This window comes from Ambystoma mexicanum, chromosome 6p (genome assembly GCF_040938575.1).
Source record: "Ambystoma mexicanum isolate Mex_15411 chromosome 6p, UKY_AmexF1_1, whole genome shotgun sequence".
In the NCBI taxonomy this organism is placed as follows: Eukaryota; Metazoa; Chordata; class Amphibia; order Caudata; family Ambystomatidae; genus Ambystoma; species Ambystoma mexicanum.
Genome location: NC_090935.1, coordinates 1306644226 through 1306788404, shown reverse-complemented (window position 1 = coordinate 1306788404; position 144179 = coordinate 1306644226).

Here is a 144179-nt window from a genome sequence, read left to right as displayed (position 1 = left end):
TATATATGGGGCAAGGGGGGCGGGGCTGCGCCGTGTGTACCCCTTATGTTCAATGTAATAATGCCCCTGCAAAACACGACCATTTTTTGGCGACATTTTTGCCAGGCGACATTTTTGCAGGGAAATTATTACATGGAACCTGTTCTACACCTCATTATATTGGGTCACCCTGCCAAGTTTATCACAGAATGGGCATGCTACGTTCACAACATAAGGATGGTTTAAAAGTATATCTGGGGGAAAAGTGGGGGAACTTCCCTGGGTCTACCTGAGTACAGAACCCATCATTCCTTAAATACCAATTGTATCTAGACTGTCACAACAAAGTATGGTTGCTAACTCACCATAACACAAAAATAAGACTTCGATCCGAATCCTCCCAGCATGTGGCAAAAACACCCACTTTCCATATTGCTCCTTCCCCACCCCTCCACAGACTACGGCCACTAGAAGCTATGCTTCAGAAAAACCATGGCGCACCAACTAAATTGAGTTAAGTCCAGTGCTACACTACTTCTGCTGCACACTCGACATTAATTGTGCATACCTGGGCATCCCCACAGATCGCAACATACCAGACACTACTTCGACCAATATATGTTCTTATCAGTGCCACAGTGAGCACCTTTGCCTGGCATGACATCAAGTAATGTGTCCTGGTTAGGTGCAAAGGAATATCACAAGACTTGTCGGTCACCATACCCTTCATTGAAAAGGAAGTGCTTTACTCCAAAGTCGTTTTACTTCCAACGTCAAAAAAAGGAAAGCAACACACATACAATGATAGAGTGATTCCTGTGTGAATGTGTATGTGTGTTTGTTTTGGTCCGTTGAGCTGATTTTGGCAAGTGGGGATAGAGGGGGCAAGGAGGGTTGTACAATACCTTTGTTGCACAATCCCCCTACCCACCTGCCAATATCAGCTCTCCTCTGAGGCGCTGTGGAGCCATGGGGACAGGGATGGTATCTTTTTACTGGACATCTACCATAGATGCCCAGTAAAAAATATCATGCCTGCACCCTGGGCCCCCCAGTGCCAACTGCAAACTGTTTGGCTTTTTACACATTTTTTTTAAAGTATGCTCTAAAATGAACGCTGCATTTTAACCCATTATTTTAACAAAATTCACGGACTCCCTCGCTGCGCTCGGTTGCTATGGCATATCTGGTGGAAATATTTATGCCCCTCCACTTAAAATTTTTTCCAGGCACCGCTAGTCCTGGGACTGTGCTGGGAGCAAGGTGGGGGAGCCCTGGGACTGTGATGGGAGCAGGATGGGCGGGAGCCATGAAATAGTGGTGGGAGCAGCGTTGTGGTGGGGTGGGGAGAGCACATGACTGGACTAGGAGTGGAATGAGGGAGTTCAGACACTATGATGGGAGCAGGTGGAGGAGCCCAGAGACTATACTGAGAGTACAGTGCAGTGACAGCACAAATAGTTCACAGCCATTTGAATTTACTGTCCATTTGGCATCTTTGGGGGGCCCAGCCTGCCCATATTTTGATCGGGAGGCCCAGGCCTAAAATGTTTGAAGACCACTGCTCTAGACAAACCCTTGTTTTGTTACACTAGGCCACAGATTTGTGTGGCTGTATAACAGTTTGAGCGTGTAAAGGTTTATCAAGAAGCCACCATCAACACAGGGGGTCCCTTCCCTCCCCACTCAAGTGGTTATTCAACAAACTGTTTAACAGATTCTTTTTTAGCCCTATCTCTGACACATATCATGCTCCTTGGATCCCTCTCCCCTGAGCTAACAATGAGCCAAGAACCAGGCCGGTGTACAGGAAATATATACTGATATTTATTTAAATTAAAAGTAATAGAAATTATCACACAAATATCAAAAACACCACTTTATCCGTGGCACAACACAATCAATTTCTCTCAGCATAGATAAATCACAAAAGTGAGTTAAAAAGAACACAATAACAATTTTACACTTTCTGCCAGTTTCACTTTACAAAATAATTACACTGATCAATGACAAAGGCTCTTATGTACTTTTGTGCAATTTTGATTTTCCTGCAGGCTTAAAAGGCTAGTAGTAGGATTTCATGATTGGTTCAAATACATATGGCAATTATGATTTTGCCCACACTTTTGGTTTCAAATAAACACAGGGTGATTTATCGCTTTGTTTTTCAGACCCCCCTTGCTTTGGTCTATATTGGGGAGTCAGAAAAATGTGAATGCTTTGGGGAATTTTGGATTTCAGCCCCCCCCCCCCACCCTTACTGAAAGGCCTCTGTTGGGGAAGCTGGATAAAAAGGTTGAACTAATTTAAGAACAAAGACACCCAAGTTTTCAGCACACACTGGGAAGTGAGCTTTGTTAATTTCGAATTTTAACAAAATTCACCCGTAGTGTTCTGCCAAATGAGGAATTAATTAAATTCATATTTTCGGTTACATAGACTAAGGATCTACACAGTTTTGCACCCTCCACCCACTATAAAGGGAAAGGTTTCAAGGCAAGAAGACTCCCCCCACCTTTTGGTTTTCCAGGGCTTAGTTCTACTTACATAGCAAGCCTCTGTTTAAGGTTCAGGAACACCAGTGGCTTCTCAGGACACTCTGCAAAGATAGGGTAGGGGTCTGGTCACTCCATTCTCAAAGACAAACTCCCGCTCTCCACCACAGGACCTAGTAGGCTTTGAGGCCTTCCTAGAAATAGACAGCTCCACCCAGGTGCACTCGCAGCAATCTCCTCTAGTTTATCCTTACAGCTGTCAGAATGGTAAGTTTCAGCAGCCTTCCTGATGGTCTGTCTCTTCTCTCTGTCCTTCCTCCTGTCTTTCTCCTTTTTCTGTCTCCGTGGTGTTTGTGTGTCTGTCCCCTGTCCTAGTGCAGTCCCCCGTATATAGCAGAAATTACATCACCAATTTTACAATCTTGGTGAAGTACCCTGCAATAATCCCTGCCACTAGGAATGGACATTTACCCTCTCTCTCCTTCCAACCCCGCCTGCAAGTCTGGATTGGTTTAAGGGACTGGAGCAACATATGGCAATTGCTATTTGCCCCTTTATTCTCCTTTCAACATTTGGACAAAGACTAGTTATGTATCACAACTTCATAACTTTACTAGCAACTGCCAGACTAAACATATTTTCTGTTTTAGCTGATAATGTAGAATTAGATAAACTGACCACCAATTCTGTACGATGTAGCATGGCCATGTGGCACATTTCTGCCGTTTCCATAAAAAGTACAGCAGTTATGAATATGTAAGTTATTAAGCATATACCTAATTTCATTTTCCACCCATTCACCAACTCTCACATTTGGGACATGTACAGTTCAGCCAGAAACCTAGTCTAACTGGCCATTACAGTTCCCAGAGTACTTTGAAATTATTTGTGAATGTTCATGTGGGACAAATGCAGTTCTGCTTTCAGGCCATTTGTTTCCACTGGGTCAACCTGTACCCAGAGTTTTTTTTTATCAGTGTCCTTTGTGCTGGAAGCTTGCTTTTTGAAGTTGCAGCCCCCAGTCTTCACACCTTTTAGTCATGCTCCAGCCAAGGATGACTTCCCTTAAAGCCCCTGCTTTCAGAGCCAGCAAGTCTGGAGAATACTGGGCTTTCAACACCTTCAGCCGCACATTTTATTGTGGGGGGGGGCTTATTAGATGGGAGTTGTGACATCCAGGCTGGAAGTGGGAGTTTTCCTTTGTGAAGTCTTGACTACAGCCAGAAACAGGTTTTCCATGAAGACAAAGTGGCTCTTCAAATGTCACTGTAGTTTTGTAGGTGAAACCTAATATACATTGATTGTGTCAATCCACACATCATGTTTTGTTTCCCTAACATTGTTTTGTGAGCAGTGATGTTTCTTTCAGTTTTATTTTTTGCAAACCGTTGTTATTTGCACACACATGTGCAGGCCGTTTTTGTTTTCAATGTTTAAAAATCCTGTTTTCCATGTGACAGGGATCTTTGATTCCTCCTTCTTTTGTACATTTAATGCTGCTTGTCCATTGGTAATGACAGATAGGCCCCTTTCCACATGGCTCTTTAACTTTACTTGAAAAACAAAAAACAAAAGCCAGGCCGTTTTTGTTTCTGTGTTTAAAATGCCTGCCATTCACGTGAAAAGGACTTCTGTTTGGGGCCTTTAAATGCACCCCACAAGCGATAGTCAATGAAGCAAAAAAAAAAAAAGAAACACAACAGTTGTAGACAGATAATGAAAAAGTGTCTCAAACGCATAATGTGCTATACAAAAGAGCCCAAAATAACTTACAAAACGTCCACTGGGAAACTTTAAAGTCCATACTATAATGCAACAAAAGCAATGGTTGTGGTAAATGAATCATTTAGTCTTTCATTCTGACCAAAGGTATGTTGGCATGATATGCAAAGCTTCAATTAAACCATGAGCCAACGTACGTGGCTTGCAGTTTAATTTCAAAGTTTAGTGTTCAGTGCCACACTCTTGTACAGTTCAGCTTCTACATGATTCATCCTTGTTCAGTCTCAGCAGATGGAGACCCACCCATATGCAAGTAAAACGGTCCTACCAACCATTTCAGTGGCGTGTTGTTAACAACGTAGTCAACCATACTGTCGAGAGCACACTTCATTTTGTCCGATTGTCCTTTAGTGGTTGAAAGTACATTGTCAGACGTCCCTCTAATAGAGGAAGCCAAGTGGAAGGTCTGGTACACTTCTCCAGCCATTGCGCTTATGTGGTATGCCTGCGCCTGGATGTTGTGTGGTAGGCTGTGCATACTAGACACCAGTGTGCTACAGGTGGCATGAAGATGCTTGGTCAGGCTGTGAGCAATGGCTAAGGTGCAGGACTCCACATCCTATATCTTTATATATAAAGCTGAATGTATGTATGTGTGTGTATGTTTGTCCGGCTATACAAATCCACACCGTTGAACTCACATCTACCAAATTTTGCATGGATTCCTCTTTTGTCTGGGGCAAGATCGTAGTCTATGTTTGGATGCAAAAAATCTTATATGTAAAAACATTTTTGGATATGTGTGTGTGTATGTTTGTCCGGCTATACAAGTCCCCACTTTTGGACCCACTGCTACCAAATTTTGCATGGATTCCTCATTTGCCTTGGGCAAGATTGTAGTCTATGTTTGGATGCAAAAAATGTACTCCGTAGACACCTCATTTATTGATGCTCACCCCGATTCACTACAATAGGTACTAGAAGGTGGCCAAATTTGGAAAAGTTTCTGAAGCTAAATGTTTGATATCTTGGTTATTCCTTTACAATGTATTACTACTGCATACAGTTTGAAACTGTTTATCAAAGCATTTTGAAAGGGAATTAAAAAAAAGAATAACATTTCTTTTATCACGCCACTCCAAATATGGGAAATGGCAGAGTTACAGAAGAGAGCACAATCAATCAATCTTTCTTGGACATTTTCTTAAATGTGCTGAAGCCATTAAGCGACTGAAACATGCCGCACAAAAAACGAACATCAGTTGGAAAAGCTCCATCTGATACAAAGCGAACATCAGTATCAAGAGCTTTTGAAACACAACAAAAAGCAGCACAACTTGCCGACCAGAATGTCAAGAACAACTTTCTCCAGGGCAAATGAGATGCCAGTGCAAACTGAAACAAGACTTGCTGATATGAGGACAAGAGCAACATCCTCCAGGGCACATGAGACACCAATCGATCAGGACACGGGCAACGCTGGATACACCAGCTAGTATTACACAGCCATGCTAGTGGCTGTGTAGTTATGGTTAAGTTGCTAATCCCATAGGAAGAGCACTTTTTGCATAGCTTATAATTTTGCTCCCCCTGGACGAATCCTCACCAAGCTTTGCAAAAAAAGTATATGGCCCATTCTGAATTGGTTTGCAAAGTTTGGTGAGTTTTGGTCCAGTGGGGGAAAAGTAATAGGGGGGGTCCCAAAATCTTTTTTTTTCCCATAGACTGAAAGGGGGAAAAACTTTGCGCATGCCCACAGCCCAAACCGCTGGACGGATTTTCATCAAATTTGCGGCAGGAGCAGCGGCTTGGTCCCGAAAGCATGCTTTTGTAAATTTGGTGAAAATCCATCCAGTAGTTGTTTTTAAAACGATCAAAAAGTAGGTCTAAAAGAATAAGTGATATCTATTTCCGCTCCGCAGACACACTTCCCTGTTAGCTCCTCAGGCAGGACACCGATTGGCTTATCGGCTCGCGTCATGTCCGCGGACACGCGACGTGTCCACTGATTGGCTGGAGTGAGACGTGATGTGCGTCAGATTGTTCCGATGCGCCCGCCATCTTGGATCTGCCGACAGCGTGGCAGCGAACAGAGGCAAAATGCAGTTTTGGGGAGTGTTTTGGTGTGCAAGAGTGCTTGGGGAGGTTTGGGGAGTAAGAGATGGGTCAAATACTGTATTTGTTTATGTGGCAGGTGCTACTGATGTATTCGCCATGCCCATGCTGTCCGGGATTCTTCCTAATTAGTGAAAATGCGGGGTGTCCTAAGGATAGTATTCCCGTCCGTGCTGTGTGCAAGCAAGTTGAAACTGTTCTAAGGACACGCACGGTGTCAGCGGACATAAAAATTGACCATATGCCGCAGTTGAAATGTTTCATTCTATGGGTGTGATATGCTGCGGTGGTTGTGGCTCTGGCCACAACCACCGCAGCATATCACACCCATACATCACACCCATAGAATTGAATATCTATCAGGTGTTTGTGGGCAGGGCCTAGGGTCTTGGGTGCATGCCCAAAGGCCATGTACCCAAGACCGAAGTTACAAGCACTTAAGTTATAAGCCAGCATGGGTGAGACCAAAGTTATAAGCACTGAAGTTATAAGCCAGCATGGGTGAGACCGACGTTATAAGCATTGAAGTTATAAACCAGCATGGGTGTGATATGGTGCGATGGTTGTGGGTGTGATATGCTGCAGTGGTTGTGGCCAGAGCCTAGAGTCTTGGGTGCATGGGCAAAGGCCATGCACCCAAGACTGAAGTTATGTGCACTGAAGTTATAAGCAACCATGGGTGGGTTACAACTTCGCTCTCCCTGGATGAATTCTCACCAAACTTTGCAGAAAGTGTGATATGGGTGGGCCCATATACACAGTTAAAATGTTTGATTCTATGGGTGTGATCTATGGGTGTGATATGCTGCGGTGGTTGTGGCCAGGGCTTAGAGTCTTGGGTGTATGGCTCCAGGCCGTAGGCCATAGGCCATACACCCAAGACTCTAGGCCCTACCCACAACCACCGCACAATATCACAACCATAGATCACACCCATAGATTTGAATATCTATCAAATGTTTGAAATCTACAGTTTCTGTACTGTTTGATTTGTATAGTTTGTATGTGAAGTTTTGGCTACGTCATGTCATTAAGATTGTAGAGTTTGGTAACAAGCACTGTAGTATAACATATCCATGGAGGTGAACATTTTGTATTGTGGTGTATGGTTAGATGTTTGCTTCAATGGTTCTGTTATGCAGCAATATTTATGCTTTTTATTAGAATATAATTGATGTTTGATTTATTGAGATTGGATATATTTTTTCATGAGTTTGGTAACTGGAGTACATATTCTTTTTCAATTTCTGTGATAAAAGAAAAGAGCATGTTAGTGTATGCATTTTATAAAGACTTATTACATTGCATAATAGACATTTCAGCTTTTTTTGACCCTCATATTTAGTAGTTTACAAACCAGTGTACTGTGCAATTTGCTCGGTTTCTGTGTTTGTTTTTCAAATCATTGGGTCTGTGGGAAAAAAAATCCAAGTCGGATTTAAAAAACCCTTTTTTGTTATGCTACACTTTATTTGCTTGTTTGTTTTCAGTGTTCACTTATTCTTTCTGGCTAATGTTCTATCTGTTGGCTTGTTGCAGATTTTTGGAGCAGTTAGATACCTGTTGGCGTATTCTAACAGTTTATAGTTTTTTAATTGAAGTTTTGTTAATGTTTAAGTACAGATTAGTTATTAAATTTTGGTTTTAAGAAGATTAAATAGGCGTTTGTAAGATTTGCTGTTGATCTCTGCTTTAGAGTAATGGTACTATCATTACATTCGAACCATCCGCATTTCTTTTTTATATATGCAGTGTAGTGACATGCATTGGTTGTGGCTCCTGCGTGGTAGATTATACCTATTGTTGTGAAGGTTTTCTTACCAAGTGATACTTGACCATGTGTGAATCCAGTCAGCTTGCAGTTGTTTTTGGTACCATCTGCATTGTAACGTAGAAGCATTAGCATTAAGTATTTACTATGTGTTTGTATTAGTAAGGTGGAACGATTATCTGAATTGCAGGTAGTACATAATCTACCATGGTTTGCATTTTGTACAAGTTGCTGAAATGAAACGGATTCACAAATAGGTATGGATACATACACGAAGCACTCATTAGGGATTTGTTCCTGTGTCACATTGTTGCAGAGAGTGCATGTATGTTTCCACATGTATGAAATCTGGAAGATTTCATTTATAGGTATGTTTTTGTTTTCCAGTACTTGTAATAAGTACATTAGACATTCTTGTGGATCTTCTTGTGAGTTTATAGTGAATTTCACCATTCCAGCACAGTAGTCCAATTCTTGTCTTATTCCATGAACACTATACGTGTTTTCAAGATTGTTTGTTGCGTTTCTATGAAGTACTAACATTTGCAAACACAATTGGTTTGTACTGTGTAAGTAAATGTTGTCAACAATTGGTGGCAATTGAAATAGAATATTCATTGCTACATTTGCATAGCAACTTACACCAGTTATATTTGAAAATTTGAATGGAGCAGATAGTTCTGTGTCCAAGTCATTTTTTTGGAGTGTGTGTTGCTTCTTTGAAGAAGTACCTGAGTTACTTTGAGTAATAGGTTCTTCTTTGGTTGTGGTAATTGATGAAGTATTATCTTCTTTTACTCTGCAGGATTTGCAGTCAGATCCTGTTGCATTTCTGTTTGAATTAGTTTTCTTTTACAATGTTTTCCTTTCTGTGGAACAGGATATGTTTTTAGATGGGGGGTGTATAGTGAACGTAGTCTATTGTATTCTAAAATGCAAGGAATATCAGCGTTTACTTTACTTGCATCAAAGTTGATTAGAAATAGACCGTCAAGTGTACGTAAGCGTGATAGTGCTATGTAGCTCATGCCTTCTTTAAAGACTGTGTTACCAATATCTATCAATGCTTTGTCTAGGGTAAGACCTTGTGATTTATGAATGGTGACTGCGTATGCTAGAGTTAGAGAAAATTGTTCTCTGCGTACATGCATGTCTTTGAAGAGAAGGAATCGAGCTGTTGAGCGGCCTAGCCTTTTTACTTCTGAAAGTTTGTCAAAGAGAATATTGACAAACTGAATGTTGTTGTCACGTGGGTAAGTTTGAAAGCCAACAACTGTACTCAGTGCTCCATTCACTAGTCCTTGCTCCACGTCAAGGTTAGGTTTAAGCATTACTCTACAGTTTAAGGATAATTTTAATATTTTCTCCAAACCAGCTGTGTTGGAGATAGAATTGTCTATGGTATGTAGTCTTGTTGTGGCTTGTTGACACATGGGTAGTGTCATACCATGTACGTCCAGTTTGTCTGTGGAGCAAATTTCAATTATTGGTTGCATTTCTTTTTTCAACATTGTTTCATTGAATTTGGAACAGTTTGCAAGAGTTGGCACTAAGGACATAAAATTGACATTTTTGTGCGCTAATTGTTCCATAACATCAGTACCACATGAGTTATGGCCATGAAGTGCATGGATGTGCCAGGTTTTTAATATTGCTTGTGCTTCTTGAGATAGTACACCAACTCTAATACTTTTAAAAATGTTGGCGTAAGTGAGGTCTGTAGATTGGTGCATGTTTTCTGTTAATTCTCCGTATTGGAAATGTTGCCAAAGATTGACATTTCCTATGCTGCCAACAGTTTTACGGCAGAATTTGTGTCCTAAGGTTTTAAAAATAGGTTCACTTTTCACTGGTGTCAATTGAAGAAGATCTCCGAAAACAATAATATGTTTTCCTCCAAAGAGCTCTTTGTAGTTTGTTTTAAGTACTTCTTGCAATCTGAGGTGAATCAAAGCCAACATTAGGTTGGAGACCATGCTCACTTCATCTATTGGTAGCATTTTCATTTGTTTTAACACTCTGCGTAGTTCCATTGCAGCTTCTGTAGAAAGTTTGTAATAGTCTAATTTGTTTTGGTGTTCTACTGGAAGGAGTAGTAATCAGTGTAAAGTGACACCGCCTATGTTGTAGGCAGCTATACCTGTGGGGGCAGTTACAACAGCTGACAGTTTGTTGTTTGTCAATTGTTGAAGGAGCTTGCTGATGATTTTGATTAAGAATGTTTTGCCTGAACCAGCTTCACCACTGACATATAGTAGTATAGGTTTGTAATCTTGGCAGGTACATTCTTTATTTTCATGTTGTAGACCATGTGCAATTTTGTTTTGTTACTTCTTGAAAAATGGTGCGCTGCTCTTTGTTCAGTTTTGATTGTAGTACAGTTAAGTCTTCTGTATCGTTTTCATAGTGACACATGTTGTTTTCTACTTCTGTCATAGCTAATTCTGCTTCATTTGCTATTAGTGGCTGTCCCAGTGGTTCTTGGCTTCCTGTTACAGAAGGTTGACTACTGTCGGGAGTGTCCTTATCTAGTTGGGCCTGGAGTTCTTCTTCGTGTTGCTGTTCATTGTGCAATATTGTTTGTACTGCGTAAAGTTTACATCGGTGATAGTGCTTTCATTTGCTTTGAAAGCGTCTTCATAGGAGTCATAGTTATCTAGTATCTCTTCTTCTTTTCTCCATGGTTTAAAAAGTTGTAGCAGGGACATGTAATATAGTTCTTTCTGTTGAGGAGTTTTTAATGACAATTTGATATGATTAATTAAGCTTCATTTGGTAAGTTTCACTAAGCTACCATCAGAATCTGTCACTCTTAATCTACCTTTTTTTTCATCTGGTTTTATATTATTTTTGTATGCAAAGTTTTGGGCTATGTGGTTTAGACACATGGTTTCCAAAGTGGTACTCCTGTTTGGGTAGTATGTGTCTAGTAAATTGTTTTTCAAAATGTCCTGGCTGTTGGGATTATTTTTGGCTATTGTTTCTATGTCCTCATATGATTTGAGAACTCTTTTTCTAGATTTAGCAGGACCAAGACTTAGCCATACTATATTTTCAGATTTTCCATACAAAGCAGTACCGGTTATACGATCTGCAGCTTCATGGGAGCTACATTCTCTATGAGAGAGCATTTTCATGCCTAAGCTGTACAATTTCTGAGATAGTGTTTTGTCTAATGATAGGTCATTCCAGAGGTCTTGAAGCTCTGTTTTTTCTGCTTTTGTTAAGTAGGCTGTAACATATGGTGCAACTGCAGTGGAATTGTCTGCAATGTACTGCACATCTATGTTTGCATTCCATAAGAGGGCAATGATTGCATTGTAATCATTGATATATTTTGATTCTTCTGTTCTTTTTATGGAATACGTGTTCTTAGGTCATTTACCTTTAACACTATGTCTAACTGAAGACATGAAGTTGTTCACTTCACCTGTTTCTGTAACTGGTCTAGGGAAACCAAAGCAGCATTTGGTGTAGTATTTCCCTTTGTTTTTGTATTTGCAATGACAATATTTGCCAAATTTGTGTCTTTGAAATTGTACAATTTGGGCATGAAGATCACTATTTGTTGCTTTCGATGGAATTTCACAAGTGACATATTTTTCAAAAAACTGTATAACACTGGAATCACTGTCTTGACCAAATTTAGGAGCATCTTTAATCCATAAAAGCATGTGGATATGTGGTGCTCCTCTGGCCTGGTATTCTTTTCTCCAAAAGAAGTGTTGCACTTCTCCGATGGGAGGAACAGTTTTATTACAAATAAAGTGTAGCATAGCAATGAAACGATGATGGAAATATCTTGAAATATTAACAGGATCTAGAGAGCAAAGTTCTCCAGGTGTTAGTATATCTATGTTTGTTTTGCTTTTGTTTGATATGCGTAGGAAATCATGTAAATCTTCCCATGCATATTCTGCACAACTTAATGTAACAAATCAAGTGGGTGGGCCAAGGTTTCTTATCTTACAACGTACATCTCTGTGACCTCAGAACCAGTACAGTTTCGTACCACGCATGTTTGCTAACAGATTTGTAATGCTTGATTGTGAAACCTCATCTTTTTCTTGCACTTTTTGTATTAATTGTGTAGCTGACATATTTTGAAAGTGGGTTCCTGATTTCAATATGTGTGCAACTCCGTAACATAGAGTTGCTAGTTCACTTTCAAAGAGTAGGTGGAATATGTATTCCACATTTTGTCTAAATCTGGGATCTTCAGAATACATTCGTAACGAGCGGTATTCTGATGCTGTTATCTGAGTGGGTCTATCATCGTACCTTTCTCCTTTGCCAGTAGGAAAGAGTAGAGGAAAAGCACGTGCTTCTATACTTTATTTCCCATATGCTGATTGGTGATCCTTTGGTTTGTCGCATTTGGTACGTTTCTAGTGCATCATCTATGATGTCATTAGAGTGTAATGGAAGAATTGTATAATGGTCTAAAATATTGGATACTGTAGCAGGATCTAGAAGTTCAAATTGACCAGTTTCTGGTGACTCTTGAATTATTTCAGTTGTTTCCCTTAAGTTTTCTTCAATATTTATTTCTTTGTAGAATTCATTATTGTCTTTTAGATATTGCAAGACTTGTCTAACTTTATGTAAGTCTACAAGTTGTTGCCAAATGTTTTTGTCTTTTGTTGGTACACCATTTACTAAGACAATTAAAGATTGCTCTATTGGACTTTGCACCCCCAGAGTGTGCACATTTTCTTTCAGACACAATGGTAAATAAACTACTTTGCCACAAATGACTTTAACCAATTCAGAGGGAGGTAATTTTGCTTTTTTTGGTTGAAGGCGTATTATTGCTTGAAATGGGTGCACTGTTTGAATTATGATGCTCTCATATAAATTGAGTTGTTGCAGGGGTTTTGGTAGTGGGAATAATTCCAAGTTATTTGTGATAGCACGTGAAGGAGTTTGGTTGTTGTCAAGTTTTGTAGTGCAGTAACTGCAAAGTATTAAGGGGTCAGTTACTTCGTATTTGTTTTCTGCTATAACGTAGAGAGCTAATTCAAACCATTTGGAATCTTAATTGTCTTCTATTTTGTATGTTACATCTATAGTTTGTGTGATACTTTTATGAAAAGTTCTGCGGCAACACACACACACATGGTTTGATACTTCAGCAGATGTACTTTTAAATGTTAGTATTTCTTTTTTGTATGTGTGCAGTAGAAGGTTGCCATGTGCAGAATTGTTGCTAGTCTGGTGTAAAGCTATTGCATTTTGTAAGCAGGGTCGGACTGGGACAAGAAATAGGCCAGGACACCCAAAAAAAAGTGGCCCACCCCTCGCCTCAAAAAAGTGTCCCACCCCTCGCCGCAAAAAAAGTGGCCCTCAAACCATCATCCGTGAATCGCGTCAATTCATGACTTTTACAGAAAATGCTACATATTGAGGGTTCATGTGTCTGTTACATTACAACACAACTCATAAAATAACATTACTTTGCATGCAGTTCTGTGACAGGGTCCGTCCACAGCTGCGAGACGCAGGAGTGGCATGAACCAACCACCCCCACTGCGGTTTTGGGACCTGCTGCAAGTCAATGCTTATACAGGGCTCTGCAACCCCAGCAGGGAAGAAGGGTTAGGGTAGGGTGACAATGGTTGGATAGGAGTGGGGGTAGGGAAACCGGAATGAGGTTTAGGGAGAGGTTATGGATAGGTTGGGGATGTTAGAGTGAGGTTTTGATCACTGCGCATGCTTCCAGCTAGCTGTTACACTCATAGAAACACACGTCTCAGCTTCTGACTCCACACACAAATACAAAATCACTATAGCAGTATACAAAGGCACAGCAACATAATAAACACACATGAGGTAGGGCAGCACTTAGCTTAGGTTAGTTGTCACCAGAGTATCCCTTGTCTCCTGCGATTTCGTTGTGCCAGGATGTGTCATAGTAGCTGTTCAAATGCTGCAATAAAGTGCTACAATTAGTGCACATATCAAACACTCAGGCATTGCGATGATATGCCCAGGTACTCGCTCACACCATTTTGCACTTGCTACCATCAATGGGCAGTTAATACAGTATACCACTACGACTGTGCCTGGCAAGTGGACACGCAACCAGTATATGGCTCAATACTTGTCAACGCATACGCAAGTAACATAGACATTCCACAGTACATAAACATAATCTCAATTGTTAATTCAGTTGACAACGGCTATTCCCCAGGTTGACACCTAATCCCAATCATGGCCCAGACTTTGCTCACCTTGAAGTTGAGGCGGCTGCTGGCATGGAAGCCATTTGCTCTCGTTTCAAAAGCAAAGATTGTTTGCGCGATGGATAGACAAACCTGACTCCTGGAATGGTTGGATGGGGGTTCAAACTCGGGCCCCCATCACCCTCAGCTGAAGGGAGCACAAGAACACTAAATCCAAACAAACCGTTGTGGCTTTGCAAGTGGCTGGCATTAGGCAGCGTTAAGCTAAATTGTGTGCTTTTTATACTGTGTGAACAGATGATGCCATGCGAGCCGCCGCCACCCATGGGTATTCACACTTCTCATGTTTATCTGGAGCCCCGAATAGTGTGGGCGCCTCTGGGCTGCAGGGGTGTCAGTTATAGTGTGTTAGCAGGATCAGAAAGGACGCATACATACTTCCAATTATTCCAAGAAAAAGCATCATATTTTGCGTGCATGCAATAGGGCACTGAAAGTTCCGCTTTTGGAAGCCCGAGGTTTCAAGGCACTATACAACCTATCTATTTGCGTCAGGTCGTTCGATGCTGAATAAATATTCTTTAACATTTTAAATTGCACAAATTGCATCACACTTTATCAAAACACTTCCCATTGGTTACTATTCCAACAATGTCACAAAAGGAATGAATAGCCATTTGCAACCATGGGCCACTTTTTTATTGGTACCCAAGACAATTTTATGGCCCAGTCCGACCATGTGGGTAGAACTCCAGTAGTAGGCGTTACGTTGCTTTCATGGGACAGTGTCATATGTCTGCTAACACGGCTAAATCGAAAGTCATGACTTGGCAAAGGGGTTGTAAAAAGTTACTACATGTTATATAGAATCCATTCTTTAATTAGTGTTGTCAGCTTTATTTACTTAGGAGTAAGCGGCCCTGTGGACAATATGTGGGAAGAGTACGTCCAATGAGCTGCAGGACTAATGAAGAGGGTAGCCTTGATATTTTAATGGTCTCTGCTAGGTTTGGTGGCAATCCTTTTATTCCAGACTGGCCGGTTATAGCTTGCTATGTAGCAGGAGTATGGGTCCTCACCCAGCTGTACGTCTTGGAAAACTGAAATTACATCTTTAAGACCCTTATTAGGTATTTTGCCTCTTCAGGTTGTATACCATGAAACTCGCTTAGAGCCGACAATCCCAAAGCTCCATTTAGCCCCTCCATGTTATCTTTGGTGGATTGGTCAAATGATAAAGTAGTACCTCACCGACTTATCTTGCAAGATATGTTAACATGGAAGAGGTTCGTAGGTCATGGGGCTGCCTCCATCAAATCTGGTCCTGACTACCGAGGTGTGTGCATCTTTTACGAGAACATTGGATGTATTCATAACGAACCAGGGAACTTAATTTTTCACGCTTTTCTCCAGCGGCAGGAACAGCTATCTCTACCTTGTTGCCCAGAATAATGGATCGATAGCTCAGGGGCAACGCGCTAGTCATGGAAGCAAGCCATCATCAAGCAGCCTGGGTTTGATACCCGGTGACACGCTTAGAGGCTGGAATCCACCATCAAGCATGTTATATGTATATGTATGCTTTCTTAGGGGCATTCATCATTCAAGGAAGATAACTATGTCTTGTGTGTCTAACTGTTTGGCAAGAAAGCGGATTGCTCAACTCTGCTTTTGCTAACTTCCGCTTGCTTTAAAACGTGATGCTGGGAGGTTAGATAATGAGTGCTTTTGTAGATTTGATGATGTGTCAGTATAATCTAGTATGCACATTTTATTTCTCTGCTCCTCGTCTGTGGAACCACGGTGGAAATATATCGTTGCACTACTCCAAATGTTAGGAGTCCATCTATCCCGGGTGGCCATCCATTAGAGAATGTTATATCGGGATGCAAAAATAATTGTGGCAATTGGAGTATTTTTTTACCAAAAGCATTGAGATCCAGTGAAGGGGCTTTCAGTGTTATGAGCACCGTGGCCAGCTTCAAGCTTCCTGAAACTATGGCAGATGCTAACAAAACATGGCTCGTGGGTAGCATGTCAGGCTCAATGGTGCCATTGAAATCTTCGAGCGGTTTGGGGTGGTCCCATACATGCCAATCCTCCCGATTTAGGCGAGAGGCTTGCGCCCCCCCTCCCTTACACGGGTTATCATGCACATTATATGTCGTGTTCACCACAGTCATTTGATGTCGCTGAGATAAAAACTATTGCCCCGCCCCTCCCCCAACCTGCACTCATTTCTCTGGGAACCGTTCCCCTTTTTTGCAAATAAGTTATAACAGCACAAACACGGTTACAGAGTGCATATTACCATACTGCCTGTTAATAAGCAACAACACCACACAGCGGTCTTTCTAGCAAGATGAGGGTCAAAGGGCTGAGTCTGCTCCCAAACACGCTTAAGCCACGAGTTCACACAGGCACAAGCAGCAGCACTCACTCACATGCCCGTCGCCCATCACACACAGACCCTCTCATCTCTCAACCCAGAGCGGCTCATTGCACACTGACATGTGGACATACACCACCACATAAAGACGGGCACGGCCACGGTTTCATTCAAGAGATTGCGTCGACTGCGTTGATGCCCCCGTGTGACGTGTCCACCACCTTACCTGTTTGTGCAGTACTGCTGCTATGGCTTCAGGCTTGGCACTGGCGGGCCGGCTGTGGCGGCGGCCTCCACTCGGCTGGTCCTCCTGGCTGGTCCTGTGGGCACTGGGCACTGGCGGCCTCCTGACTTGGTGGGGTGCTGCTGCCAACCGACACAGACAGTCCTCCTGTGAGCAGAACACTGCTACTGGCTGCTGGTGCGTCTGCTCTCTCTGGCTCGGAGTCCTCTCCCGGACCTGGTGTGCAGTAGTGTGTGGCTCATCTTGGGCCTCCCTGGGCTGGCTCAGTGTGGCTCTCTCTCTGCAAGGGTTAGAGGCCCAATATCCGATTCCGTGGAGAGAGAGACTGCATTCATCACGTGGTGACGCACTTGTGAGTCTATTGGGGCAGGCTACAAGTGCCTGCAGCCAATTTTCATTGGCCCCCGCCCTCGCCCTGTTGTTCCATGGCAGCCCGGACCCCCCAGCCCCAAGCACAAGTTGCTTTTCAACTTTGCAAAGAAGTGCAACAATGTGTTGTTACTTCCTGCAAAGTTGAAAGCAACTGTCTGTGTAGTGTGAAATCCGCCCGGCTCCCAGCAGCAAGCTCTCATCCAAGCCCTGAGGCAGGCTGCTGCCCCACGGCCCCCATCCCCAGGTTCAGGATTTGTTACATGATTTTTGCATTGCTTAATTGCGCAACGTGCGGCACATTGCACAATTAAGCAATGCAAAAATCATGTAAAACAGGTCCTGAACCTGGGGGGCCGTGGGGCATTATGTGCGCAATCAGCACCTCAGCCGGGCCGCCCGTGGACCGATTCAATCACTGCACAGCACCGGCCCCTGCAGTGCAGTGGCGGCGGCACGCCCGCCACCGGTGGCCAGGCCCAGGCAATCATCAAAGCAACGTAACAACACCATTGTTGTTACCTTGCTTGATGAATTATTGCTGCAGTGACTGTCTGACTGACAGTTCCTATGTATCCGATTCCTGAGCTACTCTAGTGTGCTGCCGTGCCCAGCCCAACCCCTCCCCCCTCTCCTGAGGCACAGGCGAGCAGCTCCCTTCTGGGCAGGGCCCCTCGCCCGCAGGCAGCGCCGCCGCGGATGCTGCACACTGTACACAAAGTGTGTAAATTCGTAAAACAAATTAAAAAAAAAACTATTACCAAAAAGAAAACCGGCTCAGGGTGCCTGTCTGAAAAACCGGCCCCCAAGGACTCCAACTTCGTTCGGCCACGGGCCGAAAGACCGAAAGGGCCAGTCCAACCCTGTTTGTAAGTGGCTTTCACTTCCAAAATATTTTCTCTGGATATGGTTGATTTCTTCGAGTAGGCCTTTGGGTGTACCATGTAGAAGAGTGTTATTTAAATTAGCTAGTGCTAAAGCAGGACTTTTAGTATAGTACAGTTTATAGATTAGATTTCTTGTAGTTGAATGATGTGTTGATATCATTTTGATATGATGGAAGGTGCTTTTGCAAATAGGTCCTTAAATGCAGGCTAATGAATGTCCTTGTAGTCCAGTGTATTTGCGCACTGAACAGGTATCCATATTTTGCAGCACTTTCATTTTGATTTTGTCTTTGCCTTTCACATACTGATTGAGGAACTGGCGTAAAGATTTGAAAGATTTTTTGGGAATGTTACACATTGACGTATATGGCCATTTGTATACTGGACGTTCTGGTTCAGTCGAATGGAGAGGTCATTCTGAGTTTTCTGGGGATGTTTTTGTAAGCAGTATTTCTTGTTCCATTATGGTATTATTAATTTTTTCATAACCTCGTCCACTGCTATGGATGGCAATTGTGTTTGTTTGGTTTTGTTTGTATGTATGCTTCTTCATTAAAATATGGTTCTGTGCTCGTGGTGTGACTCTATTTACCTCCACAGATATTTAAGAAGTTATTTTTGTTCACATTCCGTTCATTGAGAAGTTTTTTTGTAATTTAGTTGTTAGTTTTGTTAGTGCTTTCATTCTGTTTAACACTAAAATGAATAACTTTCTTTTGAGAAGGATTGCACTGTCTATTAAAGCTTCTAAGATTAATTTTCTACGGTAGGTTTGAAGGGTTGTGCATGATTTGTCTCCTGTTTTTATAATATTCTGAAGGACTCTGTGGTGGGACATTTTTGCTAAAATACTTTTTTTGGTATGCTTTCTTGCTAGTATATCACGATTTATAGGAGCAGTTTTAGCAGTAGTGGTAGCTGAATTCTTATTAAGCATGTTTTGTTTCTTTTTACATTTTGGCAACGTTTCTGTACTGGAAGCTTGTTTTGTTTCGCTAAATGACTGTATTAGCTGTTTTGTTTTAACATTTTTGAACAAACTCTGGTAGAGTTGGATGCTTATTTTGGACACTTTTATTTTAATTTGCTCTATTTCTGCGTTGCTTTCTACAGACTTGCTTTTTGGTAGGCATTCTTTGGGGTCTGTTTAAAAAAAAAAGAAGGTATGGGTTGGGCCGTTCTGCAATGTATGTGTGCTGTGTGCATGAGTGTCTGAGTATGATGGGATATATGTATGTGGTGGTGTGTGATTGTGCATTGGGCAGTTACAATTAGTTGGGAAGGCTATTCTTCTATTTGTGTGTTACTAAACTGCGGTTCAGATGATAGTAGAAAGTGAGCTAGTGGTGACGAGAAACATTAATAGTAAATCTAATGGTATAAAATTAAAACAGTTCTTTGTTTTATAGTACTAACATTCTAAGGGTTGAGTATGTTATTTGTGTTCCAAAAAAACAGGGATTTGTGTGCCATTCTGCCTGCTAATCTTTGTTTAATAAATGGGGATTTGTGGGCAGAATGGTTCAGAAATCGCTGTTTTTTTGGTGCACAAATTACATTAATGAACCACACAGTATGTTTGAGGAACAGTAAGAATATTAAGGTAGTATTGTACTTGCTCTTTTTTTGTGCAATGAGCAGGTCTCTTCGGATATGTTGTTTGTAGTTCAGATGCTGCTGATTTTTAGGAGAGTGTTCCTCACTGCAATTGTAAAAGAAAGAAGTTAGTCATTTTGTGTGTTTATAGCACTGATGTTAATGTAGACGTTGATTTTTATGTTTTTGTGGTAGTAGTCTTGTTTGATATCTGAACATAGTGTATGCATGCATTTCATTTGACTATATGCAGCCTTTATATTTTATTTACAATATGTTAGTTCAACATGCTTTGCAAATGAGTAGAATTTTAAGTGAATGAAAATCACTTGGTTTTTTAAAGGTGTGTTGTAGATAGCAGACAGGTTTGGAAGTGACAGTTGATTATAGTAGATGGGAAAAATTTCAATAAGTTAATTTTATAGGTAGACATGCCAACAATCGGGAGCACCTGAGAGGGAGATTTCACCACAGCAATCGGGAACATTTATTTTTCTCATTGGGAACATTTATTTTTCTCATAGGATTGTATTGGGATTAGCATTAATGTAGGTGGGAAACTCGCGCCTAAATTGGGAGGGTTGGCATGTATGTATAGGTTATGCGGGAGACAGTAAAAATGGTGTGATTTTTCAATGAAAAATCGGGAGTCTCATGCTTAAATCGGGAGGGTTGGCATGTATTTATAGGCTATGCAGGTTTAGTGGCATCACTCTGTTTATATGGATTCGTAAGAGTTGTACATGTACTGTGAATAAAATATGCATACCTGTAGTTTGTATTCATGCATGTGGATATGCATGCAGCTGTAAGTAGAAATCTTGGAGACTTGTAGAGTAGTTTTTGTAGTAGGTGCTTTCCAATGATATGAGACTTGTACTCAGAGTGATCAACAGTACATTTGAAGTGTGGAACTCTGATGATGGAGTTAGATGTAGAGGTCTTGGATGTGATTGGTGGATGGTTGTGTGACTGCTCAGCTGTATCCAATGAGGGAATGGCACCGAGAGTGATGTGGAAAGGATAGAAGGGCGGGCTAAGAGTTACGTGCCGCACGGACACCGCGCCTGTCCGCGGGTAGGGCGTGCCACATCCAGGGTTTTCAGCAAATCCAGTATGGAAAGGGGACTGTAGGAATCAGCCAATCAGATGTTGATGTTGTGGATTTGTGTAGAAAGAGACTGAGTGTAGTGAAGATGGCAGAGGTGGAGAAAGTCAGGGTGTTGGTGCTCGGAGATATGTTTGTCCATGGTTTACAGCAGTATGCTCAATGCAGGCATGTGGCAAACAATTTTGATGTTAAAGGAGTGGAGGTGGTGTGGAGCGCTGTGCCCGATTGCAATGTAGAGGGAATTCTGGAAGTTTGTGAAGATATGCGCAGGATGAACAGACCCCATCTGGTAGTTTTACACTATGGTGCTTTCCATTTGGGCTACGTCAGCGCTCCTACCATGTTGGCAGATTTGGAAAAGTTGGTTCAAGCAGTATGGAACATCCTTCCAAATGCGAAAGTAATTTTTTCTGGATTACTACCTAGGGCAATATGGGACAATAGTTCTGTTTTTTGTCCTCAGCAAAATATTGCTAGGTGTGCAATCAATCAAGGAATGTGTGCTTTCATGCTTAGAGCTGGTATGTTTTTCTGTAATAATGAGAATATTGATTCGAATAATGCTGTTTATTTTGAAGAAGATGGTATTTCTTTATCTTTTTTGGGAAATGCCATGTTGTTTTGGAATGTAATGGAATGTTTTGGAATGTAAGGGTTGCTTTGGAGAAGGTTATGTGAAGATTGTAGTTTTAAAGTAAGAAGAAAAAAACACAAAAAATACAAAATAACAGGTGTCTGTCAGGCATCTGCAAAAAAACCAAAAAAAACGTCTCTTTTCAGAGCCGACCTCAAAGGGGAAATGGGGCACACTGTGTAAGGAGAGATTTTGTGAGAACGTCTTTTTCCAGAGAGAAGAACAGATAGCTATGGCTGTGTGTTTTCGAAAACAGATTATCTGGATTTTGGTAGACTCATGGATACATTGGTTGGAGGTGCATGCAGAACGTTGTGGAGTAGCTGCATGGATTCCCTCATGTGGAAGTGCACTGGCATGGAGTGCGTGGAATGAAGTGGCTGGACTTGGTACCTCTCTGTGCTACTTTAGAGACAGAGCATCATCCGGACATAATTATAATTCATTGTGGAGGGAACAGTTTAGGACATGTGTCTGGAATTTGTTTGCAATTTGCAATGAAAGAAGGACTTCAGAAGGTCATGGACATGTTTCCAAATTGCCAAGTAATTTTTTCTCGTATTGCGCAAAGACAAATGTGGCTGCGTTCTTCTTTATTTGGTCCACAAATGGAGAAAGCGAGGCGCAATGTCAATAAGGCCGTTTGTGCCTTTCTAAGAGATGTTGGCATGTCCTCTTTTCACAATGAAAATATTATGTTTCGTAGCACATACATTTTTCGCAGAGATGGAGTCCATATTACTTATGCTGGCAATCAGATTTTTCTGAGAAATGTACAAAATGCATTGCAACCTTTTTTGGAATTAGAGTGACCTATTTCCGGACACCGCGCGTGTTCTTAGGACAGTTTCAACTTGGCTGCCGACAGTACGGACAAGTATAGTGTCCTTAGGATTCGTCTATTTTGTTAATTTACGGATATCTCAGATAGCAGGTGTGTTCTACGAACAGTTCCATCTTGGTTGAGAACGGTACAGAGAGATATAGTGTCCTTAGGACAACCCCATTTTGTTCATTTACGGACATCCCGGACACCTGGTGTGTTGTAAGAACAGTTCCATCTTGGTTGCGAATGGTACGGACAGCTGTAGTGTCCTTAGGACATCCACATTTTGTTAATTACGGACAGGCCGGACAGGCGTGCTGTCCGCTGACATTTTAACTGCTTTTTTTAAAAAAAAAATAAGACACAAAGAATTTCATTAAAAGAAACATAACATTTGTTTTTTATTATATACATATACACAATTTATGAAAGAGAGGGGGAAGCAGAAACTGATACAAATACAGGGGAATTAGGGGGTTGGAGAGGCTGGATGGGAGGGGATGAAGGGATGGAAGTCTCATCAAAACGTTTATCTTGGTGTTGAGGGTTTGGGGATAGTTCACTGGGATATAGAGAGGGGGCAGATAGAGAGGGGGCACAGGTACAGGTGGGACAATGGTATTTATTTTTTTCTTTTATGTGGTCCTCCACTAACTGTTTCAAACCATTGAAATTTTCCTTGAGCATGTCTATTTTCTGTTCCATGCATTGCAGAGTCTTTTCCAATGTGTCTTTTGGTGTAATATTTTCAATGTTTGTATGGTCTGTTAAAAATAAATATATATATGTTAAGTACACATAAAGTAATGATTATTAATTTGCTTATATAGAGAAGTGTCTACCATTCTTATCACTGTCTTCAGACATTTCGTCACGTGGAAAATCATCTTCAAGCCACTCCAAAGTACTGCACATTTCTGTGTGAAAAACAAAAATATATTAATTATACTGTACCTAATACAAAAAGTTTAGAAATATATAAGAAAAATGAAGTTTACTTACTAGTTTCCGGTAAGTTGTATTCGTAGTGTTGTTTAGCTATACTGTTGCTTCTAGCTCTGCAGTTTCTGTGAGGTAAATATGTTGGAGGTATATCTTTTTTGTTAGGGTATAATCCATTTTATTACATATGGTATTTAAATGGATGGTTGATGTGTTAGATATGTAGGTTCCACTGCTTATTTATTATTACATATAATGTCTTTATGTGCTTCTTTTTGAACTTGTGCAGTGTTTATATGGTATGATAGAACAATTTAAGATACCCCCTGAGTGTTTGGGTAGTGTTGAGGTCGTCCGCGACCGTTCACGGACATCAAAGTCATTAGCGGGGTGTTCGATATGTTCTATGTTACATGTATATAAAGTAAGGGACTCCTAGTAAAAATCTATCAAATTCACACAATGAAAATGTATATTTAGTAAAAAAAACTTTGTTTAAGGGACGTTATGGTTAAGTTGCACTACTAAAACCTATAAAATTCAGTAAAAAAAACTTTGTTAAAGGGACGTTATGGTTCCAAGTAAAACCGAAAACCCCCTGAAATTTGCCAGTTATGGTAAGCTAAGCAACCATAACTCGCGCCACCACCATGCACTGATAAGACCAACACCCAGGACATAAAAGATGACATCACAAATGTCATTGATGACATCACTGATAACATCACATGTGCATTTACTTTTCATGAAAACTCTGTACAAGGGATTCTTATTATAATGTTGACAGAAAAAGTGTCAAGGATAATTGGAATAGATATCTTGAGCTATGTAGTGCATTAGGCAATGCATTGATATAAATAGCATTTTATTTTGAAGTTCTTTACAGTATACTAAGCTACTCAAGTATAAATATAAGCATTGTGTGCAGCATACATGATGGAGGTGCAATATTCATAATCTTACCATGTTGAATAGTGAAATGATAAATGCTTTTTATTAGAGTTTTGTGTACTGTGCAACATGTAATAAGTAGCTAATAAAACAACTTACTACATTATTTCATTATTACATACAAAACACAAAGACACAACAACACATACAAATATGAGTAGATATAGAGAAAGTGAAGTATGCAAAAAAGCAGCAGTAGAAGCAGAAAGTGTTCACAACCTAACTGATTATCTTTATGCACAGAAAGGGTTGCTCTGCTTCAAACCTACTACTTCCCTGTGTACAAATATCACATGATGTGACTGCACCCTAAAGAAACTAATGCAAATACAAATATGAGAACATCCAGAGAAAGTACAGTAATAAAAAAACAGCAAAACAATAAGAAAGTGTTGATAACCTTACTGATTGTGTATTTGTCCTATGTATATGTTTTATATGCTGTGAGTGGACCCTAAGTGAATTATTGTAAGGACATATTTAAAGTATAAGTCTACAAATATAGTACTTTTTGATTTTTTTGTTCCTATTACTGTCTAAGATATATCACTAAAGGAAAAAACAGCGAGTCAGACATGTGATGTTATCAGTGATGTCATCAATGCCATTTGTGATGTCATCTTTGATGTCCTGGGTGTTAGTCCTAGCAGTGCACGGTGGTGGCGCGAGTTATGGTTGCTTAGCTTACCATAACTGGCGAATTTCAGGGGGTTTTCGGTTTTACTTGGAACCATAACGTCCCCTTAACAACATTGTTTTACTGAATTTCATAGGTTTTTAGTAGCGCAACTTAACCATAACGGCCGTTAAACCATATATATATATATATATATATATATATGTTTGAGGAAAGACAACCATACCTTCACAGTAGTCGATATTCTTTGAGCTGTAGCCAAACTAGAAAACATATTTAAATCTGGTCTCCAAACTATTCCACCATTGACAATTCAGGGGGTAATTCATAGAATTTCGCGCACAAGTGGCGCACGCGGCTGGCGCACAGTGTGCGCGTGCGAATGTCTGCGCCAGCTGCGTGCGCTAAAATCGATTTCCGCGCACAGCGTATTCATGGATTTTAGCCTCCAAAACCAGCCGTGGCACAGAGTGGCGCAGCGACCCTGCAGCAGCGCCAGTTACGCCCCCAAGAACGCTCTCACGCAAGGAAAAGCCATCAAAATCCCCAATCCAGCGCAAAGGGCTGCGCTAACCCTGGACCAGTTTACAGGGCTGCCAAACAGCAAACGCAAAGTGGGGAACGTGTATTACTGGGGTTCGCGTGAAGTTTCACACGCGAAAGGGCCTGTGCGAGTGGGATACGTGTATAACTGGGGTTTGCGTGAAGTTTCACACGCGATTGTAGCAGGGTACATGTATTACGGGGTTCGTGGGAAGTTTCACACGCGAAAGGGCCTGTGCGAGTGGGGTACGTGTATAGCTGGGGTTCGCGGGAAGTTTCACATGCGATTTCAGCAGGGTACGTGTATTACGGGGGTTCGCGGGAAGTCTCACACGCGATTGGATCCGGGTACGTGTATTTCGGGGGTGCGCGGGAAGTTTCACATGCGAAAGGGCCTGTGCGAGTGGGGTATGTGTATTCCTGGGGTTTGCGTGAAGTTTTACACACGAAAGGGCCCTGTGCGAGTGGGGTACGTGTATTCTTGGGGTTCGTGTGAAGTTTTACACGCGAAAGGGCAATGCCCGTGCGCGATACATCACAGACGCGCTTACGCGCTAAGGGCCTTTGGTCCAATGAAATCGCATACGTGTGCCGACCCGCTTACGCGCTAAGGGCCTTTCCTCGAATTACACGCTGACGTGCAATTTTTTCACGTGCCAAATCACTCCGTATCAAGCTAGCCACGCATACACACACGGAAGACCACGCTCCTGCCCTGAAGGCCATTTTCCTGCCCCCCAGAGCCCCGAGCACGCTCCCACCTGCCATCTGCTGCTTCCTGACTTTGTGCTGCCCACGTGCCCTGCTATTTGGTGCCTGCACATCAGCCATCTGCAGGGGTCCAGTTGCTGTGTCCACCCCTGCTGGAACAGAAGACTCCCGACTGGGATACCATCACTCCACAGCCCAGCCCCAGGTCCCAGTTGCCCACCCACTCCTGCCTCTGGGGTTGCCATGTCGGGCACATCTCCATCTGGCACCACTGGCAACCCCCAGCCAGAGAGGCAGAGGACCACCAGCTTCACTGCCACCGAAGTTGGTGTCCTGGTGGAGCATGTCCTGGGGCATTATGATGCCCTCTTCGGAACATCATGCGCCAACAAGGAAGGACGGGAGAGGATCTGGGATGACGTAGTGGTTGCCATCAATGCGGAGGGGGTGGCAACCCACGACATCAAGCACGTCAAGAAGCGCTGGGAGGACTTCAGGTCCAGGACCCTCCACAAGGCCCAGCGCCTCGCGGAGGGAGGCCGAGCACGCATGAGTAACATCCAGATGAGGGTCCTGGAACGCGTAGGCCCAGCGCACCACGCTCAGATCCTTCGGAGGCAGACCCGTCTGGAGTTGAGCGGTAAATGGCCAAGCATTGCTGTGTGAGATAGGGCATGTTGCAGTGTGCTGGTAGTCTGATGCTTGCCTGTATGTGTGACATAGGCCATGTATGGATGTGTGTGTGCAGGGACATCATGGTCATGCATGTGAGACCAGTTATGTGTGAACCACATGGTTGGTGCATGTGTTTTAATGCAACATGGGGAGCTCTATGCGGAATGCACACATGAAAGCATGGCTGTCTCTGTTCCTGGACATGAAGGGGGGGTGAGGAATGGGTGCTTATGTCATGTACATGTATGGTGCACATGTGTGTGTGTGTGCCTGAGAAGTGTGTGTGTGACTTTGAAACGCCATGGATGCATGTGACTTTGAAGGCAACATCTTGGTTTACAGGGGCCCTTCTACATGGATGTTGATGTTGATTGCAGGTGCCAGGACTGTTTCTGCATGTGTGTTGTGTGCATTCACTCATGTGTTGTGGAATGACAGGATGGAAGTGACATTTGACAGTGCCACTCATGTGTTATTGCTTCCTGTCTAGGGTATTTTGTACTGTACCCTGATGCTTGTGTTCTATGTCTCCCTCTATGCAGCGTCAAGTGAAGAAGAGGGTGGAGACTCGACGGGGATGCCTCCACTGGGCGGCGACGCAAGGCCCAGCCACCCTCCCAGGAATTACCATCATCCGGGAGCGAGGGGGCTGGTGCTGCGTCTGCCATAACGGCTGTGGCAGAAGGGCCGGGTGAGCCCCCACAGGGGCTTCCAATGGCGGAAGACGGTGTGGAGATATCCAGGTTGGTGGTCTCCACACAGGAGGAGGAGCCCGCTACTGAGCCGCACATGGGGCCTGGTGGGGGTAGTACCACTGGTGCAAGTGGTGCAGTCCAGGGCCAGGGTCAGGAGGCAGCACAGGTCACCGCGGAGGGGCCTGTGCATGTCGCTGTCCTTGACCCTGTGACTGCACCACCATGCACCAGCAGGGAGGCCCCGTCCCAGGCCCGTCCACAGGTAGGGGAGAGTGCCATGTCATCTGCCTCTCCACTACCTGCGGACGAGGGGTCCCACAAACGCATGGGCTCCGTCCTGGTTGGTGTTGTGTTGCGCACACGTGTAATTCGTGATGACGTGCATTCTTCCTGGGCGGAGAACGCACGCCATCACGGAGAGCAGCGTTGTGACGTGGCACTGCTGGGAGGGACCCTGGTTGGTGGGTTCCTACATGTGTTGCGCACTCTGGCGGCCTCTCCTCCTCTGTGGAGACTATGTGCCAGTCGTTCTCCACACCGTCTTCCAGCCCAGATTCCACCAGGGCCCCCTGTGGACCTGGCCCGACCAACACAGCCAGCTTGGTGGACCTCACATCCCTGCCACAGTCGGGAGTCAGCGGCCCAGCAGGGGTGGACACCACAACTGGAGACCAGCTGATGGAGGATGTGCAGGCACCATCAGACACGGCACATGGACAGCAGCAGCAGGAGCAGGCTCTAGGTGGGAGCAATGATGGCTTGGGGCCATCAACATCGGAGGGGCAGGCATCAGCCAGAGGGCAGGAGGACCCAGGAATGGGAGTGTCTTCCGTGTGGCACCGGTTGGGCCAGCAGATAGGTGCGAAGCGGCGGCGGGCAGAAGAGGCGCGGCTCACCATGGTCAGGGTGGAGTTCTCCATGCGTCGGGCTTTGAGGCGGGCAGAGTGCTTCGAGGCAACTCGCAGGGAGTTGGAACAGGCCATGAGTGCCTCCCTGCGAGACCTCGGGGCCAGGGCAGAGGCCCGCCTCCGGCAAATAGACATGGAGTTCGATGATGCCCTGGCCAGGGACACCACAGAGTGAGCCGCTGGACTTGCCCGCCGCCATTGTATATAGTTAGATAGTGTTAGGTTTCCTTTCGTTTTTTCTTTATTTTGGTTGCGCTTGGACAACGCACCACATTTTCGTATATAGTTTTTTATTTGCTAGTATTTTTGATAGGTTTCATTTCATCAGTTGGGCTCATGGACCCTGGATTGTTCATCTGTACATAGTTCACCATTGGATTGTTCTCTTTTTTTTATTTTCACCATGGAGCAATGGTTTTCACTTTCTTTTCCCCCTTGGATTTGTTTTGTTGGACTGTGACTTTGGACACCATTTCTTTTGGATTTCTTTGGATTATGATTTTTTTTTTTTATTCTTTTACAGACATGCAGCTTTTCTTTTATTATTCCCATTGTTGTGTGTTGGATTTTGATTACATTCATGTTGTGTTTAATACATTTTTTTCTTCATACTTCGATGTGTGGTATTATCTCATTGGTTTCATGCATGTCATGATATGGGTTTTCACATTCACTTGTACCCATTGTGTGTGTGTGACGGACATGTGTTCATTTACATACTTGCCATTGGGGTTGTATCATGTAATTGCCTTTTCTATGTGGGTGAATGCAATACTTGGTTGGGTCTCTTTGGGCTGGGGAGGCTGGCCATAAGGGTCATGATTGAGGATCGTCATGACCTGGGGGCAGGGGGACATGAGTGGGATATGAGTGGGGGCCTGCTGGCAGGTGCCCTGCACTGCTGGGGGGTGGGGGTGCAGGGGGACATGAGTGGGGGCCTGCTGGCAGGTGCCCTGCACTGCTGGGGGGTGGGGGTGCAAAGGGACATGAGTGGGGGCCTGCTGGCAGGTGCCCTGCACTGCTGGGGTGTGGGGGTGCAAAGGGACATGAGTGGGACATGAGCGGGGGCCTGCTGGCAGGTGCCCTGCACTGCTGGGGGGTGGGGGTGCAGGGGGACATGAGTGGGACATGAGTGGGGGCCTGCTGGCAGGTGCCCTGCACTGCTGGGGGGTGGGGGTGCAAAGGGACATGAGTGGGGGCCTGCTGGCAGGTGCCCTGCACTGCTGGGGGGTGGGGGTGCAGGGGGACATGAGTGGGGGTCTGCTGGCAGGTGCCCTGCACTGCTGGGGGGTGGGGGTGCAGGGGGACATGAGTGGGGGCCTGCTGGCAGGTGCCCTTCACGTGTAGGACTCCCTGCACACCCCTGAAATACATGTACCCTGCTGAAATGGCATGTGAGACTTCCCGCGAACCCCAGTAATACACGTACCCCGCTCGCACAGGGCCCTTTCGCATGTAAAACTTCCCACGCACCGCCGAAATACACGTACCCTGCTGAAATGGCATGTGAGACTTCCCGCGAACCCCAGTAATACACGTACCCCGCTCGCACAGGGCCCTTTCGTGTGTAAAACTTCCCGTGAACCCGAGGAATACTGGCCTTGTGCGAGTGGGGTACGTGTATTCCTGGGGTTTGCGTGAAGTTTTACACGCGAAAGGGCCCGGTGCGAGTGGGGTACATGTATTTTCGGGGGGCGCGGGAAGTTTCACACGCGATTTTGCTGTCAGAGTGGTGTACTGAATTTCGGGGGTGCACGGGGAGTCCTACACGTGAATTGGCAGTGTGGGTCCTCCCAGATGTTCCCTCTACACCCCCCACAGCCCCTGCAGGCAGCCCACACCACAGGGGACTACCCTGCACCCCTGGTCATGTCCCGCAGGCAGCCCATCTACCATGGGCATGCCCCCCAGCCAAGCCACATTTCAGCTTGCACTACTGATCACCCACTCATTTCCTTTTCCAACCCCATCCCCCAGCCGTGCAGGGAACCTGCCAGCAGGCCCCCACTCATGTCCCTTGGCACCCCTACCCCCCAGAAGTTCAGGACACCTGCCAGCAGGCCCCCACTCATGTCCCTTTGCACCCCGCCCCCCAGCAGTGCAGGGCACTTGCCAGCAGGCCCCCACTCATGTCCCACTCATGTCCCTTTGCACCCCCACCCCCCAGCAGTGCAGGGCACCTGCCAGCAGGCCCCCACTAATGTCCCCTTGCACCCCCATCCCCCAGCAGTGCAGGGCACCTGCCAGCAGGCCCCCACTCATGTCCCACTCATGTCCCCCCCTACACGAAATAAAGATGCACAGTCATGGCCCACTTCTACACCAAAAAATACCACATCACGCCACCCCATTCTTGATACACAATGATTTCCCAATCCACCCCACACTGACATGCCTATCTCAAGACACAAACCAAAACTCAACTATGTATATCAACACATGTCCATCACACACATACACTGGTTGGCATTGCCTGTGTAAACCCACAATTTCACATGCATCAACCCAATGAGCAAATCCCACACATGGAACTAAAATATGAAAATGTATTATGTACATAAATAAACAAATGAAATGAAAGCATACCAAAATATCAAACATGAAATGAAAAGCATGTGAAAAAATGAAAGAATGAAAATGATAAGCAATCCAAAAAAATTTGAAAGAAAAACAGTCCAAACTCTCCCTCCACCACGCAAATCCAAAAAAAGGTAAAAAAAAAGATATCCATTGTTTCATGTCATAATGATAAATAAAAATGCGAAAGCAATCCATAGTCCAATTATTTACAATACGTTGTCCTGAAAAAAAACCCATTACTCCATGTCCATAATGAAAAAAAAATCCAAATGAATCCATGATGTAACTATATACAATCCACTGTCCAAAATAAAAATCCATTAATCCATGTGCAAAAATCCCCCCCAAAAAAAACAATCCATTGTCCAACGATGTAAAAGGTCCATGAGCCCAACTAAACAAATGAAATCTACCTAAGAAACTACCTAAAAATATAACTATATACAAATGTGTGTGGCATTGTCCATTGACCACAAATAAAAGGAAAACGAAAAGGAAACCTAACTCTAAAAACTATTTACAATGGCAGCGGGCTAGTCCGACGGCTCACTTTTGGATGTCCCGGGCCAGGGCATCATCGATCTCCTGCTCAATGTCCTGGAGGCGGGCCTCTGTCCTGGCCCCGAGGTCTTGCAGGGAGGCACTCATGGCCTGTTCCAACTCCCTGCGAGTTGCCTCGAGGCACTCTACTCGCCTCAGGGCCCTCCACATGGAGTTCTCCGCCCCGACCATCGTGAGCCGTGCCTCTTCTGCCCGCTGCCGCTCTGCATCTATAGCATGGTCTAACCGCTGCCACACGGAAGACACTTCCAGTCCTGGGTCCTCCTGCCATCTGGCCGATGCCTGCCCCTCCGATGACGAAGGTCCCGAGCCATCATGGCTCCCACCTTGTTGCTGCTGCTGCTGTGCCTCTGCCTGTGCCCTGCCTCTTGCTGCCTGCACATCCAACTCCGGCCGGGGTGCAGTTGTTGATGTGGCCACCCCTGCTGGACGTCCGACTCCCAACTGTGGCAGGGATGTGTCCTCCACCAGTCTGGCCACAGGGTCAGAGGCAGCTCCACAGGGTACCCAGGTGATACATGGGTGGGAAGATGGCATGGAGTATGACTGGCGCATAGGGGGTTCAGTTGAGGAGGGGGTCAGAACAAAGCCCAGAAAATGGAGGAATCCGGCCCTGGTGAGCTGTCCCAGTAGGTCAATGCGGTCAACAAGCCATTCGAGAAGACCTGCAGTCTCCTCATGAAAAGACTGCAGGTCACCTCGCATGGCCCGTTGACGCAACGCCACCCCACCCAGGACAGGCTCAACCCAGTCCCGGATAGCCACGTCCGCAGGGAGAGGAAGGCCAGTTGTTGTAAGCGGATCCCCTCCCTGAAAACGGGTCTGGACGTAGGCATCCCTGCTGGTGCAGGATGATGCAGTCACAGGATCGGGGACAGGTTTACACACAGGCACCTCCGCGGTGGCCTGTGCTGCCTCCTGTCCCTGCCCCTGCACTGCACCACTAGCACCAGTGGAATCCCCACCTCCAGACCCCGTGTCTGTCCCTTGCACGGCCTCCTCCTCCACCAAACCCCCCACCAACCTGGATGACTCCGTGCCATCTTCCTCCGTCGCACCCTGTGAGGTCTCAGCTGCCCCTTCTGCTGCCGAGGAGTCCAACTCCGACCTCCGCCTCTTGGGCCTTCCCTCGGCAGCTGCGGCCTGGGACGCGGCACCGGACTCCTCACTCCCCGACAAGATGACAACCTGGGAGGGGAGCCAAGCCTTGCGTCTCCGGCTGGCGGGATGATCCCTGCCGCTGTGCTCCACAGCACCCGCTCCGTCCTCTTCTTCAGTTGACGCTGCAGACAGGGAGAGATAAAACACAGGCATCAGGGCACTGTACAATGGACTGATACAGACATGACAGTTGCACATGAGTGGCATTGTTTAACTACAGACACGGCATCACACTCCACGACACACATGTCATTTTAACTCACACACATGAACATTTCAACAGCAATATTGCACCAGGCAGCACCATCCATACACATACAACAGCATGAACCGCCAAAGGGGAGCCTGACATCACATGAAACACAAGGAGTGCACTAGACATGCACACACACACCACACTTACATGCATGTCTACATCTCCTCCAACTGTTGCAGTGATGAGATCGCCATACATGTCACATCTGCCATTCATCCTTCTACATATCAGTGTCACGTGCATCCATGTTGCATCACAGTTGCACACTTGTCAGATACACATACATGCACATGTACACAGTGCAGATACATGCATTATGAACCACCATCCATGCCACAACCATGCCAATGTACATACACAGAAATTCAAACATGTGTGCTCCCACACCTGCATTTGCCCAGCATGCTTACCAACACATACACCATCAATGTGTCTCACACTGAGAGGACTCACATGTGGCAGCCTCATGCCCATGTTCATACACATCCCTACATGGCCCTACATAAACACATGGGCAACCTGCACACTACTGGCACACCACGACACGCACAGCGTACTATCAACATGCATGTACACTTACCGCTCGACTCCAGATGGGTCTGCCTCTCAAGGATCTAGACATAGAGCGCTGGGCATATGCGTTCCAGGACCCTCATTTGATGGTTCAACAGCTGGCCCCGGCGCCCCTTGGCATCCGCTGCCTTAGCGAGGCGCCGGGCCTTGTTGAGGGTCCTGGACCTGAAGTCCTCCCAGCGCTTCTTGACATGACGTAATTTGCGGACTGCCACCCCCTCCGCGTTGATGGCAGTCACGATGTCCATCCAGATCCTGGTCCGTCCTTCATTGTCGGCGCGCAAACTTCCAAAGAGGGCATCAGACTGCCCCAGTACTTGCTCCATCAGGACACCAACTTTGGTGGCAGTGAAGCTGGTGGCCCTCTGCCTCTCTGGCTGGGGGTTGCCAGTGCTGCCAGATGGTGTTGTGCTGATCATGGCAACCCCAGAGGCAGGAGTGGGTGGGCAACTGGGTCCTGGGGCTGGGCTGTGGAGCGATGGAATCCCAGTCGGGAGTCTTTGGTTTCAGCAGGGGTGGTCACAGCAACTACACCCCTGGCTGACGTGCAGGCAGCAAATGGCAGGGCACGTGGGCAGCAGGCAGTCAGGCAGCAGCAGATGGCAGGTTGGAGCGTGCTCAGGGCTCTGGGGGGCAGTAATTCAGTCTTCTGGGCAGGAGCGTGGTCTTCCTTGTGTTTTCGCGTGGCCAGCTTGATACGGAGTGATTTGGCATGTGAAAAAATTGCACGTCAGCGTGTAATTCCAGGAAAGGGCCTTAGCGCGTAAGCGCGTCAGCACATGCACGCAATTTCATTGGACCAAAGGCCCTTAGCGCATAAGTGCGTAAGTTACATTACGCGCGCGGGCGTTTCCCTCATAGCACGTGATGACAGAGCACACGTGGAAAAACTGCACGTACGAGTGTTTTCACCTTAGCGCGTAAGCGCGTAAGTTACATTACACGCGCGGGCGTTTCCCTCATAGCACATGATGACAGAGCACACGTGGAAAAACTGCACGTCCGAGTGTCATCGCGTGTAATTGGAGGAAAGCGCCCGCGTACACGCGTATCTGACGTGTACGTGTGGGCCGGTTTAAAAGCTACGTGTAGGACGCCATTTCCTTGTACGTGCTTTTCGTGGAGAGCGAGTGGGTGAAATCTGTACTTCTTGTCAGTTCACACGCAATTACTTCACAGCGTTTCTAGTTCATACTCCCTGTTACCTCTGACAGCTCTTTTGTGAATTTTTGTTGGGCCTGTTTCCTCAAACAGAGTTCACTTCTCCTTTTGTCCTGTCTCCTCAGACAGCGTACAATTCTTCTTTTGGCGTGGGTGTTGCCAACGTGCACACGCGCATATTTTTCACATTCTTTTTCCAGGCAGACGGTGAGTTCCACACGTACTTAGCAACTGTGCTTGCCCGCGTGTCACGTTCCCCTTCAGAGGTCATTGTAGGCTGCGTGTATTACGCGTACGCTTATTTTTGTGTTTCTGGGTGCCACAGCATAGTGCGGGTTCATTTTTTCACGCACATGGTCTACGAGGGGTTGCGTGCACATTAATTTTTGATTTTGGTCTGCCTGTGCGTTGCGTGACCCGTCATCTTCCCCCAGGGGTCACAGACAGCCTTATTAGAGTACTAGAGTACGAATTCCATCTAGTATCCTACCCTTTTGAACCCAATTGCCCAGGACAATATTTTACTGCAACTCCCATGCGCACAACAACATCAGTGCCATGGTTGGGAGGCGACCAAGCGGTAAGGGAGGCAAAGGTGGCCAACGTTCAAAAGGTGGGCGTGGTGGGCGCGGTAGGGGACGTGGCCGGGATTTGCAGGGTGCCCCTATACCCCATGTGTGGAGGAACAATCAGGGACACTCATGCCCCAACCATGGTTGAGGGAAACGTGGCTGACACCATCCCAGCTCAGCCCCTGTTGGAACAGCCCATTTTGGCACCTGACCTGGCACAGGATGACTCCCTGGCTGATTTCCAGGTCAGCAAGTCTAGGCCACGTGTGGCGGTGCAAGTTGTTGTCACCAAGCCACGTGGATCTGGGGCAGCTATGTCATCTGATGCCCCAAGTATGCAGGATGGGGAGGCTGCAGGGGCAGCTGCAGCTCCATCCGCCCCAGCTCTGACTCTCCCAGCTAGGACAGTATCAGTCCAGGTCCATCAAACTGACGTTCCATTCCCCCTGCCAACATTACCCTGCAACCAATGCCTGCATCAAGACTCATGGTCATTGTGCATTCCCACACTCCTACTACCCAGTCCACCGGTGATTCTGCCCCTACTGACCAGAGCGGCGTAAGCCACTCTGGCTCTGCTCCACTTTTAAAGAAGAGGAAGAAGGGTGCTCTGGCACGACAGGCTGAGACCCCAGACACGCCTACACACTCCGGGGTGCCTCAAGGAAGCCTTGCTTTAATGAGGCAGAACTTGATGCACTTGTGTCCTATGTGTCGGCACATAGCCACGAAATGCTGGTGACTGCAGGGTCCAAGACCACAACTGGTCAACGTAAGGCACACTGGCAGATCATCGCCGACCGCATAAGTGCCCTTGGATTTGTGAGGCGCACAGCTGATGATTGCAACAAGCGGTGGAATGACCTGAAACGCAGAGCAAAGAACAAGCTGGCCTCAAATCATGCCGCTACTCTGGTGACTGGCGGTGGGTCTCCACAAGAGGACAACAAACTCACTGAACATGAGTCTGTTGCTGGGGCCTTCGACACAGAGGAACAGATCCAAGGTGTGGGAGAACTACCTGATTATGATGCATTGTCCGGTGAGTGCCCATGCATGTGTGTGTAATGCATGTGTATGTTGTTTGGGTGACGGGTTCTGATTGAGTGCCAGGTGAGGGTGTGTGTGCCTGAGTGGTATGGGTCACCCATGTGATTCATCCAAAACATTCAGTGGCCTTGGATTTGGGTGTGACAGTATCTCTTCTGCCCACAGGAGTAATTTAGCACAACATTACGGCAGTTGCCCTTGAAGTGGCATCTTGCAACAACATTGTTTGTATTTTTCAGTGTTCGTTCAGGCTGATTGTTTCAATTCTCCCACTTTTGCTACGCATTCCTCAGCCCTATTGTCACATTTGTGACATGCTTTTGTCATTGATGAAACCCACATTGGCCCACATGTGTTATCTTGTTTGGTGAATGATTTGACCATTCAGGCTGATTGAGTATTGGCCTGATCACATACATTTTTGGGGCCTGTTTGAATGTGGAACATGATAGCTGTTTCCTGTCATGTTGAAGTGCACAACCATTGATGTGTACATCGGCCTGCAATCACTGTGTTTTTGTACACTGGATGTGTTGCAGTGTGTGGCACATGGCTATTTTGTCACACTATCTAGCATTTTTCATCTCATCATGTCCATCTCACATGGATGGCTGACAGTACTCATTCACTGACATATGGATGCACTTGTGGAATGTACCATGGCTATGGTACATGCCATCTTTGTGATGGCATGTGTCATGTATATGTATTGGACATGCCACTCACAGGCCAATGTGTGATGGCAGTGTTACCCAGCATGCAGCAAATGTGTTGCTCTTCCATCTTGTTGTCATAAGTGTCTGCCTTTTGCCTCCCCTTCCAACTCAGTGACAGTGCATGCATGGGAGGGTTATAGTCATGTGGGACATGTCTAAATCATGTACTGGTTCTGTAGCTTGTCAGGCCTATTTGTGTGTTATGGTGCTAATGCCTGTTTCCATTTTTTGTCTTTCATGTTTTTGCAGGGGATGACGCACTTGATGCTTTTGAGGTTGAGGAGATGGTGCAGACCCAGGAGGGATTTCAGGCACGACCGGGCACCAGTGGGGGACGTGGTGTGGTGGTGGGTGAGAACCCAATCTTGCTGCAGACCATTGTGTCCAGGGGTGTCTCTGGGTGCACCTCCCCAGACCTCTATTCAGGTGCTGATTTGGATGATGAGACCTATGTGCTGTCGCAGGTAAGTGTTTCTGGCAGGGATTCTGTTCTGTCCAACCTACCTGCACCAGGTGTAGAACCCTCTATGGGGATGTCAGTGTTGGTAAGTCCGCCTTTGGTGGTAACGGATGCAGGGTCACACTCCACAACATCTGATCCTGTTCCTGCGCCAGCAGATCAGAGGGGGAATGCAGTCCTGCAGCCTCAGACAGTGCCGGCACAGCAAGCCGCAGATCGCCTTGCCCCAAACAGGTGTGGTGCCCGCTGACACGGTGGCCGTACGCCACCAGGCAATAGTGTATGGGAGAACTCCATGTACGCTATGGCAACCCAACAGGCAGCATCAATTGAGATGATGGCTCAAGCAATGGAGAGAGTGGCCACTTCCATTGTCCCCCCTGAAAGGCAGATGGAGCAACTACAGCAGGCAACAGACTCCATTTGCCAATCACACAGGGAGGACATGTTGGCGTTCAACAGGGACAGACGGGCGGCACTGGAGACTCTATACCAATCAATATCAATAGAGTCTCAGGGCCACAGGGAAGCCCTGAGGGTAGAACTCCATCACCTCAGGGAGACTCTTGTTGACCTAGAGGCTTCCACTAACTTGAGGACAGAACAGCAGCTGGAGCGGCTCACACGTTCGCTCTCAGCTGAGATGCAGGCAACTCAGGAGGAGATCCAGGCATCACGTCAGGTGGTGCATGGGGATCTCTGCACTATAATCCTCCAGAACGAGACCTTCCACACCCGCATGCTTGCTGCCATGGAGGACCATACTAGGGCTTTGCGTGGGCTGCCTCCCATAGTACCACCACCTCCTGTGGCAGCAGCAGAGGGTGATGAGAGTGACAGCAGCAGTTCTCCCACATTGGCATAGCCGTGCAGGCCATGAGCCCATGGAGGTGTTTTTTTTTCCCAACATCCACACAGGTGGCTGTTGGTGTGCACCCTGTCCTCGGACCTCCTGGGTGGCCTCCCCCCGGCCCCCACATGGCCATTTTTGATTTTTGATTTTTTTTTACAGTGTGTTGCCTTGTCTGGCTCCCGTGGGCATCCACTCTATTCCGGCTGGGCACATGCAGGCTTGTCCTGAGTTTTGGTTAGATGCTTGGTTTCGTGTCTTGAAAAGGGGAAAATCTTCCTCGGGACCAGCCCTTGAGAGCAAAAATTACCCAAATCATCCCCAAATACAGGTTCTTTTGTGCCGAGCAGTGTACCCATGCTAGTGACAAATGACACCTTCAAAATGTTTACCATTTATTAGAAAAAAGCATAAACAGTAAAATTTAGCAGCATCTTGGGATTCAAGTTAGAGAAAATTACAAAACACAAAACTTAGAGAAATACAAAATATAGAGAAACATAGAATTTAGAGAAACATAGAGAAACACAGTCTTACACCCCTTCAATCAGCGCTGGGAGACCCTGGCCCTCATAAACTAGCTGTTGCCAGCCCCGCTCAGATGACAGCGCTGCAGGGTGCCGACAGAGCATCAGGTTCCGGACACTCGATCTTGCTCGAATCAAGTCCACGGATGGATCTCCCCCCTGATCCATGTGGGCATGCATTTTTGTAATCTCGTGCTGTCAGTCCATGACGCACAGTTCCAGAACTTTCCCTGTGCAAAATATAGGCTTGCTCATGGAAAATCCCAACTCTCTCTAAGCTGCTCCCTGCTCGCTCCTACTCCTCCCTTGGAGCCCTCTCTGCAAAAGCACTGGAATGTCCTTATCAACGTGTGGGCAAGGCCGTACCAGGCCTTCTCAGGGAAACAGGATTTGTTTATGAAGCCATGCAGGGCTACAGTTGGAAAGGTAGAATATTCTAAGAGAAGCTGAGATGAATTAACCCCATGTGAGCAAGCTCTAAAAGGCATGCACTCATAGCTTAGTGTCCACAGCGCTTAAGATTGGCTATCTAAGCACTATATAGGTGCCATAATGCTCCAAACACTCCAATAATGTCTCTATTAGCTACAGAACTGTGGCCTCCGCCCTGCCTGTCTATCTACAATGCATAATGTGACCTACCACCCCTAATAGGCCTGCATATTCCTTGTAGCTCACTACTGCGTAGTGGAGGTGCTACAACAGATTACTGTCAGCATTTAGTACATACTTTGAATAAACTATTGGCTTTCAGCGGCTAATGCTGTCATCTAAAGCCCTGATTGGCAAATTGTCACTTTTGTGTATCACAACATTCCACCTCTTTTATCTTCTAGTGGTTAGTCAGCGTGGCATGCAAGGTTAGTAAAAACACTATCCAAACAAAAATGTACACAAAGTGAACATGGATATTTACTCTAGCCAAAACCTGGACTACACAAAAATACCTAAATAATTATCATATAACTGATTGTCAGTTAAAAAGCAGCATGCAGTTAGAATATCAAGGCAATCCGGTGTAGTCTAATCTACAATGCACTATTGCATTTATGTATGGTTACCAATTCTAAACCTGGCAGCCTTTCACTCTAAGGGCCTAACCTCCCCCTGATTCCAGGGGATTGAAACGTGACTATGGGCTGTGTGATTAGACACTTCCCCCATGTATGTGGAACCCAACCAAAAACCATCTAATTTCATGAGCAAGGTGAACCCATGGGCACCAGGTTATCTAAATAAAAACAATTCTACTAATTTGCATTAAAGCATGGCATGTGTTATTCATGCAATCAAAAGAAAGCAGTTTAATCCATATGTTTGCTGGTAGCTGTGGCTCTGTGTGCCAGTGGGTTGAGAATGGTCGCCCCCACTCAGAGCGAAAAGCCAACACCTGCTGATTTAACAATGTTTGCCACAAAATGCATCGTGTGTATTTAGCAGTCTTGTTGACCTGCCCTATGGCTGAAAAAATGTCTTCATAACTAAAGTTTTGCCATCTGCAGTGGTGGGTTGGGCTTATCAATGGGCCCCACTAGGCCAGAAGTTTTATAGCAGAGCTGGTATCAGAACCCATAGTGGCTAGCTTATTGCGCACAGTTTCTATGTCAAAAGCATATAAAGCTCCTGTTACCCCCGCTGCTCTCGCAATTAATTAATGAATCTAGCTCTTTAGCTACGCGCACTTTGGTGATGGGCCATAGAAATTGACTCCATTTGTAGCAGCTTGGTAGTACTAAGGAAACATTGCCTCGTGATAAATCTATGTCTAAGTGTATCACTGTAATAATAGAGGTGTGCATTAACAGCCTACAATTTAAATGTTGCCTTACTACTGGAAAATCTAACATGTTCACAGTTTCTACCTTGTGTGACTTGGAGAATACCCTTCTCCAAGTGGGATGCCTACCATATACAATATTAGTTTTAGATACAAACACCATACTACCATCTGGCAGTGGCTGTTTAATCGTACAATTGTATGAAATGCATTTAATCAAGTTATAGTCCATAAAATCTTGGCGAGAACACTTGCTGCAGTTCTTGGTCAGAAAAAACATAAAACATCAAACAAATTGTTGGATACATTTGGGCCTAGGATTTTATAAGCACCAGTCATATGAGTTTGTTTGTTTGTTTGTTTGTTTATTTATTTATAATGCGCTCCAGACCCTTAGGTTACCGGGCGCAGCAACAAGTATATGCGAGACTTACAATGTTACAATGTTATATGAATGAATTTACAATATTACAAAATCACTTGAATGTACAAATTAACAGTTGCCGTGTTTACATGAATGTACAGTTAACAATATACAGAGTTAGCAGTTATAAACATAAGGGTTACTATCGCATCAGGGTGCATTGAGTAGGGCTACACTTGTGAAGGTTCAGGTGTCTAGTCGTTGTTAGCGTTAATATGTTTGATGAAGTTCCTTCTGACGTGAGGGAAGGGTTGGTCAACTCTTAGGTTGGGTGGCAAGGCGTTCCACAAGTTAGCAGCTCTCACAGGGAAGCTAGCGCCACCGATTTTAGCAAGTCTAAATCTGGGTACTACCAAGCAATTGGAGTTGGCGAGTCTCATGGGTCTATTAGAGGTTTTTCTTTTTATTTTGTCCGTCAAGTAACTAGGAGCAGCATTGTTTAAGGCCTTATCGGTCAATGAGATCATTTTTAGGTGGATTTTATTATCCGTGGAGAGCCATTTATGTTGCCGCCTAATCGAGGAGATAGGCTCCCTCTTCTTTATGCCTAATGCGGCTCTAAGAGCATTATTTTGTAGAGTTTGGAGTCTTTGGGTAGTGGCTTTATTGGCACCACTGTATAGGGCATTACAATAGTCGAGTCGGGATAGAATTAAGGCTCTAGCCAAGATTAGACAACTGGTATTGGACAGGAAGGGCTTGCCTGCTCTTATCAATTTACAGGTGTAGGCAGTAGTGGAAGCTAGGGAGTTGACCTGTTTAGTGAAAGACAGGGTAGAGTCGAGGTAAAAACCGAGTGTTTTTACTTCCCTCGAGACTTTGATGACATTTCCATCTATGCTGAAAGCTGAGTAGTCCGGGCCCAATTTGTTAATATTGGCTTGTGTGCCCAGAATGATCAACTCTGTCTTATCATCATTCAGGCAGAGACTGTGAGTAGCCATCCATGCCTGAATGATGAGATACACTCTGTTCACCAACTCCCTGTCCTTGCTATGATCCCCAGAAAGTGGGAAGAGAATCTGTGTATCATCTGCATAGTTGGTGTAGGTGATACCGAGATTGTCCAAATTATCGAACAGAGGTTTGGTGAATATATTGTAAAGAGTCGGGGAGACGCAGGATCCCTGAGGGACTCCACAAGTGATGGGTATGGGGTCTGCTGCTGCCGATGGGGAAAAGCAGAAAGGATTCTATCCAGCTGATAGCTTGGGTGGAGAAGTGAGCGGCAGAGTCCAAATGTCTACAGAGGACCTTGTGGTCCACAAGGTCAAACACAGCTGAGAGATCTAGTAGGAGGAGGGCTGTTTTACCTTGATCTCTCAGTTCGTCTATTTGGGCCTTTAAGTCAATAAGGGCTGTTTCCGTTCCATGTAGTGGGCGGAAGCCAGATTGTCTAGATCCTAGTAGTTTGTGCAGTTCAAGGTGATTTTGAATCTGTATGTAGGCCACTTTGTCCAGGATCTTCAACAGGAATGGCACTGTGGTGATTGGACGGTAGTTAGTAGGGATAAGAGGGTCTAGAGTTTGCTTTTTGAGCAACGGGAGCACCCAAGATTGTTTTAAGTTGGCTGGGATGATGCCTGTGGAGAAGGATGCGTTGACAAGTTTGGAGATAAATGGTGATAAATCTCTGGCAGCGTCTTTTATTAACTGTGCTGGGCAGATGTCACCTTTGCAATTAGATGGTTTGAGGGTAAGGATGATTTTTTCAATCTCTAGTGTGGTGGTTTTGGTGAAAGAAAATGTGGTAGATTGGGGCATGTGGGTAGCCTTAGGTGGTGACAGAGTAGGAAGGATGAGCGAATCTTTTTTCAGTTGAATTTTATTTTGGAGGGTGTTAATTTTATTAGTTAGAGCATGTTGGATGTCAGTGCACCAGGTTTGATATTTAGTACAAGTGTCTGGTATGGTAATAGGTGACTCAAGTTCCTTCAGTATGGAAAAGAGTTCCTTCATACTTGATTTAGAGTTGGCGATACGATCATTGTAGGAATTCCTCTTAGCCAGACAAACTGCATTTTTGTATTGACGGGAAATAGATGTTAAGTTGGCCTTGTTCTCAGCAGTTGCACATAGTTTCCAGTTGGAGTCATATTTTCTCTTGGTGAGGCGTAGGGCCTTAAGTTCGGGAGTAAACCATTTATTTAGATGGGCTTTGGGTTTACTTGTGCGCATTTTAAGTGGGGCAATTTGTCCATAGTATCAGTCATGATTTTGTTGTACTCATGAACTAATGTGCTGGGGTCTAAATTGTCAGGCAATGCATTTAAAGTTGGAAGAATAGCGGGTATGACATTGTCTATTGTCATATTCTTTTTGTTTCTTGTTGGGCATGAAAGTGCCATGGGGACGACTGTAGAGGATGGTTGGGAGGTTAGGAGGTTGAAGGACACTAGTGAGTGGTCAGACCATGATAGTGCCGAGATAGATGAGATAACTGCTGTACAGTTTGAGTCAGCGACCCAGTCTAATATTCTACCTTTCGTATGGGTGGGGTTGTTGACTTTTTGGGAGAAACCTAGGGAGTTAATAGCGTGGGCAATAGTCACGGCTTGCGCATCTGTTTGGTCATTAAATCCTAGGTTAAAATCCCCTAATACCAGCAGTTGTGAAGTGGTTTTAGCATTGAGGGTTAGTAGCTAGTGCAGATCCTCTTCGAAGGTCCCAAGCGGACCTGGAGGTCTATAGATTAGGTGAATGGTTAGGGATTGATTATTGTTTATGAGGAGTTTTGCAGTAAGGGCTTCACAGGATTGTAGCGTTTGGGCGGGGGCTAGTCTTAGCGAAAGACTCGATTTGGAGATGATGGCAATTCCGCCTCCGCGGAAGCCCTCTCGGTCTTGCCTATATATAGTGTAACCGTCAGGGATGGCTAGCATAAGTGAAGGGCCTGCTGCCTGGTGTAGCCAGGTTTCGGTTATTGCAATGAAGTCCAAATTAGCCTGAGTGATTAGATCAGCTATATCAAGGGCATGTGCAACTAATGACCTGGCATTGAGAAGCGCTCCTTTGTAGGAGTCATCATTAGTTTCCTATTTAGGATGTGTGAGATTAGGAGTATTTTTCGCACTGGATTTTATCTTAGATTCAGATGCTTGTGTGTACATTGAAGCTGGGGTGAAGTTGGAGGCGTAGCCTTCCTTACCATTTTGATGTTTCATCTCACAATTTGTAGGAGGGAGGAGTCGTCTGGGTGTCTCATGGAGTTTGTTAAGTCTGGCACGTAGTTTGTTGTTTCTATCGTGAGTGGAACTGGACTTGGAAGTGTAAGATAATGGTCCTAGCAGAGCTTGGTGTTTTGAGTCAGTGTAGACATGAGTATTGGTAATTATATCTGGTGATATATGTGATAAAGGTCCAGGTGCATACAGTGGGGTCTCTGTGTGGCTGACCTGATTGCAAGTGAGTCAGTGACAAAAGATGCCCGACAATGTGCCAGGCCAGTACGTTAGCAGTTCCATGTGGATACTCATTTGGAGCGCTTTTCTAATTAATTACTCTAAATGTCTACAATTAAAAGGTGACTCTTTGCATCAGTGTGTTGTAGACAGCCGTCCCCACAGAAACATGAAACTGGTTGGTTTAACAAAAACCGTATCACACACTGTGTCATAAAATCAACAGGCCGATTCATGGAAATAATGTGTGCTGAAATTTTCGGCGCAAGCGTGCGAAAGCATGCGAATCGCAGTGCCAGTGCGAAAATCGCAGCGAAACCCGCGCACAGCGATTCATGGTAGTCGTGCGCGAGGAAATCCCAGGATGTGCGCCAAAATACTGCGTGGCGCACGCTGGCGCACACGTCTTCAAACCGCATGCGCTAAGCGCACAGCGAAAGCGCACATAGCGCGGCGCACACAACAAAAGTAGGCGTAACACGGGGTGTTACACGCGGAATGGGGAACAACGCGTGAAAATGAGGGCGTCACGCGGGAAGTATAGGAGGCAAGTGCGCAGAACGCCCACATGCTCGCCTACAACACATATTCATGGAATCGAATAGGGCAAACCAGCGCACGGGCAAAGATGCGCACAGGCCTAAACACGTCCGCCACAAGAAGGCAGGCGGTAGCGTCCCTGCGCATTAAAGAAATGTGCACCAAAATGTGCGCTAACAAAAAGGACGTATATACAGCCATGATGAATGTCCCATACTGTGGCCCTCTAGGACAAATGACGTGCAAAGGGGTACGCGACAAACACTGACATCCGCTGTGTGAAAAATAGCATGTGCGTGTATTTCGGGGGTGTGTGGGAAGTTTCACATGCGATAGGCCTTGGGCAAGTGGGTTACGTGTATTTCAGGGGTTCGTGTGAAGTTTCACACGCGATAGGCCTTGGGCGAGCGGGGTACGTGTAAATCTGGGGTGCGTGGGAAGTTTCACACGCGATTGGCCGGGGTATGTGTATTTCAGGGGTGCGTGGGAAGTTTCACACGCGATTTTGCTGTCAGAGCGGGGAACGTGTATTTCAGGGGTGCGTGGGGAGACCTACACGTGAATTGGCAGTGTGGGTCCCCCCAGGTGTCCCCTCTACCCCCTCCACGACCCCTGCAGGCAGCCCACACCACAGGGGACTACCCAGCACCCCTGGTCATGTCCCGCAGGCAGCTCATCCACCATGGGCATGCCCCCCAGCCAAGGCACATGTCACCTTGCAATATGATCAACAACTCATGTCCCCCTGCACCCCCACCCCCCAGCAGTCAGGGGCACCTGCCAGCAGGCCCCACTCATGTCTCCTTGCACCCCCACCCCCCAGCAGTCAGGGGCACCTGCCAGCAGGCCCCCACTCATGTCCCACTCATGTCCCCCTGCACCCCCACCTCCCAGCAGTCAGGAGCACCTGCCAGCAGGCCCCCACTCATGTCCCCCAGCACCCCCACCCCCCAGCAGTCAGGGGCACCTGCCAGCAGGCCCCCACTCATGTCCCCTTGCACCCCCACCGCCCAGCAGTCAGGGGCACCTGCCAGCAGGCCCCCACTCATGTCCCACTCATGTCCCCCTGCACCCCCACCCCCCAGCAGTCGGGGGCACTTGCCAGCAGACCCCCACTGATTTCCCCCAGCACCCCCACCCCCCAGCAGTCAGGGGCACCTGCCAGCAGGCCCCCACTCATGTCCCCCAGCACGCCCACCCCCAGCAGTCAGGGGCACCTGCCAGCAGGCCCCCACTCATGTCCCCCAGCACGCCCACCCCCCAGCAGTCAGGGGCACCTGCCAGCAGGCCCCCACTCATGTCCCCCAGCACCCCCACCCCCCAGCAGTCAGGGGCACCTGCCAGCAGGCCCCCACTCATGTCCCCTTGCACCCCCATCCCCCCGCAGTCAGGGGCACCTGCCAGCAGGCCCCCACTCATGTCCCACTCATGTCCCCCTGCACCCCCACCCCCTAGCAGTGCAGGGCACCTGCCAGCAGGCCCCCACTCATGTCCCACTCATGTCCCCCTGCACCCCCACCCCCCAGCAGTCAGGGGCACCTGCCAGTAGGCCCCCACTCATGTCCCCCAGCACCCCCACCCCCCAGCAGTCAGGGGCACCTGCCAGCAGGCCCCCACTCATGTCCCACTCATGTCCCCCTGCACCCTACCCCCAGCAGTCAGGGGCACCTGCCAGCAGGCCCCCACTCATGTCCCACTCATGTCCCCCTGCACCCCCACCCCCCTGCAGTCAGGGGCACCTGCCAGCAGGCCCCCACTCATGTCCCCTTGCACCCCCACACCCCAGCAGTCAGGGGCATCTGCCAGCAGGCCCCCACTCATGTCCCCTTGCACCCCCACCCCCCAGCAGTCAGGGGCACCTGCCAACAGGCCCCCACTCATGTCCCCTTGCACCCCCACCCCCCAGCAGTCAGGGGCACCTGCCAGCAGGCCCCCACTCATGTCCCACTCATGTCCCCCTGCACCCCACCCCCCAGCAGTCAGGGGCACCTGCCAGCAGGCCCCCACTCATGTCTCCTTGCACCCCCACCCCCCAGCAGTCAGGGGCACCTGCCAGCAGGCCCCCACTCATGTCCCACTCATGTCCCCCTGCACCCCCACCTCCCAGCAGTCAGGAGCACCTGCCAGCAGGCCCCCACTCATGTCCCCCAGCACCCCCACCTCCCAGCAGTCAGGGGCACTTTCCAGCAGGCCCCCACTCATGTCCCCTTGCAATCCCACCGCCCAGCAGTCAGGGGCACCTGCCAGCAGGCCCCCACTCATGTCCCACTCATGTCCCCCTGCACTCCCACCCCCCAGCAGTCAGGGGCACTTGCCAGCAGACCCCCACTCATGTCCCCCAGCACCCCAACCCCCAGCAGTCAGGGGCACCTGCCAGCAGGCCCCCACTCATGTCCCCCAGCACGCCCACCCCCAGCAGTCAGGGGCACCTGCCAGCAGGCCCCCACTCATGTCCCCCAGCACGCCCACCCCCCAGCAGTCAGGGGCACCTGCCAGCAGGCCCCCACTCATGTCCCCCAGCACCCCCACCCCCAGCAGTCAGGGGGCACCTGCCAGCAGGCCCCCACTCATGTCCCCTTGCACCCCCAGCAGTCAGGGGCACCTGCCAGCAGGCCCCCACTCATGTCCCACTCATGTCCCCCTGGACCCCCACCCCCCAGCAGTGCAGGGCACCTGCCAGCAGGCCCCCACTCATGTCCCACTCGTGTCCCCCTGCACCCCCACCCCCCAGCAGTCAGGGGCACCTGCCAGCAGGCCCCCACTCATGTCCCCCAGCACCCCCACCCCCCAGCAGTCAGGGGCACCTGCCAGCAGGCCCCCACTCATGTCCCACTCATGTCCCCCTGCACCCTACCCCCAGCAGTCAGGGGCACCTGCCAGCAGGCCCCCACTCATGTCCCACTCATGTCCCCCTGCACCCCCACCCCCCTCCAGTCAGGGGCACCTGCCAGCAGGCCCCCACTCATGTCCCCTTGCACCCCCACACCCCAGCAGTCAGGGGCACCTGCCAGCAGGCCCCCACTCATGTCCCCTTGCACCCCCACCCCCCAGCAGTCAGGGGCACCTGCCAACAGGCCCCCACTCATGTCCCCTTGCACCCCACCCCCCAGTAGTCAGGGGCACCTGCCAGCAGGCCCCCACTCATGTCCCATTCATGTCCCCCTGCACCCCCACACTCCAGCAGTCAGGGGCACCTGCCAGCAGGCCCCCACTCATGTCCCCCTGCACCCTCACCCCCCAGCAGTCAGGGGCACCTGCCAGCAGGCCCCCACTCATGTCCCCCTGCACCCCCAGCAGTGCAGGGCACCTGCCAGCAGGCCCCCACACATGTCCCACTCATGTCCCCCAGCACCCCCACCCCCCAGCAGTCAGGGGCACCTGCCAGCAGGCCCCCACTCATGTCCCACTCATGTCCCCCTGCACCCCCAGCAGTCAGGGGCACCTGCCAGCAGGCCCCCACTCATGTCCCCCTGCACCCCCACCCTCCAGCAGTGCAGGGCACCTGCCAGCAGGCCCCCACTCATGTCCCACTCATGTCCACCTGCACCCCCACCCCCCAGCAGTCAGGGGCACCTGCCAGCAGGCCCCCACTCATGTCCCCATGCACCCCCACCCCCCAGCAGTCAGGGGCACCTGCCAGCAGGCCCCCACTCATGTCCCCTTGCACCCCCACCGCCCAGCAGTCAGGGGCACCTGCCAGCAGGCCCCCACTCATGTCCCCCTGCACCCCCACCCCCCAGCAGTCAGGGGCACCTGCCAGCAGGCCCCCACTCATGTCCCCCAGCACCCCCACCCCCAGCAGTCAGGGGCACCTGCCAGCAGGCCCACACTCATTTCCCCCTGCACCCCCACCCCCCAGCAGCCAGGAGCACCTGCCAGCAGGCCCCCACTCATGTCCCACTCATGCCCCCCTGCACCCCCCCACCCCCAGCAGTCAGGGGTACCTGCCAGCAGGCCCCCACTCATGTCCCACTCATGTCCCCCTGCACCCCCACCCCCAGCAGTCAGGGGGACCTGCCAGCAGGCCCCCACTCATGTCCCCTTGCACCCCCACCCCCCAGCAGTCAGGGGCACCTGCCAGCAGGCCCCCACTCATGTCCCACTCATGTCCCCCTGCACCCCCACCCCCCAGTAGTCAGGGGCACCTGCCAGCAGGCCCCCACTCATGTCCCCCTGCACCCCCACCCCCCAGCAGTCAGGGGCACTGCCAGCAGGCCCCCACTCATGTCCCCTGCACCCCCACCCCCCAGCAGGCAGGGGCACCTGCCAGCAGGCCCCCACTCATGTCCCACTCATGTCCCCCTGCACCCGCACCCCCCAGCAGTCAGGAGCACCTGCCAGCAGGCCCCCACCCATGTCCCCTTGCACCCCCACCCCCCAGCAGTCAGGGGCACCTGCCAGCAGGCCCCCACTCATGTCCCACTCATGTCCCCCTGCACCCCCACCCCCCAGCAGTCAGGGGCACCTGCCAGCAGGCCCCCACTCATGTCCCCCTGCACCCCCACCCCCCAGCAGTCAGGGGCACCTGCCAGCAGGCCTCCACTCATGTCCCCCAGCACCCCCACCCCCAGCAGTCATGGGCACCTGCCAGCAGGCCCCCACTCATGTCCCACTCATGTCCCCCTGCACCCCCACCCCCCAGCAGTCAGGAGCACCTGCCAGCAGGCCCCCACTCATGTCCCACTCATGTCCCCCTGCACCCCCACCCCCAGCAGTGCAGGGCACCTGCCAGCAGGCTCACACTCATGTCCCACTCATGTCCCCCTGCACCCCCACCCCCCAGCAGTCAGGGGCACCTGCCAGCAGGCCCCCACTCATGTCCCACTCATGTCCCCCTGCACCCCCACCCCCCAGCAGTCAGGGGTACCTGCCAGCAGCCCCCCACTCATGTCCCCTTGCACCCCCACCCCCCAGCAGTCAGGGGCACCTGCCAGCAGGCCCCCACTCATGTCCCCTTGCACCCCCACCCCCCAGCAGTCAGGGGCACCTGCCAGCAGGCCCCCACTCATGTCCCACTCATGTCCCCCTGCACCTCCACCCCCCAACAGTCAGAGGCACCTGCCAGCAGGCCCCCACTCATGTCCCCCTGCACCCCCACTCCCAGCAGTCAGGGGCACCTGCCAGCAGGCCCCCACTCATGTCCCCCAGCACCCCCACCCCCCAGCAGTCAGGGGAACCTGCCAACAGGCCCCCACTCATGTCCCCCAGCACCCCCACCCCCCAGCATTCAGGGGCACCTGCCAGCAGGCCCCCAGTCATGTCCCCTTGCACCCCCACCCCCCAGCACTGAGGGGCACCTGCCAGCAGGCCCCTACTCATGTCCCCTTGCACCCCCACCCCCCAGCAGTGCAGGGCACCTGCCAGCAGGCCACCACTCATGTCCCACTCATGTCCCCCTGCACCCCAACCCCCAGCAGTCAGGGGCACCTGCCAGCAGCCCCCCCACTCATGTCCCACTCATGTCCCCCTGTACCCCCACCCCACAGCAGTGAAATGGTGATTCCATGACACAAACCAAAAGTCAACTATGTACATCAGCACATGTCCATCACACGAAGGCAATCGGTATCGTCCCAGCGCATCAAAAACATGTGCGCTATCAAAAAGCACATATATACAGCTCCGATGAATTTCCCATACGGTGGCCCTCCAGGACAAATGACGTGCAAAGGGGTACGCGACAAACACGGACACCCGCTGTGTCAACAATAGCGTGTATTTCGTGGGTGCGCAGGAAGTTTCACACGCGATTGTGCCTGAGTGAGCGGGGTACGTGTACTTCAGGGGCTCGCGGGAAGTTGGGCTCGCGGGAAGTTGGGCTCGTGTGAAGTTTTACACGTGAGTGGGCCTGTGCGAGAGGGGTACGTGTAAATCTGGGGTGGGCGGGGAAGTACAGGAGGCAAATGCGTGGAACGCCCACACGCATGTGCCAAAAAAGACGCGCTAATCCGGAAACACGTACGCCAGCAGGAAGCAGGCGTACATGGACCTGCGCAGCATAAAAGTGTGCGCAAACAACAAGCAAGCTCAGACGCCAGGATGAACATACCGTTCCTAGCAGTAGTGGTCGTGGGATACCGCAGGAGGAGGAGGAGGATAGTCAGGCCCAGAATTTTCACACCCAGAACCAGCCTTTTTGGCATGCCTGATGACCAGGTGTATGGGAGGTACAGGTTTCCACCTCACATTATACTCGACCTGGTCAGTGAGTGGGAGGATGACCTCACATCACCCACCCTCTGCTCCCAAGCACTCAGCCCCCTGGAGAAGGTCCTCAATGTACTGCACTTTTTGGCCACCGGATCATTTCAGCGGACAAGTGCCATAGTGGGGGGGGTGTCACAGGCCACACAGTAACGCTGCCTACACCAGGTCTTGGCCATCATGACTGCACGCCCATCAGTCCGCAGGCACATATACCTGCCCAGAACACCTGCAGAAACGCAGGCTGTTGTCCAGGACCTCTACGGGGTGGCACAATTCCCCAAAGTCCTCGGTGCCATTGATTGCACCCATGTGGCCCTACGTCCCCCCAGGGCATCAGAGCACATCTATAGAAACTGCAAGCAATGGCATTCCATCAACGTGCAGGTAGTATGTGATGCCAAGGGAATCATCACCTCAGTATATGCCAACTATCCAGGGTCCACCCACGACAGTTTCATTTACAGAATGTCAACCCTAAACCGGGACCTAGAAGCTGGGCGGCATGGCGATACATGGCTGCTTGGTGAGTATAAATGCCACAGCACATGCATGCATGCCAGATACTGAGTAATGTCACAACCCCACTAATGATACCCATCACCACCTCCCCAGGGGACAGTGCCTACCCTCTGAGCACCCACATGATGACGCCAATTCGGAACCCCACCACGCCACCAGAAATAAGAAACAACACAGCCCATATTGCAACCCGGGGCATAGTGGAGCGCACATTCGGAGTGCTCAAGTCACGCTTTCGCTCCCTTGACCGTTCTGGTGGCCAGCTGTTACACGCTCCCCCAGTAGTGTGCAGGATCATAGTGGCAGCATGTGTCCTGCACAACATTGCAACACGGCGGGGCCTGCTGGTGGTCATGGTGGTGCCCCCACATCCCCAAACCACATGCACGCCCGCTGTGCATGGGAGGGGAAAGGGCACGGGGTGAGGCAGCCCGTACGCATCTGGTGGCTAATTACTTCACTTAGAATCACACCCCTGTGGAGTGCACACAGCCCTGCCACATACCAGCTGACAATCAATGATGATGACATGAGGGACAGTCAACTGTCACAACCATACCATCCTGAGATTGGACACCTGGAAGTGTCACAATGTGTGCATCGCTACCTACAGAAACACCACCAATGCTGTGTCATCAAAAGACACATATGCTGCTAAATGCATGACCCCCTTGCAAAATACAACATGAGAACAGTGCCATGTCACCCAACCCCTCCCCAGCACCGCCACCCAACACACCATGGCATGTCATGCTATGTGAGAGCAAACAAAGCAATCCCAAAAACCTGACACAAGTGTCACAAAGTACAGTGTCCCTAATGGAAACTGGCCACACACAATGTGTTCCTAGTAATGTTGAACTAACAACACACATGACCAAATACTTACCAACTAAACAATGCATCTAGACAAGTTCAAACATTTCTAAAACATGACGGTACTAAGTTAAAGTAGTCTTAGTCATACAACCTGAATATGCCACCACATCGCCCCCTTCAAACTGTAGTCTTGCAGCCTTCACAACTGGTCTGTGTACTGCATACAACATGAACTCCATCTCCAAAGTAGACGGCCTTGTGAAGACATGAGGAATGAACCTGCAAATTTAGAGGGAGACATGGAAGCAAAATCATACATTAATACACCATGCAGTGTACAATACAACAACAATATACACAAGGAATGTCGACACAGTATTGACTACAGACTGCCCACACAGCTCATGGGAGCCCAACGTCACTGTGTACATCACTTTCACTTGGTCACACCCTTTGCAAGCCCATGGAAACGGGAAGCAGGAGGGGTGTGTGTCTCATGAACCCAAGCATCTAACCCAAACTCAGGACAGCCTGCATGTGCCCAGCCGGAATGCAGTGGATGCCCACGGGAGCCACACAAGGCAACACACTGTCAAATTATTTTTAAAAAAAATCAAAAATCAAAAATGGCCATATGGGGGCCGGGGGGGTGGCCACCCAGGAGGTCCGAGGACAGGGTGCGCACCAACAGTCACCTGTGTGGATGTTGGGGAAAAAAAACACCTCCATGGGCTCATGGCCTGCACGGCCATGCCAATGTGGGAGAATTGCTGCCGTCGCCCTCATGACCCTCTGCTGCTGCATCAGTAGGTGGTAGTGCTATGGGAGGCAGCCCACGCAAAGCCCTGGTATGGTCCTCCATGGCAGCAAGCATGCGGGTGTGGAAGGTCTCGTTCTGGAGGATTATAGTGCGGAGATCCCCATGCACCACCTGACGTGATGCCCGGATCTCCTCCCGGGTTGCCCGCATCTCAGCTGAGAGCGTACTTGTGAGGTGCTCCAGCCACTGTTCTGCCCTAAAATTAGCAGAAGTCTCAAGCTCAAGAAGAGTCTGCCTGAGGTTATGGAGTTCTTCACTCAGGGCTTCCCTGTGGGCCTGGGACTCTATTGAGATGGATTGGCGCAGAGTCTCCAGTACCACCCGTTGATCCCTGTTGGACGCCAACATGTCTTCCCTGTGTGATTGGCAAATGGAGTCTGTTGCCTGCTGTAGTTGCTCCATCTGCCATTCAGGGGGGATAATGGAAGTGGCCACCCTCTCCATTGCCTGAACCATCATTTCAACTGATGCTGACTGTTGGGTTGCCATAGCGTACATGTAGTTCTCCCATACGCTATTGCCTGGTGGCGTACGGCCACCTCGTCGACGGGCACCACACCTGTTTGGGGCAAGGCGATGTGCACCTTGCTGTGCTGGCATCGCCTGAGGATGTAGGACTGCATTCCCCCTCTGATCTGCTGGCCCAGGAACAGGATCAGGTGCTGTGGAGTGTGACCCTGCATCCGTAACCGCCAAAGGCGCCTCTACCAACACTGACATCCCCATAGAGGGATCTACCCCTGGTGCAGGTGGGTTGGCCAGAACAGAATCCCTGCCAGAAACACTTACCTGTGACGGCACATAGGTCTCATCATCCGAATCAGCACCTGAATAGAGGTCTGGGGAGGTGCACGCAGAGACACCCCTGGAAAGTATGGTCTGCAGGAGGATTGGGTTCTCACCCACCACCACACCACGTCCCCCGCTGGTGCCCGGTCATGCCTGGGATTCCTCCTGGGTCTGCACCATCTCCTCAACCTCAACTGCATCAAGTGCGTCATCCCCTGCAAAAACATGAAAGAGAAAAAATGGAAACAGGCATTAGCACCATAGAACACAAATAGGCCTGTCAGGCTACAGAACCAGTACATGATTCACACATGTCCCACATGACTATAACCCTCCCATGCCTGCACTGTCACTGAGTAGTAAGGGGAGGCAAAAGGCAGACACTGATGACACCAATATGGGAGAGCAACACATTTGCTGCATGCTGGGTAGCACTGCCATCACACATTGGCCTGTGAGTGGCATGTCCAATACACATACATGACACATGGCAGCACACAGATGGCATTTAGCATAGCCATGATACATTTGACAAGTACAGCCATATGTCAGCGATTGAGTACCTTCACCCATCCATGTGAGATGGACATGATGACATGAAAAATGCTGCATACTGGGACTAAGTACACATGTGCCACTCACTGCAACACATGCAAAGTACAAGAATACAGTAATAGTTGGCTGATCTATTTTTCCTCACATTGACATCGCAGGAAACATCTGTCATTTTCAACATGCAAACAGGCACTCATCTAAACATTTGTGCTGGCCAATACTCCATCAGCCTGAATGGTCTCAGGTAAAGCATTGCCCCAGTGTGGCCAGTAAACAATGACCGAAGCATATCACATATGTCACAATATGGTTGATAAATGTCTAGCAAAAAAGGGGAGAGTGGAAAATATTATCCTGAAGGCACACTTACAAATTCTGACCAATATAGTTGCAAGATGGCAGTAGAAGGTCAACTGCACAATTGTGGACCTAATAGGATACTGTGGGCAGATGGGATGCAGTCACAGCCAAATACAAGGCATGTGATCCCACGTGAGGAAGGAAATGGGTGACCCATAACACTCTGGAGTACACACCCTCACCTGGCACTCAATCAGAACCCATCACCCAAAATACATACACATGCACTACACACACACGCATGGGCACACACCGGATAATGCTTCGTAATCAGGTAGTTCTCCCATACCTCGGATCTGTTCCTCTGTGACGAAGGTCCCAGCAACAGACTCATGTTCAGTGAGTTTGTTGTCCTCTTGTGCAGACCCACCGCCAGTCACCAGAGTAGCGGCATGATTTGAGGCCAGCTTGTCCTTTGCTCTGCGTTTCAGGTCGTTCCACCGCTTGTAGCAATCATCAGCTGAGCGCCTCACAAATCCAAGGGCACTTATGTGGTCGGCGATGGTCTGCCAGTGTGCCTTACGTTGACCAGGTGTGGTCTTGGACCCTGCAGTCACTACCATTTTGTGGCTATGTTGCGACACATAGCTCACAAGTGCATTAAGCTCCGCGTCATTAAAGCAAGGCTTCCTTGACGTGCCGGAGTGTGTAGCCGTGCCTGGGGTCTCAGCCTATCGTGCCAGAGCACCCTTCTTCCTCTTTTTAGAAGGTGGAGCGGAGCCAGAGTGGCTAACGCAGCTCTGGTCAGTAGGGGCAGAATCACCGGTGGACTGGGTTGTTGGAGTGTGCGGATGCACATTGACCATAGGACTTGGTGCAGGCATTGTCTGAAGTGTGATGTTGGCCGGGGGAACATCAGTATGATGGACCAGGACCAACACTGTCCTGGCTGGGAGAATGGGAGCTGGGGCAGATGGAGCTGCAGCTGCCCCTGCAGCCTCACCACCCTGCATACTTGGGGCAGCAGATGACATAGCTGCCCCAGATCCATGTGCCTTGGTGACAACTTGCACCGCCACACGTGGCCTAGACTTGCTGACCTGGAAGTCAGCCAGGGAGTCATCCTGTGCCAGTTCAGGTGCCACAATGGGCTGGGCCAACAGGGGCTGAGCTGGGATGGTCTCAGCCGCGTTTCCCTCAACCATGGGGGGGAGCATGGGCATCCCTGATTGGTCCTCCACACATGGGGGTCTAGGGGCACCCTGCAAATCCTGGCCACGTCCCCTACCGTGCCCACCGCGTCCACCTTTTGAAGGTCGGCCACCTTTGCCTCCCTTACCGCTTGGTCGCCTCCCAACCATGGCACTGATGTTGTTGTGCGTATGGGAGGGGCAGTAAACTATTGTCCTGGGCAATTGGGGGTCAAAGGGGTAGGGTACTAGATGGAATTCGTACCCTAGTGCTCTAACAAGGCTGTCTGTGACCCCTGGGGGAAGATGACGGGTCACGCAACGCACAGGAAGCCCAAAAACAAACATAAACGTGCATGCAACCCCGCGTAGACCACGTGCGTGGAAAAATTAACCCGCACTACGCTGTGGCACCCAGAAACACAAAAATAAGCGTATGCGTAATACACGCAGCCTACAATGACCTCTGAAGGGGAACGCGACACACGGGGCAAGCACAGTTGCTAAGTACGTGCAGAACTCACCGTCTGCCTGGAATAAGAACGTGAAAAATATGCGCGTGTGCGCCTTGGCAACACCCCCGCCAAAAGAAGAATTGTACGCTGTCTGAGGAGACAGGACAAAAGGAGAAGTGAACACTGTTTGAGGAAACAGGCCCAAAAAAAGTAGAAAAATGAAAGCTGTCAGAGGTAACAGGGAGTACAAACTTGAAACGCTGTGAAGTAATCGCGTGTAAACCGACAAGAAGTACAGAATTCACCCACTCGCTCTCCACGAAAAGCACGTACAAGAAAATGGCGTTCTACACGTACCTTTTAAACCGGCCCACACGTACACATCACGTACGCGTGTACGCGTCCTTTCCTCCAATTACACGCGCTGACACTCGGACGTGCAGCTTTTCCACGTGTGCTCTGTCATCACGTGCTATGAAGGAAACACCTGCGTGTGTCACGGTACAGACACGCTTACGCGCTAAGGGCCTTTGGTCCAATGAAATCGCGTACGTGCACTGACGCGCTTACACGCTAAGGGCCTTTCCTTGCATTACACGCTGACGTGCAAGATTTTCACGTGCCAAATCACTCCGTATGAAGCTGGCCACGCGGTCACACACGGAAGACCACGCTCCTGCCCAGAAGGCCAAATGACTGCCCCCCAGAGCCCCAAGAACGCTCCCACCTGCCATCTGCTGCTGCCTGATTGCCTGCTGCCCACGTGCCCTGCCATTTGCTGCCTGCACGTCAGCCCGGGGTGCTGTTGCTGTGACCACCCCTGCTGGAACCGAAGACTCCCGACTGCTATTCCATCACTCCACAGCCCAGCCCCAGGACCCAGTTGCCCACCCACACCTGCCTCTGGGGTTGCCATGTCGGGCACTACACCATCTGGCACCACTGGCAACCCCCAGCCAGAGAGGCAGAGGGCCACCAGCTTCACTGCCACGAAGTTGGTGTCCTGGTGGAGCAAGTCCTGGGGCAGTATGATGCCCTCTTCGGAAGTTCGGCCGCCGACAAGAAAGGACGGACTCGGATCTGGATGGACATCGTGACTGCCATCAACGCGAAGGGGGTGGCAGTCCGCGACTTCCAACATGTCAAGAAGCGCTGGGAGGACTTCAGGTTTAGGACCCTCAACAAGGCCCGGCGCCTCTTGAAGGCAGCGGATGCTAAGGGGCGCCGGGGCCACCTGTCGGAACATCAGATGAGGGTCCTGGAAAGCATACGCCCAGCGCTCCACGTCCAGGTCCTTGAGAGGCAGACCCGTCTGGAGTCGAGCGGTAAGTGTACATGCATACTGATTGGAAGCTGTGTGTGTGGTGGTGTGCCAGTAGTGTGCAGGTTGTACATGTGGTTTTGTAGGGCCATGTATGAATGTGTATGTACAGGGCTGTAAGGCTGACACATGCAAGTCCTTTCATGTGTGAGACACATGGATGGTGCGTGTGTGGATAAGCATTCAGGCCAAATGCAGATGTGTGAGCACACATGTTTGGATTACTGTGTATGCAAGTTGGCATGGTTGTGGTGTCACACATGGATGTTGGGTCCAGCTGCATGTATCTGCACCGTGTACATGTGCATGTGTGTGTACTTGACATGGGTGCAACAGTGATGCAACATGGATGCATGTGAGACTGATATGTAGAAGACTGATTGCCAGATGTGACATGGATGCCAATCTCATCACTGCGACAGTTGGCGGAGGTGAACACATGCATGTAATTGTGGTGGCGTGTGTGCATGTCTAGTGCACTCCCTGTGTTTCATGTGATGTCTGGCTCACCTTTGGCTGCTCATGCTGTTGTATGTGTATGGATGGTGCTGGCTGTTGCAATATGGCTGTGGAATAGCTCATGTGTGTGAGTTGCAATGACATGTGTGTTGGGGATTGTGATGCCATGTCTGAAGTTTGACAATGCCACTCATGTACAACTGTCATGTGTGTATGAGTCCATTGTACAGTGCCCTGATGCCTGTCTCCTATCTCTCCCTGTCTGCAGCGTCAACTGATGAAGAGGGCAGAGAAGGTGCTGTGGAGCACAGCGGCAGGGATCGCACCGCCAGCCGGAGACGCAAGGCCCGGCTCCCCTCCCAGGTTGTCATCTCATTAGGGAGTGAGAAGCCTGGTGCCGCGTCCCAGGTCGCAGCTGCCGAGGGAGGTCCAAGAGGCGGATGTTAGAGTTGGACTCCTCGGCAGCCGAAGGGGCAGCTGTGACCCCACAGGGCCTGACAGAGGAAGATGGCACAGAGTCATCCAGGTTGGTGGGGGGTTTGGTGGAGGAGGAGGCCGTGCAAGGGACAGAGACGGGGTCTGGAGGTGGGGATTCCACTGGTGCTAGTGGTGCAATGCAGGGGCAGGAACAGGAGGTAGCACAGGCCGCCGCGGAGGTGCCTGTGTGTATACCTGTCCCCGATCCTGTGACTGCATCATCTTGCACCAGCAGGGATACCTACGTCCAGACCCGTTCTCAGGGAGGGGATTGGCTTACACCAACTGGCCTTCCTCTCCCTGCGGATGTGGCTATCCGGCACCGGGTTGAGCCTGTCCTGGGTGGGGTGGCGTTGCGTCAACGTGCCATGCGAGCTGACCTGCAGTCTTTTCATGAGGAGACTGCACGTCTTCTCGCATGGCTCGTTGACCGCGTTGACCCACTGGGAAAGCTCACCAGGGCCGGATTCCTCCGTTTTCTGGACCTTGTTCCAAACCCCTCCTCAACTGAACACCCTATGCGCCAGTCGTCCTCCGTGCCATCTTCCCACCCATGTGTCACCAGGGTGCCCTGTGGAGCAGCCTCTGACCCTGCGGCCAGGCTGGTGGAGGACACATCCCTGCCACAGTTGGGAGTCGGACATCCAGCAGGGGTGGCCACCTCAACAACTGCACCCCAGCTGGAGGAGGATGTGCAGGCAGCAAGAGCCAGGGCACAGGCAGCGGCACAGCAGCAGCAGCAACAAGGTGGGAGCCATGATGGCTCGGGGCCTTCATCATCGGAGGGGCAGGCATCAGCCGGAGGGCAGGAGGACCCTGAACGGGAAGTGTCTTCCGTGGGGCAGCGGTTGGGCTACGCGATAGATGCGGAGCGGCAGCGGGCGGAAGAGGCACGGCTCACGATGGTCAGGGCGGAGAACTCCATGCGTAGGGCCCTGAGGCGGGCCGAGTGCCTCGAGGCCATTCGCAGGGACCTGGAGTTCCAGATGCCATCGTCCCTGCGAACCCTCGGGGCCATGGAAGAGGACCGCCTCCGGGACATCGAGCAGGAGTTCGATGATGCCCTGGCCCGGGACATCAACATGTGAGCCGTTGGACTTGCCCGCTGCCCTTGTAAATAGTTAGATAGTGTTAGGTTTCCTTTGGTTTTTTATTTATTTTGGTTGCATTTGGACAATGCACCACGTTTCTGTATATAGTTTTTCAATATGTAGTATTTGTGATAGGTTTCATTTCTTCAGTTGGGATCATGGACCCTGGATTGTTCATCTGTATATAGTTCACTATTGGATTCAACTTTTTTTTTTAGATTTCTTCATGGAGCAATGGTTTTCACTTTTGTTTTTCCCTTGGATTTGCTTTGTTGGACTGTGACTTTGGACACCTTTCCTTTGGATTATGATTTCTTGTTTTTCATTATTTTACGGACACGCAGCTTTTGTTTTTTTATTCCCATTGTTGTTTGTTTGATTTTAATTCCATTCATGTTGCTTTTAATACATTTTGTTCTTCATACTTCTATGTGTGGTATTATCTCATTGGTTTCATGCATGTCATGATATGGGTTTTGACATACACTTGCACCCATTGTGTGTGTGTGACGGACATGTGCTCATTTACATACTTGCCATTGGGGTTGTATCATGTAATTGGCATTTCTATGTGGGTGGATGCAATACTTGGGTGGGTCTTTGGCATGTGGAGGCTGGCCATAAGGGCCAGGGATCTAGATTGTGATGACGTGTTGGCTGGGGTCATGTGTCGGGGCCTGCTGGCAGGTGCCCTGCACTGCTGGGGAGTGGGGGTGCAAGGGGACATGAGTAGGACATAAGTGGGGGCCTGCTGGCAGGTGCCCCTGACTGCTGGGGGGTGGGGGCGCAGGGGGACATGAGTGGGACATGAGTGGGGGCCTGCTGGCAGGTGCCCTGCACTGCTGGGGGGTGGGGGTGCAAGGGGACATGAGTGGGGGCCTGCTGGCAGGTACCCTGCACTGCTGGGGGGTGGGGGTGCAAGGGGACATGAGTGGGACATGAGTGGGGGCCTGCTGGCAGGTGCCCTGCACTGCTGGGGGGTGGGGGTGCAAGGGGACATGAGTGGGACATTAGTGGGGGCCTGCTGGCAGGTGCCCCTGACTGCTGGCAGTGGTGGTGCAGGGGGACATGAGTGGGACATGAGTGGGGGGCCGGCTGGCAGGTGACCTGCACTGCTGGGGGTGGGGCTGCAAGGGGACATGAGTAGGGGCCTGCTGGCAGGTGCCCTGTACTGCTGGGGGGATGGGGGTGCAAGGGGACATGAGTGGGGGCCTGCTGGCAGGTACCCCTGACTGCTGGGGGGTGGGGGTGCAGGGGGACATGAGTGGACATGAGTGGGGGCCTGCTGGCAGGTGCTCCTGACTGCTGGGGGTGAGGATGCAGGGAGACCTGAGTGGGGGCCTGTTGGCAGGTGCCCTGCACTGCTGGGGGGTGGGGCTACAAGGGGACATGAGTGGGGGCCTGCTGGCAGGTGCCCTGCACTGCTGGGGTGTGGGGGTGCAGGTGGACATGAGTGGGGGCCTGCTGGCAGGTGCCCTGCACTGCTGGGGGGTGGGGGTGCAAGGGGACATGAGTGGGGGCCTGCTGGCAGGTGCCCTGCACTGCTGGCGGGTGGGGGTGCAAGGGGACATGAGTGGGACATGAGTGGGGGCCTGCTGGCAGGTGCCCTGCACTGCTGGGGGGTGGGGGTGCAAAGGGACATGAGTGGGACATGAGTGGGTGCCTGCTGGCAGGTGCCCCTGACTGCTGGGGAGGGGGGTACAGGGGGACATGATTGGGACATGAGTGGGGGCCTGCTGGCAGGTGCCCTGCACTGCTGGGGGGTGGGGCTGCAAGGGGACATGGGTGGGGGCCTGCTGGCAAGTGCCCTGCACTGCTGGGGGGTCGGGGTGCTGTGGGACATGAGTGGGACATGAGTGGGGGCCTGCTGGCAGGTGCCCCTGACTGCTGGGGGGGTGGGGGTGCAGGGGGACATGAGTTGGTGATCAGTGGTGCAAGAACACAGGTGGCTTGTCTAAGGTACATGGCCATGGTGGATGGGCTGCCTGCGGGACATGACCAGGGGTGCGGGGTAGTCCCCTGTGGTGTGGTCAGCCTGCAGGGGCAGTGGAGGGTGTAGAGGGAACACCTAGGAGGACCCACACTGCCAATTCACGTGTAGGACTTCCTGTGCACCCCGAAATACACGTACCCCACTCGCACAGGGCCTATCGTGGGTGACACTTCCCGCGAACACCAGTAATACATGTACCCCACTCGCACATGGCCTATCGCGTGTGAAACTTCACGAGAACCCCAGGAATATTGGCCCTGTGCGAGCTAGCGTGGTACGTGTATTCCTGGGGTTTGCGTGAAGTTTCACCCGCGATTTCAGCAGGGTACGTGTATTCCTGGGGTTCGCGTGAAGTTTTACCCGCGATTTCAGCAGGGTACGTGTATTATGGGGTTCGCGTGAAGTTTCACCCGCGATTTCAGCAGGGTATGTGTATTCCTGGGGTTCGCGTGAAGTTTCACCCGCGATTTCAGCAGGGTACGTGTATTCCTGGGGTTCGCGTGAAGTTTCACCCTTGATTTCACCAGGGTACGCGTATTACAGGGTTTGCGTGACGTTTCACCCGCGATTTCAGCAGGGTACGTGTATTCCTGGGGTTCGCGTGAAGTTTCACCCGCGATTTCAGCAGGGTACATGTATTATGGGGTTCGCGTGAAGTTTCAGCTGCGATTTCAGCAGGGTACGTGTATTCCTGGGGTTCGCGTGAAGTTTCACTCGCGATTTCAGCAGGGTACGTGTATTACGGGGTTCGCGTGAAGTTTCACACGCGAAAGGGCCCTGGTCAAGGGATTACATGAATTTCAGGGGTGCACGGCAAGTTTTACACGCGAAAGGGCAACGCCCTTGCACAATACATCACAGACGCGCTTACGCACTAAGGACCTTTGGACCAACGATATCGCATGCGTGTGCTGATGCGCTTATGCTCTAAGGCCTTTCCTTGAATTACACACTGACTTGCAAGATTTTCACGTGCCAAATCACTCCGTATCAAGCTGGCCATGCGTACACACATGGAAGACCACGCTCCTACCCAGAAGGCCATTTTCCTGCCCCCCAGAGCCCCGAGCACGCTCCCACCAACCATCTGCTGCTGCCTGATTGCCTGCTGCCCACATGCCCTGCTATTTTGTGCCTGCACGTCAGCCATCTGCAGGGGTCCAATTGCTGTGTCCACCCCTGCTGGAACAGAAGACTCCCGACTGGGATTCCATCGCTCCACAGCCCAGCCCCAGGACCCAGTTGCCCACCCACTCCTGCCTCTGGGGTTGCCATGTCGGGCACATCTCCATCTGGCACCACTGGCAACCCACAGCCAGAGAGGCAGAGGGCCACCAGCTTCACTGCCACCGAAGTTGGTGTCCTGGTGGAGCATGTCCTGGGGCATTATGATGCCCTCTTCGGATCATCACACGCCAACAAGGAAGGACAGGAGAGGATATAGGATGACGTAGTGGTTGCCATCAACGCGGAGGGGGTGGCAACCCGTGACATCAAGCACGTCAAGAAGCGCTGGGAGGACTTCAGGTCCAGGACCCTTCACAAGGCCCGGCGCCTCGCGGAGGGGGGCCAGGCACGTCTGAGTACCATCCAGATGAGGGTCCTGGAACGCATAGGCCCAGCGCACCACGCCCAAATCCTTCGGAGGCAGACCCGCCTGGAGTTGAGCGGTAAGTGGCCAAGCATTGCTGTGTGAGACAGGCCCAGGGCATGTTGCAGTGTGCTGGTAGTCTGATGCTTGCCTGTATGTGTGACATAGGCCATGTATGGATGTGTGTGTGCAGGGACATCATGGTCATACATGTGAGACCAGTTATGTGTGAACCACATGGTTGGTGCATGTGTTTTAATGCAACATGGGGAGCTCTATGTGGAATGCACACATGAAAGCATGGCTGTCTCTGTTCCTGGACATGGAGGGGTGGTGAGGAATGGGTGCTGATGTCATGTACATGTATGGTGCACATGTGTGTGTGTGTGTGCCTGAGAAGTGTGTGTGTGACTTTGAAATGCCATGGATGCATGTGACTTTGAAGGCAACATCTTGGTTTACAGGGGCCCTTCTACATGGATGTTGATGTTGATTGCAGGCGCCAGGACTGTTTCTGCATGTGTGTTGTGTGCATTCACCCATGTGTTGTGGGATGACAGGATGGAAGTGACATTTGACAGTGCCACTCATGTGTTATTGCTTCCTGTCTAGGGTATTTTGTACTGTACCCTGATGCTTGTGTTCTATGTCTCCCTCTACGCAGCGTCAAGTGAAGAAGAGGGCGGAGACGGCGCTGTGGAGCCAAGCGGCGGGGATGCCTCCACTGGGCGGCGACGTAAGGCCCAGCCACCCTCCCAGGATTTACCATCATCCGGGAGCAAGGGGGCTGGTGCTGCGTCTGCCACAACGGCTGTGGCGGAAGGGCCGGGTGAGCCCCCACAGGGGCTTCCAATGGCGGAAGACTGTGTGGAGACATCCAGGTTGGTGGTCTCCACAGAGGAGGAGGAGCCCGCTACTGAGCCGCACATGGGGCCTGGTGGGGGTAGTACCACTGGTGCAAGTGGTGCAGTCCAGGGCCAGGGTCAGGAGGCAGCATAGGTCACCGCGGAGGGGCCTGTGCATGTCGCTGTCCTTGACCCTGTGACTGCACCATCATGCACCAGCAGGGAGGCCCCGTCCCAGGCCCGTCCGCAGGTAGGGGAGAGTGCCATATCACCTGCCTCTCCACTACCTGCGGGCGAGGGGTCCCGCAACCGTATGTGATCCGTCCTGGTGGGTGTCGCATTGCGCACGCATGTCATTCGTGATGATGTGCGTTCTTCCTGGGCGGAGAACGAACGCCATCACGAAGAGCAGTGTCGTGACGTGGCACTGCTGGGAGGGGCCCTGGTCGGTGGGTTCCTACATGTGACGCGCACTCTGGCGGACCTCTCCTCCTCTGTGGAGGCTATGCGCCGGTCGTTCTCCACATCGTCTTCCGGCCCAGATTCCACCAAGGCCCCTGTGGACCTGGTCTGACCAACACAGCCAGCTTGGTGGAGATCCCATCCCTGCCACAGTCGGGAGTTGGCGGTCCAGCAGGGGTGGACACCACAACTGGAGACCAGCAGATGGAGGATGTGCAGGCACCATCGGACAGGGCACATGGACAGCAGCAGCAGCAGCAGCAGGAGCAGGCTGTAGGTGGGAGCAATGGTGGCTCGGGGCCATCAACATCAGAGGGGCAGGCATCGGCCGGAGGGCAGGAGGACCCTGGACGGGAAGTGTCTTCCGTGTGGCAGCGGTTGGGCCATGCGATAGATGTGGTGCGGCAGCGGGCGGAAGAGGCACGGCTCACGATGGTCAGGGCGGAGAACTCCATGCGTAGGGCCCTGAGGCGGGCCAAGTGCCTCGAGGCCATCTGGAACTCCAGGTCCCTGCGAACCCTCGGGGCCATGGTAGAGGACCGACTTCGGGACATCGAGCATGAAGTCGATGATGCCCTGGCCCGGAACATCAACATGTGAGCCCGCTTGCCCGCTGCCCTTGTAAATAGTTAGTTAGTTAGTATTAGGTTTCCTTTGGTTTTTTCTTTATTTTGGACCGCTTGGACAATGGACCACATTTTTGTATATAGTTTTTTTTATTAGGTAGTAGTTTTTGGTAGGTTTCATTTCTTAAGTTGGGCTCATGGACCCTGGATTCTTCAATTGTACATAGTTTGACATTGGATTCATCTTTTTTGGTATTTTTTTTTGTGTTCACCATGGAGCAATGGTTTTTAGGGTGCAAGGGGACATGAGTGGGGCCCTGCTGGCAGGTGCCCCACACTGCTGGGGGGTGGGTGTGCAAGGGGACATGAGTGGGGGCCTGCTGGCAGGTGCCCCCCACTGCTGGGGGTGGGGGTGCAGGGGACATGTGTGGGGGCCTGTTGGCAGGTGCCCCTCAGTGCTGGGGGTTGGGGGTGCAAGGGGACATGAGTGGGACATGAGTGGGGGCCTGCTGGCAGGTGCCCTGCACTGCTGGGGGGTAGGGGTGCAAGGGGACATGAGTGGGGGCCTGCTGGCAGGTGCCCTGCACTGCTGGGGGGTGGGGTGCAAGGGGACATGAGTGGGGGCCTGCTGGCAGGTGCCCTGCACTGCTGGGGGGTGGGGGTGCAAGGGGACATGAGTGGGGCCTGCTGACAGGTGCCCCTCAGTGCTGGGGGGTGGGGGTGCAAGGGGACATGAGTGGGACATGAGTGGGGGCCTGCTGGCAGGTGCCCTGTACTGCTTGGGGGGTGGGGGTGCAAGGGGACATGAGTGGGGGCCTGCTGGCAGGTGCCCTGCACTGTTTGGGGGTGGGGGTGCTGGGGGACATGAGTGGGGGCCTGCTGGCAGATGCCCTGCACTGCTGTGGGGTGGGGGTGCAAGGGGGTAATGCGTTGGTGATCACTAGTGCAAGGTGGCATGTGGCTTGGCTAGGGGGGCATGCCCATGGTGGATGGGCTGCCTGCGGGACATGACCAGGGGTGCAGGGTAGTCCCCTGTGGTGTGGTCTGCCTGCAGGGACCGTGGAGGGTGTAGAGGAACACCTGGGAGGACCCACACTGCCAATTCACGTGTAGGACTCCCCTGCACCCCCGAAATACACGTAGCCCACTCGCACAGGGCCTATCGCGTGTGAAACTTGCCCGCACCCCAGTAATACACGTACCCTGCTGAAATCGCTTGTGGAACTCCCCGCGCACCCCAGTAATACACGTACCCTGCTGAAATCGCGTGTAAAACTTCCCCGCACCCCAGAAATACACGTACCCTGCTGAAATCGCGTGTGGAACTTCCCGCGCACCCCTGTAATACACATACCCTGCTGAAATCGCATGTAAAACTTCCCCGCACCCCAGAAATACACGTACCCTGCTGAAATCGCATGTGGAACTTCCCGCGCACCCCTGTAATACACGTACCCTGCTGAAATTGCGTGTTAAACTTCCCCGAACCCCAGAAATACACGTACCCTGCTGAAATCTCGTGTGGAACTTCCCGCGCACCACTGTAATACACGTACCCTGCTGGAATCGTGTGTAGAACTTCCCTGCACCCCAGAAATACACGTACCCTGCTGAAATCGCGTGTGGAACTTCCCGCGCATCCCTGTAATACACGTACCCTGCTGTAATCGCGTGATAAACTTCCCCGTACCCCAGAAATACACGTACCCTGCTGAAATCGCGTGTGGAACTTCCCGCCACCCCTGTAATACACGTACCCTGCTGGAATCGCGTGTAGAACTTCCCCGCACCCCAGAAATACACGTACCCTGCTGAAATCGCATGTGGAACTTCCCGCGCACCCCTGTAATACACGTACCCTGCCTTAATCGCGTGTTAAACTTTCCCGCACCCCAGAAATACACGTACCCTGCTGAAATCACGTGTGGAACTTCCCGCGCACCCCAGTAATACACGTTCCCCGCTTGGCGTTTGCTGTTTGCCAGCCCTGTATACTGGTCCAGGGTTAGCGCAGCCTTTTGCGCTGAATTGGGAATTTTGATGGCTTTTCCTTGCGCGAGGGCGTTCTTGGGGGCGTAACTGGCGCTGCTGCAGGGTCGCTGAGCCACTCTGCGTCACGGCTGGTTTTGGAGGCTAAAATCCATGAATACGCTGTGCGCGGATAACGATTTTAGCGCACGCGGCTGGCGCAGACATTCGCACGCGCACACTGTGCGCCAGCCGCGTGCGCCACTTTTGTGCAAAATTCTATGAATTACCCTGCAAATATTAAGTCAGTCTTGGTTTCATTTACCCGCCTTAAGGCTGGCTGTAAAAGTATCCAGTGTTTCAAAGGTTACCATCTCAAATAAGAGCTCATATACTCGGCAGCATTTCTCCAAATTAAAAACCTTAACCTACGCACAGCTAACTTTGGTGTGCGCACTCATTTTATCTCAAAAATATTACGCTCCTGCTTGCATAATCCTGCTGCCTTAACAATTCATAAATCATTTTCCTGGCTGCGTGCAACGTAGTAGTTTTAGAAAAGGCAAAATATCTCTGGTTAAAGCAATTAAGTTGCAAGAGCAAAACATTTTGTTTTTTCAGATTCATCTCAAAAATGCATTTGAAAACCATTTTTCAATGTGTTAGCATTCAAGTGCTGTGTCACACAGCTGTTTGTGGTGCATGATGCACAACCCATTACGGTTACTTTGTCCACAGTCCTTTAAACAAGAAAGGCAAAACATATCAACCAGGTTATTTCCAGCAACTGAATCATTTGAATGTGCAGCATCAAATATTTGATAATTAGCCAAGTCTGCACCGTGCCAGTTCAGCAAAAGTTATTACTCTGTTGGACACTTCTCGCAGGTTGCAGAACAAATGTCCTCACGCGTGACGCATGTTAGCAGCATTGAGTGCGGTGCAGGACAGGTTCAAGGTTCACATATCACCCCGCAGTGACTCGCTTTCTCTGAGAATGCGTCTGCTTGACTGATCAGTGTCACCTGCAAATTGCACACATCTACCCCAATCATGACACGCAACTGTCTTGTTTTTTTGCTTATGCAAAATACAAACAGAAATGTTAGGATGTCATCAAAACTACAATATCAGCGTTATCCACCCTTCCCTTAACACTTCCCCCACCTTCAGAAGTCTCATTAGGTAACTACACACTTTATCATTGCTACCACAATTATTGGACACCCTTCTTTGTGTTACTGGGGGATTATTTACACTCAACCATACGGGGTGTAACTGCCTAATAACAAACTCATTTGTGCAATGCGATCATAGTTGGTCAATGGTACTTCAGACTGATCTGTGATTTTACAAAAGCCATATAATAAGTACCCAGGTCGCACTTCTCAATGGATCAATGCTTTTCTTTGTCACCAGAGCGATCACGAATGCCAGGCGCCAACTCGCTTCCAGTGTTTCATGATCTTGATTTAGGTTGCCCTGCTGGCATCACTCCATTTTTCAAAGTGGCATCACTCCATATTTCATAGGTAAGGCCCTTCAGTCCAATACCGCCTGCAGTTGCACAAGCAGCTTTGTTTATTTTTCTCCATACAGCTCGTGTCTTTCAAGCCTCTGGTTTTCCACTTGTCATTTTCCCAAAGGGTGTCTGCTGATTTCTTGGGCCACCCCTTTGAGCGCGATAGTCTAAGTCAGTTTCTTTATTTGCTTCAACAAATCATTCATTCTTGCACTAAGCCGTGAGGCTTCTGGATCATGGCTAATGTGCAGTGTTCATGTTATACTCAGTTCTGCATGTTGTTTCTTGCAAAACTGCTACCTTTGTCAGTTTTGCTTCCATCTGGAACGCGATAATGTCTTTGTCAGTTACTCCAGCCCTGGCAATGTAGCTTGCATTTTTGCCAGCTGTGTATTTTCACTTCTCAAAGCGCCTAGAGGTTTCTTCTCCAGTGCACAGCGCTTTACCTCAGTTCACATCACATGGAGTACTGGGATGCAGCTTGCACGGCAATGTCTCTTCACTTCACATCACATGGGGCACAGGGATGCAGCTTGCACAGCAATGTCTCTTGACATGGGCAGCTGTGTTTTCTTAGCCCATTCACAGATGCACAGTTTCCCCCAAATGTTCAGATGCATGATGCACCCAGCCTGCCATCTGCATGCAGCATTTATTTTCCTTCCAGTGTTGATACTGGGCAAATTCTTTACTTCTGATCAGCTCTGTTATTGCATGCCAGTGTCAGAAAGCATATGTACATCAGCATGTGTAAGGTAGATTGCGCTCTTTTTCATCTTCTCACTCACAGCAATTATTGCCTTCAGTCCAGTTTCAGCATTCTGTCTTTGCACCCCCTCCTGTCTTTGCTCACACTGACGGTGTCTCTCACAGGGGATGGAATGCAGGAATGTCATTGTTTATCTTTCCTGTGCACATGGCAGCGCCATACACACGCAACAAGCTTGTCTCTTTGCCTATAACTCATAAACTGGGGCGGCTACAATGGAAGGCACTCGTTTCAGACAGTTCACCCAGATTAACTGTTTTCTGCACTGCTTCAGCAACTCAGAAAAGCTCACATATCTGCCAGCTTCTATAAACACCATTTTACTGAACAGGAGCGCAGCATTCTGCTTTCCTGCCTTCCTCCAACAGTTTTTTTTTTCGTGCACCTCGCCCAAAACAGTGCAAGTTATCTTCAAGGCACAAGCTCTGCACAGCAAGACTCTTATTTTCAAAAGAGGCACTTTTTCTTGTCATCAGATTCAACTCCATGTAATTCTGAAAAGCGTCTTTTAGAAGCAGGCTACTGATCAATGTCCCATGTAAAATCACGTTTCTTTCTGGTGACTTTGTAGTTTGGCTTCACAAACTCACTCCAATGCAATGTGCGATCTTTCAAAAGAACCCGCAACCCACTAAATCTTTGTGCTGTTTTATTTCATTGCATTTAAAACATGTCATGTGTAGTGCAGCTCCCTGCACATTTTCTGCAAGAGCAATCCACACTCTATATTGCTTGTGGGCTGTTCATTTGTCAACAACATTTTTCACCATGTATCACAGTCAACAGGTCACTATTTCCAAAACATACATAATTTAATAGCAACAGTACTTTAATCCATGGCATAGCGTGGGAACAGTCACATACTCTAGGGGCAATTTAGGGGCAATTTAGAAAAAATATAAATTGTCTTTTCCCCCAAACCATTGCAAACTGATTCTGCAATTCCAAATCAATACACAAAAATCAAAATCCAAATACCATTCACTCACTTTCTTTTTTAAGTGAGTCTCTCACCCATTGTAAGCATGGCACAGCTAAAATGCAATGTAGCCATTTTAGTGTGTTTCCTTAAACAGAATGCACCACCAGCACATGGAATTTACAGTTGCCAAAAAACAAACCCTTTAGGATTTCAACACAGATGTTATTCTTTCTCCTAAACTCCGCTCATTCCCACGTTATCTTCAGGAATGTCAACACTTCAAAAGCATACATTTAAAAAGCGAACCTTCGCCTCCTTACATTACAGCCCCCCACTCGCTAGCACACTGGGGCTGGATCTCAATGTTTAAATCACTATTCACAATTTGCATGTCAAATCCTCGCAACTATTTTTCCTTTTTCTCTGCCCTCATGCCAAAATAGAGCAAGCTTTCGTCTCACTTTGCAATCCAAATTACAACTTTAACTGGGGAAACCGCATGAAAAAATTCTTTCCTAATTGAACATAAATCTTTCTTCACCATTCATTGGAGCGCTTTAAACATAGCCATTTCCCACTTGTTTATCGCCCTGTGCTCCCTGGCTCCGTTCCCAAGCAGTAAGTCAGCCACGACTGATTTACTGAAGGGGAAAATCTTAACCACAGAAGCTATCGGCCTCGGCAAGCCAATACAAAAATGTTGTCTATTTGATGTCTCAGAGCTGCAGTGAGACCACCAAGGAAATGCGACAGCCTGCTCCTCACTCTGCACTGTGTTCTCTCACACAATTTGTCATTTCACAGCAAGGCACTGCTCTACACAAATCCCCAAGCTGCCACCAAATGTCTTGAAAAGGGGAAAATCTTCCTCGGGACCAGCCCTTGAGAGCAAAAATTACCCAAATCAGCCCAAAATACAGGTTCTATTGTGCCGAGCAGTGAACTCATGCTAGTGACAAATGACACCTTCAAAATGTTTTCGGTGTGGGCCGCACACCCTTGATTCCCACTAAGGGTTAATCGATTTCTTTTGTGCTCGTTATTCAGTTGATAAAATCCAACTTTAATCGTGGTTCAAAGATGTGTAATTTTTTTAATTTTTCAATTGTTGTGTTTATAAAAGCTCATAAAAAATTGTGCTTAATTGGTTAAACTTCACCAAAGAAGCTAATTATCTCAGTTGAGGCAAAACAGAAAACCCATCCGGCTAATGCATTTCGGATTGTATCCTTCGTCAGAGCCAGGTTAGTGCTACACACATTATAATGCATTATAAGTGGATTGAAAAAGTTTACAATGTTTAAGTTCATAATTAATCCGTACATCATGTGTAACAACCAGATATTCAAATATTAACAACCAAAACAATCATAATAAACAAACCGGGCGCCCACAAGGACAAACAAATATTTGACATAAAAGTGAAATTGGAGAAAGGAGACAAAAAAACAAACAAGTAGGCATACATCATTACAGATAGTAAAAATACAATGTTTACCCAGATAATGATTTTACTCTATGGTTCAAACAGTTAATGGGACTGATCAACTACATACTAAAATTGCAGGTTAAACCCTTTTGGTGACTACGGTGCTTAGAGATCAAGCTAGGTGGCGTGTGCTTACTATGCCAAAGTGTTAATTGTCGTACTATATTGTGTGAGAATACCTGTGGCTAGTTAAACATTTCACTAACCTGTATGCCAGTATGCAACCCACGCGTGCTGTCCGCGTGTGGTGTTTCTCTATGAAGCACTGCCTAGTGTGGAGAGAACAAACGTGTTATCTCCTCCGTGTAATTAGCTGCTATCAGTCTATACGCGATCTGACTTCGCGTCGCATTGTGCAAAGGTAGGGCTTACCTGGAGCGTTGTGAGCAGCGTCTTGCTCAATCAACTCCGAACAGCGTCTGGGACTCGCGGTTCGTGTCGTTGCCCTAGGCAACGTTATGTAAACAAAATGGCCGTACGTGTATTACCAAGTCGGCCATATTGGTAAAGGCAATATTAGAACATGAATGGCATAGAGTGTGAACTATGATTGGTAAATATAAAGAATGTAAATGTTAAGATGTTAATTGTGCATGTAAAAATATTACAGCTTCTGCGTGTTGTAAATTGTGCAGCTAGCACATATATGTTTCTGATATTACAGCTTCTGCGTATTGTAAATTGTGCAGCTAGCACATGTATGTTTCTGATAGTATATTTAGATCCATCGTGTACCTCATGGCTTGAGGTGTCTAATTGGCTATTAATGTAAAGTCATGTAGCGTAAAGATATACTGTCTAATATACATAAACAAAAAGTAATACAAAATGAATACTAAATAATAAATAATAGATGTTACAAGAACTATCTGAAGATAGTTTAGCAGAATGCAACAGTGTTTTCAAATCGGGTAGTGATTTATACTTATTGCATGAGCATGAAACAATTTAGCATGTTCATTATTGGCATTGCACGGTGAGCAAATAGTGACATTATTACAGAAAGCAGTTGAGATCGAATTCCTCATTGAGTCCTCGTGGTGCCAAAGAATCGAGACGATCTATCCAATAGGCTTCTCTTTGTTGCCTTCTTTTTTTCAGATCAGCATATATGCTTGTCATTTCCAGGGTTTCCAGAATTTGGAACTTGACTTGAGAGATGTTATGCTACTTTGCATTAAAGTGTCTTGTTACGGCTGAATTGATGTTCTTATTGCGTATGCATGATTTATGTTCATTCATCCGAATTCTCAGTTTACGTCCTGTTTCCCCTACAAAGAAAACTTTGAGTTTGAGCTTTCTAGTCAATTTATGCAGCTCTACCTTAGTGTTGAATAAATTAGTATTATAAGTCGGTACAAATTTCAGACCTTTCTGCAACACCTCTTCTTCCTGTTTAGTTAGTATTCTGTTTGAAATGTTGACCACTAGGTTGCTCGTGCTTGGAATCTTGTTTGAACTCCGGTGCCCCTTCCTCTTGCCCCTCCTCGTTCGTTTCTTCCTTCTCGGTTGTCTAAAAAAGGCGTTTGTCGTGATGTTGATGCACTGGTACTCGGGGTGGCTCTGTTGTGACCACTGTCTCCTTCCGCTCTTTCCATGTTTAAATTGTAGTAATTGTAACAACATTATTAAAGGAGGACTGGTTCCACATCCATACACGGGAGAAAAGATCATGATAAAAAGCTATGGCACCTGCAACACTGAAAACTGCATTTACTGCATACGTTGCCCATGTGGACTTTACTATGTAGGGGAAACAGGACGTAAACTGAGAATTCGGATGAATGAACATAAATCATGCATACGCAATAAGAACATCAATTCAGCCGTAGCAAGACACTTTAATGCAAAGTAGCATAACATCTCTCAAGTCAAGTTCCAAATTCTGGAAACCCTGGAAATGACAAGCATATATGCTGATCTGAAAAAAAGAAGGCAACAAAGAGAAGCCTATTGGATAGATCGTCTCGATTCTTTGGCACCACGAGGACTCAATGAGGAATTCGATCTCAACTGCTTTCTGTAATAATGTCACTATTTGCTCACCGTGCAATGCCAATAATGAACATGCTAAATTGTTTCATGCTCATGCAATAAGTATAAATCACTACCCGATTTGAAAACACTGTTGCATTCTGCTAAACTATCTTCAGATAGTTCTTGTAACATCTATTATTTATTATTTAGTATTCATTTTGTATTACTTTTTGTTTATGTATATTAGACAGTATATCTTTACGCTACATGACTTTACATTAATAGCCAATTAGACACCTCAAGCCATGAGGTACACGATGGATCTAAATATACTATCAGAAACATACATGTGCTAGCTGCACAATTTACAATACGCAGAAGCTGTAATATCAGAAACATATATGTGCTAGCTGCACAATTTACAACACGCAGAAGCTGTAATATTTTTACATGCACAATTAACATCTTAACATTTACATTCTTTATATTTACCAATCATAGTTCACACTCTATGCCATTCATGTTCTAATATTGCCTTTACCAATATGGCCGACTTGGTAATACACGTACGGCCATTTTGTTTACATAACGTTGCCTAGGGCAACGACACGAACCGCGAGTCCCAGACGCTGTTCGGAGTTGATTGAGCAAGACGCTGCTCACAACGCTCCAGGTAAGCCCTACCTTTGCACAATGCGACGCGAAGTCAGATCGCGTATAGACTGATAGCAGCTAATTACACGGAGGAGATAACACGTTTGTTCTCTCCACACTAGGCAGTGCTTCATAGAGAAACACCACACGCGGACAGCACGCGTGGGTTGCATACTGGCATACAGGTTAGTGAAATGTTTAACTAGCCACAGGTATTCTCACACAATATAGTACGACAATTAACACTTTGGCATAGTAAGCACATGCCACCTAGCTTGATCTCTAAGCACCGTAGTCACCAAAAGGGTTTAACCTGCAATTTTAGTATGTAGTTGATCAGTCCCATTAACTGTTTGAACCATAGAGTAAAATCATTATCTGTGTAAACATTGTATTTTTACTATCTGTAATGATGTATGCCTACTTGTTTGTTTTTTTGTCTCCTTTCTCCAATTTCACTTTTATGTCAAATATTTGTTTGTCCTTGTGGGCGCCCGGTTTGTTTATTATGATTGTTTTGGTTGTTAATTTTTGAATATCTGGTTGTTACACATGATGTACGGATTAATTATGAACTTAAACATTGTAAACTTTTTCAATCCACTTATAATGCATTATAACGTGTGTAGCACTAACCTGGCTCTGACGAAGGATACAATCCGAAATGCATTAGCCGGATGGGTTTTCTGTTTTGCCTCAACTGAGATAATTAGCTTCTTTGGTGAAGTTTAACCAATTAAGCACAATTTTTTATGAGCTTTTATAAACACAACAATTGAAAAATTAAAAAATTTACACATCTTTGAACCACGATTAAAGTTGGATTTTATCAACTGAATAACGAGCACAAAAGAAATCGATTAACCCTTAGTGGGAATCAAGGGTGTGCGGCCCACACCGAAGGCACTTTTGCCTCGGTCTCTTTTTCTCCATGTTCATTTTTTGTGCCCAACACGGTGGCACATGATAGTGGGCTGCACCCCATTAACATATTTATTTACAAAATAACATTCCATTGGAAACGAAATACACTATTAAGAAAGGAAGCAGTGCACTCTCGCCCCTCTCTCTTATCATTATTTTCACTTCCGTGTAATTATTTGGGAGGAAGCACGCGATTATGTCCTATGAAGAAATTGAAAAACTAACGGACACGAGAGCAACAACTCTAGGTTTCTCAACAGAAGAGGCAAACGCAATCCTAGGCCTAATTAAGGAAACCAGCAGCACACTAAAGGATGCAGATCCCAACAGAAGGATAAAACAACTTGAGTATGCCATTCGAAAAACAATTAACCGAAAATTGCACGCAGTGACATTAGGCCGTTATTACAAGGCACAAAGGATCCCAAGAGGTTTACGAATTGGACTTAAACCGACTTTGTGCAAAGAAAGCAAGGAATTTGTACATAAATGGGAGCAGATTCTTAATAAATGCTCTTTGGACTTAATTCTACTTACGATTAAAGAGCTCTCTATGAACATACAGAATCTAGAACAAGAGATACAGATTTTATCTGTTGAAATCACAGATCTTACAAGTAAAGATTCATTGGATGAGATACTAGCAGATATCAACACAAGATTAGAGGGATACAAAACTGATTTGGAAGCAAGAAAAATAAGGAAGTTTAGGCGTGACACGTTTGATTATTTGAGAGACGAAGTCTATACGTGGGCGGACAAATTTCAAAATCAACCTCATAGGCCACACAATCCCAACCGGAACTCAGAAAACAGCAGTTCAGATACAGATTCTAACAGAGACGAACAGACTGCACAACCTCAACAACAAAGAGCGGAAGAAGACAGTGGTCACAACAGAGCCACCCCGAGTACCAGTGCATCAACATCACGACAAACGCCTTTTTTAGACAACCGAGAAGGAAGAAACGAACGAGGAGGGGCAAGAGGAAGGGGCACCGGAGTTCAAACAAGATTCCAAGCACGAGCAACCTAGTGGTCAACATTTCAAACAGAATACTAACTAAACAGGAAGAAGAGGTGTTGCAGAAAGGTCTGAAATTTGTACCGACTTATAATACTAATTTATTCAACACTAAGGTAGAGCTGCATAAATTGACTAGAAAGCTCAAACTCAAAGTTTTCTTTGCGGAAATGGAAAATATTAATTCTTCACCAGAACCACCAGAATTAGTAGAATTCAAACCTAAAAGCACCTTTTCTCCTCCAATTAATGTACCAGCAATCGACATTTTTGAAAAAATGGTTATAACAGATCTTAAAAAGATCAAATATGGAATGACAAAGAACAGAAACCTCAGCAGAGGGGAAATGTCAATTGTTCAGAACCTATACTCTGATGATAAAATAACCATTAGACCAGCAGACAAAGGGGGTGCATTGGTATTATTAAACACCTCAGATTACGAAAATGAATGCAAAAGACAACTGGACAATCATACTGTTTACGCCAAAATAGATCACGACCCGACTATGGGAATATTAAAAGATCTAGATGAACTTCTTACAAAAGCAGAAGAAAGAGAGATGATAACACATAAGACAAAGGCCTTTCTATTGAACTTAAAACCAAACATTCCTCACTTTTACTTGCTGCCCAAAATCCATAAAAGTCTTAACAATCCACCTGGAAGACCGATAGTAGCAGCCACAGGAGGGATTTTACAACCACTAGGAACATACATAGACTATTTTTTGAACCCTTTAATACAGAAGACATCTACGTATGTGAAAGATAGTACACATTTTCTAAACATCATAGAAGGAGTCCAACTTACAGAGAACGACATACTTTTCACCATAGATGTGGTTAACCTCTACACAAGCATTCCACACGACTTGGGACAGGAAGCCGTAGAGTGGCTCCTGTTACAGGAAAACGATATAGGAGCAGTGAAAGAATTTATCTTATCACTACTCTCTTTTATTGCAATGAATTCATATTTTGAACATAAGAACGAATTTTACATCCAAACTTCCGGAACAGCGATGGGAGCTACAATGGCACCAGCTTACGCAAATGCGTTTATGTACCAATTCGAAATGACCCATATCTTGCAAAAACCTGAATGGCAGAATAAATTGAAAACATGGGTGCGTTATATAGATGATATATTCGGCATCTGGCAAGGTACAAGAGAAGAACTCAATGAGTTTATAAGTTATATCAACAATATAGACCCGCGTATTCAGTTTACCTCAGAAATTGGCAATCCTGGAATCCATTATCTGGATATCCTGGTAAATGTAAATAACCAACAAATTACTACCTCTTTGTTCACAAAACCTACAGACAGGAACAATCTATTACACCGTATGAGTTTCCATCCACAAAACACTCTGAAGAATTTACCTTATGGACAAATGTTGCGATTAAAAAGAATTATCAGTGATGACAGAGAGTACGAACAAGAACTTGAAAAACTAAGCAAAAAACTTAAAGATAGGGGATACCCGAACGAAGATCTACAGTCAGCAAAAGAAAAGGTACAAACAATAACAAGAACCAGCACTTTAGTACCAAAGGACAAAAAACAATCCCCATCACTTGTATATGTGTCTAAATATTCATCCCAAAGTATGCAGATCAAAAGATGTATAAATAAACATTGGACAATACTTAAAAATGACGAAAGAACTAAGAATCTCTTCTTAGAAACCCCAACGTTTGCTTATCAAAGATCCAGCAACCTTAGGGATTATCTAGTTAACACAAGAGATACCAGAACCAAAAGGATCAAACTAAAAAAGACGGGAACATTTCCATGTTTAAATTGTAGTAATTGTAACAACATTATTAAAGGAGGACTGGTTCCACATCCATACACGGGAGAAAAGATCATGATAAAAAGCTATGGCACCTGCAACACTGAAAACTGCATTTACTGCATACGTTGCCCATGTGGACTTTACTATGTAGGGGAAACAGGACGTAAACTGAGAATTCGGATGAATGAACATAAATCATGCATACGCAATAAGAACATCAATTCAGCCGTAGCAAGACACTTTAATGCAAAGTAGCATAACAACTCTCAAGTCAAGTTCCAAATTCTGGAAACCCTGGAAATGACAAGCATATATGCTGATCTGAAAAAAAGAAGGCAACAAAGAGAAGCCTATTGGATAGATCGTCTCGATTCTTTGGCACCACGAGGACTCAATGAGGAATTCGATCTCAACTGCTTTCTGTAATAATGTCACTATTTGCTCACCGTGCAATGCCAATAATGAACATGCTAAATTGTTTCATGCTCATGCAATAAGTATAAATCACTACCCGATTTGAAAACACTGTTGCATTCTGCTAAACTATCTTCAGATAGTTCTTGTAACATCTATTATTTATTATTTAGTATTCATTTTGTATTACTTTTTGTTTATGTATATTAGACAGTATATCTTTACGCTACATGACTTTACATTAATAGCCAATTAGACACCTCAAGCCATGAGGTACACGATGGATCTAAATATACTATCAGAAACATACATGTGCTAGCTGCACAATTTACAATACGCAGAAGCTGTAATATCAGAAACATATATGTGCTAGCTGCACAATTTACAACACGCAGAAGCTGTAATATTTTTACATGCACAATTAACATCTTAACATTTACATTCTTTATATTTACCAATCATAGTTCACACTCTATGCCATTCATGTTCTAATATTGCCTTTACCAATATGGCCGACTTGGTAATACACGTACGGCCATTTTGTTTACATAACGTTGCCTAGGGCAACGACACGAACCGCGAGTCCCAGACGCTGTTCGGAGTTGATTGAGCAAGACGCTGCTCACAACGCTCCAGGTAAGCCCTACCTTTGCACAATGCGACGCGAAGTCAGATCGCGTATAGACTGATAGCAGCTAATTACACGGAGGAGATAACACGTTTGTTCTCTCCACACTAGGCAGTGCTTCATAGAGAAACACCACACGCGGACAGCACGCGTGGGTTGCATACTGGCATACAGGTTAGTGAAATGTTTAACTAGCCACAGGTATTCTCACACAATATAGTACGACAATTAACACTTTGGCATAGTAAGCACACGCCACCTAGCTTGATCTCTAAGCACCGTAGTCACCAAAAGGGTTTAACCTGCAATTTTAGTATGTAGTTGATCAGTCCCATTAACTGTTTGAACCATAGAGTAAAATCATTATCTGTGTAAACATTGTATTTTTACTATCTGTAATGATGTATGCCTACTTGTTTGTTTTTTTGTCTCCTTTCTCCAATTTCACTTTTATGTCAAATATTTGTTTGTCCTTGTGGGCGCCCGGTTTGTTTATTATGATTGTTTTGGTTGTTAATTTTTGAATATCTGGTTGTTACACATGATGTACGGATTAATTATGAACTTAAACATTGTAAACTTTTTCAATCCACTTATAATGCATTATAATGTGTGTAGCACTAACCTGGCTCTGACGAAGGATACAATCCGAAATGCATTAGCCGGATGGGTTTTCTGTTTTGCCTCAACTGAGATAATTAGCTTCTTTGGTGAAGTTTAACCAATTAAGCACAATTTTTTATGAGCTTTTATAAACACAACAATTGAAAAATTAAAAAATTTACACATCTTTGAACCACGATTAAAGTTGGATTTTATCAACTGAATAACGAGCACAAAAGAAATCGATTAACCCTTAGTGGGAATCAAGGGTGTGCGGCCCACACCGAAGGCACTTTTGCCTCGGTCTCTTTTTCTCCATGTTCATTTTCTGTGCCCAACACGGTGGCACATGATAGTGGGCTGCACCCCATTAACATATTTATTTACAAAATAACATTCCATTGGAAACGAAATACACTATTAAGAAAGGAAGCAGTGCACTCTCGCCCCTCTCTCTTACCTTCAAAATGTTTACCATTTATTAGAAAAAAGCATAAACAGTAAAATGTAGCAGCATCTTGGGATTCAAGTTAGAGAAGATTACAAAACACAGAACTTAGAGAAATACAAAATATAGAGAAACATAGAACTTAGAGAAACATAGAGAAACACAGTCTTACGCCCCTTCAATCAGCGCTGGGAGACCCTGGCCCTCATAAGCTAGCTGTTGCCAGCGCCGCTCAGATGACAGCGCTGCAGGGTGCCGACAGAACATCAGGTTCCGGACACTCGATCTTGCTCGAACCAAGTCCACGGATTGATCTCCCCCCTGATCCATGTGGGCATGCATTTTTGTAATCTCATGCTCTCAGTCCATGACGCACAGTTCCAGAACTTTCCCTGTGCAAAATATAGGCTTGCTCATGGAAAAACCCAACTCTCTCTGAGATGCTCCCTGCTCGCTCCCTCTCTGCGAAAGCACTGGAATGTCCTTATCAGCGTGTGGGCAAGGCCATACCAGGCCTTCTCAGGGAAACAGGATTTGTTTACGAAGCCATGCAGGGCTACAGTTAGAAAGGCAGAATATTCTAAGAGAAGCCGAGATGAATTAACCCCATGTGAGCAAGTTCTAAAAGGCATGCACTCATAGCTTAGTGGCCATAGCACTTAAGATTGGCTATCTAAGCGCTATATAGGTGCCATAATGCTCCAAACACTCCAATAATGTCTCTATTAGCTTCAGAACGGGGGCCTCCGCCCTGCCTGTCTATCTACAATGCATAATGTGACCTACCACCCCTAATAGGCCTGCATATTCCTTGTAGCTCACTACTGCGTAATGGAGGTGCTACAACAGATTACTGTCAGCATTTAGCACATACTTTGAATAAACTATTGGCTTTCAGCGGCTAATGCTGTCATCTAAAGCCCTGATTGGCAAATTGTCACTTTTGTGTATCACGACAGTTCGTGAGACCCACAGCCCTCCTGCTTCCCGTTTCCATGGGCTTGCAAAGGGTGTGCCCAAGTGACAGTGACTTACACAGTGACGTTGGACTCCCATGAGCTGTGTGGGCAGTCTGTAGTCAATACTGTGTATACATTCCTAGTGGATATTGTTGTATTGTACACTGCATGGTGTATTGATATGTGCTTGTGCATCCATGTCTTCCTCCTAATTTGCAGGTTCATTCCTCATGTCTTCACAAGGCCGTCTACTTTGGAGATGGAGTTCATGTTGTAAGCAGTGCACTTACACATTTGCGTGGCAGCAACACTGAACAGTTGGAAGTGGTCGATGTGCTGGCATAATCAGGTTGTAAGACTACCACTACTTTAACTTAGTACTGTCATGTTTATGCTATGTTTGAGGTTGTGTAGCTGCATTGTATTGTTGGTAAGTATTTGGTCATGTGTGTTGTTAGTTCTACATTACTGGGAGCATATTGTGTGTGGCCAGTTTCCATTAGGGACCCTGTACTTTGTGACACTTGTGTCATGTTTTGGGGATTGCTTTGTTTGCTCTCACATAGCATGACATGCCATGGTGTGTTGGGTGGCGGTGCTGGGGAAGGGTTGGGTGACATGGCACTGTTGTCATGTTGTATTTTGCAAGGGGGCAATGAATTTAGCAGCATAGAAGTGTGTCTTTTGATGACACAGCATTGGTGGTGTTTGTGTAGGTAGGGATGCACACAATGTAACACTTCCAGGTGACCAATCTCAGGCTGGTATGGTTGTGACAGTTGACTGTCCCTTATGTCATCGTCATTGACTGTCAGATGGTATGTGCCAGGGCTGTGTGCAGTCAATAGGGGTGTGATTTTAGGTGAAGTAATTAGCCACCAGCTGCATACGGGCTGCCTCACCCCGTGCCCTTTCCCCTCCTATGCGCAGCAGGCGTGCATGTGGTTGTGGATGTGGGGGCACCACCATGTCCACGTGCAGGCCCCGGCGTGTTGCAACGTTGTGCAGGACACATGCTGCCACTATGATCCTGCACACTACTGGGGGAGCGTATAACAGCTGCCCGCCAGAACGGTCAAGGGAGCGAAAGCGTGACTTGAGCACTCCAAATGTGTGCTCCACTATGCCCCGGGTTGCAATGTGGGCTGTGTTGTATCTTACCTCGGGTGGCGTGGTGGGGTTCCGAATTGGCGCCATCATGTGGGTGCTCAGAGGGTAGGCACTGTCCCCTGGGGAGGTGGTGATGGGTATCATTAGTGGGGTTGTGACATTACTCAGTATCTGACATGCATGCATGTGCTGTGGCATTTATACTCATCGAGCAGCCATGTATCGCCATGCTGCCCAGCTTCTAGGTCCCAATTTAGGGTTGACATTCTGTAAGTAAAACTGTCCTGGTGGACCCTGGATAGTTGGCATATACTGAGGTGATGATTCCCTTGGCATCACATATTACCTGGATGTTGATGGAATGCCAGTGCTTGCGGTTTCTATAGATGTGCTCTGATGCCCTGGGGGGACGTAGAGACACATGGGTGCAATCAGTGGCACCTAGGACTTTGGGGAATTGTGCCACCCCGTAGAAATCCTGGACGGCAGCCTGCCTTTCTGCAGGTGTTCTGGGCAGGTATATGTGCCTGCAGACTGATGGGCGTGCAGTCATGATGGCCAAGACCTGGTGTAGGCAGCGTGACTGCATGGCCTGTGACACCCCCACCCACTATAGCACTTGTCCGCTGAAATGATCCAGTGGCCAAGAAGTGCAGTAGATGGACCTTCCCCAGGGGGCTGAGTGCTTAGGAGCACAGGGTGGGTGATGTGAGGTCATCCTCCCACTCACTCACCAGGTCGAGTATTATGTGAGGTGGAAACCTGTACCTCCTATACAGGCATCCCAAAAAGGCTGGTTCTGGGTGTGAAAATTCTGGGCCTGACTATCCTCCTCCTGCGGTATCCCACGACCACTGCTGCTAGGAACGGTATATTCATCCTAGCGTCTGAGCTTGTTTGTTGTCTGCGCGCACTTTTATGCTGCGCGGGTCCACGTATGCCTGCTTCCTGCTGGCGTACGTGTTTCCGGATTAGCGCGTCTTTTTTGGCGCACGCGTTAGCCCCGTTCGAATCCATGAATACGTGTTTTGAACGTGCGTGTGGGCGTTCCGCACATTTGCCTCCTGTACTTCCCCCGTGACGCCCACATTTTCACACGTTGTTCCCCATTTCGCGTGTCACGCCCTCTGTTCCTCCTACTTTTGGTGTGTGCGCCGCGCTATGTGCGATTTCGCTTTGCGCGTAGCGCACGCTGTTTGGAGATGTGTGCGCCAGCATGCGCCACGCAGAATTTTGGCGCAAATCCTGGGATTTACACGCGCACAGACTTCCATGAATCGCTGTGCGCGGGTTTCACTGCGATTTTCGCAATTGGCACTGCGATTAGCACGCTTTCGCACGCTTGCGATCAAAATTTCAGCGCACATTAATTCCATGAATCGGCCTGTCAATGTGCTCAGACATTAATTTCAAGCTAGAACATGGTTTAACATTCCTGCAATTAAGTGCTTGCATGATGAAAATGTGATGCAGCAAGTTGCTAAGGCAAAATTGAACAGATTACCCAACTGATGTGAGGAGATTACATCTGCCGTTAATTATTATCAATAAAATAATTATCACTTGTTGGACTTAAATAGCTAAAAACCAAAATAAGTGTACTATGTACACAAGCAGTAACCAAAGATTAGAGCACGACAGCCAATTTTATCCAGCCTACTCTTGTGTGCACCAAATAATTCACTGTGGCAACAGCACATTGCAATGACAAGATACAGGAATCCTCTGAAACTGAATGTGTTCATTTTGGACAAATCTTGAATACTGTTGCGTGTGAGAAAAGCGCAGAGCCCCATTAAGAAGCAAGAGGCTCAGGGCAAGGGGAGGTAATAGGCAGGTGAGAGGAAGAGGAGGGGACAAAAAGGGGGCAGAAGTATATGGGAGAAATAAAGAGGAGGTTGAAGGTTGAGATGGCTCCCGAGTAATCTGTGTATGAGTGGCATGTGTGACGGAAGGTGCCAACAAATACTTAGTTGGAAACAACTTCCAGGGAAATACTAGTAGCTGGAGACTTCAATGCTGACTATTAATTCATTGTGGGAGACAGGCCTTTTATTAGAGCTTGTAATTAGAGGTCAACACTACAAGCTGATGTAAACTCTGCAGGAAGGAACACCAACAATATATCAATGCAACAAGATAAATTGGGCAGCGCCACAGTACACTTTACTTTCAGTGGCAGTGGTGTGAATTATATAACAAATACATTGCTGGATTGTCGCGCTGCATTGTCTTTTACAATGTCTGAATTCCCCAATGAGAGAGATTACAACATTATCGAAATGCAAGGTTACATTCTATGAAAAAACGAAATATTAAATGTGCTCATTTGGATAAGGGAAAACATAATTGCGTAAGTTTGGGGGTGTTTTGTGTGTTCGGGGGCCGGCCGTCGGCCGTTACACAGGCATACGTCCACACGCACCCATGCATACACAGAACACACGCCGGAGACGTGTGATGGCTCCAGTCTCCGGCGCGAACTGCCGGGCACCGCCTTTATTTCTTAAACGCGCATGCGCGAACTCCGTAGAGGCTCGCCCATGTGTTCGTTGTGTACTCAGTACACAACATCCCTCCTTTTCCCCCAGAAACAAACAATTAACAATTAACTGCAGAAAACAACTTGGTTCCTTCTTCGGATTTACAACGACAGATTTCCCCGCCTATGATGCAGGGTCCATGATAAAGTCTCGGAACCTCTGTGGAAGTCGTCGTCCGGCCCTGCTCGGGTATCGTGGTGCCGCGTCACCAGGGGCCTCCGATGTCTCAGGATCTGCAGGTGGAGTGGCTTCCTCTGTCCCTGTCTCTGCCTCTTGTTCCGGGACCTGTTCCGCTGTTGTCTCGCCACCTGCAGGCTTGATGCGCTTAAAGAATGACACATTTCTGGTGATGGTTCCTCTGGCATTGGCTGCGGTGACCATTGTACCTTTCAAGTGTGTTACACCCAGTGGTTGGGTCTTGTAAGTTGTCGACAACTTTCCTTCTGGTCTTCTGTTTCGTACCAACACGGTATCTCCAACTGCAATCTGTTTTTCAGGCAGTCTTCTCCGCGCTGTTTCATTATCGTTTCTCCATGACCTTTCTGACTGTACTTGGTCATTGTCGATCACTCCTGGTTGTCTCCCTTCTGATTCAGGTATGAGTCCTCTTGGTATCCTCTTGAAAAGTGCTTCCGCAGGGGCTATTCCAGTTGATCAATGTGGAGTTGTGCGATACTCCCGGAGAAATTCGAATAAATTCCGTCGGAGGTCTTCTCCTCCATTTTCGGATATGCGAAACACCTTGTTTAGTGTGCGCATGAAACGCTCTACTTCCCCATTGGCTCTTGGCCATAGTGGGGTGACTTTTCGGTGTTTTATCCCTCTCTCTTCACAGTATCGAGCAAACGATTGCCCTTGAAAAGGTGCCCCATTGTCAGAACATAACTCGATGGGAAAACCATGGGTAGCAAATATCTTGTCCATAGCTAGGGTGATGTGGTCAGTGGCCTGGGACTCGACCAGTTCCACCTCTGGATATCGGGACCACTGGTCAGTTACTACTAGGAAGTGTAGTCCTCTTCTGGTAGAGCCAAAGTCGGCATGTACTGTCCCCCAGGGTAAATCACTCCTTGCCATGGTCTGAATCGGTGGTCCTCTCTCCGCTGGGCTAGTGGCTTGGCACGGGATGCAAGCCCTCACAAAATCTTCCACTCTCTTTTCCAATTCGGGGAACCAGACTTTGAGTCTGAGATGTGCCTTCATTCTGGTCATCCCTTGGTGTCCGTTGTGTGCCAGCTGAAGGACCTTCGGCACGAGTGACCTGGGGATCACAATCCGGTGTCCTCTCAGCAGGAGACCATCGGCAGTTACTGACAGTTTGTGTCGTGCACTCCAGAGCAATTGCAAATCCCTTTGCGTTTCTGCATTTCTCCGGGCATTGTTCATGAGGAGCTCCCGCCATGCTCCTGTGGCAACCGCACCTTTCACTCTCAGAAATGCTTCATCTGAGTTAGATTCGTTGGCAATTTCTTGTCTTGTCAAGGCAATGAATGGTGTCCACACAATTTGCAACCTCCGTAGTATCTCTGGATCGTCCTGCGCCGGGGTGACGAGACAAATAGTCCGCAGGGTTGTGCGTACCTGGGCAGTATACCAGCTTCACCCCGTACTCCATGAGGGATAGCATCCACCTTTCTATTCGAGGTGGCGGTTTGGAAGAAGCGCCTGCCAGAATGGGAATTAGGGGCTTGTGGTCCGTCACCACAACAACAGGTTTCCCCAGGATATATAGTCTAAAATGTTTACAGCCCCATAGTATTGCGAGGGCTTCGCGTTCAATTTGAGAGTATCTTCTCTCTGTGTCGGTGAGTGCCTTGCTGGCGTATGCAACGGGTCGCATGGATCCCTGTTGATCCGCCTGCATGAGAACCGCCCCAAGTCCCACTGGACTGGTATCCACTATAATTTCAGACTCCCGGGCTGGGTTGAAATATGCCATGGTATCTTGTTCAGACAGAGCATCCTTGATGGCCGTGAATGCTCTCTGTTCCTTTCCAGTCCACGTCCATGCCACTTCATTCCTAGTGAGCGCTCTCAGGGGTTCAGAAAGGGATGCTAAATCTCGAATAAAACGCCCACAATAGTTCACCATCCCTAAAAAGCTGCAGACTTCTGCCGGGGACGTGGGTGGTGACGCCTCTCGAATGTCTTTCACCTTCTCAGGATCAGGGGATATGCCTCCCGCATGGAAGACAAATCCAAAAAACTCTAGGCTGTCCTTCAGGAATTTGCACTTTTCTTGGTGCAGCGTCAGCCCGAGGCTGTGGAGTCTGTGAAATGTGTTTTCCAGACGCTTGATATGCTCTGCTTCAGATTTGGCAAAAACTAGGATATCGTCTGACATGTTTATGACTCCTTTTAGTCCGGACAGAGCCCCCCTGATGGCATTTTGGAAGACTTCTGCCGCAGAGGATATTCCAAAACTGAGTCTTTTATATTGGTATAGTCCTTCGTGGGTTGTAAAGGTCGTAATATATCTAGACTCTGGGTGGAGCTCCAACTGGTGGTAACCTGCTCTCAGGTCTAGTTTCGAAAAGAATTTCGCTCCCTGAAGTTCTCCAACAATGTTGTCTAGAGTGGGAGTGAGATGACGTACTCTTTTTATAGCCAGATTAGGAAGTCTCATGTCTACGCAAATGCATACAGCCCCAGGCTGTTTGGGCTTTGGGGCCACTACAATTGGAGAGACCCACGGGGTGGGTCCTTCCACTTTTTCAATGATGTCTCGTTCCACTAAGTCTTGCAGCTCCTTTTCCACCTGAGCCCTCAGATGAAACGGTATGCGACGATGTTTCAGCGCCGTTGGTCTGACTGACCCATCAATGTGGAGCCTTACGGGCTCAGCCTTCAGTTTCCCTATGCCTCTGAAGAGCCTCTCAAAGCGTGTCAGCAGGCTGTCCAGATCTGTATGATATACAGCAAAAGTGAAATGAACAAGGTTGAGTGCTTCAGATGCCGCGCAGCTTACAAGAGAGTGCGGGCTTACGCTGGTAACAAAAAAACTCGCTTTGATGCTGTTCTGGCCATGGGTCACTGGGGCTACGAATACCCCTTGGATGGGTAGGGGAGTATCTTCACCAAAAGCGTATATTTGAGCCTTGGAGGGCGACAGGGCTGGTGGGCCTGCAAGTGCGTTGTAATGTCTGTCCGCCAGTACGCAGACTGAAGCTCCCGTGTCGATGAGGACTGGAGTGGGAATTTCTCCAATGTCTACAGTACATATGGGTCTTCGTCGAGTTCCAGGGCCATTTGCGATGCTGGAAATTAAGAATATTTCTTCATCCTCTTCTTCCTCTTCTTCGGCAATGTGTAGGTCATGCACGTCCTGTTCAAGGGATGATATACCCCTCACGGTGCGAGCGCCACCTCTACCGGCCCTCTCTGGTCCTCTGCTTGCTGCCACGGGCATGGTGGCCCTACACATTCTAGCGTAATGCCCAGGTATCCCACACCTGCCGCATGTTCGTGATTTGGCTGGGCATTCACCTCTGTGTGGGAGGTCATATCCACAGTAAGAGCACGACTGAGGGGTACCTGATGTCATGGGTCCTTCTCCCCTCTTCGGTGTCCATCTGGCCTTCCCAGGTGTGAAACGTCCGACTGCAAGTGCCACCTCCTCATTCTTGGGATGCGTGGCTGCGTCCATTTTCGATCCTCTGGCCTCCGCCAGTTCATACGCTCTTCCCATGTCTAGGATTTGCCGGAGAGTCAGCCCTGGTTCCCTCAGGACTTGCCTCCTGAGTTTTCCTGAGCAGCATCCTTGCAGCAATTGGTTACAGACCATTTCCTCTTCGTTGACCCACCTGCAGGAGCTTGCTAGGTGTCTCAAACGGGCACAAAACTGGTCCAGTGACTCTTCGCTCCATTGTTTTTCTGCCCCCATGACGAACCTGTCGAAGTCAACATTCGCTAAGGGTAGGAAGTGATCCCGAAGTGCTTGTTTGACAGCGTCATATGTCGCCACTGGAATATCGAGGGAGTCTTATATTTTCTGGACTTCAGTGCCTGCGGAGTACATCATGATGGCGATCTTTGCCTCGTCCTCTGTCTCCCCCGAGGCTCTGAACATCATTTCCAGTCTTTTGACCCATATGAGCCATTTTGGGCCAGGTTTCGATGGGGGCCCCGTGGTATCAAATTCAGGCATGGGAGCCAGAGTGGTGCGTACTCTGCGTGGTATTGGGGCAACGGCGCCCTCATCATCTGTTTCTTCACCCATCACAATAGGTACTCACAGTATTTTCTTGGCAAGTTGATGGGTGATCCGGCTTCCAACTGTGGCAGAGTCTTCCTGCTGGCTCTTCTGCCACTTCCTGTGTCACAGCCCTGCACCAGCTGGGCTGTGGAGTGTCCAAAAATTGTTGCAGCTGCTTGTAACGGGCAGATGGTGCACGAGCACCCAAAACGGGCCGCAACCACTGCGTGTGTTGTAGTGAAGGAGCACTCAAAATGGCCACCGGCTGTTAGAACGGGTCCGCGACTGCGGAGTTGTATTCCGTTTCGCTGATGTCGTCGGAAACGGGAAGACAGCTCCGATCTCGCCTCGTCGCCAGTTTTGTGTGTTCGGGGGCCAGCCGTCGGCCGTTACACAGGCATACGTCCACACGCACCCATGCATACACAGAACACACGCCGGAGACGTGTGATGGCTCCGGTCTCCGGCGCGAACTGCCGGGCACCGCCTTTATTTCTTAAACGTGCATGCGCGAACTCCGTAGAGGCTCGCGCATGCGTACCTTGTGTACTCAGTACACAACAGGGTGTAGGATATTTGGGAGTTGATGTGAGGGGCGTGGAAAGGCTCATTTTGGATTTTGCTAACATGCAGCTGTTGCAGTCAACAGACATGAGAATAGTGACAGGGATAAATATGATAAATGAAGTGAAAACCCTGATGAAGATCCGAACTGTGCAAACTTCAATCTACCATCCCGAGCCGGAATGATTCAATAAAATGCTGCATCATATCCCTGGGAAGCTAGTTTCAGCTAGTTTCAAAAGGTGGGCAGAATTGGAACAATCCAATTCCTTTGGCTCTGTGGCAAGAAAATCCCCACAAGCCTCACTGGTCCCTCCCCATTCGAGCTGGTCTATGGGCGGAACCCAACAAGATGTCCTCGGCATCTTGCGAGAAGAATGTGAGTGTGCCAACAATCGGCAAACCAGTGACCATCCCTTGATCAGGAACAACAGAGAATACATGGTGAAGGTCTGGCAACTGGTGAAAACCCATCTACAGAAAGCCAGAGCTAGCAGGAGAGAGCGTACAATGAGAAGCCAGGCTACTTGTTTATCAAGTGACGATCAGGTGATGGTCCTATTGCCCATTGCACAAAACATAATGTTAGCTAGATGACTTGGGCCATACACCATTACAGAAGTAGTCTCCCCACTGATCTATAAAGTGCAGCAGGCTGATTGTAGTAAGTCCTCCCAAGTGCAAGAGCTGAAGAGAAAATATCAACTCACAGTTGCTCTTACTGTATGCCAATAATACCCGGATTTCAACTTTACCCATTGAAGTCTGGGGAACAACTATCTTGGTTGGTCTAACAACACAACATCCAGCACTAGCCCAGTGGATTGTAAGTTGTGCCGATGTTTTCTCCTCAAAACCTGGACAAGTCCAGGGAATAGCTCACAAGATACACCCTGCCTAACTGAAGGGTAATTCAGCTTAAACATTTCTGGTTAACTGAGCCCAGAAACAAATAATCTGTGACGAATTAAAGAAAATGCTTGATCCATGGTTCATTGAGAAGTCAATTGGCGAATGAACTTGTGCCAAAACCTGACAATACATGGCGTTTCTGTAGTGAAATTCGACGGCTCAACGAGATATCCAAATTCAATGCTTACCCAATGCTGAGAACAGATGAACTGATGGAGAAACTGGGCCCAGCCAAATTCATTTGCACGTTGGACCGGACAAAGGGCTACTGCAGATAACTTTGGATGAGGAGGCTGAAGCCATTATGGCCTTCTTGAGGGCCTGTTTCAGTTTGCAATCCTGCCTTCTGGGCTTCATCGAGCTTCAGCATGTACAGGCTCCCTGACATACGTTTGCAGAGGCATACCTCAATGACATTGTGGTGTACAGTTAAATGTGGAGGAAACCTCTGCAATATCTCACAGCCATCTTCACTCAATTAAGGAAAGTACACCTAGCCACCAACCTGACTAAATGCCATCTCTCCCAGTCAACAGTCAAATATCTGGGTTTCCAGGTGGGAAACTGTAAGGTACTTCCTCAGAAAGCTAAGATCATAGCAGCCCAACAAGTACTGCGACCTATCATGAAGAAGTAAATGTAGGTCTTTTTAGGTCTTGTGGAATATTACTGCTGCTTCTCATAAACATTAGGATGTCTGACTGACAAATTGAAAAGGGGATATCTCAATGCCACCTTTAATAAACTCAACAGAGCCTTGTGTGGAAGCACCATTCTAATTATGCCTGACTTCGCCAAAGAGTTTATTATTCAGGCAGACACCTCAACTGTTGGACTTGGTGCAGTATTATTGTAGGTAGAACATGGAGAAGAAAAAACTGTATTGTACATCAGCTGCAAACTCTATCCCAGAGAAATGAACTACCCCATAATTGAGCCAGAAGCCCTCACCATAAAATAGGCAGTCAATAGCCTGCGATATTACTGCCTGAAAGTTTGAACTAGTGACCAACCAAGCTCTTCTAATCTGCATGGCAAGGAATAAAGACAAAAGTACTCATATCCTGAGGGGGTTATTGGCCTCATTGCCATTTTCATTTACAGTAGAACATAGGGCTGGTAACAAACAAGCCAAAGTAGATGTTCTCTCTGGTTGCCCCCAGACAGTTAGTCGACAGGGAGAGGGGGAAGAAAATGATCACTTAGGAGAAAGGGTGGAGCTGTGTGACAAGGCCAGTACCCTAGTCTTGTCAGGAGGGGACCAGGACCCCTTTCACCTTGGGTAGGCCTACAAGCGAACAATCCAGAGACAGTCCTATGCCTGAGATGGTTAGCAGCAGTTTAGAGGACCCATTTCCTGTGCCCACCTTGTGCCAGCATGTGTCCAAGCAGTACACCTGTAACTCATGCGGTACTTCCCATACAAGATGCTTGTCAGTGATTTTTTATTTCTTCTAGTGACAACATGGCCAAAAAAGAAATTAAGCTGAAACTTCACCGAGCAAACCAGGAATCCATGTCTCTGGCTAGAGAGGAAACCAGTCGCCAAAGGACTGAGACCTGACCACCAATGACCAGCTCTACTGGATGCTGTTATCTGCCAATGCAACTAAGAGACCAGCAAAGAACAAGGGGAATCGCAACAGCATCAATACATGGCTGAGCAAGAACCCATGCAGTATCGTTATACAAACGCAGCGAATTCTGAGAGCCATGACCAACAACCCTAGACCACCAGGGATTGATACCAGGGTGTCAAGGGCTTGGTCACTACGATGTGCCTTACTGGGTACTTGTGGTGATGGGCATATACCTACGTCCACCCATCTCCCCGTCTGTTGTAGATCAAAGTGTCTCTCTGGTTAACTGAGCCCTCTGTGACTCTTGATTAAAGCGCAGGGTTGCCTTGAAGTTTGTTCTGGGAGCAGACCTCCTGTTAGCCCCAAACCACATACTTCTCCCCTCTGAAAGGGGTCTGCTCTGCAAGGACACCTGTGGTAACTGCTGGACCCAGACAGACCATTCACTGCATTTCATGCAGAGAGGTGGGAACTAGCTTCAAGTTGACACATTGCATACCAAAGGGGTGTCAGTCCTGCCTTCCTGTTGTCTCTTCGGCAACCAAGCCCACTCAGCAGGCTTGCCTCAATTATCTCGTTAGTATGCAATGCCACCAGCTGGAGGACAAAAGGAATGCAGATCCATGGAGCCTGTGATATTTAAATTAGGCTGCCCATGCTGGAGGAGGGTGTCCTCCCCCACCTTGAGATGATTTGATGTACCCGGGGCTGTCACATTCCAGCTGAATATGACAGGTGGAGATGGCACCTGTAGGCTGTGTTTTCCCAGAGTACATGGGACTATGCGTTTTGTGCGGGAAACAGATGAAATGTGCGCTGAATGGCCTTGCACATTTCTCAAAGGTTGGTCTCCCATTATTCCTTTTCATTATTAACAAATCAAAAAAGCCCAGGCGAGCACACTCTCCCCGTGCGGATGGTCAAATTCCTCACAACAATAATGTCCAGTATGTGCCGGTCCAAGTTCTCTCAGCAAAGAGCTGCTGGTTTATTACAACACATTGAAATACCACCCAGACCATGGCATACCATCGCTGTCGACTTCATTGTGGATCTCCCTGAGTCGAATGGGATCACCTGCATAATGGTGGTGGTTGATTGCTTCTCAAAACTGACACACTTCGTACCCATGGCAGGCTTACCCACAGCCTCGCAGATGGGCGATGTTTTTTTCCATGCGGTCTATCGGCTACATGGTTTACCCTCTAAGATCATCTCAGATTGTAGTTCTCAATTCATTGCTCATTTCTGGGTACGGCTGTGCAAAAGCTTGAAGATACACAGGGGACTTAGTTCTGGTTACCACCTCCAAACCAACGGGAAAACCGAAAGAACTAATCAAACACTTGAGCGTTGCTGTCAAGGAGTTCCCCCCTTCTCACCTGAGTCCGATCTTTGCTGGATTTCTTTGTCGATGCCTTCTTGCGGACGGATCGGGTCTTGAATAAGGCTGCACGAGTCTCTTCCGACTCCAGCGTGCGTTCAAAGTTCCGGGATGCAACGATCCAGGAATCCAGGAAATTAAGAAAGTGCACTACTCAGCGCACAAGTCCAGGAAGTAAGAAAGAAAGGAGAGGGACTAGGAATGGAGTTAGTAGGGACAGAATCAGGGAAACAATACCGCGAGCAACGGAGCACAGGTCTGGTCGCTACTTCGCAATAGCATTGAGATGCGTGGAGCCACGGGGGGTGTGGTCTATTATTTATAGGACACACTACCTCCAACGTGTAGAGCGAGGAAGGTGTTTCACGCTGGACGGCCATGTTGGGAGTACCAGGGAGTGCAAGCCCCGTTGAGACAAGGACCAGGAAGTCCAAAAGGGGCGCGTTCTGTAGGTCATGACAGCATGCCTCCTCTGAAGACCCGTTCCTCCAGGTTCGCCCAGGTGTATGAGGTGACATTTTCTGAGCAGTCGAGGGGTCTTGAGATTAGAAAGTGGTTCCCAGGTTCTTTCACTAGGAGGATATCCCTTCCATTCTACCAGGTATTGAAGCTGACCCCATTTATACCTGGAGTCGCATATTCGGGACACTTCATATTCCAGTTGGTTGTCGACCAGCTGAGGAGGGGGTCTGCAGGATTTCCGGGAGGATTGGATGGAGGGTTTTAATAAGGATGTGTGAAATACTGGGTGAATTTTCTTCCAGGAGTCTGGTAGTTTGATCCGGTATGAGACTGGATTTATAATTTCCTTGATGGGAAATGGACCATAGTACCGATGGGCCAATTTGTTTGGCTGTAGATGTTGGGGTAGTAATTTCAAGGACAACCAGACTTGATCACCAATTGCATAAGAAGGCCCCGGTCTTATTTTGGAATCTGCATACCTCTTTGTCTGTGTTCTGGCCTTCTCTAAGTTTTCTTTGGCCTCCTGGTGTACGTTGATGAGGGTTTCGATCCAGGAGTCGATAGTAGGTACTGGTGTGGGATGAGGGAGAACAGAGGGTAGAACCGATGGATGGAAACCTTGGCTACAATAAAAGGGACTGGTCTTAAGTGCTGAATGATCGGAATTGTTGTAGGCGAATTCAGCCACGGGTATCAGGAGGTTTAGGAGTCATCCTGAACCTTGGTGGCGAAACATCGAAGATACTGTTCCAGGGTCTGATTAGCATGTTCTGTGGCCCCGTTGGTTTGGGGATGATAACCTGATGAGAGGTTGCGTTGGATTCCCAAAATGCGACAGAGATGTTTCCAGAATTGTGGGACGTATTGAGGTCCTCGATCAGATATGATCTTGGAAGGAAGTCCATGCAGACGGAATATGTGTTCCAGAAAGATTCCAGCAAGTTCGGACGAGGATGGTAGCTTACACAGGGGTGTCAAATGAGCCATATGAGTGAACAAGTCAATGGTAACCATGATGGTCGTGTATCCTCGGGAAGGTGGTAATTCCACAATGAAGTCTGTAGCAATGAATTCCCATGGCCTTGTTGGCAGTGTAGGTTGCAGTAGAAGACCCGCCGGTCTCTTGTTATCATGTTTATTTTGGCTACAGATAGCACAAGATTGGATGTACTGCTGCATGTCGGTCTTCATTCCAGGCCACCAAAACTTTCTTTGTATGAGGCGGAGGGTGTTGGTTATGCCACGATGTCCGGAGTGAAGGGTATCATGACAGAGGTTTATTATTCTTTGTTGTAATTTCTGTGTGGGGAATGACCAGTGCATTGTCATTGAATAAATATCCTTCCTTGACTCTTAGATTCCATTGATTCTTCCCTGAAATATCCTTCCACAGATCAGAGGATTGGGTTTGCACTCAAATTTCTTCCAGGAGATTGACTGCTTGAGCTACAAAGATCGTGTGGGGAAACATCTTAGGATAGGCCCTATCTTCAGTAGTTACATAGTCAGGACGTCGAGATTAGGCGTCAGCAATCAGGTTTTGTGATCCGGAAACATGAGTGATGTGGTACTGGTATTGGGCAAAGAAGTAGGCCCAACGCACCTGACGACTGTTCCTACACTCCAATGACTGTAGAATTTGAAGATTCCGATGGTCCGTGCGGGCCTGAACTGGATGTCTAGCACACAGAAGTAGATGTCGCCATTCAGTGAAGGCTTGGCGGATGGCTAACAGTTCCTTTTCCAGGATGGAGTAGTGTGTCTCACTGGGAGTCATGGTTCGTGAAAGGTAAGCAATGGGGTGTTCCAGTTTATCCTCAAATTCCTGCTTCAACACTGCTCCTATGGCGTAGTTAGAGGCATCCGTTTACACTAGGAATGGTTGATTTATGTCGGGTTGGGCTAAGATGGGGGCTTGCGTGAACTCTGCCTTTAAACGTTGGAATGCCTTGTCTTGCGGTGTAGACCAGATAAAGGGGGTGTCTTTCTTCAAGAGAGCAACGATCGGCTGAACGATCTCAGAAAAGGTGGATATGAACTTCCGGTAGAAGTTGGCAAGCCCCAGGAAGGATTGAACTTGTTTCACGGACGTGGGAGCAGGCCATGCCAGTATGGCCTTTACCTTTGAAGGGTCCATACCAATTCCTTCTGGGCTAAGGATGAATCCTAGGCAGTGAACAGAAGTAACGTGAAACAAGAATTTTTTGGGTTTGGCTAAAAGTTTGTGTTCACTGAGTCGTTGTAATACTGCCTTTACATGTTCTTCCTGCTTTAGAAGGTCCTTGGAAAAGATCAATATGTCGTCCAGATAGACAATGACGAAGAGGAAAACATGTCAGAGCACACCCTATCCATGAAACGTTGAAAAACTGCGGGGGCATTAGCTAGTCCAAAGGGCATGACTAGATATTCATAGTGACCAAAGGGTGTTCTAAAGGCTGTTTTCCATTCATCTCCTTCCTGGACACGGATCATATGGTAGGCACCCCGGAGATCCAACTTTTTGAATATTACGGTGCCTCTCACAGCTTCCAGGATATCCGAGATCAAGGGCAGTGGGTACCGGTCTTTGAGGGTACATTGATTTAAGCCACGATAGTCGAGGCAAGGTCTGAGTTCCTTGGTGTCCTTCTTGGGAACAAAAAACAAAAAAGCACCCGCTGGAGATTTTGAAGGTCTTATGGTGCCATTTTCAAGGTTGGTATCCAGGTATTCTTGGAGGGCCTTTTTCTCAGGTTCGGAAAGGATGAATATTCTGCCGAAAGGAATCACTGCTGAGGGATCTGTATCTATGGCGCAGTCTTCAGGTCTGTGAGGGGGTAAGGCCTGGACTATGGCAGTTGAAAATACATCAGCATATCCCTGATAGGCCTCAGGGACTTGTATGATATTGGAAACCATGAGTGGTGTTTGTTGGTCTGTTGGTGGTTCTTTAGGGGGTGTCAAGGAGGGATCCAGGAATAGACAGTGAGACATACAAAACTCTGAGCCTAGGAATAGTGATCCTGCTGTCCAATTGATATACAGATTGTGCTTCTGTAACCAGGGCATACCCAATACCATGGGGTAATGAGCTGACTTAATGATGTTGAATCTAATCCGCTCTTGGTGATGGTTTATAGAAAGCTGGATCTCTTTAGTCTGCAGGCTTATGGGCCCTGAAGTGAGGGGTCTTCCGTTGATTGCTTCCACTGGCTGCATGGTGCTTCGTGTCTCGTATGGAATATGATGACTAACAACCCAATCTTGATCAATGAAAATTCCCATAGCTCCGCAGTCTACCAAGGCCAAAATGGAATAGGTCTTATTCTTAGAGGGCGATAGGAAGGCCTGCAGTATCACCAAATTGTTTTGTCCAGGAGAGTTCAAGGATGTAATTGATGTGGAGCAAACATCTCTCTCCCGAAGCTCTGCTCCATCTAGTATCGGGAGTTGGCGTTTCGCGAATGCCGAGGAGGGGCTAGAAGACACTCCCTAACCAAGTGTTTATCTGAGGCACAATACATGCACAACCCCGTATGAATCCTTCTCATCCTTTCTTGCGGGGATATAGGTCCACGGAAGGCTCCTATCTTCATGGGTTCTGGTTCAATGACTGAGCCTGGGTTTGTGTCCCTCTTGGTGGTGCTCTCTAAGGACACTTTTGGAGGATTTCCTCTGGATTTCTTCTTCTCTGCCTTCCTTTCCTGGATACGAAAGTCTATTTGCATGGCAAGGTCCATTAGTGCCTGGAATGAGTTTGGGCGAGCCACTCTGGCCAACTCATCCTTAATCTCCTCATTCAGTCCTCTCCTGAAAAGGGTAAAACTCGCCTCAGGGGACCAATCAGCTTTCTTGGCTAATTACTTGAATCGGGTTACAAAGGTGAGCATATCCTGGGATCCCTGCTGAAAGTCTAACAGGCGTTCCTGGGCACTATAGACCTGCTCTGGGCAGTCAAACATGGTTTTAAGGGCCTGTATGAACCCATCATACTCATCTAGGAGAGCATCGCCGGAATTAACGAGGGGCGTAGCCCAGGTTAAAGCATTTCCTGAAAGGTGAGAAATTATGAAACCCACCTTAGCCCTGGGAGTCGAAAAGTAGTAGGGCTTAAAAGTAAAGTGGACCAAACATGAATCCAGGAAAACACGAAGGGTTTTTGCCGACCCATCGTATTTGTCAACTATGCCGCCCAGCAACACATTGGGCCTCATTCCGGGTTTGGAGCTAACCATGGAGTAATTAGCTCCATGGTTGCCTCCGAAACCGTCCCAAATCCGGCATGGTGAATGGAGTAATTACCGGTCCATTCCAGGGTTGGAGGGACCGGTAATTCCCCATTCACCTTTTGCCATTCCCCATTCCCATTTCTGCCCCATAGGGCTCAATGGGAATGGGGAAGGAGGTAATTACGGCACCGTAAATTACGGTACCGTAATTACCTCCGAAGTACCTTTGCGGGTCCCGTACATTACTCCTGCTAAAAGCAGGAGGTAAGGAAGGACCTGCAAAGGGACCTCGGAATACAGAGGTAAGGGATTACCGGCATTGGCACCTTTACCGGTGCCGGTAATTCCTTACCTCCAACCTCGGAATGACCTCCATTTTCTTTTGTGGCAGAATCACGGGATAGAACTAATTGTTTGAGAGCGGCGTTTTCCGCCTTTAGATTCTGTACCTCGGTTGATAGTTCTTGCATGCCACGCATCAGGTCCTGAACGGCCGCTTCCATGCCCATATCGAGTTCGGTCGGGTGGCGTCTCAAACTGTCAAGGAGTTCCCCCCTTCTCACCTGAGTCCGATCTTTGCTGGATTTCATGGTCGATGCCTTCCTGCGGACGGATCGGGTCTTGAATAAGGCTGCACGAGTCTCTTCCGACTCCAGCGTGCGTTCAAAGTTCCGGGATGCAACGATCCAGGAATCCGGGAAATTAAGAAAGTGCCCTACTCAGCACACGAGCCCAGGAAGTAAGAAAGAAAGGAGAGGGACTAGGAATGGAGTTAGTAGGGACAGAATCAGGGAAACAATACCGCGAGCTACGCAGCACACGTCTGGTCGCTACTTCGCAATAGCATTGAGACGTGCAGAGCCGCGGGGGGTGTGCTATAATAATAGAACATGCTATGTCCAACCTGTAGAGCGAGGAAGGTGTTTCACGCTGGACGGCCATGTTGGGAGTACCAGGGATTGCAAGCCCCGTTGAGACAAGGACCAGGAAGTTCAAAAGGGGCACGTTCTTTATGTCATGACAGTTGCTACACCGCCGCAACACAGAATAATTGGTCTTCCTGTCTGGATATGGCGGAATTTGCCTTTCATAACTCCTGGCATTCCTCCATCCGAGGTCCACCCTTTCTTGTCACCTATAATCAGCTTCCCAGAATGTCCCACAAGGACCGCGTCTTGGACAGCCCTATTCCTTCAGAAGATGCCATGGTACGTCACGTACAGCAAATACACCTGCTCACAGATTCAATTCTTCTGGACACCAAGGCCCGTGCCAAGCTACAAGCACACAAGTGCCGTCCCCAACAACCTGCCTTGCAAAACTGTGATGGAGTGAGGTTGTCATCTAAAAATCTCCCATTACGTAACATGCCTGTTAAGTTGGCTCCTAGGTATCTGGGTCCCTTTACCATCCAAAAGAAGATCTCATCTGTGGCCTACAAACATTTGCTGGCAGCTGCCTGAAGAAAACATCTTGTGTTCCATGTTTCCTTGTGGAAACCGTTTGTACCAGATCCCTATGGTCGCATGCCAGCCTGACCTGTTCCACTGGACGTCAACCGGTGTCCTGAGTACGTGGTTCGTTCCATTTGTGACTCTCGGTTTTGCAGGGGGCATCTGTACTACCTGATTGACTAAGACAGTTATGCTCCTGTGCTCTGCACTTGGAAACCAGCCTCTCAAGTACATGCTCCTCTTCTGGTTCATCGCTTTCATCTCCATCACCCCTAGAAACCTGCTGTTTGGCTCTCTCCCAGGGGTAGGCAGAGAGTCACGCACTCCCCTGGCCACTCGCGCCGCCCGCACCACTTACCTAGTGGAACCTGGAGGCTGTATCCCCGGTGGTGCTGGTGCACCTTCACCTGCGGCCCGTGGGCGGCATTCGGGGACATGAGGCACCAGCAGAGGATTCCTTTGTGATGCTGCAGTCACCCGGCATGCTTCTGGGATCGGAGCCCCGACGCACTGATGTCACAACGTGGCATTATGCCTTGGGGTCAGCTGATCAGTGGCAGCGTCCAGTTTCCATGGAAACCGCTAAGCTATAAATATGGGATAGGTTGCCACCCCCTTGTCTGTCCTGTTGCAGAGCACTCTGGTCCTGACCTCATACATAACAGAATATTGTTGGTGGGGACCCAGGATTGGTTCATTAAGGTGGGCTTAGCCTGCACCAACCATTGGGGCCCATTTGGCTTAGCAAATCATCTGAAGACTTTGAAAGGAGTAAGAAGGACTCATTTGGACCCAAGCTGAAGGAAGGCCAGGAGTTCCAAGATGGAAGCAAGATCCCGCCCCTAAACATCTCCCAGGGAACAGAGGTAGATACAGGACGCAAAGGACCTGTCCAGCAGCCTCAGAACCGGTACCCAGCCAGCACATAGCATACCCTGCTAGGTTCTGCCTGTAAGGTTCCTAGGAGGGAAGTGCCGGAGAGTCTCTGGAAAAAGGACAAGACCGTTAACTGCAATCACTCTCCTGAGCTTTGGGCCATTCGCCTTGAAAGGTCACGAGCCCTGCGAAGAAGCTAGGAGGAGTGCCACACAAGGATCATCCAGCGTCCATCTTTTAAGGACATTTTCGAGACAGTCGAGTCCTCGATCTGCATCCGGCTGCACCGCTGACTCTTGTCACGCCGCAGTCACCAGAGCCGTCCGAGCTGCCTCGTCCAGCATTCCAGATCCACCAACCAGTACAGAGACAACAATTCTTGGTCCTGAGCCGCCACACCGGACAGCCTACAGATGTCCATCCACCCTTGCTTGCCAAACTGCCTACCGCCTGGTACCCGCAGCTGTCTCCCGCTGCTAACTCTGTCTCAAGGGCTGTGAAGCGCCCTGGAACCGCCTCAACGCTATCGAGCACCAAGAACTTCTTCAGCACCAGGTACATTGTGTTTCTGCCCCCCTGGTCCTTCTCTGAAGGCCCCTAGAGACAGTTACGACCCTTTGCCCCCTTGGTGCTGAAACCAATAACCTTGAACTGTAAGACTGATTACTTTACCAACTACCCTCCTGTCAGTATCCAGAGTGCACCCCTTTCCTTCATGAACCTGTCTGTCCTCTGTGTTCCTTTACGGGGTGGGTCGTATTTGTAGTGTGCAAGAACTGTCTGTTGTAGTAATAATAAAGTAGATATGTGTATACAACCATGACTGGACAGTCCCTTATATCAATGGGTAATAATTGTATTTTCGCAGTGTTGCAACTAACCAACGATATACAACCATGCAGAGATAAGCCTGCCGTTCCGTCCACGTTACCAAAATTGGACAAGGAGGTCTTATAATTCACTTATATTCCAATCTGTTCGGATCCTTTCTGGTGTACTAGAGGTGTGGGGTTGATTGATCGTTAAGAAACCATTATTCATCCCTTGACTACTGGTGCCCCGAAATAGATTTGTCACAATTTTACATAGGATGTCACCCGTCTCTTTAGCCGGGGCCACCAAAAGGTACTAGAGACCAATTCTAAGGTGGATTTTACACCTCTGTGCTCAGCCTGAGGGGCATCATGACAACCAAAGATGATCTGTTGACGTAGAGCAGAAGTAGGTATGTACAACAGTTCAGAGAAGAACACCAGTCCGACCTTTCCATGCAATTCCTGCCAGGTAAATAATCCAGGCACAGAGGGGTCTCCAGATGTAGTAAATTGGACATGATCAAGGAAAGTCTGAACAACTCCAATGAAATGCTTGTGTTGCAAAAAACCGGGGAAGTATATTATTCCGGGATGATAGCTGACTCCAAGGATCTAGACAAGGCATCAGCTTGTATATTGGCGGAACCAGAGATATGGGTAAGGATGAAATCATACTGAGAAAAGAAGAAAGACCACCGGGCCTGTCGGCTATTGCGACACAGTAAAGACTGTAGGCGTTGGAGATTTCGATGATCGGTACGGACAACTACGCTATATCTTGCTCCCTGGATATGATGCCTCCACTGTTTGAATGCTCCCTTTATGGTCAGCAATTCCTTTTCAGTAACCGAATAATTCACTTTGCTAGGAGTTAATTTGCGGGAGTAATACGCCATGGGATGTGCCACAGATGTTTTAGGATCTGACTGTAAGAGAACTGCCCTGATGGCTCTGTCCGAAGCATCAGCTTAGATGAAAAAAGGAACTGAATCATCAGGATGGCGAAGAATTGGTGCAGGCATGAAGGCCTGTTTTAGCTCCTGGAAGGCCTGTTCGGCTGAAGAGGTCCACGTAAAGGAAAGTTAGTGTGTAATACCTGGATTATATCCAAGGATAAATTGGCGAAGTTGGTGATAAAGTCACGGTAATAGTTAATCAATCTTTTCTTTATGAAATAGACACTTGGAGGTTTTGGCATATAAATGGTTTGACTCCAGCCAATGCAATACTTGTGCGACGTGTTCCTGATGTTGGACAAGGGTATACAAGAAAATCAGGATATCGACGAGGTATGCCCACATTGACAATCTGATAAGAGCCGAAACGTTGGTATCCATAATTCTTTGGAAGACTGAGGACACGTTACAAAGCCCAAAGGGCATCACCCTATATTCAAAATGGCCCTGCAGGGTTTTAAATGCTGTCTTCCATTCGTCCCCTCTTCTTATCCGGACCAAATGATAGGCACCACGCAAATCCAGTTTTGTGAAGCAATAAGCTCCCTTTAAGAATTCCAGTATGTCACGAATGAGAGGGAGGTAGGGGATACCGGTCCCTCACAGTCATATTGTTCAGCTCACGGATGCATGGTCTCAGATTCCTTTTTTTTTAGGTACAAAGAACAAGGGTGCACCAGAAGGAGACTGAGATGGTACTATATATCCTTTCCGTAGACATTCTTTCTGGTACTCCTGGACTTCCTGCCATTCACGGGGTCACAAGGTATATATTCTCCCATGCGGCACATCTTTGTCAGGTAGGAGGTTTATAGCACAGTCGAAAGGTTAATGTGGCGGAAGCGGTATGTCTTCTGGTTCAGAAAATACTTTTTTGTACCTCAATTACACAGGGGGAACTCCCTGAATGGAGCAGATGGCAGGGACCGAACAGCCAGGGTTTCATAGTACAGAAATTGTATTTGTTTCATCTGTGTTTCTGGAGCTACACAAGTCGGAACCGGTAGTCCAAGTACCAGTGGGTTAGATAGTGTTCATAGGACCTCAAAAGCAATAATTTCCTGGTGTTGGTTTATTTGCAGACCAAGAGCAAGTGAGTGATGAGTAACGGGTCCAGAAGAGATCACTGAACCATCGGTCAGGGCCACCCCCTCCGGACACTTTTTCTCCACCAAAAATATGTCATGAAAAGTTGCAAAGGCCTGATCAATGTAGTTGCCTGATGCTCCTGAGTCCAACAGCGCCATAGTGGAAATTGCTGAGCGGGCTTGTTGTCTCCTTCCCTTCAGTCAACAAGCCCACTAGTTTTCCGACAGCTTCGGAGGCCAGACCGGACCTGAACCCAAAAAATTACCATGGGAGTCGCAATACAAGCAATACAAGCATAGGCAATTTGTTCTCCTTCTCTTCTTCTATTCTTCATACAAGGGACCCCGTACTGCCCCCAATTGCATAGGTTCCACAGGAGACTCCACTGGGGCCATCGAAGGCTGTGGTGGAACCGTTCTAGTATGTAGGAACGGTTGTTGGATCCACCATTTTTCTCCCTTTCTTTCAGTTAGACATTGATCAATGCAGATTACCAATTCAATCCCATTGAGGTCCTGGGATTCGCCATAATGTACGAGTTTGTATTTCAGTTCTTCCCGTAGCCCACGTTTGAACAAGGTTTGCTGGGTTCCTTTGACTAAAGCAGCTGATATACAAAATCAAATCTTGGGAACCTTGTTTTATATCAGCAAGCTGATTCTCTGCTCTCGAGACCTGATTGGGGGACTGGAACATCTCAAGAAAGACCTTTTCAAATTCCTGGCAGTTGTTAGTAGGGCTGTTAGTAGATACAAAAGATGCTGCCCAAGCCAAAGCATTTCCGATCTGGTTACTCGGGATGTGCCCTATCTTGGCCTTTTTGTGTGCAAAATGGGCTTGCCGGAACAAAAACTGGATATTACAATGGTTCACGAATTCAGTCAACTTCCTTGGATCGCCGTGAAATTTAATGGTCGAGGAATGGGCAACTGTGTTTTCGGAGGTTGTAGAAGCAACGTCATGCACAATTGCTGCTCAGAGGTTTCCATTTTCCTGTTTCATTATTTGCTACCTCCAACCGTAAAGCCTCCAGTCCATCCCGTAGTTCTTGTAATGCCTCCATGTCCCGTTTAGACTCCTGGCATCTTAATCTGTCAAGGGCTTGGTCACTAGGAGGTGATTTACCGGTAACTTGTGGTGATGGGCTTCCTCCTTTCTTCTTGGAGGCACTGGTTCCCGAGTCGTCCAGGATGATCCGGGTCAGTGCAGGCCGGAGACTCGGCCCCCTTCCATCCCAAGTGGATTGAGTTACTAGGGCTAGGTTGGGGACCGATTCTCCCACACCACGGACTAGATTCTCCTCCCAGCGATTTCACGTGGTGTAGAGCAGTGGAACCACAAGGGTGCCACTGAGCTGGAAAGAGTTGATGGTCCCAAAGAATATATCAGAGGAGCCCCTCTCTGACAAAGGGTGGTAGAGCAAGAGGACAAGGAAGGAAAGGAACAGGATAAGGAGGGAAAAGTGCCCAAGGCAGGAACTGGGCTCAGGCAAGGAAACAGCAGGCAGAACAGGGAAGGCAGAAAGAATCAGGCAAGGAGCAGCCCAGAAACAGGGTTAGAGCAACAGGAGTAACCACGGCAGGAACAGAACGCTGACCAGGACCGTGGGAGGGTTAAGACGCACAGTGCTGAGAGTTAGCCTGATATTGATAGATGGGAACGCGAGTTCCGGCATCAGTGGTTTCCATGGAAACCTAACACTGCAGCTGATCAGCTGGCCCCAAGGCATAACGCCACGTCGTGACGTCAGTGCATTGGGGCTCCGATCCTGGGCGACTGCGGAGTCATGAAGGAATCCACTGCCGGTGCCTTCTCTCCCCGAATGCCCCCCTCGGACCACAGATAAAGGCACGCTGCCCGCACTGTGAAAAGAGGAAAATAATATGAGGCCGGGAAACCCAAAGGAAACACACCAAACACTGGTTACAAAGGAACATACAAAGTACTTTATTTTAAGGTCAAGCAATGACAAAGTCAATGACAGGTCAGATAGCTATCGGCCCTCAGTACAACACAACAAACTTCAACGGGGTTCGATGTATTCAGTGAGAGACTGTACATTTGGGACATTCAGGCTTTTATACATTTCTCCAGCCTGTTGTCCAACCCCTTCGCGGGTTAACCATTCCATTAATGTATTACTGGTCTAGGGTCTCTGCCAGGTCAATTCTGATTTATTCATTAGTATGTGCATAGATCAGTTCCGTTGATACAGGTAATCCATTTACATGCAGGTCAACAGAAGGACAAGGTCTCAGTTCACGACCCTAACAAGTGGCTTGCAGGCAAGTTATACATTAGCTGTACGGAGGTCATGTCGACCAGATTCTGTTCGGAATGGCATCGTCCACCATTTAATGCACAGGGTGACTTTTACACAGCAAGAGAACCTAAAATGGCGGTTTGATTCAAGATGGCGGCTTACATCAATTTCTAAGGTCAAGACCTTGCCGTAGAGAGTTATTCGCGTACAGTTTTAAGCAACTTGGCGTAGGCCAATATACATACAATCGTTACAATATGAGGCACAATTTAATATCCAGTTTGACAAAACCTCCTTTTGGCCTATGCCAAGTGCTAAGACTACTTCTGATCTCCTTGCAAGCAACTCCATACGTCATCGTCCATACACCCTGAATCCCCTTCAGAGATATCTATGGCCATCAGGTCATTCACCAAGATCTCTTTTAACACATACTCCTTGGAAGTTTTATCCGGGGCATATACTTTGTGTCCTATCGTACCTATCGCCTGAGCACAACATCCCCCTAGCATCGAACATATACTGGGCAGACATTGGATACAATAACAAAGGAATAGCAGAACTCCCAAAATGATCACCAAAACTGAAAGTACCTTCCAACCCCAAGATTGCAAGAAATCCCAAAACCAAGCACTAAGATTCCAGTTCCCCTCGGGAACATGCACTTCTGAGCTAAGGACGTGCAGATTCTGAATTGCTTTGAAAATGGTTGGGGAGGAGTCTGGTACAAAAACACAGCAGGCGGACCCCACTAATTTACATACTCCACCACGTTCAGCCAGAATGACATCTAATGCCATCCGGTTCTGGAGTGCTACTAATCTTATCGCTTTCTGCTCTAATGTCATGTTATAGAGTATATCTGTGGTCCGGTTGATGGTCCTCTCCAGTACTCTCGCTAGTCTCCTGATGTCTTCGGAATTTGCTATCTGCCCCCAAAATGGCACAACTGATTTCGCTATATCTCCCATCACTTGTGCGGGGGTATCACCATTCTCGTCCCGTCGTGGACGAGCCTTTGAAACTTCCAAAGTGCTTGCTATGAATACCCCAGGTAACAGGATCCCTAAATAACAGGTTCCCTGCCAATCCCTGGGCAACCATGGAAATGCTACATTACTGTCGTGATAAACTGCTAGGCGCTTGCAGTAACCTGCACTTGCACTAACCCACTGAGCTATCTTGTGTGTATTAGAGCCTATTCGAAGCATGGAGGAAAATGCTGACATCAACCAGGACTCTCGAACTGGGAGAGCCTGCATGCTTGCAAGGGGTTAATTGCGAAGGCCTTTTCTGAAGACATAAAACATCTAGCATTTGCAAGAGGCTCTATGCAGCCCTTGGGAGCCAGGCACAGCTTTGCTCGTCTTCGCTCTGCGAGTCAGGTGCACTGATAAGGCAAGAATGTCTGATCTTTTCAAAACACAGTGCCCGAAGCCTGGGAGCCAAGACTGGCTGTTTCCAGTCTTGTAACTTTCCAAGCAAAAAACATGTTTACTGCCGGGAAGGGAGAGCCTAGAAGCTTCTCGAAGAGCTGACACGTCATGATGATTGACGTGCAGCTCCTAATAAGAGAACTATACTTGGACCAGGGAAGGGGGGACTCATCCTGGGCTGTTGGAAAGACGCGCGTATCAAGAAGAACAGTGCCTGGACGACCAGCTGTGCACTATCAGGGCCGAGACTCCTGACATCACATCCCCGCTCTGGTGTAGGACTGTGGGGGCTTGGCCAGTCCTCCCCTCCTCTTCTGAGGAGTGCCGGGCACCTGTAGCAGCGAGGGTCCTGGGTGTGATCAGATCGTACCTTCATCTACATTTCATTAGGAGCGTAAGACCAAATAGTTGCATATTCATCTGTGATTGATAATTGGCATTATATAGCTTGCACTTTCTATTTCCACATTATTATAAATTGCTGCTTAGTTTTCATTAGCCACTGTAGATAATAAATGCAAGCATCATATATTCTGTGTGATTGGCTTTTTTCCAGACTGAGATCATCGTGCGTCTTAAACCTTATTTGTGTGGGAAGGTAATTAGGAGTGATTTACTTTGCACAAAGGGCTGGATCCCAGGGAGGTGCGGGTACTGCTTATCACTACATTTGGCGCTGTGAGCAGGGTTTACGAGCACGATGCCATTCTGGAAAAAACATGCAAAAGATGAATGCAATGGGGAAGATAGTGCACTCTGTCACATTCCAGGATGGCCGGCATCAAATGCTTGGTCAGGTGTGGCAGATATTTTGCATCGGTACTCGGCACCGAGGGCATGGGACATGCTTGAAAATGATGTTTCCCCGGCGGTAATTAGTAAGTGCTTGGAGAGTTTACCGCTTGAGAGATGCAGAAGGGAGCTAAAGGCAGCAGGAAACATAGGCTGGTTATTCCTGCAGGCGCTCAGAAAGGTGCATGAGAATGAATTGCTTAAAGATGCGCAGATTCGCAAATTAACAGATGAGATTTCCCTGCTCCAAGAGCAACAAATTATTATGAGAGAGACCCTTGAATCGTCCGTTAAACGGGCTGATCAGATGGAGGACAGGTGTGCCTCTTTAGCTGTGCGTGTAGCCACGCACAAGCGCAGACAGCGGCGGGGCAATCCGTCAAAGATAAGGATTCGCGCGCTAATTAGGAAAGATAACTGGGACCCAAATTTATGGTCGGGTGAAGTCAGTGATGGTGAAACTGAGCAAGCATATGACTGGAATGAGTCTGTTGAAATTAGACTTGCTGAATTAAATTGTTCTGATGAAGAGGAGCTGGAATGTGCTCCAAAGAAATGTGTTTATCCAGCGCGGCCGTTAATCACTAACAAGTCAAAAGGCCAAGCTGGCGGTGCAAATATTCAGAATACAAGGGTTGTCCGCGATTATACACAGACAGAGCTTTTAGAGATTGCTAAGTTATTTAGACAGAAGCCAGGTGAAGCACTTCTGAGATGGTTCCTTCGCCTCTGGGACACGGGTGCCGATAGTATCTTCTTAACCCCAGAGGAACTGTTAAAGATGGGTTCACTCACTACTAATGTGATGTTGGGACAAAAAGTGCGCGGTGCGCTCGGACAGCAAGGTTCTCATTCCTTGTTTAATTGGCTTCAGACTGCCTTAATGACTCTGTATGGGAGTCCAATGGATATGGAAGAGAGTTGGGGCGGTTGGCAATCACTAACTGAAGCAACAGATCAGCTTAGAGAGATGGGTTTGCAGTGTGCACTGTACAGTGCAAATTTTGCAGGGCCTGACATGGAGTTGTTTACAGCTGGCATGCGCGCACGTTTGTTAAGAAATGCACCGAGTCACATGAAGGGCGCATTGCTTTCATTGCTGGGTCCAGCGCAGGGCAAAGCCATTGGTGAAGTGGCACTTCTGTTAGGGCAATTAGAAGGGCTGGATGTGCGTAAAGCAGCGCGGCTAGTGGCTGCAAACAATGATTCAGAGAAAAAGCGTGGTAAAAATGTAAAGTCTAAAGAGAAAGCTGATACTGTCGAGATCACACGCAGACAAATGTGGGTGGACCTGCTAAAAGCAGGAATTCCAAAGGAAGAGATAGATGGTAAACCCACATCTGTGCTGCTTGAGAAATGGAAAAAACTAAAAAGACAGGGATTGGAAAAAACGAAGCCCTCTGCACCCTCTGAAGAGGAGGTGTTGAAGCCCAAAGTGCGAGCAAAAGGTTACCCTGATTTGGCAAAGGACAAGTGGGAGGTCCCAGACCCCATTTTTGATTGAAGGGCTGGCTCTGTCTTTGAGGTACGGTTAATAAAGAGAACTAGTCCCAGAGACAGACGCCCTTTTGTGCCACTTACCTTGTACTTGGATGAGAAAGTATAACATGTTTTGGCTCTACTAGACACAGGAGCTGAGGTAACCATTCTGAATGGCAATCCCAGTAAATTATCTGGTCCCAGAGTTTTGGTCAATGGTTATGGGGGAGCAGAAACTGTTGCAAAAGCCTTTAATGTAAAAATGTCAATTGGAGAGGGATTGCCTTTCACAGCAAATGTTTTGATTGCAGATATATCGGAGTACATCCTTGGCATGGATGTGTTGTTGGGCAAAAGTGTGACTACAGATTTAGGCGAATTTGTTTTTGGCAATCGAAAAATCCATGTGAGAGTTATTAACCCCGTTGTGGTTGGGCATGCCCCCTTGCATTTACCTCCTCCTGCTGACCCAGTGTGCGTGAAACAGTACCGCTTGCCAGGAGGACATAAAGAGATTGGTGAAACTATTGAGTCATTGGTGAAAGCTGGCATAATGAGGCCGGCAGTCAGTCCATTCAACTCGCCGATCTGGCCTGTCCGCCGCCCGGATGGGGCATGGCGTCTGACAATTGATTACCGCATTTTGAACAAGAAGGTGCCGCCCTTAGCTGCAGCGGTGCCAGACATCATCACCCTGTTTGAAAACCTTACGAGAGAAGTGGGTGAATGGCATGTGGTCCTTGACCTGGCCAATGCATTTTTCTCCATTGATATTGACACTGAATCACAAGACCAATTTGCTATCACGTGGGGAGACAGACAATTTACCTTTACTAAATTGCCCCAGGGGTATGTGCATAGTCCCACTCTGTGTCATGGATTAATTGCCAGAGACTTAAAGATGGTGCAATTGGATAATGTATTTATTGCTCATTACATTGATGACATCATGCTGACCAGTGTTGAGAAAGAACATGTAGAAAACGCTGCTGAAAAGTTGATCACACACATGCAAAATCGGGGGTGGGCCATAAATCCCAAAAAGGTACAGGGGCCTGCTCAAGAGGTGAAATTTCTAGGTGCAATCTGGTCTGGGTAAGTTAAGAAAATTCCTGACCCGGTAATTGATATGGTTCAGCAGATGGCTCCACCAGCAGATAAAAAAGAGGCACAAAGATTCATTGGGTTAATGGGGTTTTGGAGAAATCACATACCTCATTTAAGCCTGATACTGAAACCCATTTACAAAGTCACCAGAAAGAAACATGACTTTACATGGGGCCTAGAGCAACAGACTTCCTTCCAACAGGCTAAAGACGCATTGCAAAATTACATCACGCTGGGGCCCCTGACAAAAACTGATCCTTTTGAATTGGAAATTCTTGTCTACAATGACGTGGCTGTGTGGAGCTTGTGGCAAAAGCAAGGACAGAAAAGAGTGCCACAGGGGTTCTGGTCAAGGAAACTCACAGATCCTATGACAAGATACACTCCGCTTGAGAAACAAGTTGCTGCAGTGTACTGGGCTCTAGTTGAAACTGAAAGAATCACAGGTGAGCAACCAGTGACAATTTGCACAGAAATTCCAATCATGGGCTGGGTGCGTGACACTGCTGCAAATGGGAAAAGTGGCAGAGCACAAGATGCCACTCATGTCAAATGGAAATGGTATTTACAGCAACGTGCGAAAGCTGGCCGCACAGGGGTTTCCAGACTGCAAGAACAAATGCTGGAGGCGGTAGATCTGGAAGCGATGCCTGAACCAAACACCCCTGTGGCGTTGCCAGAATCTCCCTTCAAAGTCGCACCCGCCTATGATACATTGACAGAAGAAGAACAAAAGTCTGCATGGTTCACGGACGGCACCGCAAAGTATGATAAAGGGCAAAGACACTGGCAAGCTGTCGCATTCCAGCCCCACCGAGAAACACTGCTAATGAGAGAAGGTGTGGGAGGATCAAGTCAGTATGCTGAACTGCAGGCAGTGGCCTCCGTGATTGAACAGGTGAAGGAAACAGAGACTGCATACATATACACAGACAGTTGGGCCACATATCAAGGCCTGACACATTGGGCACCGGCAAGGAGAAGAGATGGTTGGCAGAACACACCGATCTGGGGAGGGCCAGACATCTGGGAAGAGATGTGGTGCAAAGGTGAGAGGTGCGAAATCTGCACACATGCCCCCTGACACCTCACTGGCTGCCCTGTTCAACAATGAAGTGGACCAAATGGCAAAGATTCGCCCAGTGACAACACCGCAAGAAGCTGAGGTGCTGCAAGGGATGGCGGATTGGGCACACCAAACCTCAGGGCATCTAGGGCAAACAGGAACTTATCAATTGGCAAAAAAGAGACAATTGCCCATTACCATGGATCAAGCCATACAAGCTGCCTCCCAATGTTCCGTGTGCAGTGAAGTGAAGCACTACCCTCTGGAGAGGAAGCCTCAAGGCCCTTTGAGAAGAGGTGAAAGAGCTGCTAGCGTATGGCAAGTTGACTACATTGGCCCTTTACCGCCCGAGAATGGAAAGCATTATGTGTTGACCATGGTAGACACATACTCTGGACTGCTGTTAGCTTATCCAGTCGCCTATGCAGATCAACGGGCTACCTTGCAAGGCATGGAATACCTCATCAGACACTATGGCATCCCGGATGAAATCCAATCAGACCACGGCAGCAATTTTGCTGGACACAATGTGCAAGACTGGGCACTAGAGCAAGGCATAAAATGGAAACTGCACATCAGCCGATACCCAGAATCCTCTGCTCTGGTGGAACGTAGCAATGGGCTGCTCAAGCAACAAATAAAGAAGCTGACTAAGACTCACACTCTCAAGGGGTGGTCCAAACATCTGGCACAAGCACTGTTTGAACTGAACAATCGTCCACTGGGAAATCGCCAGACACCCTTTGTGAGACTGACAAGTGCGAAAGTGGAATATACAAAGACTCTTGTTGTGTGGAAAAACTGACAAAGAAGCTAAGCTGCCTATTCAAGCGACTGCAGGCAGCATTGGACTTGATCTATCTACCTGTGAAGATGATGTTATACCGGCGGGGCAAACCAAATCCATCTCGCTGGGTATTGGCATCAAGTTGCCGGCTGGCACTTATGGACGCATTGCTGCACGATCCAGCATGGCAAAATAAGGCATTGACATATTGGGAGGTGTGATTGATCCTGATTATAGAGGGACTGTTTCGGTACTTTTACATAATGCTGGTGCATCTGCAGTACCATTAACCAAATATGACCGAATTGCACAATTGATTTGTGAACAAGCAGTTGTCCCCCTAGTAGTAGAAAGCAAGCAATCCCCAGACACTACATCGAGGGGGGAAGGAGGCTTCGGTAGCACGGGAAAAAAGGTGTGGGTGCACCATCCTAACAAAAAGCCTGAGGCTGGGGAAGTGTTAAGTCAAGGTGTTGGAAGTACTTATGTTGTACTTTTGCATAATTCTGATGTGCCTGTTTATATTCCCGCTACTAGGCTCACACCACGAACGTAGAGCAGTATGAAGGGGATGGGACTTGCCTTGCTGTGGGTGCTCCTGGCCTGCCAAACCAACGCTTTCTCTGTAAAGAGTGGGTTATTGCAAGACACTACATGGACTCTGAGAATCGCATGCACTACACCTGATGCTCCAGTCCTGCGTGATAACTACAACCGCACCGTAACCTGTGAGAAAAGCGTTACAAATGAGTATCCACATGGAACTGCAAGAGTTCTAGATTGGCACATTGTCGGACACCTTTTATCACTAACTCATATGACTGGCGCTTATGAAATCTTAGGTCCAAAGGTTTCAGTGAATGGATCAAATAATTTGTTTGATGTTTCATGTTTCTTTTGCCCCAAGAACTGCAATGAGTGTACTCGCCAAGATTTTCTGGACTATAACTTGACCAAATGCCTTTCATACAATTGTACGTTGAAACAGCCTCTACCAGATGGTAGTATGGTGTTTGTATCAAAAACCAATATTGTATATGGTAGGCATCCCACTTGGAGGATGGTGTTTTTCAAATCACACAAAGTAGAAACTGTGAACATGCTAGATTTTCCAGTAGTAAGACAACAGTTAAATTGCAGACATGTGATGCCCGCGTCCATCATTTCAGAGGTACACTTAGACATAGACTTGTCACGGGGCAATGTCTCCTTAGTACTACCAAGCTGCTATAAATGGAGTCGATTTCTATGGCCCATCACCAAATTGCGCGTAGCTAGGGGTTTAGATTCATTGATTGCGGGTGCAGCGGGAGTGGGAACGGGGGCTTTAAATGCTTTTGACATAGAAACTGTGCGCAACAAGTTAGCCACTATGGGTTCTGATGCCAGCGGCGCTATAAAACTTCTGGCCCGGTGGGGCCCATTGATAAGTCCTACCCTGCGCAACACTGCTACAAGTATTGGCAACCATTGGAAGTGGCAGAATTTCAGCTATGAAGACATTTTCTCTGCCATAGGACAGGTCAACAAAACTGCTAAAGACACACGATGCATTTTATGGCAAACTTTGCTAAATCAGCAGGTGTTGGATTTCCGCTCCGAATGGGGGCGACTATCTTCAACCCACTGGCACACAGAGCTACAGTTACCAGCAAACATATGGATTAAGCCGCTTGCTTTTGATTGCATGAATAACACCTGCCATGCGTTAATGCAAGTTAGTAGGACCGCTTATGCTCTAGAAATATGGTGCCCTTTTATAGTATTGCCTATGAAAATCAATGGTTCCTGGTGGGTTCCGCAAATACGAGGGGAATGGTTAGACAGCCAAAACTACACCATCCACAGTCACACCTGCATGCCCTGGGATCAGGGGTGGGTGTGTCCCCTAACTGGGAGGGTTCCGGACCCATGCATACATCCCGTAGCAGGGGAGTGCACCTGGATGCAATACCACATAAATGGGACTGACATCTTCCAGATAGATCAGCATAAAGCTTGCGTAGTTACTAATCATTCCTTGCTTATTAACAATTATAGGTTATTAGGGAATCCTCAAGTATTTTGCATAGATCAAGTTGTGACTATCTTAGACATTGTTACTCATACCCTATATTCTTTAACCCAGTGGTCTCACACTACTCTGCATGCTGAGCTCACGCATTTGCTTAACTGGACTCTATCCTATGGAGTGATTACTGCCCGGCTTCAAGCTATTAGATAGTTTGCTCAAACTGCTTGGAAAGATTTCCAGACGCTAGCTACCTCAGTTATTTCTGCAGAGTACAAGCTAATAATAGACAGAAAGCAATTGATCAAAACTGCTGACCATCTGCAATCAGTTACTACTCACCACTGGTGGGATATATTCACTGGATGGTCTCCCTCCTCCACTAAGCTGCTTAATATAATACTGCACCCATTGCTGTGGTTGCTGATTTCCCTAATATTCATACTTATCGTCTTGATTGGGCTCTTGCGCAGAATGTCTTTCCTTTATACTAGAATGACTGCGCTAGAGAAACGCTTAATTGGCCTACAGCACACTGTGCATGCTTCCAGATCATGGAACTGAGTCAGCATTTTCAGGCCTCACTTCGAAAGGGGTGGAATGTCGTGATAAGCTGCTAGGCGCTTGCAGTAACCTGCACTTGCACTAACCCACTGAGCTATCTTGTGTGTATTAGAGCCTATTCGAAGCGTGGAGGAAAATGCTGACATCAACCAGGACTCTCGAACTGGGTGAGCCTGCATGCTTGCAAGGGGTTAATTGCGAAGGCCTTTTCTGAAGACATAAAACATCTAGCATTTGCAAGAGGCTCTATGCAGCCCTTGGGAGCCAGGCACAGCTTTGCTCATCTTCGCTCTGCGAGTCAGGTGCACTGATAAGGCAAGAATGTCTGATCTTTTCAAAACACAGTGCCCGAAGCCTGGGAGCCAAGACTGGCTGTTTCCAGTCTTGTAACTTTCCAAGCAAAAAACATGTTTACTGCCGGGAAGGGAGAGCCTAGAAGCTTCTTGAAGAGCTGACACGTCATGATGATTGACGTGCAGCTCCTAATAAGAGAACTATACTTGGACTAGGGAAGGGGGGAGTCATCCTGGGCTGTTGGAAAGACGCGCGTATCAAGAAGAACAGTGCCTGGACGACCAGCTGTGCACTATCAGGGCCGAGACTCCTAACATCACATCCCCGCTCTGGTGTAGGACTGTGGGGGCTTGGCCAGTCCTCCCCTCCTCTTCTGAGGAGTGCCGGGCACCTGTAGCGGCGAGGGTCCTGGGTGTGATCAGATCGTACCTTCATCTACATTTCATTAGGAGCGTAAGACCAAATAATTGCATATTAATCTGTGATTGATAATTGGCATTATATAGCTTGCACTTTCTATTTCCACATTATTATAAAGTGCTGCTTAGTTTTCATTAGCCACTGTAGATAATAAATGCAAGCATCATATATTCTGTGTGATTGGCTTTTTTCCAGACTGAGATCATTGTGCGTCTTAAACCTTATTTGTGTGGGAAGGTAATTAGGAGTGATTTACTTTGCACAAAGGGCTGGATCCCAGGGAGGTGCGGGTACTGCTTATCACTACAATTACCGCAAACGAAATAGACAGGTTCGCCCATATACAAAGGTCTGTTTTCCCCAGTCAAATTTGCAACGTTGGCACAGCCCTTAAAATCTCCCATTGACCGGTTACCATTCCTCTGTATGTAGAAAGAAACTGAATCTGGGCTATGGTTAACAGAGTAAGAAGGAGGCACGGCATCCTTATTGCCTATCAGAGCCATTTTAAAGGAAACTAAAGATTGGAAAGGACGGGATAGTCTATCAGAAGGACTAATTGAAGCAACATTGGGTTTGCTCCTATTTGCGAAAAGCGAGCATCCCAGGGGAGTCAGAACACGTTTCTCAAAATTATTCAAATTAGTTCCATCAAAGTTCCCTGAGATGCTATCATTTCACCGGCCAAAGAACAGTGCTCTAAGAGAAGCATAGCAAGCAGTTGTCAACGGTAAAGGATGAATATACCAACCTAGCCCCTTATACCCGTGTTGCGGTAAATGAGAACAGACCCAACAATTGGTTTTGTTAAAAATGGGTTGTGTCGAATTCATAATCAGCATCATAGTATTATTGTGATACTTCTGTCTATGCTGAGAGTCCCTAAGTGACAGAGTATGCAGGTGTACAAAAGGAGTAAAAACAGTAGGTGCAATTTCAGTTGGCAAAAGAGGCTCTAGAGGATAAATCTCAACGTACCAGAATCCTAAAGCAGTTACTATAAAAACCCCAATTATTATTATCAAAACACAGCAATACGTTTTCGGGGTCCAGGCACATTGTTCATTGTCCAAGTTGGTCACCCCTTCATTTACAAGTCCAATACGGGCAGTAGCGGTGGCAGGCATCGTAGTCTTCAGATGGAAACCCCAATGTTCGTTGCTGGTGACCCCCCGGTCGCGCGGCTTCTTAGTCCTTCCCCAACCCTAGCCATCAGAACCCCCTTTCTCAAATTTGGGCAAAAGCAAGCCCTTGATGAGTCTTTCCTTCTTTTGAATGCACAGTCAAACCGTGCTGTAGGTCAATTTTCTCCGTCGAAGATTATATCTGGTGGTTCCCGGTACTGTTTGATCCGGAAATGAGGTAACGTCACTCCCCGAGGGAAGCAATGTATCAGAGGCAACGGAAGTTGCAGAATTCGAAGCAATAGTTTCCGGAAATGACTTTTCAAAAGAGTGTGGAGACAAAATGGACGGTTCCCCAAGCCCCACGGGCTCAGAGAAATTCTCTGACTCACTCACAGTGCTATTTGCTGCCTCAGGATCATCGATTGCAGCGTTAGCGAGGGGTTCTGTTTCCTCTGTAACATGCAGCGTCAGGTGAGGAAGTTTCTTGGTATGCGTCGCATGTATCCAGTTCTTTTTTGCAGCCACCCGCACTGCCGTTTGGGTGACCAACAAGACCTGGAATGGTCCCCGCCAGCGAGGCGCGAGGAAAGAAGACCTCTCGTATGCTCTCACCAGGACCCAGCTTCCAGGCCGGATGTTGTGTCCTGGGCCCTCATAACGTACAGGTAAAGCTGATCGTACCTGATGATAAATGAAATACAGATTTTTAGTCAACTGGTTACAGTAGTCTGAAAGCAATACATTCTCAACATTTCTCAGTGCTTTAGGTTTCGGAAGACCCCAAATATTGGCAGGTCTCCCCATCACCACCTCAAATGGAGAGAGCCCAGTCTTAGTTTGAGGGGTAGTGCGCATGGCTAATAACACGATCGGTAAGGGGTCCGGCCATTTTAGTTTGGTACCGGCACACGTCTTAGCGAGTGTGTTCTTTAGGATACCGTTATGTCTCTCTACCAACCCGGCACTTTGAGGATATCTAGGCGAATGAAATCGCTTATCAATATGTAGTGCCGTACATATCTGTAAAATTACAGCAGCAACAAAATGTGGACCATTGTCTGACCAGATGACTCTTGGCAACCCAAACCACGGGAAGTACTCCTTTATCATAATTTTTGCAGTAGTCATGGCTGTAGTATCTTTGACAGGGAAAGCCTCAACCCATTTACTGAAGGCGCAAATGACCACAAGGACATATTTTAAACTATTGCACCGCTCCATCTCAATAAAATCAAAATGAATCACTTCAAACGAGACAGAAGGAGGCCCAAAGCTACTCCTTGGAGTTACCGTCCCTTTCCCCACATTGTGCTGTAGGCAAATCATGCAATTTTGGACATAATGCTGAGCAATTTTCGAAATCTTATCATTTACCCAGACTTTCTCTAACATTTTCGTAATCTGTTGGGCACACACATGTGTGGGACCGTGTGCCATAGTAATCATCATGACTATGTAGGCATTAGGAAGTAAGCATTTCCCTTCAACTGTGTCCACCCAACACCCGTCATCATCTAATTTCCCCAAGCGTTCAGCCCATTTCTTAGATTCTTCCATTGTGGCATCAGCTTGGATATCCCGCACAGACCCAATATCCTCGTCCATTACATAGACATCCCTAGTTTCTCTTAGAGCATACATTTCTGTGCGAAGATCTGTGGCAGTTTGTCTGGCTATCTGATCAGCGAAAGCATTCCCTTTTCCTACATCGTCTGTGATCTTGCGATGCGCTGAGAATTTCATGATCGCTAACTGACTAGGGAGCGCGAGCGCCGAGAGCAATTGTACTATCACGGGGCCATGCTGAATCTTGGTCCCATGTGAAGTTAGAAACCCTCTTTCTAACCAAAGTCTCCCAAAGTTGTGAGCCACCCCAAAAGCACACTGACTGTCAGTATATATATTCACTGTTAGCCCTTCGGAAAGCTCACAAGCTCGGGTTAATGCTATGATCTCTGCGGCCTGCACGGAGTTATGTGTAATTCGCTTGGTCTCTACAACCGTGCTCAAAGTAGTGACTGCATAAGCAGCTGTGGATGTACCATCCGGAAGTATGAAACAGGAGCCATTACAAAATAGCTTCCCTTGCGCATTATCCAAAGGAGTGTCCTTAAGATCAATTCTGCCCTTCGTTTCTTGTTCAGTAGCATACAGGCAGTCATGTGACTCATCATCACCGCAAACAGTATTTTGCGGGAAAGGTAGGAGTTCAGCCGGATTAAGAACACAACACCTCCTAATTTGTATATGGGGAGCAAACAAAATTAATTCACATCTCGTCAATCGTGCGGAAGTGAGGTGTTGAGTTTGGGTTTTGTTCAATAGAACATCTACAGAGTGAGGCACCATCAGGGTTAAATCATGGCCTAGGACCATTCCCTCACTCTGTTTTACAGACGCGGCAGCAGCAGCGACAGCTCGCAAACATCTTGGCAAAGCGCATGCGACAGGATCAAGGGCGGAAGAGTAGTAACCACACGGCCTATTCTTCCCTCCATGTTCCTGCGTTAATACAGCCAAAGCACATCCATCACATTCATGCACAAACAACACAAAGGCCTTGTTGTAATTTGATGTATCCAAAACCGGTGCAGAGCATAATGCAGTCTTGAGAAGCTCAAATGATTGTTGATGTTTCGATTTCCATGGCAATGGCGAAGAAATGCCCTTCTTTGTCAAAGCCAACATCGGTTTTATCACTAGTGAAAAGTTCGGGATCCATAACCTACAGTAAGAAGCCATACCTATTAAGGCTCTGACTTCCTTCTGTGTACTTGGGACAGACATGCCAGAAATGTGTTTTATTCTTTCAGGTGTCAATCTTCTTCCCTCCTTTGACAGGAGGTATCCTAAATAGGTGACCTCCTGGCAACAATATTTAAAATTTTTAAGCGAAGCTTTGTGACCATGCTTAGCTAGATGGATGAGCAACAATACAGTGCCCTCTTTACACGAGCTCTCAGAATCTGCTGCTAAAAGCAAGTCGTCAACGTACTGAAGCAGCGTACAAGTAGGGGGTAATTCAAGAGTATCAAGCTGTTCTTTCAAGGCCCTACTGTAAATGCTAGGACTCTCGGTGTAACCTTGAGGTGCACGAGTAAATGTGAATGAGCGTCCCCCTAAGGTGAACGCGAACAAATATCTACTGTCCTTGTGAATAGGAATACTGAAGAAAGCATTCTTCAGGTCCACAACACTAAAGTAAGTAGCCGTAGCTGGAATCATAGTTAATATCATCGTCACATCAGGCACAATTGGAAATTGTGGAGCGACAACTCTATTAATGGCTCGCAAATCAATTATAAAACGAAACGGAATAGCATTATCGCCTTTTTTGTACACGGGTAGGATTGGACTATTGCACAAACTTCCTGTAATCTCTTCAATCACCCCACGATGCACAAAATCGGAAACAATGCTCTTCAAAGCTCGCTCACCTTCAATCGAGATCTTATGCTGCGGAATACGTGGCAGCTTAATACCATGTTTCAAGACTATTCTAACAGGCTCAATCTGTAGAACACCGACATCATTGTCGTCAGCCGTCCACAAAAACTGCGGGACATTACTGAATTCTGGTGGCAAAGGTCTAGTCAAAAACTGTGAAACAGAAAACTGCTGTGGTGAAATCGTCAAACGCACTCCATCAGATGAACAATGAATTACCGCATTTAATTCCTTCAACAGATTCAACCCCAACAAATTCTCTCCACAATTCGAAGTCAAAAGAAAGGGGCAATGGTCCGTAAAGGGACCCAAAGAAATAGGTACCGGCGAAGAAACCGGACAAATGACTGTTGTGCCAGAAAACCCTACGGAGACATTGGTTTGCCCTGACAGTGGAATGTTTGGAACCCGAGAATGATCAATGGAGCACTTCTGTGCTCCAGTGTCTATCGAGAACTGATGTTTCCTATTTACCACTACCATTTCAACGTAGGGACCTTTCTGACTAACGGGAATAGGTGAAGGTTCCAAACCCTGTTTCAGGCAATCCTAACGAAACAGAATATCATCAGAAGGAAGCTCCTCAGAGAGGTAAGCAGCAGAAGGGTGATCGAATATGTTTCTAGTATCCACACTCGAAGTCTGATTGTCCTGTGAAGAAGGTTGCTGAGGATCCTGCGAAAACTGACCTCTACCAGGGCCCCCCACCCCGGGGCGACCTCTAGGTCGTCTACCCATACTCCCAAATGTGTTATTCGACCTCTGTCAAAGGACGGGGCATTGTGCACGCCAATGACCCACCTGGCGACAATAGGCACACTGGTTAATGTTCACAGGACCCAAGGGCACATTCCCTTGTGGAACATACTGACCTCTAATCTGCGAACTACCCACTCTGGGGCCTCTAACAATTTGTTGTAACAATACCTTAGTCTTTAAGTCTCCTTTTCTCTTTTCTACTCTATCTTTTTCATTATTGACACGGTTCTTGTAGTACTGAGCCATGTGCAGTACTTCTGATTGGGATTTCGCCTGCCAAGCGCTCTCTCTAAATCCTGTCCACTGAAGTCCGAGAATACTTGTTCGAACCGATTAAAGAACTCGGTGGCACCCTCAGATTTTCCTTGGACACAGGCTGTAAGCTTGTCTCAAATAATTATTTTTTTGGGAATTATAGTTTTTAATTTCGCAATGATTCTGTCAGGCAAAGTGAGTATCACCTGAGGCAATCTCTCACCAGCTGGCCTTTCCCCGTCAAGCCTAGTTATATTAGCCCACGTATCTCCCAACCCAGGTGCATCGTCTATTGTTCTAACCTGCTTCCACAAATCTACGGGCAGGAGTACAGGGAATAACAAGTCAATATCGCCTAGGGTGAACACTGAGGACTGCAAGACAGACTCTATCTCTTTATAGAATCCTGTCGGATTTTTCCTAATGTCGGGAATAGATTGCCTAATAGTGTTTACTTCCTGTCGTGAAAACGGGACGTGAACAAACTGTGATACATAATGTGCAGGAATGTCCACAGCAGCTATACCTGCTGCAGCATTAGCGGCAATCTCAACTTTTGGGACAAATGTCAGAGGTCCGTCTCTCATAGGCAACTGAGATATAGACAACTCCGAACGCTTACTAAGCAACAGAGCTAAGTCGAGTGCTAAAGCAGTCGAAGAAGTGTCAAGTGAAAAAGCTCTCTTATAAATACCCAGTAACTCTGTGGGACAACTAACCTTCTTCCTCACACATTCATCCTGCAGGTACTCTACCATTACCTGAATCGCCTTCCTCTGCATTTCTAAGGTATATTGACTATATGTGTCATATACCTCAACCGGAGTTATCGATAAATCCGAAATCCATCTAATCGCATCTTTTGTACAAATTTGTGCTTCCTCAGATGCCCATTTACGCCACAGAAGAAATCGTTTCTGTACATACATACTCTCCTCTTCGTCATCCTCATTCCGTAACTTCTCCAAATCTCTCCTATACTCAAACAACCTCTCGACATGCTCATGTACTTTCTCCACAGTATCTCTTGTTAGTGCTAAAGTATTCAGATCCCTCAGCCCTTGTGGGAGATCCACATTATTTAATTTACCCCACATTACGCATAAATGAATCCCTAAACCTTCAATAAAAACATTTTCTCAGGAAAATTATCCATATTAGACAGTGTGGCAAAAACATTAGCTCGAACATCTCTCTCCATAAAATGCTTAGCCCATGCAAACAATTCCCGCTTTTTATCTGTAGGGACAGTATTACGAGTAACAACCTTTCGACCCCGCACCCCGATCAACTATCGTCGGTACAGAACCACTCGGGAGTGGAGGTGCAGGCAGATTCAATGGAGGTGTTATTACTGGTGCAATGGGAAGAGGTAGTAGAGCAGGCGGAGGAACAACAGCCGGATTAATAGGAGCAACAGGTGGAGCAGGGAGAGCAGGAATAGCAGCAGGAAGAGGCAAAGCAACAGGAAGAGGATCATACGGAGGTGGTTCAGAGGCACCAGGCCTTCGCTCATTTAACAATTTGTCGAGAAACTCGTCAGAAACATGAAGGTCTTTAGAAGGATAGATTTTCTGAATACCGAGTGAGAAAGCCCTATCCATATTCTTAACTGACTCAGACTGTTTGTCCTGATCATATAACAACGTCTTTTCAGTGTTCGTTTTATGACGGCGCGCATGTTTTTCCCTACTCTTAAGCTGCTGCAACGCTTCTTTTTTCCAATTCTGCAGAACATCAAATGCTGCGAGTCTGGCCTTTTTCTTTAAGAAGACCGACTCTAAGTATTCAATACGAGGGATCTCAAAACTACCATTGATTGGCCACTGAAGTTCGGAGGCATGTCTGGTTTGTCTGTGCCAAATATCATTAAATACTACACTTCCAATGCCATATTTACAATACATAGTAAACGCCGCCGACCCCTCCTGTGGTGCCAGGCGGCTAAATTCCAAAGATTGTCAATCGCTGCAGAATAATGCCCTAAAGCAGCTAGACAATTTCCCAGGCATTTCTCAAAAACTTGGTATTACCTGGTCAATAATTGTGTCTGCAGATACAATGCGCCAAATTCAAATTGTCAGGGTTACATTAAGAGTCGGGTCACGACTCACCTGACCAAACCTAAGGAGGACCGTACAGTTTATCAAAGAATTTACCTAACGAATTTTACCTTGTGTTTGGTGATTTCGGCAAATCTGCCCGCCTCAAAAGTGGACCCTTGTCAAGATGCCGTCTCAGACCGTGTGGCTATCGTCCAAGGATCTGATCGTGCAGCGCTGTAGTGGTGTTGCGTCTCGTTCAGTCGGGCCTATAGTATCACACCGTCCGATCCCGGTCCGATAGCATGCGTCAACCTTCAATGGTCCGGCATCAATCTTGAGGGTCCCTATTCGGGCGCCAACTGTGAAAAGAGGAAAATAATATGAGGCCAGGAAACCCAAAGGAAACACACCAAACACTGGTTACAAAGGAACATACAAAGTACTTTATTTTAAGGTCAAGCAATGACAAAGTCAATGACAGGTCAGATAGCTATCGGCCCTCAGTACAACACAACGAACTTCAACGGGGTTCGATGTATTCAGTGAGAGACTGTACATTTGGGACATTCAGGCTTTTATACATTTCTCCAGCCTGTTGTCCAACCCCTTCGCGGGTTAACCATTCCATGAATGTATTACTGGTCTAGGGTCTCTGCCAGGTCAATTCTAATGTATTCATTAGTATGTGCATAGATCAGTTCCGTTGATACAGGTAATCCATTTACATGCAGGTCAACAGAAGGACAAGGTCTCAGTTCACAACCCTAACAAGTGGCTTGCAGGCAAGTTATACATTAGCTGTACGGAGGTCATGTCGACCAGATTCTGTTCGGAATGGCATCGTCCACCATTTTGATGTACAGGGTGACTTTTACACAGCAAGAGAACCTAAAATGGCGGTTTGATTCAAGATGGCGGCTTACATCAATTTCTAAGGTCAAGACCTTGCCGTAGAGAGTTATTCGCGTACAGTTTTAAGCAACTTGACGTAGGCCAATATACATACAATCATTACAATAGGAGGCACAATTTAATATCCAGTTAGACAGCACCACCAGGGATACAGCCTCCAAGTTCTAGTAGGCAAATGGGGCCAGCGGAGCATGTGACACTGGGAAACAAAACCCCTATTACACGGGGGAACTCTCCTTAGTGGCAAGGAATGAAGCCCGAGACAATAACTTGAGTATTCAGCCTCAGTGTTGCCATTACTGTTCCATGGCTGACCCTCATGAATGAAGGCGGCAGGGCTTAGCTCCCTATTTGTAATCTTGGCAGCATATAACCCATCCTGGGTTAGAAAGGTAGGTCCAGATTGACCAGGTACGGTGGTCCAATCCAAACAGGTGGAGGGGGATAAAAGACACTCACAGGAAGTGTGTTTTTTTTGGGTGAGGTCCGAGGTGGAGGAGGTGGGTGACCAAGAGACCAGCAGGAGGTAGGAGTGTGGAGTCGATTTTTGCAGAAGGTTATTGGCTAGTGATTGAAAGTAGTACTGTAGTGTGATAATGCGTGTTAGTGTGGCGAGTGTTGTTAGAGAAGTCAGTCAAAGGAGTGCTAGTGAAGTGTATGGTCCTAGGTGAAAGGAGATTGGTTAAGTAGTGGTAGGCAGGAGGAGGGAGAAGTAATATGATATTATATGATATTTTATTTGTATTGCGCTCGTCCACAAGTGTTTCAAAGTAGTAGTGCAAAGGGGCAGTAGTAGTGTGTAGTAGGAAGTAGCAGTTGGCAAGAGAATGGATTAGCAGTGTGGAAGTGGGAGTAGTAGTTGGAGGGAGCCGTAGTAGTGCAGAGGAAGGAGTAGTATTAGTGCAGAGGAGGGAGTAGTAATATTGCAGCAGAGGGAGTAGTAGTTGGAGGGAGGAGGGAGTAGTTGTTTGTGGGAGGATTAACATCAAAAGATGGAGATGAGGCCTGGAAGGATTAAACGACACCAGAGGGACAGAAGATTGGAGGGCGGAGTGAGAAGTAGAGTGAGCAGGGATCGAGACATGGGAGTATAGGAGAAAGAGCAGGATAGAGAGTGGTAAGAGTGGGTGTGGGAGAAAGATGGTGGAATTTGGGGAAATGTGTCTTACGGACACATTTCCCCAAATTCAAGTAGAACACTAACTACTGGATATTGTAGGAAAAGTTAGGAAATTGCAGGCCAAGGACCTTTAGGTTCACACCATAGCCTTTTTAGCATACTGATAGTGAAACAATCGGTAGATACTGATCCTGAGCTCAGGACGTCTGGGTTAGGGAGAAGATGCTTGGAGACGAGAAAGAGGCAGTCATAGGGTCCATTGATTCTACAGTAAAAATCCTTGAACCGCCTCTGAGAGTTTGAGTCATTCCTGTGCCGTCTGTGACAAGGGATTTAGGAAGTGTGGTGGAGAATGGGGAGTTGATGATTACCACTGTTTGCGTGTAAGGCAGGAAGAGTTCTCCATGGTTTATGCACAACACAAATTGCATTTAGGGAGCACTAAGGATTGTATATCACTAGAAATCCAAAATATGTATAGCAAAACAGTGTGTTGAAGGACAGTGCCGCGCCCATTACAGAAACGAGTAAGGAGTTATTGGCTAGGGGGGAAATTCTCAAAGCGGAAGAAAGGATCCTCTCCTTTGCCCCAACTGAGGAAAGATGGGGGTGGGGAGCTGAGAGTCTCAATATATTGTAGAGAATTAGACAAAGAATTGTCCCCCACCACACAACTGGTTGCTTAATGGATAGCAATACCAGCAGGGGGGATGCCTGAATGCACCATCTTTATAGCCCTTGATGTTTCTAGTCTGGTCCTTTATTCAAAGACAGTCAGAAGTACACGGCCATCAGATGGGAAGGAGAAATATCTTTCTCGAAAGTATTGCCCCAGGGGTTTGAGGAACTGTTGCAGGATATTTCTATGAGTAATGAAAAGAGGATTAGATGAGATGAGCTTAAATGTGCAAAAATGGAGTTCAATATGTAGATGACATTCTGATTTGTAGTAGGGACATAATGAACATTTGAGAGAGGGAGGTGTTCATCAGAATACAGGAAGGGGGTTTCAAACTGAGCATGGCAAGCATTCAGTGTAAAAAAGATGGAGCACACATTTTCTCATGTGTTTATCAGAAAAAAGAAAAAGCATTAATAAAGACAGATTTCAGGTGATAATAACTGTATCCTTGTGGCCGAGAAGCCAGAGTGTGTGCGAAGCTCGAATGTGCCGCCTTACCCCATGCTGAAAACGCAGGGAAGGGAAGCCAACTGCTCAACTATCCTGACATATTATTTTGTGAACACTTTTCTTTGTGCATAAACTATTGTCCCCCACCATTTTGTATTTGGAAGTAAGGATTGGCAATAGGTTTATTAGTATAGGCCCTTTTATTTTGACAGAGACTCCACTAGGACTGCGTTATTATTATTTAATGATCGTAGCTTGCTTCCATCCTTAGATTTATGTTTAGATAGGCATTCAACCAATCCATTGAAGTTCAATAAACACCCTTGAACTGTGATCACTTGTGTTCACTTGTGTCTGTCTTCACTGTTTTTTAACATGCCTTCCTTACAGTGGTAGCTGATGTGCTTAGGTGGGTGGCCATGCAACTGGAGGGACACACCTACTGAATAGCGACTGCACAAGTGATGAGTGTATCCCACACATCCACAGTGAGGCCCCCAACCCACATGGCAGTCACAGAACAAATGCATACACAAACAAAAGTAAACCAAATGCAGCACATGGACAAAGAGACACCACCAACTGTGTGATCAAGAAACTCAAATATGTATTTGAAATATTTACACTATCAAAAAATGCTACATGGAAGGGGGAAATGTCCATGGGCAAAAATTTACAAAAGTCAAAAAGAAAATCCACATAATCCACTATATACATAGGCAGTGGGCTCAATAGTCTCTCATTGTGGGGGCGTGGCTAAGCAGCCATGCTGTGAGTACATTTACTCTGTGGGCTCCCGGTGATCCGAGACTATCCTGGCCTGAGTTGGTGGACACAGTTTGCATGGGCCCACAAACAACATTGCATTGGACGTCTGAGAGGGGCTACCACAATCATGTGCAGACACACTTTGGGCAGATTATGCTGCGACGGAGAACATGTCAGCGAAGTTAGGTGCCCCGCCAGAGACACAAAGAACAACATGGCGGCCACTGCGAAGCATTGAGGTGAATAAGCAACAACACAGCACTGGAGGTCGGAAAGGTTTGACCAGGCATTGAATTACAGCTGGCGCAGTGCTTGCAGAAGTCTGGCCCGAGCAGAGACAGCAAGCGGCTTCACAAGGATCTAAGCGGGGAAGACTGCCTGTTTCCACTGCGGTCCGCCCGCATCCGAAAGCTAAATAACAAAGGACGCCGTCACAGTGAAAAGGGCCCCGAGGCTGAATGACCAGGGAGGCGCTGAGTACTGGTTCGTCCCTGAGGTCAGTCCTCAGCAAACCCACAGCGGGAGGTGGAGCTGCTGCAAGACGCAAGCTGCATTATTCCAGATCCATATGCTGACATTAAGTTTTCAGTGTGGTCCGTTTCTATGGATAAAGGCCGGCGTATGAGGAAGGACTATCGATACACACACTGCTGAAGCGAGGGACTTGACTCCGGGGGCTGGTTGGCAGTTCTGCTGTGGTACGGGCCATGAAGATCATTCAGCGAGTGCAGGCCTGGTTTTCACAGAGGTCCGGTCAGAGCAAGAAGGGGAGCAGAGTTGTGGAAATCTCAGCAGAGAAAGACTGCCTTTTTCCACTGCGGTCTGCCAGCATTAGAAGTCTGATACATAAATGAAACCGCTATAGTGTAAAGGCCCTGGCCTGTGGAGACAGAGTTGAGCTGAGAACCGGTTCCCGCCAGGGTCCACCCTCAGTGCATTCGAGGCAAGAGGAGGAACAGCTGCGAGACACAAGCGGCATCCATTTACATGCATAAGCGAACATCCAGCTCCCGGTACAGTCCACCTATATGCATAAAGGCCAGAGTGTAAGGGAGGATTAATAACACATGCACGCTGGGAACCAGAGATCCGACTCAGTGGTCTGTTTGCCGGCTCCCGCCGTGGAATGGCCCAACAAGAAACATTAGGGATACAAGCAGCGTCACTGCAGTGGACACTGGAACATTCCTACTGCACCCTGAGACATTTGTGAAATGTGCCACGTTGCTGGCAACAGCGCGTCATTGTGGAGAAGCCATTTCAACAGTCACACTGGACGAGCACACGCTGAAATATTCTGAGTCCCCGGCGAGTCCTGAGGAAGCTGGGGGGCACATATGGGAGGAGCCTAACCAATCAGCTGCGGGCAGAACAGCTAGTACAGCTGTCATGAGGAAGGACTAAGGAGGCTAACATAATATAAGCTAGTTTGGAACAGAGCCCTGTGCCCGCCTTCAGGTGTTAATTCCCAGAGCCTGATGTTGGAGTAGTAGAAGGAAATACAGCCTGAGGGAAGGGAACGTGTGATAAGATCAAGGGCAGCATATAGCCCCTGGCCATCAACAACAGGGAAGATTGACAAGTGGGGTCCGGCCACGGTGGCGCAGAGTAGCTGCAATAATTGTAATTACACAAAAGCGGCACAGACGAGGGCTACATGAAAACGGAGGACACAGAATCACTCCCTGCAGTAGCCGAACAAACACAACAACACAGGGCTCTGTCTGGAGCTGTCTGGCATAGCCCAACCTCAGCACCAGAAGAAGAGAGGGAGCGCAGCTTGTCCCCCGACCTGCTCAGAAGGCATTACTTGGAGGTGGCGCAAAGGGGCTTGCTGGAGCCAGGCACCAGGAGCATATCAGTAACCCAATGCACTGACTGGTAACAACAGCAAAGACTGTCGCTCTCAGGGAATATAAGTAATCTCTAGGAACTGTGTTGGGAGGGCTTAAACCATGTGAACGCACAGGTGTGGAAGGAAACATTGACACGTTGGGACCAAACAGAAAGAGGCTGCCTTGCCTTCGGCATAATCACAATAAGCAAACGATTGGGACTCAACATCTGTATAATGAATGCCCGCCAGTGAGCGAGCCGCCTAGACGATGCAGCCGCAGTTGGCAGAATCGAGACACCTCGTGGGGGTGAGTAGCAGTGGTGGCATTGAGCTAACACTAGACCCTGGACACATGGTCATAATCCTCATCAAACCAGTTATTAACCTAGGGAAGGCCTGCACGTATAGTGTGGCCTAGGGAGACCGGGACAACAACAAAGGGGAGCAGTCATGGCATCCAGGAGTCAGAAAGGTAAAACCCGACAACCCACTCTGGACACCTTTACCAAGTCTGTGAATCCATTGAAAAACAAGAAGAATCAACACACACGAAGGGAGACCGACAGGTAGTGGAGGCCATTGCAGCGCTGAAGATTGCACTGGAGTCCAGAATTGATTCCATTAGCCTGGATGTAAACCTCCTATGGCAAGATGTTCGGTCACTGGCAGATAACACAGGGGTGCTTGAGAAAGAAGTCGACGCACGCACGCAACCAGTCTTAAATATACCTCCAGTGACATCAAAATCTTACAACAGCAAGTGCAGAACCTATAAGGAAGAACTGAGGATGCAGAAGGGTGAGCCAGACGTAATAACATACGCATAATTTGACTTCCGGAAGGCAAAGAAGACCTTACCCCAACTAATTTTATTGATAACATGCTGATTCAGGAAATTGGCCAGGCAACCTTACTAAGGGCTTCACGGTGGAGACAGACAGCACACAGATCCCTGGCAAGAAGACTGCCACTGGGTGCCCCACCGCGACCAGGATTATAAGGACAGAGAAAAAATCCTGGAATACTTCCGGAAGGGGGGCACGATACAAAGGGCATCCGCAAGCATCATGGCATATCCAGATTACACGCTGCAGGTGCAACGACAAAGAATTAACTTTACGGCGGTCAAAAGGAGACTACGTGAAGGAAACTTCAAGTATATGTTACTATATCTGGCGAAGCTGAAAGTGGTACACAAAGGCTTGAGTGTCTTTTTGATAATCCTAATGAGGCGCATAAGTGGATGGATACTGAAAACGTACCGACTGAAGCAAAAGACCCACCTTCCACAAGAGATAACACTGACTAAGGAATGCAAGCGAGATCAGAAGAGATACAATCAGCTGAAGACGTCTGATGACTATGCGAGGCATCCTTTCACTGACACACTCGGACATTATTACGGCGTGTAACGCAGGAGCTTACAGTGGGAACCATTTGGGGTCACACTGTGAAGGGACGTCCTATGCCCACGTGTGGATTGGTCCATGAATACCGCTGTTGGAGTATACACCTGCTGCACTTCTAGTGGACTATACATCAAGGCAGGAGTTAGAAGCAAGAATGCCTGCTCACAAGGTATTTAGCTCATTAGTTGTTGGGAGGGGGAGTTGGGGCTTTTAAGGGGAAGTTAGCCTATTGAAACACACACAGATGTATACTATGCACAACGGACTGTCAAGAAAAGCTAGATCACTAATTCGGGATGGGGGACCTTAAAATAGTCTCTTGGAATGTTAGAGGGCTCAATAGTTGTATTAAACGAAATAGGTTCATGCAATTTTTAAAGCGCCAAAAAATAGACATTGCACTACTCCAAGAAACACACTTAACTATGGACAGACAAGCTACATTGGCAAGAAAATGGAGTGGGTGGACCCTGGGCTTGTCATACTCAACATTTGCAAGAGGAGTTCTGATATGGGTGGCGCCGTCAGTCCTGTTTAAAGTACTGAAGTCCTATAAAGGTACAGAGGGTAGAATGGTTATAGTACAAGGGAAGGTGGAGAGGAGGGAGCTTTGTATTGTTAACACGTATGCAGCGAACCAGGGTACGGCTGACTACTTTAGGTCACTGTACCCGCAACTAGCCAGGTACAGGGATGGCACTCTGATATGGGGTGGGGACTTAAATTGTACTCTGAACCCCAAGTTGTATAGGTCTAATGACAAGGTGGCGCACCTGGCCCCGGCGGCCGAAGCCTTGCATATAATACTGCAAGAATTTATGTTGTTGGATGTATGGAGAGCCTTACACCCACAGGCTCAGGGATATTCACACTACACTGCCCTTAAACAATTATATAGCAGGTTAGATTATTTCTTCACTGGGGAGGAGACACTAGGAGAGTTCACAACGGCAGAATATAAAGCATGAGTATTGTCGGATTATGCCCCCATATTGGTCACATGGCAGTATTCCCCCCCACCCCCCTGAGCGCACGCATCCCAATGTGGAAACTGAGAAGTGAATCTCTTAAAGATGAGATATTTAGGGAATGCTTAAAGGAGGGGTTCAAAGACTATTTCAGGAATAACACGGGCTGTGTGAGTTCAGCTGGCACATTGTGGGAAGCATTCAAGGTGGTGATTAGATGGACAGTGATAGCCTCAGCTAGGGGTACACAGGCTATAATTGAGAGGGATTTGGGCAGGGCGGAGGCCAAACTAGAGGCGTTGGGCGGCATGGAGGACACAACCACGGAACAGGCCCAGGAAGAGCCTGATTGCAGCAGGAATATTTGGATTACCGGGTTAGACTAGATAACTGAAACTATAGCTAATACATAGAAAAGCAACACGCAGAAGGTGATAAGCCGGGACAGTTGCTGGGCTGGCTTTATTCGAGCACGTTTAAAAGGGACCTGATACGGGAGGTTAAAGGGAGAAACAGAAATACCTACACGATGCAAGAAGGTATTAATAGACGTTTTTATGATTATTATAAGGAGCTATATGCAGAGACATCGATGAAGCAGCAGAAAGAGATTGACGAGGCGATGGAAGAGATAGAACTCCCCAAACTAGAGGCAGAGGCAATGAGCAGGCTGGAAGCACCTATAACGGTAGAAGAACTGGAATCCACCATAAGGGGGTTTCCAACTGGCAGCACTGAAGGGCTTCGGTATGGGTCCAACATACATAAAGTGGGCGCAGCTTCTTTACAGTAGTCTGATGGCCAGGGCGAAGACTGGCGGGTGCATCTCGGATCAATGGCAGCTAAGTAAAGGTACCAGGCAGGGTTGTCCGTGGTCTCCTATGCTATTTATACTTGCCTTGGAGCCGCTGGCTACATATCTTCATAAGGAATATAGAGTTTCTGGCATAACTATATGAGGTACTGACCATTTGCTCTCCCTGTTGCCAGTACATATGCTCCTATATTTACAACATCCTAAAATGAATCTTCAGTATAGTCTAGGTGTTGGACTGTTACGCAGCACTATCAGGTATTACGATTAATGCTCAGAAGTCATGCTTGTTTCACATAGCGGGGTACAAAGGGAAAACCCTGGACAGGTTGCCAACACTGCCGACTAAATGGGAGACAGCCACATTTAGATATTTAGGGGTAGATATTTATCACAACCCTAAAACAGAACATTTGCAAAACAAGGCAAAGGCGGTGGAAAAAATAGAGAAATCCATGTTTTTTTTGGGAAGCTGCTGCTTTCGCTGATGGGGAGAGTGGCATTGTTAAAGATGGTGGTGCTGAGAAGGCTACTCCATTTCCTCACACATGTGCCATACAATATACCCAGACGCTTCTTCAAGAGATTAGACACAATAGCTTCCTATGGCGTAACCCGAGATGCCGTATGGCCCTTGCTAAACTGCAAAAACCGTATGCCCTAGGTGGAATCAACGCTCCGCACTTTGAGGCTTACTTTCTGGCGTGGCAGTTACAATTTGTGACAAATTGGTTGTCGGATGTGCAGTCTCAAGACACCCTGGTATTGCAGCCACAGTGTGCCCCATTCTTTTTGAAGGATGTACTATGGGCCATTAAGTCATGCACCCTTGACCCCCCGTTACTTTCGAAACTGGGCAGAGAGACATGGCGGAGAGTGGGCCGCTTTCTGGATATAGAGTCACGGTACTGCCCCCAAGTACCATTGGTGTCGCTAAAATGTGAAGATTTGCAACTCAGATTGAAGATAAGGAAATACTGGGAACCAATGGATGTGGCGATGGTGGGAGACCTACTGCAGGGGGGAGAATTGAAGGATTTTGTCACACTCGCCTCCGAAACAGGCATACATGCCGGACAGTATATCACACATGCAGCACTACTCCAGAGTGTGCAGAGTAGATGCCCCTGATGGGATATTACAAGAGGATGAGATCATAGAAACATTGTATGACATTTCAGAAGGGGGACACAAGGTGTCACAGCTATATGAGCTGTTAATGTCATGACCAGAAGACACGTTGGCGCAGAGCAAGCGCAGATGGGAGGCAGACTTGCATGAGCAACTGACAGATGCGTCCTGGGGCAGAGCCCTAATGTACCATAAAAAGGTTTCTAGAAATGCAAAGCTCCAGTTGATCCAACTGTATGTCACCCATAGGGCATACCTGACGCCTGGTAAAATTACCAAGTTTAGCAGGGTGACGGAGCAAGCTTGTCCAAAATGTGGAACGATTGATGCAGATTTACTACATATGTTTTGGCCGTGTACAGTGATTAGGCAATTTTGGGAGGAGATAGCTCGGGCCCTTGCCGAGAATGGTTTAACATTAGACTTGAGTTCCCCAGCAGCTTGTATGTTGGGTATTTTTGCACGGCCGAAGCGGGCGAGACATCTTAGTAAATTGAAGGGCCTAGCATAAATACTGGCGAAACGTAGAATTGCTGTGGGGTGGAAAGCGCGCAAGGGACCAGAGATGTGTCTATGGTGAAGGGACCTTCAGAAATGGTCAAGAGCGGAAACTGCAGTATGGCAGAAAGTGGCACGTAGCAGGCAAGATGAACAGAGTGCATCCCTAGATTCCTGGAAGCAACTGGTACAGGACTTGTCAGTGTCAGGCATGGTGCAGCATGGGAAGGTGGAGTCTCCCCATTGATTAAAAAACTCATAGTAATGCATAGTTCGGGACAGACAGTCGAATAGGATGTGATACATTGAGTGGAATAGGCTGGAGTGGGGGGGGGTTGGGATCGTAGGTAGACAGACACTATTGATGCACAATATTATAGATCATTGATTGATGTTTGTAAGTTAAACTATTGTTTGAAAATCAAGCGATACTATTTAAAAAAAAATAATTTCTAATCGTCACCTCCAGGGCACAGTCACATTCATCATCCTCCACATGGAGGCGTGCCACTGTTCTCTCCTGGAAGGCTTGCCGTCCCTCGAACACCCTCCTCTCTACCCAATGCTCCAGATAAGATTTTGAAGTAGGGGGATTGTGCTCCATATTTTTGAAAGTTGGGAGTAAAATGATTTTTTAGGGAGTAAAAACATGAGTCCTGTTTAAAGTACTGAAGTCCTGTTCCCAAAGGAAGTATTTTATAAACAAGTCAAAATATGTTGAACTGTAAAACAGAAATGTTTTTGTGATAACTTCTTCTTTGCACCAAGTTATTCATGCATATTAAAAGATACATTTGACCTCTTACATAATTCTAGTCGTTTCTTCCTGTGGTACTACATGAACTACTGGTCCAAATACATCCATGAATCTGTTTGGGTGAAAGCAGGTGAACAAACTCCTGTGTGTCTATTTTGTATTTTTTAATTGGGAGTACTTGTACGCCCTTTTTTGTTTTTTTTTAGTATTTTTAGGGAGTAAAAGTGGCCGATACGCCCCTTATCTGTAGGACTGTCTCCATCTCCTACTCCTCCCTGCAAGCCTCCTCCAGGATGACAATCCGCCTCTGTGTCCTCCTCTCCACTACCTCTGCCCTGGCCCTAGCAGCCCTAGCAACCCGTACCATCCTGGCCCGCTGCCTCTCTGTTATTAGCTGTATTCTGAAGTCCCCTTGAACGCACACATCTGCCTGATTCTCCTATGCCCCCCCTGCCAGGTGACTGAACAGTGCTGCTGTGCTTACCTCCTAGATGTTGATGGCCCCTGCAAGGATTGCCTCTGGGCACTCCTAATCTGCTGCTGCCTGGCCAAGAGCACACTACGCAGGTACCCCCAACATCTGGATGTTATAAATTGGGTGGGAGGCACAGTACCAGCATTGTCCTGAGGTGCCAGCTAACCCACTGATGCCTGTTCCCGGGTTGGTGCCTGGACAGGCACTGTGACTACCCCTTCTGTACTTGCCGTGACTTCCACCAAAGTTCCTTGTGCTCCCCCAGCCAACTCTCCCTCAGATGAGGTGGTCTCATATCTGGCTGGTTGGGGTATGCCCGTTAGTCTGGTGGTTGGATCCCTGCCCTTGTACTCCACAGCGATGCCTCCGCCCTCTTCATGAGCTGCAACAACTGTGGAAAATGGGACAAAACACATTGACATTAGTAATCGTCATCAGTGCATGTGTGTCATACACAACATTAACATCATCAAACATGCAGCATGTTTCATACTGGAACTGACACACACCCAATGCACACACACATGTACCTGCCCATGCAAACTGCATGTCAACTGTTGCATGAGTGTAGTGTGAAGGCTGAATCACAGTCATGAGGCATGCACATGTCAACCAAACACAGAGTTGATTGGCCACCAACACATCACCAAAAACTTGCAACGCTACCTTATCAATGATCAACCAATTCAAGTATGACTTGCAGCCGTGGGCATGGGAACAGCACCATGGCACCTGCCCACACAATCACTCCCACCAACATACACATGCAACAGCATGACCTGCAAGCAAGCAACATGTACCACAACATATACCAGGGAACAAATTGCTCATGTAATGTGGCCCAGCATACATATATTGCATGTACACACATACATTTGTGTTCCAAATGCAGCGGGATGAGATGTCACATCCCTGTCCCACATCCTGTGCCACACATGGAGTAGTCCATCATACATGTCACTTCCATGCCCACAACATAGCATATCTGCATCCATACTGTCCCAGCACTTGTACCATAATTTCACACAGCAAGGACCTGAGTACAACCAGTCAATGTTGAAAAATGGGCCACTACCCATGCAAATGGCAGTATACAATGGGCCTCATTACAGGTGCGGCAGTAAGGGGTTAACAGCGCCGGTAAGGATGCCGGTGCCGTTAACCCCTTACCGCCGCATTTCGAGGTCCCTTAGCGGGTCCCACTAGGGCCGGCTGGTAACACCAGCCGTCCTTAGCGGGAGCCGCTAAGGGACCATGGAGCTAATAACGGGCCCGCTATTTACGAGCCCGTTATTAGCCATATGGGGGCTCGAATGGGAATGGGGAAGGGTATTTTGAATGGGGATTTACCGGTTCCTCCAAGGTTGGAATGACCCGGTAAGTCCCCATTCAGAGAAACCGGACCCGGACACGACTTTGGAGGCAGCCATGGTGCTAATAGCACCATGGCTGCCTCCAAACTCGTAATGACCCCCAATATCTGACTCCACATATGCCCAGCATTGGCATGAGGCAGAAAGCTGCTGCCTCTCACACCACACACAAGCTGCAAAAAGAATGTTGCATCTGCAAACATGCATGCCACACATACGCTGTAGAGCATAGTTCCACCTCGGTACTCACCAGCAGCCTCCAGACGACTTCTCCAGGACAAGATCTGGGAGTGAAGGTCCGGATAGAACCTCTGAAGGACCTTCAGCTCTACCTGGGAGAACCGGTGGCAGCCTGCCCGGCACCCCTTGCACTGGGGTCTGTATCTCTACCCATACAGCCCCCCCTTTTTCTTCCTGCACTTATCAGACCTACCCTGTCGGCTGCCTTAAACCTAGCACTTGCAAATTGCTGGCTGCACTAAAACGGTTTGTTTCCTTTATTATTTATTTATTGTTATTTATCTGTTTCTCCTCTGCTTTGCACTTTGCACTGCTCCCCCCTCCATGCACTTTTCCCCTCCCCCCCTCCCATGCACTTAGGCGTTCTCAATGTCACTGGGCCTAGTAAGATCGCTGTTTTGTTCTCCCCTGTTCCCCTCCCTTGCCTTGTCACGCTTTGAAACACTTGTGTACGAGCGCGATAGAAATAAAATATCAATATCAATACACCACCACGGTGGATTCCCTGGTGAAAGCTGCCACCACCTTGTAATGGGTATGGGCCTTGAGGTCATCCCAACGCTTCCGTACTGTGGTCTCCATGCGGTCTGCCTCCCCCCCATTGATGGCAGCCGTCATGCCACCCCAGATCTTCGGCCTTGCGTCGTTGCCCAGCAGTGTTGCCCAGGACCCAATCCACCAAGATGACAAGTTTGGAGGTAGTGAAGTTGGCAGCCCTCTGCCTTGTGTGGAGGTGCTGCACTCCTCAGAGGATGTAGATGGGGCAGACATGGCACCCCTGAGGCAGGTATGGCTTTCCTAGGTAGGTGCTATGGTGGTGTTTCACAGGTGGAAGTCCCAAGTACAGATGGGCTGGTCACAGGCCCAACACAGGAGTACAGGCAAAGGTGGGACAGCTGGCACTCCAAGACAGTGCTGACACAAGGAGTCACTCACACTCGACCAGGCAGCAGCAGATTAGGAGAAAGTGAGGTAAAGTAGGGCGGTAGGAGGCAAGAACAGCAGTTTTCGGCAGGAGGAACTGTTGTGTGTGCCTCGCATTTGCAGCAGCTGATAACAGAGTAAAGACCCCCAATGCGTAAATTATGTCCTACACACGGAGACGCAGCATAACTACATGGCTAAGGCAATGACGATGTAATATAAGGCGCCCGACACGCATCTTTGAATGTGCGCGTGAAGGTACGATCTGGACAAGTATCGCTTTCTTATTTGGAAATGCTATGCAAGCCGTTTCCTTCAGGTAAGGCGTACCACATTTTGCTTTTTGGGGGGTAGCCTCTGCGCATACATGCATAGATCTTTTCCGTTTTTGAGGCCTACGGTGTGTTGCGTATGCATTTTTTGAGTCTCCCGGTGCCTCTGCGTATCGCACACAGCATTTCTTTGCATTTTGGAAGCTTTCTGCTAATGTGTATGCATTTATTGAGCTTAGGGGTTCTTCTGTGTATCAAATACTGTATTTTATGACTTTGAGGGACATTGGCGCTTTGCTGGACCACACATCTACATTGCACATCACATAGACTGTTCCCTTCCTCATTTTGCCCAGAACAATTTCTTGATGTGCTTTCCATTTATCCTTTGATCCTGAAATATGAGTGGAAAGGCCCGAGAGGGAAAGGGAGCAGACAGGGTCGGGGATGTGATGAGGACACTTCTGACCCACCCCCAGGGGGTCAGGGATGTGATGCGGATAGATCTGCCCCAACCCCAGGAGGACGTGGCGGGCCCCAATCCACAGGTTACCCAGCACTCTGGCCGCCAACGTGGTCACAGCCTGACAAGTGCAGCACCACCATCTAAGGCCCATTGGACCAAGGAGGGACACCCTGCAGAGCAGGAAGAGGCTCCACCCCAAGGCATGGCACAGAATACTGGTCCGCAGAGCAAGAGGTGCTTTACTGATGAAGAGATCCAGATCCTCATTGACTACCTGACTGATCACTATCATGAGATGTGCCAGAATGCAGGGAGCACCCATACACTGCACAATGAAGGGTGCATTGGCAGCAGGTCACGAACAAGATCAACACCTTAGGTGTGGAGATGAGCACTGCTGGACAGGTTGTGAAGTGGTGGAATGATCTCACACGTAGGACCAAGCAGAAGCTCAGTGTCAGCCTGCTCTCTGCACAGACCACTGGAGGGGGGCCACCAGAGGAGGAGCAGCTGACACTGCATGAAGAGGCCATGAGCCAATTCATCACCCTTGAGCAGGTGCAAGGCGTGGGAGGCCTGGAGAACTATGAGGACACATCTGGTGAGTGGCATTTATTGTACATCGTATGTTGTGCCAATCATGCATGAGCCACCATATATGTGTAGTGGTACATCTGGCTGCAGTTGTATAACATCCTTGGGGCTGCATGTTTGCAGATGTTTAGACTAATGGGAGTACCCTGTGTGGTGGACATGTTTGCCACATGTCTGTGTAACAGTACACATCACCCACAGGGTACACCTCTGTTTCATGGGCAGGAAATGACAAGCCTACAAATACTGTTGTTTGCTACATTCCTGCGGCGTGTCACTTTGAACGGCTCAACAGGTACATGCAATAGATATTGACCAATCACATCATTTCATGCTGAATTGCATGTTCAAATTGTCACCTGCTCCTACGGGATGCCTTCTCCTGATGCATATGGTAGTTTTTCAAGCATAACAATCAAATAGAAGCACCTGGCTGACGTTAAAGGCCTGTATGTGTCCGTCAGCTGATACTTGACAGGCACATGCTTTGTCACTACCATCATTGTGCTGTAAAGTTGCACGGACATTGGCCTGTCTGTGTACTTGATACATGCATATTTGTCCATACTCATGTCATCTGTTTGATAAGGTAACACATGCCAGCTATATCGCCCATTCAGATGTGGCATGATGGCACTGTTGCTCTTTGTGTAGTGTGATTATTATTTGAGACAGTGCCGGTTCGTAGTTCGAACATGCACCGTCATGAACAATGACACATCACTGTTGAATGATGTTCATAGACAGGGACTGCTTCACAAACGAGAACACCTATACCAGAGGCATCACTGTAGGGATTGAATGTTGCACCTACATGCTACTCTTGGACCTTGTATGACCTTCATCACTATGTCCAACAAAGGTGTCTCAGGATATGTTGTATGGACTCCACATTTGCACATACACAGCCTCCCCACCAGCATGGGCGAGAGCGTGAGAAAAGGGCAGAGCCATGCTACTGTCATACTGTCATGCGTATGGCACGCAGCTCCCACCCAAGCCTCACTCGTCTGCCTCCCTCTCATCCTCTCTCATTCATGGCTGCCCATCTGCTATACAGGCATGGCGTACTGCTAGCAATCTCTGCCTCAATGCCTGTAAGACAAAGAATCTTCTCATTGGGACCCCTGCTCCCTCTTTCCCTCCCACACTCTGGCCGCACTTCATGGGCCCACTCCCCTCACCCTCTTGGGAGTCAATAAATCTTGGTGTCATCTTTGAATCCTCTCTCATTCTCTCTTCACATCACAGACCTTGCCCAGAAGGCCCACCTTCAGCTGCATTTTGCCTTACCTCGCCTTCCCCAGAACCTCAAAGTCACCAGAGGCTGGACTACTGCAACAGCCTCTTCCTCTAGCTGCCGAATTCGCTTTCCGCCCCATTTAACTAATCCAGGACAGAACTGCAAGACTTTTCCTTGGCTGCATCTCTCCAGCTATAAAATCTCTCAACAGGCTTCAGGTTGCGGCGAGGATCTAGGTCAAAACCCTCAGCATCATCTACAAGGTTTTCTGGGGTTTGGGGCACCTCTACATCCAACTCTCTCTCTGCCTAATTGCCTCCCTGCTAGAGCCCTTCGGTCATCTACCTGTGACTCTCTGCAGATCAGACGCTTTACTAATCAGAGAGTGGTGAGTAGATATCCCTCCTCCACATGTGCCTCCCTTGAACGGCCTCCCTGCCCCTCTCAGACTTCTGCCTGATTCCATTAAGTTCCAGAAGCTTCCCAGGACCTTCCTATTCTCTTCTTACTTTGCTCTCCCATTCCCCTGCTAATGTCCCTGTCTGCCTCTTGACTGGCTGCCTGGTTCCTTCAGAGTCTTACAGGGCACCAGGCCCCCCCTACTCCAGTCTACCCTTGCACTTGGCCTCCCCTGACGTCCCCCCTTGTGGTCCCCTCCACACGCACTGCTCAGGGTGGGCCTGCACACTTGATGGCCCTTACATCCCTCTACCTCGCAGTTGGCTCAAGGACCTTCCTTACCCTGCACTCTCTGCTTTCACTGGATCTGTCCATCTGGCCTCCCCTGGCACTCACTTTTTCACACAGGCCCTTCTGTCCTGACTGGCACTCCCCCACCCCTGTACTTCTTTTACTGCACTTGCACAATCCAAATGTCACAAGGCCTAGTACGACTGGTTTGTTTGTTATCCTCCCTGTTCCCCCACCCTCTTGTCTTGTTGTAGCTCGAAACACATTGGGTTTAGGCACATTGTGAATATCCAATAACAATCATGCTGGCCTGCAGTCACTGAATGCATGTTTTGGTGGGGTGCAAGGGTACTTGTTACAGTGGAGTGGTGCTTTTGTATTAGATAGTGTGTCCAGCATGTCACACTCGTCGTCGATGCATAGGTCAAACTTCCCAGTCTACTATTTGTATCACTATTGGCGGAGTGCTGGTGCAAGGGGACAAGTTGTGAGGCCACACAGGGCATGAACAAATATGGTGCTCAACATTTACCCATGATGTGCAGTAGCAGTTGCCATTGTTTAAGATGGCAGTGGCCGTTGCATGACAGTGTCACACAGAATGACCGTCAATTACTGTTGTGCACTCAGTCATGGCCAGTCAATGACTGACATATCATAGGTCTATGTCATGTACATGCCACTGTCATCACACACAATGTCAATTTACAATGCATATTCCTGACTTCCGTTAGGCATACATTAGGGGAGTCACGCCGCGTGGAGACCCACACAGGGTGCAGAGAGACCTTGTGTCATCATTGATGTGACACAGCAGACGGTAACAGTCAGATGTGTGGTCAATTGTCTGACAGACACAGGGAGACCAAGACTGAGAGGGTGTGATTTAGAAAGCACACGCATCTATGCTGCACACATATCACAGCATTCAGTGTACACAGAGTATGCTCTGCATCTGTCATGTTTGGTGGATGGAATGGATGTCAATGGTGATGGAATGCATGTATGCCGTGTCTCAATGCATCCACGCTAGCACTTATCCAAGGATGTTACTTTTTGCCATCTCAGGCATGCAGCACCCGTAGTGATGGTGGAAAATGGTAGCACATTCTAGATATGTGTATTGACCGGATATGGTTCTCCAGTTCTCTGTTCAAATCATGAATTGTGTGTCATGTGCTGACTGTGGTAGCATCTGTCGATTTGGGTGACTGACTAATGCCATGTAATGTCCTTCTGCATTACGAGGACCCATCTGCAGTACTTGCCTCTGGTATGTGTGCTGACATGACAGTTGCATGGCCCATCAGTTAATGTGTATTCCATTTTTTTATGTCAATGTGTCCACTGACGACATTGACAGGACCGAGAGGGGGGGCCCTTGTTAGCAAAAGCCATACATCCATGGCTCACAGCTCATAGTGTGGGAATTCACAATGCCAGATGCTTGCATGTCCTGCCATTTTGTGTCTGTGTTGACTTTGATGCACTTGCGCATTTGTGTCTGGAGGCACATGACTCAAGATGTCTTTCTCTGTCCATGTGCAGGTGAGGCTGCACCAGATGCAGAAGAGGAGCAACAACAGTTGGTGGTACGCCAGACCCCCAGTGGAGGTCATGGTGTCATACGCCATGAGAACCCACTCGTGTTCCAGGCCATCATCAGTCGTGCTGTGGCCTCTTTGGATTCTTCGGACTCAGCTGATTTGGATGCTGAACCACATGTGTATGCCCCTTTTTGGGGGGGATTGCCACCCTTCTACTCCCCCTGCCCATTGTTTCCTACAGGGCCCTTCAGGTGTACTCCTTATCCCCACTACTCTTTGACCTGTGCAACTGACCACTCCACTCCCTTATCCGCTCACATGGCCTGCCCTGCTCTGTCACGCTTCACATGTAACTCACACACGCCCATTGTCGGGTTACTCATCATCAGTTGCTCCGCTTCATGGCGTAGCCTCTGGTGACACAGTTCTGGGCATTTGTGTACGTTGACTCCACAGGACAGATTTGTCATAGTTGCGGCATGTAGGGATGTACAGATATGCACATGTGTACCGCTAATGGACTGCTCCTGTGTTACCCAATCAGGTCACTTGTTGTACATTGTTTGTTTCTGTATGTTCTCTACACCAGGATGTATGGCATGATTTTGTGTTTACATTACTTGTTCATTTTAGCCGGCACTATGAGTGACTGCACGGTATGTGTGTACATTGTGGGCCCATGCATGTGTTGCAGGGTCGACTCTCCACAGCTTGTCTTCATCTGTTGTCCCTCTGGGAGTTGCCAGTGCATCCTGGGATCCATGCACACTTACTGGGATGGTCTCACACAGGTCCATTTACAGTGGTGTCCAACAGAGGGGTTTGTTGGTTGTGCAGGGTATGGGTATGTGGTTGTAGGCACTTGTTTGCTGGGATGTTGCATAGCTGAGTCTCGTTCTGCTTTGCATGCCATGGTGGGTTATGCATGTTGTTTCTTTGATGTAGAGCTGCTGATTGACCTTTCACAGGTGGCCATTCATTGCCAGTCTGCCCTTGTCCATCGGCCAATTTTGTCCTTCATCGCCCACTATATGTGGTACCTGTCCATCTATGTGTTTTCCACGCTTTCTGACCAGGCTGCTTCTTCCACAAGTGTTCATGTCTCCGTCTTCCTCTCTTGGGCAACGTCTCTCTGCCCTCACCCACTGTTATTTCAGACATATCCACCACATCTCCCCACCAGCCAGTCTCCTTGCACCGCTTTGCACCTATCTCTCTCTCTCTCTCTCCACTCCACTGCTAGGCAATCGTCATTTTCTGTCCTGTCTCCCTCTTGTACTCTGTAATCCTTCGTTACTGTTTGCTCCATGCCTATTTCCTTGTTCCATACAGGAGTTGTCATGGCTGTCCAGTATCTTTATGTTGATGCAATACATGTCTTTGCAAGTTCCAAATGTTTTTTTCAGGTGGGATGCAGTGGATGCGAGCCAGGTGGGTACCCTGT